At 43.1% G+C, this 144,179-nt stretch overlaps 1 protein-coding gene across 1 annotated transcript; it reads left to right on the forward strand.

Moving 5' to 3' along the window:
* Window positions 1–7,335: 7,335 nt before the first annotated feature.
* Window positions 7,336–80,845, forward strand: LOC147441444 (wings apart-like protein 2). The gene is made up of 13 exons (XM_086483087.1): window positions 7,336–8,343; window positions 39,493–39,592; window positions 39,739–40,096; window positions 40,343–40,455; window positions 41,930–42,055; window positions 42,928–43,021; window positions 43,129–43,170; window positions 78,215–78,522; window positions 78,591–78,829; window positions 79,014–79,176; window positions 79,284–79,384; window positions 79,714–79,795; window positions 80,241–80,845. Exons 1-13 carry the CDS (start codon window positions 7,439–7,441, stop codon window positions 80,316–80,318), a joined length of 2,709 nt encoding a protein of 902 aa, XP_086339213.1. The 5' UTR covers window positions 7,336–7,438; the 3' UTR covers window positions 80,319–80,845.
* The last annotated feature ends 63,334 nt before the right edge of the window (window positions 80,846–144,179 follow it).

The following is a 144,179-nucleotide window of genomic DNA, read 5'->3' on the forward strand; positions in this document are numbered from 1 at the left end:
TTTGACAATTTTGTGGGTTGTGATTAGGTTGTGCTGCAACGCCTCCCTACAGTCTTTGAGAAGACGCACGATTGTTTGAGTAATTGAAGCCATTCATCCTTGTGTTTGAACTCGAGAATGGCATGTCCATTTGGTGTGTGCTTGGTGTTGTACTTGTTGATGATACATTCTACCCCTCAACGAGACTCTTAAACTGGTCCATGTCGACTACGATGTAGGTTAATGCATTTGGAAAAGTCTTGTTTGCACTCTTCCCATGATTGGGGCAGCCCTCCAATGCGAACCTTGAGGGCATTCTCATTTGAACCTGATGTTCTTGCAGTTCTATCTTCACACAAGTTTCCACTTTGGCGAGTGCAATCGTGTGAGCTTGAGTGACCTTTGCTTCAACTTCCTTCACCCATGGAGTCAAATCATGCCTCGAGCGTGCTGAGGCGCGCTTTGAGGTCACGATTTTCTTCCATGATCATGTCGAGGGAGGCTTGCAGTTGTCCAATGCATTCTATCTTTGCTCGGGGCTGCTAGGACAACGGCAAAGCTAGCATGTGTACTCACGGGTATTTTGGGGTTGTTGGTCTTGCAGCCTTTGGTTGCCATCCTCTCGCTTCGTGCTGGAGGTGGATTTGGTGAGAATGTCCTCTAACCCAAACACTGTGAAAAGAACTGGCAAGTGTGGAGGTATGTGGTCACTCCACAGAGGACTGGCAAGGTTGTCGTTGTTGTTGAGAACTAGTGAGATCTCTCTTGCTCGTGGTTGCTGAGGGCCAATCGTCACTACGTAGAGGACATGCAAGGTAGTTGCTGAGCTTTTGTCAAAATTGTTGTTGGGCTTTCCAAGGTATCTGCATAGCTATTGCCTTGCTAGGGCAGGGGCAAGGGCTACAAGCTTAACACCCTCCCCCATGAGCAACCCCTCGCCCAGGAGGAGGACCTCGGCGGCTTAGAGAAAAGATGGACTAGGGCAGAGAGAGAGAGAGAGAGAGAGAGAGAGAGAGAGAGAGAGAGAGAGAGAGAGAGAGAGAGAGAGAGAGAGAGAGAGAGAGAGAGAGAGAGAGAGAGAAATATGCAATAAGGAAGAGAGAACCATACACACTGCTAAAACATGTGAGATAAACTACAAAATATCTCCATGTATTCTTCCTGGCCTTAAGCGCCTAGTGGTTTGTGCAACAGAAACTTTCTTTGGCATGACTAAATGTTAAATTTCTAGCATATACTATAGAAGGGGTTCCTTCCTTTCTGGCACTCAAAAACACAGTTCAACTTTTGTATGTATTGTGATGCGAAATTTGATGGTATAGTTATAAAAGACACTACTACAATGTCATCATCAAGATTGAATCTAGCAGTATTGAGTCCACTCCTCCAAGATTTTCCAATGTTTGAGTAGCAAAGAGAATTGCTTGTGCTATGGGATCCTCTTTTCCTGATCAAATGGTACATGATGAGATTGAGCGACTCTTGGTAGCAATGTGAGACTTCTTTGCCCGTAGTGATTTTGTAGGCAATTGGAATTTGAAAGGGACTTAGAGGCTCTTCTAGATGTGACTTAGCAAACCAATGGCATGCGAATTGCCAAACTTCGTAACGAGGTGTGCTCATGATGTATAGAGTGTTTCAACGGCGAAATGATTTGGATTGAGGAGGACCAATTTGATATTCTGCATTCCTGGAGCAACAACAATTTGAATCAATACAGAGCTCATATTTGACTAGTAGTAGGGAATACCAGATCCAAATGCACTTAAGGAGCAGGTTCTTTCTCTAGAAGGAGAGGTGATCCAACTCAAAGTCCACTTGAACCAAATGAATATGCTTACAACAAAGATGGCTTGAGCTTCTAACGTCCATGCCATATAAGTGTGTTCGATCTTAGCTACTCAAAATAATTGAAGCACATGCTTTTGTGTGTTTACTTTATTTAGGCATTTTGATGTACGAAAGCATACCTTGCTTTGAACCATATCGGTAGAATAACATGACGAGCATGTTCTTTTGTTTGGCTATATAGTTATTATGCTTTGGTGTGCATGACATGAACGTGTCCTTTTGTTTGGCTTTATAGTTATGCTGCTTTGGTGTGCATGGCATGAAGGTCTAGACTTTTCTTAGATTACGTTTTGAGGTCTTGGTTGAAATGATCTTTGTGTCAAAACAATATGAAGTGCTACCTTTGTGGCTTAAGAAATGTAAAGTAGCATGCTAATTTAAAAGAGGTTTCAAGTACTATAACTCTATTTGCAAGTTTAGGAAATTGCTATGTTTCAACTTTCAAGAGCTAGATAGATTCTAGGTTACTTTTCCACTGTTTAAACTTCTATGTGACAGTTGTCTTTAGGTTTACAGTAGAAACCGTTTTACTTCTTTAGATTTGGTTTGTTTTTCACAGTCCCAAATAGTTGGACAATGCCTTTTAAATCCCATAAGATTGTGATGATCGCTATAAACAACTTTAGACAAGGTTAGTGCACGTTAAATCACTTTGATTGAGTTTTTTTAGTGCATTGATGCATCTGCATGTGGTTGAAGTTTGTCTCATGTTTGTAAGCAGTAAAGTTCCTCCTATTGAACACTTTGCTTTGGAGATCATGGAGCAATCGACTGAACATTATGATATGCATCCATAAGGTGTGTATAATGTAGAACTTGTGGAAGATTGAAATGAATGGTGGACAATAGAGTTTGTGGGATTTCATTTGAAAGAAGGGTGCTCAATGTATGATAGGTATAAGCGACTTGGGTATTGCTATAGTTATTATGTTCGGCCAACTCAGACTCCACCAAGGCACCCTTTCTACGACAATGGTATGCCACTAATTGTTTCATTTGTTTTCTACTAGTTCTAACATTTTATGTGGACAAAGTAATGTCAATCATAAATAAAATATTTTGGTTTTTGCAGGTCCATTGGCATCACATTTGGGGTTATTTGTTTACAAAGAAGGCATTGAAAATGTCAATATTAGACATTGCCTTTCATTTTAAATTGTTGTACATTTGTAAAAATTGTGATCTCATAAATTGTAGCCATTGTTCATGCTTTTCTATACCCCATTATGTGAGATTGCTCAAACTTTTCCGTTTATGTATACATAATGAGTATTGAAAGGTAAGTTTTATGACAGATTTAAGAGCTTCAATGAAATTAATAGTACACTCTTCTGGTATGCACCAACGTGCCAATCACATATTATACTTTTTATGTTGATTCAATTCTTTATGCACTTTTCAGTGTCACAGAAAGCTGATGTTAGATTACAAATAATTGAATGATTTAAAGCAATACAACAAAGGATTACGAATGATTGAATATTTAAAGCAATACAACAAAGGATGAAGAATCATGTTACCACTTAAGGATAGTCATAATCTCAACATCATAAATTTTTGTACATTTGTGAAATTTGTGCTTTCATAAATTGTAGCCATTCCTCATGCTTTTTTATACCCCGTTATGTGAGACTGCTCAACCTTTTTGGTTTATGTATACACAATGAGTATTGAAAGGTAAGGTTTTGTTACAAATTAAGAGCTTCAATGGCATTATGAATAAACTAGATACCCAATGTGGGCTTACATGATGATACATGTTTTGGTGTCAAAGGGCGTTTAGAATGTTATGCATGGAATTGATGTATGTCCGCCTTCTATGGATACAAGCTCTATTGAGGATGTTGCAGGTTCTGGCAGTTTTGTTGCTGCTAGAGTTGTTTTGCCTACTACTGATACTCCTCTCTTTTGCTCAGCAAAATCAGCAAAACAGGCTTGGGATACTCTGGTTGATCTTTATGCAAGTCGCAATGAGGCTAAAACTGCATTGCTGCATAAAGAGCCGGGCTCAAAGATTATGCAAGCGGCAGATTACATGGATAATTTTCTTATTGGTATCAAGGATATTAATGAGCAACTCATTTTTGTAGGCGAAGTCATTTCTTGACAGTACACTTGTACAAATTGTTCTCGATGCATTGCCAAATTCTTACCAAACTTTTTGCTAGTACTTGGAGACTTATGACCCAAGGAACCCCTCAAGTTGTCAAGTTTGATGCATTATGTACATTGCTGTTGCAAGAGTCACTTTCAAGAAACAACATGGCTAAACAACGTGCAATTGAATAGGCTTTTGTTGCTGCTCACTAAAAAGGCGGTATTAGCACTGTAGCCACTTCTCATGGTTCTTATGTGAGTAGCAGATCACTTGTTTCTAATGCTTTTGCTGGCGGTACCTCGTCTAGGAATTTTGGTGAAAAGGGCAAGAAGAAAACGTGTTGCCATTATTGCAAGGCTAATGATTACTTGATAAAGCAATGTCCCAAGTTAAAGGCAAAAGAGGGCAAGAAAAAAGAGGTTGGATCCACTACAAGTGTAGCTATTGTAGAATCTTTTGAGAAAGGAGATTGTGATGTTGATGTAGATGCAGAAATGGCATCGAGTGCAAAGTGTACTTATGATCCTTTTATCCATGATGCATGTATGTTAATTGATGCAGATTCACATGTGTTGTACTTTGTTAGTGGTGCTACAAAGCACATTACTTTACATCGTGGCTTGTTTACCTCTCTCAAGTTTGTCCCTCATGAGAACACGGTCACTTGTGCCAACAATGCCTCTTATCTGATCAAGGGAGTTGGAAAGATTGTGCTAACTGCAAATGGAAGTTCTTTCACACTTTTTGATGCACTGTATGTACTAGGGATAAAAAAGAACCTTTTGTCTGTATTTCCACTTGCAAGACTTGGCCTTGTTGTCAAATTTATTAATGACAGATGTACAGTTTATGATCTCAGTTTTGGTGATAAAATAGTTGCATCTAGCATTTTGTGCCGTGGACTGTATAAGATCACTTTGTATGATAAGTGTACGCAAATTTTTGCAAATGCAATTGTGGATTAAAAGGTATTTCAAATATAGAACTTTGGCATACACGTCTTGGGCAATTGAATTCTGCCAGTTTGTTGCGTTTGTAGAAATTTGATATAGTTGCTTCTTTGCTGCACCTTCTAACCATGTTTGTGAAGACTGTATCATGGGTAAGATGCAATGTTCGAAGTTATTAAAGGATGGTTCAATAAGGGCTACATGCAAGTTGCAACTTGTGCATAGCGATGTTTGTGGGCCTATGAAAACGCCATCCTTGGGCAATACCTCTACTTCGTGGCTTTCATTGACGATTACTCCAAGCATGCATGTGCGTATCCGCTTAAACCTAAGTCCGAAGCGTTCATGTGCTTCAAGGAATTTTTGGCTGTGGCTAGAAATGTCTCTAAATGTATTGTGGACACCCTCCGTTCACATCCAGGGGGAGAGTATATGTATCATGAGTTTAATGCATTTCTAGCTAATCATGGGATTAAACACCAATGTACAATGTTGTATACACCTCAACAAAACGGTGTTGCTGAAAGAACAAATAGGTCACTTACGAAGATGGTACGATGTATGGTCAAGAGTTAACTTTGCCACATTTGTCTTGGCTTGAGGCTATCATGTGTGCTACTTATGTACTTAAGAGGTGTCCTACCAAAGCCCTGCAGTCTATGACTCCTTATGAAGCTTGGCATGATAAAAAGTCATCTATTGATCACATGCGCATTTTTGATTGTTTAGCTTATGCTTTGGCGTCACAAACACAACACAAAAAAATGGATGATAAGGATGTTAAATGCATTTTTGTTTGTTACAGTACTGAAAGCAAAGGTTATAAGTTATACCATCCGCAAATGAAAGGTAATTTGGTTGCAAGATATGTTGTGCTTGTGGAAGATACTGTTCAGCCTTTGTTATCATGTACCAAGGACATTAATGGGCTCACAAGACTTTTATGACACTTTGCTGCATCTTTTTAATGGTGAAAACTTGAATGTAAATTCCAATGAGGCACATGTACAACCTATGGGGGTTTTTTGAAAATGTTACGGACCAACCTATTACTGATGTAGATGTACATGATGTACTTGATGTGGAAAGGGATGAGAATGAGGTATGCCAAAATGGTTGGTGCTGCATACTTTGCATGATAGTAAATTGGATGCACCTATGTCTACTCGTACTTGTTCAGGTTATTGCCATGTATCTTATGCGTCAGATTGTTATGCTTTGGTTGTTTCTAGTTTACATGATGAAGAGAGATCTTTTTCTTTTGATGAAGCACACAATTCATAAAATTGGATGTCTGCGTTGCAATCAAAATATGATGCACTTATAGAAAATGACACACATACTTTATGTGATTTTCCTCCTGGCAAAAAGGCCATTGATACAAAGTGGGTTTACAAGTTGAAACATAAGCCGAATGGTGAGATTGATCACTACAAGGCTAGACTTGTTTTGAAAAAGGTTATGCACAACAAAAAAGCATTGATTATGAAGAGACTTTTGATCCCACTTGTCGTATGACTACTATTTTTTTTCTATGTGCATTGGTAGCTCATTTTGGATAAAATGTACATCAACCAGACATTGTTACTTCTTTTTTGAATGGTGATATATTTGACGAAGTTTATGTAATGCAGCCTCAAGGTTTTGTCAAGAAAGGACAAGAAAATAAAGTGTGCAAATGTAAGAAAGTTTTGTATGGGTTGAAGCAGTCTCCTCGTGCTTGGTATGAGAAAGCTGACACTCATTTGATTAAACAAAGCTTTCGTAACAATCCAATTGAGAGCACTTTGTATGTCGAGCGTGAGGGTGATGTATTTCTCATCGTCATTCTATATGTAGATGATTACTGGTCTGAATGAGACGCACATGCTGAATTCAAGGCTAATTTGAATGCTACTTTCAAGATGAAAGACTTGGGGCTTTTGCATCATTACTTGGGTATATAGTTTAAGTAGTGTGATGGAGGTATTGCCTTGTGTCAAACAAGCTTGGATTATGTGTCAAAACAGGACAACCTTTTTTGCAAAGCTTTGGGCTTGCTTCCCTTTGTGGATTGATCATGTCCTCAAGGCATGGCACGTCCCTATACACTTTGTGCCAGCTCTCGTTCACCGCATTACTCCAACGGGGGATTTGTTACCGTATATGTGGTAATAATGTGTATGACTCCTGGGGCATTTTTTCGTTACTAGAAGGTTTTTCCCTCGTGCATTGTATATACGCCCATCATTCTAGGGCTAACTTATCTTTCTAATGTGCACTAAGCAATACACTCTCTGTTGTGTGCCTTGAGCTGCTTCATCTCCTCTAAGCTGTGTGTGATCCTTGTAACCCTAATTCCAACAGATCACTACCTTGATCTCATGCATAGATAGAGATTACTTGCAGATGTCACATTAGGGGGGAGGGAGAGCACGCAATAACGCGGGTGAGATACTAGTTCTTGTTATTGTAGTTTAGTGCTAGGGACACGGGTCATAGCATTTGAATTCGAGCCTCTTCGGGTGTTCCTTTTTCACCAGGCATATTTTGGAGCCTCTTACCAGACACCGCCACAGCCATGATCGTGAGGACTTACAAGAGGAGGAGCCGGGCCGATTTGTTGGGTTCGCAAGGTAGCGCAGGCGAAGACGATGACGAATTGGGTTTGGTTGTCCCTCGAACTTTCTCATCAGCAGGCAGATTTTCTCAGGACGACAGCTTAGAAGAGCCCAATTCTCCTCTCTGGAACTCATTACAGCACGATCGCAATTGTTTCTCTCTTCCTTCCTCTCAGGGCTCCTCTGGCATCGACAATGATGACCTTCTTCAGTTTTCCTCCTTGCCCAGTCACAGACCCGAGCCCGTGCAGCAGGAGCTTGACAAGGGCCCAAGAACCCTACCTTCAAATTCAGCTGATTCTTTCAACGGAAAATTCAAAAGAAGCGTTTCAGCAGGTCAGAAGCTCATCAGAGCAGAAAGTTTGCTAAAAAAGGCCAAGACAAGTTCGAGCATCAATGTGAAGAGTAAAGAGTTGGGTTCCTCAAGGTCGGTTTGCCATGCGAAGTCTGCCTGTGGAGATGGTCAGATGCAGGCAACCGTGAAGGGATCTGTCACAGACAGTTGCGATGCCAGAATTGGGTCAACAAATTCTGTTCTTCATGGTCAAGTCCTGGACAAGAGCACTATGGACTCAAGAAATGGCCTTCTGCAGGTTAGAGCGGCAAGCTCTACTGAGGGACGTGCATTAAAAGACTTGGCAGTGTCTGCCCAGCTTTCAGGTGTGTTAGGGCCATGTGCTCCCCCTACTTCTAGCCTTTTGGAGGCACAGGAGTCCGGGGAGATGATGGAGCATGTAGATGAGGCAAACTTTGCCATGGATGGCCTTCGCCCTGGGCAACCTTTACGGGTCTGCCGAGCAAGTCTCATCTCTCTCTTGTCCATCTTTGGCACGAGGCAGCGTCGGCGTCTTCTACGGACTCATGGGTGTGCCATTGCTCTTCTTTTACTTCATGCTACTTGTTCTTGAATGCAAATTATTCTGTCGTATGCATTGTTGATAGTTGTTGCAATCAAATGAAAAATGTAACTTTCCTTTTTGCTGTTGAGAGGTATTGGTGAGTTGTTCACAGGGAGTTTTAGAACTTGTACGTGAATGCCTAGCTCTGCCTAAGACTGCAGGATGGTGTAAGTTGCGACCAATTGAAAGTCATTTTCTCAAGGCAGATAGCAATATACAACATGATTATTAAATGGAGTCATTTTTAAGGTTACTAGGTAGTTGCACATGTTGGTGGGTAGTGGCACACACACACATATTTCTGTTTCTTTGCCTGCGCTCCATTAGTTTCGTCTGAATCTTTGTCTTTGGTGGCCTTTTTTGACCCCTGTGACGCTTCAGGGGAGCCGTTTTATCAAAGGGCTTCTTCGCTAAATTTTTCCTCTGATGCCCTCCTTTTTCGTTGCTTGGAAACCCACTGTCCTCGCCTTTCAACAAGGCAAGACCAGTGTTAGCAACTTCCATGAGTTGGGTGAGGGTAGCTACTCTGTTCTTGGTACAGTAGTCCCGAAGCCCTTTAGGCAGCCCACAACAATACTTCTCTATCTGCTCTGTCGATGACACAAATCTGTAGGACGTTACTGAGAGTAATGCTTTGCTAAACCTCCGGTTGTACTCCTGTAGGCTCTTACAAGTAGGCGAAGTAAGCTGGTGCCAATCTGTCATGACGTCGGCTTCAAATTCATTTGATAGTCAAGCAGATGCAAACATTTGTTTGAAGTAGACCCAAGTGGCGGGTGCCTGTCCTTGTGTTAATAATGTCGTCCACCATGTAAGCGCATTGTCCTTCAAGAAAGTGGGAGCTTTCTTGACCTTAGAGGCCTCTGTAAAATTCCCTCCTATATAAGCTGTATCAAATTGCTGGAGGAAAGTGAGCCTTTGCTTTATCCTCGAAGCCACTGAAAGTGCTAAACTTTACAGCTGTACCACCTTCTTTGTAAGCTTTCGGCTTTTCCAGTGCCCCCAAATTGTCATAAGGAATAGTCTGCAACATTGGCACTGTAGTAGGCATCATCGGCACATCTTGGCCATTAACATTTTGCGTAAGAGGTGCCATATCTGGCTGCTGCCCAGAAAAACCAGCCATGCCAAAATGAGCTTGTGGCACCTCAAACTGGCCCTGGTTGCTTTGAAAACCTTGCTGCATACCAATGCTACCATACATGGGGTTTGGCATCATGCCTTGCATGCCCCCAAACACTGTTCCTGGCATCTACAACTGACTTCCAGGCGCATAACCAACCATACTCTGGAATACAGATCCACCCCCGAAATACCCCGGATGTACCGTGGGTGGTGGAAAAACTGGGTGCATTGCCTGGTATCCAATTCCCTGTCCATTCAAGACAGCATGGGGGCTTTGGAAGGTGGCGAGCATGCGGGCTCTGAAAGGTTGCGGGCTGAACTGGCATAGCCGGTGAAATAGGCGTCTTAACCACCTGTTCAAGGACGGGAGGAACCTGTTTTGGAGCCCCTGACTCCGCAACATGCGAGTGCTTCCTATCTTGCTAAGACGCATGAAGTACTTGGGCTTGAGCCTCAACAAGCTCTGTTCGCGGTGTAGGTTGCCTATTTTGCTGTGGCACTGGTGGCGCTTGCAAGAACTCCATAAACCTTGGGTTCTACACCAGTTACGAAAACATATTCACCGCGGCAACTAACTGAGTCCTTAACGCATCATCCTTAAGTTGTCCAGTCATAAAGCCCTGTATCAGAGGGACATTCGCTTTAACAAGAGGTACAGACGGGTATGGCCGTGAGCTCTCGCCAATCTCGAATACCATAGGAATTTTCCGTCTGTCTTCGAAGAGGAACCCTCTTCTTATAATGCCCTTCCCTTTGTCGGCCATAGTGTAATCCTGCGTTCCTGTACTCTGTGTCATTACCCAAAACAACCGAGGCTCACTTCTTGAGGAAAAAGTGATTGATGTCCCGGCAACGGAACCTTGAAACCGGCATGTGGGGCGGTAGGCTTTGGCTTTCACCCGAATTTTTTACTTTAGACACACACAGAGAGCACTTTTGAAAGGTAACCTACGACGGGAATTAACACTTAAGTGCACACACGGCTCAGAAGCTAGAATGCTCCGAGCAGATGCCGACAACCTGTAGGGCCCAAAATTGGCGCCCCTTTCGGTATTTCTTTATTCTTTAAGAGGGTAATTACAAAGAAAAGTCATGGGAATTCTTTGCCTGTATCCTGCTAGATACCACCTGCTTTGGCAAAATTTCGGCAGCATAATAGCCCAAAACTTACCCGAAACCAATTCCCCTGCTGGAACTCGCTTCCATTGACATAAACCCTCTGATTCTTGCCCGAAAACAGTAAATTCAGCATGCTGTATTTACTGGTTTTTGCCCTGTTTTCAGCTCTAAACAGTCCTTGAATTGCCCTCTAGCAGTGGGGTACTATTCCCAAGGATTTATGGCGTCCGTATGGCTGAAAAACAGTCAAAATACCGTTCATAACCAGCACTGAAATCGCACTTGTACGATGAGGTTATCACCCTCACCGGTGCCTGCTTTTGGAGCAGCAGTCAGCTACTCCTGTTCTTGCTCAGGGAGGCTCTTGCCTCAGCAAAAACGCATGTAACCACACAATTTTACACGAGTCAAATGAAGAGCCCTCTTGTGGGGCATCACATTACTGCACGTAGGGAAGAGAGAGCAGTGTGGGGTGTGCAGGACATGACTTCTTGCACCACATTGTACATGAGAGGGAAAGCTTGTAATCAATAGCTCTTAACCTGTGGTAGGCTGCAAATGAAGCTCCTTTCAGCTTAAAATTCAACGCCCATTTTTTTGCAAGAGGAAAGTGCACTAAATTGTGCCACCTGGCACGTTTACACAGTTTCCTGCTTCGGGCTTGCCGCTTAAAAATCTCCCGACTGGTTGCCCAATTGACTTTGCAGTAAAGTTCTAAAATGTTCCCCTTGTCATTCCGGAGGTAATGACGCGAATAGATTTTGTGACCCACCTTGGCTTTATGCCTTTATTTAACTTACTCCCTAGTATCCACCAACTTGCTAAGTGCGACGGGGGGACCTACATGATCTTGAACTGAGCCTAGACATCCTCTTACTGTACGAATTCCAGTGCCGACCAACTTCCCGTCTGCGGGTGAAATTACCGTTCACATTGCCCATACAATGTGCGATCATTTGCAACTTCAAAAAGAGGGTCTCAAAAATAAAACAAAAATCATTGGAAAAAAACCAACAACTAAGGTTAGCAGTTGCCACATCCTTGTGACAACGACCTTATGGAAGGAATCTAATCGTAATTTTTGGTGCACGGTTCAGGATGGAAAGTTAGTCGACTTTTCGAGCTCAACTGATGTCGAGATTGCTTTTTAAGTTTGAAATCTGTTTGAGAACTTGTTTGGTGATCCTGTTTGGAATTTGTTTGAAATGGATGGTATCTGTTTAGAACCTGTTTTGGTGCCGATTTGAAATGTTTGACTCTGGTTTTGATACTGGTTTCATTGATTGGTGATTTTACTCCCGGGTGGAGTAGTGAGAAATGCTGTCTTGGTATTGTTTGAACCTCGGAGCGACGCAGACGGGATGCTTGGGAGCGTTTTGTTGTATGCTTGAAAACCTCTGAACGATGTAGACGGGGATGTCTGGGGAGCGTTTGGTTGTATTCTAAAAAATAAAATAAAATATATATTGTTGTTACTCTCAACCCGGACCTGGATGGTTATGCGGGAAGAGTATTAAGAAGTCTAAGCAGTGGTTACTCTCAACACCTCAAAACGACGCAGGCTACGGTTTGGGAGGCGTTTGGTTGTAAAAGGCCTCTATATCTTCTAACCCGGACCTTTTTAGGTTATGCGGGAGGACTCCCATGTTCAGATCTCGTGACTGTCTTGTGGGCTGTTTCTCATATATATCCCACCACATGTGGCATCAGCTATCCAGGAGTCTGGTGAGTCTCTGATAAGAATACAATGTCCCTATCTTTGAAACTGTCCTTAAAGGCACCAACGTCCAACCTCATAGACCCGTTACAATTCCAAGTAGCCATCGTGAGTGTGATCCCATAGGTCTCACACCGTGTCACGTGCACATCTAACCCTTTATGCAGGTGGACAAGCTACTTCATGACTAGGGTTCAATTTAGCTTAGGAAGTGTTCTGGCACCTTTGTGAATCTGTTCGCAGACCGTGCATGTCCAGACACTTAGAGTAGTTGCATTTCCTCTGGTTGCACACAACATGATCAGCAGATTACCATCAGAACCCATCAGGAGCATTTTTACAATGCACATACCTATTTTCCCTATTTTAGCCATTTTTCACTTATTATTAATAACTGACGTTGTTGGGAAACTTTGTAGGGCAAATTGTCTAAGGAACTATATAAGAAAAGCTAGCACTAGCACCTTTTAGTAGAAGAGGCAGCAGGGACCCAGTGTCTGGCAGTGCATCTTCTCAGCATGAGCCCCGGTAGGAACTCCTAGCGTTTTTCAGCCATCAAGAACAGCCTAGCGTTTTCAGCATTTGCAGATCAGCCCCAGCGTTTTGCAACTTGCAGATCAGCTTGGCGTTAATAGATTCCCTAGCGTTTTTGCAGCAGACAACAATCATCCCAGTGTTTTTACAATTGCAGACTACCATCAGCGTTTTGCAGATTCCCGGCGACAGAACCTTCACTTACATCAGTGTTTTGCATTTTCAGCAGTAAGATTCTGTACCGCAGCCCCCAAACCTCGCAGATCTCACCTTCCCGCAGCAGTCCCTCGCCGCACGGTCAGATCAGCCAGCGTTTGTAGATTCAGCCCGCTATTCGCAGATTTCAACATCTACGTTTTCAGCGCATCGTCGTCGCGTCGTCATCGCCGTCGTCATCGCTGTCGTCTCCGCTGATTGTGCAATCAAAGTAGACCTCTCTCGCCATAGAGAGTGGGGTTCTTAGAGGAGGGTTTGACGACATTCTGGTGTCGTATTCTTCTCTCTCTATCTCTCAATCTCAGCACCTTCATTCATAGTGTTTACCACTATGTTTGTGATCATTTGCACTCTCTCACTAAAGGAATGGAAGGCTTTCCCTTCCGTAAGTAAAAGGAACCCTTTAGCACAGTTCAGAGCACTCATCTTGAGCAAAGTTCAACATTCACTTCCGTTGCACCTTACATTGGTATCATAGCTTTGGCAGTGTTTTGTATCACTCAAGGAAAGAACCACAAGAATTTTTTTTTGCTTGTGGCGGTCGCACGTAACCCAAGTCCACTTGGGCGTGTCGATTTCTAATCGTGTTTTTGAAGAGTGACGGGAAACCCAAGAAAGAAGGGCTTGTCCAGCCTCCCCTTGTCTCTCTTTTCACTCATTGAGAGCGGACCGTGCACTTAGCATCCTGCCAATCGACGTGAGGTGGGAAAAAGCAACCTTGGTGTGAGCGCAAGGCCGCCAAGGGGTACGCCCGCAGGGAAGAGTAGAGCTTGGGTAAGAGAAGATTCTTCTCTAACACAGATTCCAAGCTAAAGAAAGAACCTCAAGAACCTCAAGACCCCAAGTTCCTCGTGAACTTAAGAACCCAAGACTTCAGTGTATGGTCATCACCCGAAGCGGAAGGGATAGTTCACATGGAGGTGATGAGCATGGGAGTTGCGAAGAAGAATTTTCCCCACGAGGAGGTTTTTCCGACCCTCCCCTTCCCCATCTACGCCAAGGATTGCACCAAATCCTATGGAGGCTTTGGTCAAGACGATGATGGACATGATGATACGACAAGAAGCGCAACGCGTCACCTTGGAGCGTGAGCGCGAAGAAAGAAAGGTAGAATTTGATCGTGAACGCGAAGAAAGAACGGCAGTCTTAGAGAATGAGCGCGAGCAAGCGCGCTTGGCGGCCGAAGAAAGAAAGGGAGAATTGGATCGCGAGCACAACGCAAGAAAGGCACAATTGGATTGTGAGCCCAAAGAAAGAAAGGCCGAATTGGATCACGAGCGCGAAGAAAGACGGTTAGCCTCAGAGCGTGAGCGCGAGCAAGCGCGCTTGGCGGTCGAAGACAGAAGGGTAGCCTTGGAGCGTGAGCGTGAAGCGCAAAGAGACCAACGCATGCAAGAGTTGGTCCTACAGGTACTCACCTCCGAAACCCGAGCCGGTCAAAGATGTTGGTAGTTCATCAAGTAGCAGAGACTCGAACTCCAACAACCCCGTCACAGAGAAGATCATGTTCAGTAAGTATGACGGTAAGATGGATGCTAGTGTTATTCATTCTTGGTTGCATCAATTTAATGCTTATTTTGCGACAACTAAGAAGACAGGGAATAGCAAGGTTTTGACGACAGCCATGTACCTTGCCGGTGATTCCATTAATTGGTACCACGCATGGCAAGAGGCACAGTTGGCCGTGCACCTAAAGGCAGGGGACGAAGACGCGTCCCTTTCCTTCAATTGGGCCGACTTCCAAGACAAGCTCAAGGCGCGGTTTATGCCAGCACAATACCTAGAATGGTTGAAGGACGATTGGCGCAGTCTCAAGCAAAATGGTTTGCAAGTTATGTCTTTCTCTAATGGTGTTTTGCAGCTCGGCACCCAATTTTGCAAATTGGATGATGAGTGCAAAGAGGCTTTCATTTTTGGGTTGGACGACTATATTAGGTTTGATGTCGAAGTCCTCGATCCCGTAGATCTCAACAAGGCGATAGCGATTGCTCTCGCACAGGAGATGAAGCACAATAAGGGAAAGCCCAAGGAGAACAAGACTTCGCAAAGTAGCTCTTAGACTTTTCAGAACCCTCAGAACGGTAAGAATGGTAACTCTTCTAACCAATCTTCCTCTAGTCTCTTAGAAAAGAACTCTCCAAATGAACCTAAGGGTAAAGCAAACACAATTGCTAAACCTAAGCTCACTCCAGATGCAAAGGCAGAACAAGGAATTTTAGGAGGATACATCACGTCGGAAGAGCAAAGCATTTATTCTAAGGAAGGTCGATGTAATCATTGTCAGATAAAAAAGTCATGTCCTAAGCTTGACTCTAATGAATCTAAAGAACCCACAGAACCCACATCCTTTGTCAATGCAATAAATGAGAACACGAGTGTGACCCAAGTTTCTCATGATCCTCCCATTGATGAGTCTCTCATTAAGTGTTATGGTCATGTGAAGGGTCAGTGTTTTGTCATATTGTTTGATCCAGGCAGTACGCACGATGTGATAAGTGACTCTCTTGTCGAAAGAGCCTGCTTGGAGGTTAGCAAGACATCTCTTTTCGAGGTGTTAGGCTTCGCTCCCGGTATGGACTCTCTCATCTCGCAAGAGTGCCTTGATGTGTTCACTGTTCAACAAGCATCCTTTCGCAGAAAATTTGTAGTATCTCCTCTTTCAGGATGTGATATGCTTTTAGGCATTCGATGGTTTCGTGTGCATAACCCTCTCATTGATTGGGCAGCCAATACTTTCACTTTCAATGCCAAAAGAGACTCTCCCATTGTCATTCGTGGGGAGGAAGTTGTTCATTCTTCATCTCTCATTTCTAATGTGCACGCGAAGCTTGAAAAGAATCAGGAGAAGGAGACTCTCTCAGTCTTGTCTTCTCCAAAGCACGACACACATGATTTGCATGATACAGATGTGTTTATTCACAAGGATGATGATTTGCAGGATAAAGATGTGATTGTTCACAAGGATGATGGTTTAGTTGATGCTTTTTCTAGTGAAGCTAACCTCATTGCAGATTCTATCAATCACGAAGAACCGATCTTGGCTCTTGAGTCGAGGTCCCAAGAACCCCCACAAGAAGTATTATGTGTGCGCATGATTAGTCAGCATGCATTGTCCGAGTGTTTCGTTTGTGATGGTTTCCTGGATTTTAGTCTAGGCATGCCTTATTGTATGAAGAACACGATTGACTCATGAATGAGCACGGATGTATGCGAATTACTCATGAAAAGATGAAATGTTTGCATTCAAGGAATTTACATTCCATGTCTCTTCCTTGGCATGACACAATATCCGAAAGAGCACAAGAAGGATTGAGCATCAAGCATTGGCATTTCCATTGTGATTTGCCACAGTTGCTAGATTTAGATCAGAAAGTCAAGATTCGATCTCACGGTTTGCGTGTGTTTGATGAACGGTTTGGCACTCCGTCACTTTGTTCATCTGCATTGCATGCACAATTTTTTCGAAAGAATAGTCTTTTTCCAGTCACTTTACATGGAATGGGTATGTTCATGGTTTTGTGTTGGAAGTAATTTCAGGAATTTTCCTCCTGGGAGATTCTTGAAGAAGGTGGACCTACGTCCATAGACGCAGTTGGACCATTGAAGTAGAGCCTCAGATGACTTTGTGTTGCTTTCGGCGCGCCTCAAAGAAGCAAGCGTTGCAGATCTTTATGAAGTTCAAGTATCGCACGAACCACACATCAGAGTGGGCCGGTGAAGAGTCCTTCCTAGGATTCATCCAGACGCTGTTGGCAATCTCCCTCGACGCCATACAGTTCGGTGCGAGTACCTCACTTAAAAAGGAGGGGATGTCACGTGTACATCTAACCATATGTGCAGGTGGACAAGCTACTTCATGACTAGGGTTCAATTCACCTTTGTGAGTCTGTTCACAGACCGTGCATGTCCAGACACTTAGAGTAGTCGCATTTCCTCTGGTTGCACACAACATGATCATCAGATTACCATCAGAACCCATCAGGAGCATTTTTACAGTTCACAGACCTATTTTCCCTATTTTAGCTATTTTTCACTTATTATTAATAAGTGACTTTGTTGGGAAACTAGGTAGGGAAAATTGGCTAAGGAACTATATAAGAAAAGCTAGCGCTAGCACTTTCTGGCAGAAGAGGCAGCAGGGACCCAGTGTCTGGCAGTGCACCGTCTCAGCAAGACCCCCGGCAAGAACTCCTAGCGTTTTTCAGCCATCAAGAACAGCCTAGCATTTTCAGCATTTGCAGATCAGCCCTAGTGTTTTGCAACTTGCAGATTAGCCTGGCGTTAGCAGATTCACAGCAGATTCCCTAGTGTTTTTGCAGCAGACAATAATCAGCCCAGCGTTTTTGCAATTGCACACTACCATCAGCGTTTTGTAGATTCCCGGCGACAGAACCTTCACTTGCATCAGCGTTTTGCATTTTCAGCAGTTAGATTCCGTACCGCAGCCCCCAAACCTTGCAGATCTCACCTTCCCGCAGCAGATCCTCGCTGCATGGTCAGATCAGCCAACGTTTGTAGATTCAGCTAGCTATTTGCAGATTTCAACATCTGCAGTTTCAGCGCATCGTTGTCGCGTCGTCGTCATCGCCATCGTCGCCAACATAGAGTCAGAATTTAGCAGATACAAGATTTGCAGATTTCAGTCCCTAGCATTTGCAGTTTTTAGCCCACCATCATCGTCGTCGACATCGTCGGCAAGTCCATTGCATTTAAACCATTGTACGAGGATTGTTCAATCAAAAGTAGACCTCTCTCGCCATAGAGAGTGGGGTCCTTAGAGGAGGGTTTGACAACATTCTGGTATCGTATTCTTCTCTCTGTATCTCTCAGTCTCAACACCTTCATTCACAGTGTTAACCACTTTGTTTGTGATCATTTGCACTCTCTCACTAAAGGAACGGAAGGCTCTCCCTTCCGTAAGTAAAAGGAACCCTTGAGCACAGTTTGGAGCACTCATCTTGAGCAAAGTTCAACATTCACTTCCGCTGCACCTTACACACCGTCATGTAGAGCTCTGCTCTACAATCACCACCCGACCATCTTTGTAAAAGGCTATCTTCCCCTTTTCTCTTGCGGCCTTAATCTCTAGCATGACTTCCTTTCATGTGGGAAAGCTGTGAAAGGGTAAGGTTGTCGCCAAGAAAGACACCAGTCTTTTTGAGGGGAAGCGCCAAATGAGAGCCCACTCCTTCACTTCTTCGTCGACTTGATCCCGGTCTTTGAGGCCGGTGACTCTCACATGTAAAGCCCTTGTTCGTCTTCGTTGTTCCTCTTCAAGTGTCATGTTGATGATGGTGGGAGTGGGGGTTGATACCTCTTTTCCTTTTTACTTCTTGGCGACCGCTATCCACTTCTCCTCTCATCCACTTTCTTCTGGTTTTTGGTGATCACCTCTACTCACGAAGACGTTTTGCTTCCTGTTGCTTCTCCTCTTCCTTGATGGCTTGCATTTGTTCTTTGATTACCTTAAGTTCTTCCATCATTGAGGGCTGGATTTCTCCCTCTTCAAGTCCACCTCTAGTTCTTGCCTCGGCTACCTCTTGCTTAAGGGCTGAAATCTGCTTCTTGAGCTCTTCAATTTCAGTCCGAAGTTCCATTTTCCGAAGCTTGTCCTCGCTGATTTTCCATTGAAGGCAGATCGCCTTCTCTTTCTTCCACTCTTCCATCTCCGCCCTGTACTCCTTCATCTCCTCCATGATTGCCAATCGCTTGTTCGTGGCCATAAATGTGACTTTCTTCCCTGTTGGGGATGCCATGAGGGGGAAGAGGGTGAATTAGAGTGGTGGGCTGCCTCCACCTCCACCCTCTCCATTGGACTCTGTATGCCTTTGAGGGCACTGTCATGCAGCCTCTTTCCCGCAGCCACAACAAGCTGGACTACAATTTTCTGGCTGCACTTGAGGTCTTTTGGGGTATTTCTGTCGAGAGGAAAATCAGCCAGCGCTGTTATGCTAGGGTTTTCTCCCGTTGACGTCCCCTCCTTCAAGCTTGCACGCGTCGCGTTCTGCCTTTGCAAACCCTAACTGGCCGCCTACAACCATCTGCGCACGCACAAAGCTGCTGATCAGTAATGACCTGCAATTGTTTTGCGTTCCATAGCTCATTGCTGTCCTGCCCGTCTGTGTGCTGCTGCCCTGTCCGCTTGTGCCTAGCTGTCTTGATGCCTGTAGGTGAATTAGGGTTCGTGGCATTGTTTTGCAGGTGAATTAGGGTTCGTGACGCGAGAGAGAGAGAGAGAAAGAAAGAAAGAAAGAAAGATATATTAACGTCCTCTAGGAGGCTGAACTCGACCTATAGGACAAAACAGATACATCCATCTTCTATGGGGTCTAGTTCATCAGGTAAGGGAAAAAAAAAAACCAAAATTCACAGTAGCTCAGAGCTCCATGGTCATGAGCTTACTGTTATACAGTGCTTCCAGGCTTTTATGACTCATAAAAGCTTAGTTTTACATAAGGGGTGATAATCCATGAATTTACATCAAAATATATATATAAGGAGAGATAATCTCTACTTTGGGGGTGTGGGATTCTTGAATTCTCTAATGAGTGCTTTTCCAGCTCTATATACTGCCCATTTACCTTCTTTCCTTGCTTCACGTACTTTTGCTAATTCACTGGCTCAATCCTTAAGCTGCAAAGGGGTGAGTTCATCCGAAATCCACACCTTAGTGCCTTGTAGTGATTTTGTTTGCTTCATCACAGCTATCTTCTCCTCCATAGTATCATAATGTATTGCTGCTTGCTTCCCTTTGACCTCCACGTAGATTGGATCTCCAAGGTCCACAAAAGGCACTGCTTTTCCTAACTTGTGCTTCCATATGGTTGTTTCTGTCATGTATTCGTCCTCTTCTATGACAACTTGGGTCCAATCATCCGGCATACCACCAATCCTGATAACTTTTTTATTTGCCTGCACTTGGTCTCTTTCTTGCATTTCTGAGATAACTTTTGATACTAAAGTGTGGGTTACATGTGTAGGTGCTGAATTCATGTTTGCCTCATTGTTCTCTTCCTTGTGTGTATGTTCTTGCTGTTCTTTGAGTTGTAGCTGTGCTTCTAACCGCAAGATTTTCTCATCTTTCGTAGCTATGTCTGCTTTCATTAGGGTAAGCTCGGTTTGTACCTTTTTGAGTTCTTGAAGCAGGTAGGTTTCCCATTGCGATGGTTTTGATAGGGGTGGTGGGATTGGTGGTCCTCCCATCTTCACAGCAGCAGAGAAAGTCATCTTCTCCATATCTGTGGGTGGATGATTCTGTACTGTGGGTCTGAATTTTTTTGGGCCTTGGCCCCTTAGCCCCCACAGGGTGCCCACATACCCCAAGGGGGCTCAAAAAATAGAGGGCTGTTGTGTGTTTTTTGCTGGTGCGCAGAAGAGAGAGAGAGAGCTATTGGTGGGGCTGAGTGGCTGATGTGGGGGAGGTCGTGTATGACCCATGGGACCAAAAACACAACATTACAACAATGTTGTGAACTATTCTGAACTTATGAAGGTATATATTACAACAATCTCTTCTCAGTGCGGGCTGATACATATCAGTTAAGGACTGAGGGTCCATAAAGAGGGTAGAATAGAGAAAAAGAGAGAAACAAAACCTAAGAAGGGTTGGCTGAGGGGAGAACACTGGCGAGGTTGAAGAAGCTAACTCAAGGTAGGCTAGCCATGACGAGGACGAGCTCGGGAGTCCGTGACGAGGGGCTGCGTATGCAAGGAGAGAGAGCAGGAAACGCCAGGTAGCTAGTGACGAGGACGGCAAGGTATGCGAGGAGAGAGAGCAGGGGAAGCGGTACTGATGCAGAAAACGCCGGCTGGCTGGGACAGTGTTGTAGCTTGCTCGCTAAACCTGGACCCCCCTGCAGGGCAGCCCCGGCCCCCTCGGCCAGGGGGAGGTCGGATGAAGCAGGAGGAGGAGGCTGTTGCTGCTAGGGTTGAGAGAGAGAGAGAGAGAGAGAGAGAGAGAGAGAGAGAGAGAGAGAGAGAGAGAGAGAGAGAGAGAGGACTAACATCGGATGGGGTCCCAACCCCCCTTCCAAGGGCCCCCCCTCTCCTCTCTATTTCTAGATTGCACAAATGCTGATCGAATGGATCTAGATGGTGAGATTGTCATAGAAATAAATGCGAGCACTCCAAACACTTTCGAGACTATTCAGTTATACCGTTAACAAAATTCACACAAAATAAAACTAAAAGTGATTCAAGGGGACCCCAGAAGATGGGCTTGTCTCTTCCTTTTAGGAGATTTTTCTATTACTTGTCTAAGTGCGGCTATCCACAGAGGGACGCGCACAAGCATCTGGTGGTTGCCATCCACCTCCGAGTGCGCTCCGTAGCCTGATGGCGTTGCAATGTGCATGAGAGAGAAAGAGGGCTCGTAAAATCCCTAGGTAGGCTTATTTCCAAATCTCACGCTTCTGATGTTATAAAATGTGACCCCTTTCAAACTGGCCACTCATTTTTTAAAGGTTTTAAACCTCAGGCTTAAAAACGAGTGTTCAAGCATGTTTAGAACAGCAAAGTCAAGCATGTTTCAAACATGCTTGACTTTGCTGATTCCACGCCCCTCCAGACTCAGCATGCCTTATGTCACAAACTGCCGACATGACTCAGCATGCCTTATGTCACAAACTGCTGACATGTCAAGACACTGAAGAACAGAGCCAACCTTCAAATCACGGGCGAGGGGCCTAAACCCTAGGAAGAACAAGCAACAACAAAAGAAGAAGTCCTACCAACTTATGGGACCCCGTTCGATGGGGCCCAAGTGAGATAAAGGCATTAAAATGAAGGTGGACCCTCACACACTCACAAAAGACAGCGTATAAGTTGAGGACGTGGCAAAGTACGGATTTCCGAATTTTGCGCTGATTGCTGACGTGGTTGCCTAAACGGATTTCCCGATTTTACGTTGACCTGTTGATGTGGCAGCTTGTATGGATTTCTGTGATTTACGTTGGGCAGTTTTTAGCGCCAGCTTTTGGGACAAGTTGCTTTTGAGTTTGATTGCTTTTCATGTAACCGCTTTTCAAGGCCAAGGGCATTTAAAATTTTAAATAAGTGCAGAGGGCTCATTCTCTGGCAAGCTTCAGTGAGAAGGTGCAGAGCGAGAGTACCGACATTGTACCGAGTTCAAGTAATAAAAAGAAATACCGAAAGGGGTGTTTGGGGCCAATACTCTCTGGGGTGGAACTCCGCCACTCCGTGTGGCGTGTGCTCTCTCTCTCTTTCAATTCAGTTGTTATTGAAGTGCTAAAAGTCTGTTCAGTCTGTTCTTTTTCGTTGGCACGTGGTGCCCGTCTTGTGACAGTGGTACCAGAGCATTAGGCGTGTGCTTTTCTGAAAGCATACCGGTCCTACAAAATAGCAGACAGAGCAAACTAGAATTTTGTTTGAAGTATCTTCGGGTTCCGACCCCGGACTTATTAGCCACTCCCACCCTTACTTCATCGCGCATCGGGCGCGCTCCCGTCTTTACCGCTCATGTCTTACAGAGCATAAGCCATAAATATCACTTGCAAAAGAAGGATCCAAGATATGTTTCGACTCTTGAGTCACTGTTTTCCTCAAAAGCAGTGCCATGCAGATGTTGATGTTTATAGCTACCAAGGCGCACCCTCCAAGGACTCGGCAAGCTTTCAAGAAAATTTTTGCCCGAAGTAAGGTTTTTGAAACCTTCCTTCAGAGTGCAACTTTTGGCAAAGTGGGGTATCTTGAAATGCTTGCCACGGAAACCCTAGCAGATTATAACTTGACTTACTCCACATCTCTCAGTAGGTGTCTCCTTTCGAGCTGATAACCTTGGAGGTCCAGTGTGATTGTTATGTCTTGGGACTACCATCGCGGCCAGAGGAACAGTGTCTGTCCAAGAGCTAATGGACGATGTTGTGGCCGGCTACGACCTTATGAAAAGAACCTAACCATAATTTTTGGTGCAGGTTTCAGGATGGAAAGTCAGTCAACTTTTCGAGCTCGGCTGATGTCGAGATTGCTTTTTAAGCTTGAGTTCTGTTTGGAACTTGTTTGGTGATCGTGTTTGGAATTTGTTTGAAATGGATGGTATCTGTTTTAAACCTGTCTTGGTGCCGATTTGAATTGTTTGACTCTGGTTTTAATACTGGTTTCAATGATTGGTGATTTTACTCCCGGGTGTAGTAGTGAGAAACGCTGTTTTGGTATTGTTTGAAGCTTGGAACGACGCAGACGGGATGTCTGGGGAGCGTTTGGTTGTATGCTAGAAAACCTCCGAACGATGCAGACAGGATGTCTTGGGAGCGTTTGGTTGTATGCTTGAACCTCCAAGTGACGCAAGCTTCGGTCTAGGGAGCGTTTGGTTGTATAATCCTCCGAGCTCATGGCCCGAACCTTTTTAGATTATTTGTGGGGGGAGTGACGAGGTAGTCGTTAAGTAGCTTCATACCGTAGACCGTTTGTCTCGGGGGAGTGCTCAGCGGCGCTGTTCGTTGTGTCTTGTAACATGCATATGTCAGCATTTGTGTTGCATTGTGATGTGTCAACCACTGAATATTCCTAATTGGATGAGATTGCATGGGTATGTATTTTTAGTGTAGCAAGACACCTATGGAAGATCAATGTGGTGTGGGTGTGATGGCTAATTTTACCATGCCGGAATATCAAGAGTTTCGATATGGACGAAAGGTTCTAGAAGCCAACTCCTTGATCAAAAGAGCCGAAAGGAGAAGCCAACTCCTTAACAAAAAAAGAGCAAACTGATTGTCTATCGGAAACTTTTGAGCCAACTTGAGTTGTTTTGTTGATATGCTGTAATTGCGGACGGTTACTTTCTTTCAAGAAGGGGGGATGTCACAAACTGCTGACGCGTCAAGTCGTTGAAGAACAAAGTCAACCTTCAAATCACGGGCGAGGGGCCTAAACTCTAAGAAGAACAAGCAACAGCACAAGAAGTCCTACCAACTTATGGGACCCCGTCCGATGGGGCCCAACGGACATAAAGGCATTAAAATAAAGCTGGACCCTCACACACTCACAAAAGACAGTGTAGAAGCTGATGACATGGCAATAGTACGGATTTTCGGATTTTGCGTTGACTGCTAACGTGACAGCCTCTACGGATTTCCGGGTTTTACGTTGACTTGCTGACGTGGCAGCCTGTATGGATTTCCGTGATTTACGTTGGGCGCCAGCTTTTGTGTCACGTGCACATCTAACCCTATGTGCATGTGGACAAGCTACTTCATGACTAGGGTTTAGTTCAGCTTAGGAAGTGTTCTGGCACCTTTCTGAGTCTGTTTGCAGGCCGTGCATGTCTAGGCACTTAGAGTAGTTGCATTTTCTTTGGTTGCACACAACATGATTATCAGATTACAGTCAATACTCATCTTGAGCAAAGTTCAACATTCACTTCTGCTGCACCTTATATTGGTATGAGAGCTTTGGCAGTGTTCTGTATCACTCAAGGAAAGAACCACAAGATTTTTTTTTTGCTTGTTGCGGTCGTACGTAACCCAAGTCCACTTGGGCGTGTCGATTCGTAATCGTGTTTTTGAAGAGTAACAGGAAACCAAAGAAAGAAGGGCTTGTCCAGCCTCCCCTTGTTCCTCTTTTCACTTATTGAGAGCGGACTGTGCACTTAGCGGCCGGCCAATCGACGTAAGGTGGGAAAAAGTGTCACGTGACACATCCAACCCTATGTGTCCGTGGACAAGGTACAACATGACCAGGGTTCAGTTCAGTCAAGTCAAGAAGTGATCTGGCACTTTTGTGAGTCTGTTCGCAGACCGTCCATGTCTAGACGCTTAGATTAGATGCATATCCTCCGGTTGCACACAGCATGATCATCAGCAGTACCATCAGAATCCATTAGGATCATTTTACAGAGCAGAAAACCTATTTTCCCTGTTTTTGACATTTTTCACTTATTATTTTTAGGTGACTTTTGTTGGAAACTAGGTAGGGCAATTTTGCTAAGATAATATATAAGCAAACCAGAGCTAGCACTTTCTGGCAGAAGAGGCAGCATGAGCACTTGCTCAATAGGCAACTTCTCAACAAGACCAACCCTCGCAACAGACCTAGCGTTTTCAGCCCATCTGAGAAGCTACCGTTTTTGCAAGATAGATCAGCCCTGACGTTTTTGCACAGCAGATCAGCCCCGGCGACAACAGAAGACAGTAGATTCCCTAGCGTTAGCAGATTCCACAGCAGATAGCAGTTTTCAGCCCTAGCGTTTTTGCAGCAGCCTGAGACCATCAGTGTTTTTGCAGATTTCACGACAAGACCTCAGTTAGCATCAGCGTTTTCAGTTTTCAGCAGTCAATATCCGCAACAGAACCCCCGAACCTCGCAAATTTCACCTTCCCGCAACAGATCCTCGCCGCACGGTCACATTCATCAAGGTTTACAGTTTCAGCCCGGAAAACGCAGATTTCAGCATCAGCGTGTTGTCGTCGCATCGTCGTCATCGACATCGTCACCGACATAGAGTCAAAATTTAGCAGATAAAGATTTGCAGATTCAGCCCTTAGCATTCTCAGATTTCAGCCCGTCTCGTTGTCGTCCTCATCTCGTCGACATCCTCGGTAAGTCCAAAGCATTGTAAAGATTTGTGCAATCATAAGTAGACCGCTCTCGCCATAGAGAGTGGGGCCTTCGGTGGAGGGTCTGACAGCATTCTGGTGTTGTATTCTTCTCTCTCTATCTCTCAGTCTCAGCACCTTCATTCACAGTGTACATCCACTTTGTTTGTGTCCATTGCACTCTCTCACTAAGGAACGGAAGGCTCTCCCTTCCGTAAGTAAAAGGAACCTTGAGCACAGTTCGGAGCACTCATCTTGAGTAAAGTTCAACATTCACTTCCGCTGCACCCTACATTGGTATCAGAGCTTTGGCAGTGTTTTGTATCACTCAAGGAAAGAACCACAAGAACCACATATTTATTTTTGCTTGTTGAGGTCGCACGAACCCAAGTCATTTGGGCGTGTCGATTCCTAATCGTGTTTTTGAAGAGTGACAGGAATCTCAAGAAAGAAGGGCTTGTCCAGCCTCCCCTCGTGCCTCTTTTCACTCATAGAGAGCGGTCCGTGCACTTAGCGGCTGGCCAATCGACGTGAGGTAGGAAAAAGCAACCTTGGTGTGAGCGCAAGGCTGCCAAGGGGGTGCACCCACGGAAAAGAGCAGAACTCGGATGAAGAGAAGATCCTTCTCTAACATAGATTGCAAGCGAAAGAAGCACCTCAAGAACCCCAAGACCCTCAAGAATCTCAAGAACCTCAAGACTCCCAAGAACCCAAGTTCCTTGTGAACTTAAGAACCCAAGACCACAAGAACCCACAAGAACCCACGACTTCAATGGATGCTCATCACTCGAAGCGGAATGGATACTTCGCTTGGAGGTGATGAGCCCCCACTAGGAGGTTTTTCCGACCCTCCCCCTTCCCCATCTACGCGAAGGATTGCACTAACTCCTATGGAGGAGTTGAAGCAGTTGTTTATGGAAAGGAAGTTAGAACGCGAAGCAAGAAAAGCAGAAAGAATGGCAAGACTTTGAGCGTGAGCGCGAGCAAGCACGCTTGGAGGCCACAGAAAGAAAAGCAGAAATAGAGCGTGAACACGAAGAAAGAAAAGCAGAAACAGAGCGTGAACACGAAGAAAGACTGGCAGCCATAGAACTTGAGTACGAGCAAGCACGCTTGGATGCCAAAGCACGAGAAGCAAAGTTGGATCGCGAGAACAAAGAAAGAGAAACAAAATTTGATCGCGAGAACAAAGACAGACATGCAGCATTTGATCGCGAGAACAAAGCAAGACAAGCAATGAACGACCCACACATGCAAGAGTTTTTGCGACTCTTTTCTCATGTGCAGGCACAAATGCAAGAGGATCAGGAGAAGGAGACTCTTTCTGTTGTTTCTTCTTCAAAGCACGACACACATGATTTGCATGATGATTTGAATGATTATGACAAGCATGAAGAATTGCATGACAATGACAAGCAGGATGATTTGCATGATCAAGATGTGATTTCTCACGAGCATGATGATTTGTATGACCATGATGTGATTGTTCACAAGAATGATGTTGTTACTGTTTCTAGTGAAGCTAACTTCATTGCATATTCGATCAATCACGAAGAACCGATCTTGGCTCTTGAGTCAAGGTCCAAAGAACCCCCTCAGGAAGAACTGATCTTGGCTCTTGGGTTGAGGTCCAAAGAACCCCCTCAGGAAGAACTGATCTTGGCTCTCGAGCCTATGTCCAAAGAACCCCCTCAGGAAGAATTGATCTTGGCTGAGAGCCTAGGTCCAAAGAACCCTCACAGGAAGTATTATGTGTTCGAATGATTAGCCTTCAGCACGCATTGTTCAAGTGTTTCAGTCGCGATGCTTTCTTGTATTTTAGTCACCGTCTTTATGTGGTTCCTTTTCACAGGCATGACATATTGGACGATGAACACGATTCACTCATGAATGAGCATGGATGTATGTGGATTTCTCATGAAAAGATGAAATGTTTGCACCCAAGGAATTCACATTCCATGTCTCTCCCTTGGCATGACACAGTATCAGAAAGAGCACAAGAAAGATTGAGCATCAAGCATCGGCATTTCCATTGTGCTTTGACACAGTTGATTGATTTAGATTAGAAAGACAAGTTTCGATTCCATTGTTTGCATGTGTTTGATGAATGGTTTGGCACTCCGTCTATATGTTTATCTACATTGTGTGTAGAGTCTTTAAAGAAGACTAGAATTTTTCCAGTCACTTTACATGGAATGGGTATGTTCATGTTTTTGTGTTGGAAGTGGTTTCAGGAATTTTCAGGCTCGGAGATTCTTGAAGAAGGTAGACGCATGACTCTAGACGAAGTTGAAGCATTCAAGGAGCCACATAAGAGTTTGTGTCGCTTTCGGCGCAGCCCAAAGAAGCAAGCGTTGCAGACATTTATGAAGTTCAAGTATCGCATGACCCACGCATCAGAGTGGGCCGGCGAAGAGTCCTTTCCAGGATTCCGATAGTTGTTGGCGATCTCCCTCGACGCCATACAGTTCGGTACCAGTTCAGTCAAGTCAGTCTAGAATAGGAAGTGATCTGCTCTTTTGTGAGTCTGTTCGCAGACTGTGCATGTCCAGACACTTAGATTAGATGCATATCCTCCGGTTGCACACAGCATGATCATCAGCAGTACCATCACAATCCATCAGGATCATTTTACAGCGCAGAAAACCTATTTTTCCTATTTTTGACATTTTTCACTTATTATTTTTGAGTGACTTTTGTTGGAAACTAGGTAGGGCAATTTTGCTAAGATAATATATAAGCAAACCAGAGCTAACACTTTCTGGCAGAAGAGGCAGCAGGAGCACTTGCTCAACAGGCAACTTCTCAGCAAGACCAACCCCCGCAACATACCTAGCGTTTTTAGCCCATCTGAGAAGCTAGCGTTTTTGCAAGATAGATCAGCCCTGGCGTTTTTGCATAGCAGATCAGCCTCGGCGACAACAGAAGACAATAGATTCCCTAACGTTAGCCGATTCCACAGCAGATAGCAGTTTTCAGCCCTAGCGTTTTTGCATCAGCCTGAGACCATCAGCGTTCTTGCAGATCTTCGTGACAAGACCTCAGTTAGCATCAGCGTTTTGAGTTTTCAGCAGTCAATACCCATAGTAGAATCCCCGAACCTCGCAGATCTCACCTTCCCGCAGCAGATCCTCGCCGCACGGTCACATTCATCAAGGTCAGCTCTTCCTTCTGTAAGTAAAAGGAACCTTGAGCACAGTTTGGAGCACTCATCTTGAGCAAAGTTCAACATTCACTTCCCTTGCACCCTACAAAAAGCAACCTTGGTTTGAGCGCAAGGTCGCCAAGGGGTGCGCCCGCCGCAGGGAAGAGTAGAGCTCGTGTAAGAGAAGAGCCTTCTCTTACAGAGATTGCAAGCTAAAGAAGAACCTCAAGAACTTAAGAACTCAAGGACTCAAGAACCCCAAGAACCCAAGTTCCTCGTGAACTAGGAACCCAAGATCTCAGTGTATGGTCATCACGCGAAGCGGAATGGATACTTCGCATGGAGGTGATGAGCATGGAAGTGGCGAAGAATAATTTTCCCCACTAGAAGGTTTTTCCGATTCTCCCCCTTCCCCATCTACGCCAAGGATTGCACCAAATCCTATGGAGGCTTTTGTCAAGACGATGGTGGACATGATGTTACAACAAGAAGCACAATGCGCCACCTTGAAGCGCGAGCACGAAGAAACACAGGCAGAATTGGATCGCGAGCGCGAAGAAAGACGGTTAGCCTTAGAGCGCGAGCGCGAGCAAGCGTGCTTGGCGGCCAAAGACAAACGAGCGGCCTTGGAGTTAGAGCGTGAGGCGCAGAGAGACCAATGCGTGCAAGGGTTGGTCTTACAAGTACTCACCTTGAAGTCCGAACCGGTCAAAGAAGTTGGTAGTTCATCAAGTAGCACAAGCAGAGATTCGGACTCCAACAACCCCGTCACAGAGAAGCTGACGTTCAGTAAGTATGACAGTAAGATGGATGCTACTATTGTTCATTCTTGGTTGCATCAATTTAATGCTTACTTTGCGACAACTAAGAAGACATGAAATAGCAAGGTTTTGACGGCAGCTATGTACCTTGCCGGTGATGCCATTAATTGGTATCACGCCTGGCAAGAGGCACAGTTGACCGCGCACCTAGAGGAAGCCGATGAAGGCCCGCCCCTTTCTTTCAATTGGGCCGACTTCGAAGACAAGCTCAAGGCGCGAGCCACCTCAGTACCTAGCACGATTGAAGGACGATTGGCGCAGTCTCAAGCAAAATGGTTTGCCAGTTATGTTTTTCTCTGATCGTGTTTTGCAGCTCGGCACTCAATTACGCAAATCGGATGATGAGCGCAAGGAGGCTTTCATTTTTGGGTTGGACGACTATATCAGGTTTGATGTCAAAGTCCTCGACCCCGTAGATCTCAAAAAGGTGGTAGCGATTGCTCTCGCACAGGAGATGAAGCACAACAAGGGAAAACCTAAGGAGAACAAGTCTTCTCAAAGTACCTCTCAGACTCCTCAGAACCCGTAGAACGGTAAGAATGGTAACTCTTCTAACCAATCTTCCTCTAGTCTCTCGGAAAAGAACTCACACAATGAATCTAAGGGTAAAGCTAACACAATTGCTAAACCTAAGCTCACCCCAGATGAAAAAGCAGCACAAGGAATTTTAGGAGGATACATCACTTTAGAAGAGCAAGTCATTTATTCTAAGGAAGGTCGATGTTATCATTGTGACATCAAGGGTCATATAAAAAGAACATGTCCTAAGATTAAATCTAGGGAATCTAAAGAATGTACAAAACCCACATCCTTTGTTAATGCCATAAATGATGAATGAGAACACTAATGTGTCTCAAGTTTCTCATGATCCTCTCATTGATGAGTCTCTCATTGTGTTATGGTCATGTGAAGGGTCAATGTTTTGTCATATTGTTTGATCCAGGCAGTATGCAAGATGTGATTAGCGGCTCTCTTGTTGAAAGAGCTCGCTTGGAGGATAGCAATACATCTCCTTTCGAGGTGTCAGGATTCGCTCCCGTATGGACTCTCTCATTACACGAGAGTGCCTTGATGTGTTATTCACGGTTCAACAAGTTTCTCATGATCCTCCCATCGATGAGCCTCTCATAAGTGTTATGGTCATGTGAAGGGTCAGCGTTTTGTCATATTGTTTGATCCAGGCAGTATGCACGATGTGATAAGTGGCTCTCTTGTCGAAAGAGCCCGCTTGGAGGTTAGCAAGACATCTCCTTTCGAGGTGTCGGGCTTCGCTCCCGGTATGGACTCTCTCATCACGCAAGAGTGCCTTGATGTGTTGTTCACTGTCCAACAAGCGTCCTTCCGCAGATAATTTGTAGTATCTCCTCTTTCAGGACGTGATATGCTTAAGGCCCTTCGATGGTTTCATGAGCATAACCCTCTCATTGATTGGACAGCCAATACTTTCACTTTCAATGCCAAAAGAGACTCTCCCATTGTCATTCGTGGGGAGGAAGTTGTTCATTCTTCATCTCTCATTTCTAATGTGCAGGCGAAGCTTGAAAAGAATGAGGAGAAGGAGACTCTCTCAGTCTTGTCTTCTCCAAAGCACGACACACATGATTTGCATGATATCGATGTGATTGTTCACAAGCATGATGATTTGCAGGATAAAGATGTGATTGTTCACAAGGATAATTGTTTAGTTGATGCTTTTTCTAGTGAAGTTAACCTCATTGCACATACGATCAATCACGAAGAACCAATCTTGGCTCTCGAGTCGAGATCTAAGGAATCCACTCAGGACGTATTGTGTGTACGCATGATTAGTCAACACGCATTGTTCGAGTGTTTCATTCGTGACGAATGACAATGGGAGAGTCTCTTTTGGCATTGAAAGTGAAAGTATTGGCTGTCCAATCAATAAGAGGGTTATGCACACGAAACTATCGAATGCCTAAAAGCATATCACATCCTGAAAGAGGAGATACTACAAATTTTCTGCGAAAGGACGCTTGTTGAACAGTGAACAACACATCAAGGCACTATTGCGGGATGAGAGAGTCCATATCGGGAGCGAAGCCTGACACCTCGAAAAGAGATGTCTTGCTAACCTCCAAGCGGGCTCTTTCGACAAGAGAGTCACTTATCACATCGTGCATACTGCCTGGATCAAACAATATGACAAAACACTGACCCTTCACATGACCATAACACTTAATGAGAGACTCATCAGTGGGAGGATCATGAGAAACTTGGGTCACACTCGTGTTCTCATTTATTGCATTGACAGAGGATGTGGGTTCTGTGGGTTCTTTAGATTCATTAGAGTCAAGCTTAGGACATGACTTTTTTATGTGACCCTTGATTTGACAATGATAACATCGACCTTCCTTAGAATAAATGCTTTGCTCTTCCGACGTGATGTATCCTCCTAAAATTCCTTGTTATGCCTTTTCATCTGGAGTGAGCTTAGGTTTAGCAATTGTGTTTGCTTTACCTTTAGGTTCATTTGGAGAGTTCTTTTCTAAGAGACTAGAGGAAGATTGGTTAGAAGAGTTACCATTCTTACCATTCTTACTGTTCTGAGGGTTCTGAGAAGTTTGAGAGGTACTTTGGGAAGTCTTGTTCTCCTTAGGCTTTCCCTTATTGTTCTTCATCTCCTGTGCGAGAGCAACCCGAAAATGAAAGCCTCTTTACGCTCATCATCCGATTTGCTTAATTGGGTGCCGAGCTGTAAAACACGATTAGAGAAAGACATAACTTGCAAACCATTTTGCTTGAGACTGCGCCAATCGTTCTTCAACCGTGCTGGGTACTCTGGTGGCATAAACCGCGCCTTGAGCTTGTCTTGGGAAAGGGGCGCGTCTTCATCGGCTGCCTCTAGGTGCGCGGCCAAGTGTGCCTCTTGCCATGCGTGGTACCAATTAATGGCATCACTGGCAAGGTACATGGCTGCCATCAAAACCTTGCTATTCCCTGTCTTCTTAGTTGTCACAAAATAAGCATTAAATTGATGCAACCAAGAATGAATAACACTAGTATCCATCGTACTTACAGAACGCGATCTTCTCTGTGATGAGGTTGTTGGAGTTCGAGTCTCTGCTACTTGATGAAGTACCAACATCTTTGACCGGCTCGGGTTTCAAGGTGAGTACCTGTAGGACCAACTCTTGCATGCGTTGGTCTCTCTGCGCTTCACGCTCTAACTCCAGGGCCGCTTGTCTATCTTCGGCTGCCAAGTGCGCTTGCTCGCGCTCACGCTCCAAGGCTACCCTTCTGTCGTCGGCCGCCAAGCGCGCTTGCTTGCGCTCACGCTTCAAGGCTAATTGTCTTTCTTCGCGCTCGCGATCCAATTCGGCCTTTCTTTCTTTGCGCTCGCGATCCAATTCTGCCTTTCTTTCTTCGATCGCCAAGCGTGCTTGCTCGCGCTCATTCTCTAAGATTGCTGTTCTTTCTTCGCGTTCACGATCCAATTCTGCCTTTCTTTCTTCGCGCTCGCGCTCCAAGGTGGCGCGTTGCGCTTCTTGTCGTATCATCATGTCCATCATCGTCTTGACCAAAGCCTCCATAGGATTTGGTGCAATCCTTGGCGCAGATGGGGAAGGTGGAGGGTCGGAAAAACCTCCTGGTCCTTGTTCGCCACTCCCATGCTCATCACTTCCATGCGAAGTATCCATTTTGCTTCGGAGGATGACCATACATTGAAGTCTTGGGTTCATAAGTTCACGAGGAACTTGGGTTCTTGTGGTTATAGGGTTCTTGAGGGTCTTGAGGTTCTTGAGGTCCTTGAGTTCTTGCTTTAGCTTGCAATCTTGTTAGAGAAGGATCTTCTCTTACCCAAGCTCTTCTCTTTCCCGCGGGCGCACCCCTTGGTGGCCTTGCGCTCACACCAAGGTTGCTTTTTTCCACCTCACGTCGATTGGCCGGCTGCTAAGTGCACGGTCCGCTCTCAATGAGTGAAAAGAGAAACAAGGGGAGGCTGGATAAGCCCTTCTTTCTTGGGTTTCGTGTCACTCTTCAAAAACACGAGTAGAAATCGACACGCCCAAGACGACTTGGGTTACGTGCGACCGTAACAAGCAAAAAAAATTCCTTGTGGTTCTTTCCTCTAGTGATATAGAACACTGCCAAAGCTTTGATTCCAATGTAAGGTGCAGCGAAAGTGAATGCTTTTGCTCTTGCATCCTCTGCAAGGAAGCAACGCCCTGATGGAGACTTTGGTCTTCCTCCCTCACTGCAGCCAGGCGGGCCGTAGACTCCTGGAGAACTTTGCTCAAGATGAATGCTTCGAACTGTGCTCAAGGGTTCCTTTACTTACGAAAGGGAGAGCTTTCCGTTCCTTTAGTGAGAGAGTGCAAATGATCACAAACAAAGTGGATAAACACTGTGAATGAAGGTGCTGAGATTGAGAGATAGAGATAGAAGAATACGACACCAGAATGTTGTCAAACCCTCCTTCGAAGGCCCCACTCTCTATGGCGAGAGCGGTCTACTATTGATTGCACAAATCTCTACAATGCAATGGACTTGCCGACGATGTGGACGACAATGATGACGACGACAAGACGGGCTGAAATCTGAAAACGCTAAGGGCTGAAATCTGCAATTCTTGTATCTGTTGAATTCTGACTCCATGTCGATGACGACGGTGACGACAACGCGCTGAAAATGCAGATGTTGAAATCTGCGAATAGCGGGCTGAATCTGCAAATGCTGGCTGATCTGAACGTGCGGCGAGGATTTGCTGCGGGAAGGTGAGATCTGCGAGGTTTTGGGGCTGCGGTACGGGGGCTAATTGCTGAAAATGCAAAACGCTGGTGCAATGAGCCTGAATTGTCGCCGGAAACTGCAAACGCTAGGGTTGGTCTGCTGTTCCAAAATCGCTAGGGCTGAAAATGTATCTGCTGCATAAATGCTAGGCTGATCTGCAAGTTGCAAAACGCTGGGGCTAATCTGCATCTGAAGAAAAACGTTGGTCTTTGGTGGCTGAAAACGCTAGGTTGCCTGCCGGGGAGTCTTGCTGAGAAGGTGCACTGTTGGACACTTGGTCCCTGCTGCCTATTCTGCGAGAAAGTGCTAGCGCTAGCTTTTTATATATAGATCCTTAGCCAGATTGCCCTACCCAGTTTCCCAACAGTCACTTATTAATAATAAGTGAAAAATGGCTGAAATAGGGAAAATAGGTCTGTGCAGTGTAAAAATGCTCTTGATGGGTTCTAATGGTAATCTGATGATCATGTTGTGTGCAACCAGAGGATATGTATCTACTTGTGCCTGGACATGCACGGTCTGCGAACAGACTCACAAAAGTGCCATAACACTTACTAAGCTAGGCTAATTGAACCCTTGTCATAAACTAGCTTGTCCACGTACACATAGGGTTAGATGTGCACGTGACACCAAAGGTGGCATATACCATAATGAGACTATAAGGGGGGCAAACTACAATACCAAAGGTGACAAATACCATAAAGATGTTACAAAGAGGGCAAGCCGCAATACGAAAAGGTAAGGATAATGGAAGCCCTAATGTCTCAACTCTGGAGTCTCAAGACTCAAGACTCAAGAGCCACTAGCCTGAGAAGCCTCCCAATTCGTAGTAGCCGGCTATACGTCATGCACATTCTTCCATCCCTCATCATCGAGCTCTAGGCCCGGCTCGACTTCAGCCATGGATGAAGTACCTGGTGTCGGTGCCTCTGTATCTTCATCTGCATGAGGAGCCTCTTCCTTCATCTCCCACTATGTAAAAGGATTTGTCTGTTTACGTGCACTCTTGCAAAGCATTTTCAAATTTGCGCTGGCAAAGACAAGATCATTTGCCTTCTCCACTCCAAGTTGCTTCCTCTTCTTCGAAGCAATGTGGCTTAAGGTACTCCACAACTGCTAATTGCTCCAAGCATGAGGTACTAGCTGACTGGCTGAGAATATGGATCGCTAATCTCTGAAGCTGAGGGCCATGATCCATCATAGCCATAGTCCTCTCACCATAGCATTGAACCCATCTTCTTGCGATCAATCTGAGCATCTAGACTGCCAAAATGACCTTGCATCTCTTTGTACTGTCTCAATTGATCTCTGACAATGCGTCGCCCATCTCTGTCTTGAATCATCTTGTTTAAGATCTCTGTAAATTGGTTCATGACTTCTATATCTGTCTCTTGCCCTGCACCTTGGAACTCTGGATCCACCATGTACGTTGCCCCGTGTAAAGGAGAGGCATATGAATTCCACCTCGAGCTGCAAAGCGCATGGATCTCCTCGTATTGCTCTGCATCCGGTTTGAACTGTGCAAGCTGCTCGATCATGCAGTCCATTGCCTCATAAACGTTGCCAATGCAAGGGTCCATGCAATCTACAACTTGAAGCAAACGAACCACCGGTTTTACCTGTGCGTCTAGACTCTTGAACTCCTTCCAGAACCCAAGATCCTTTGCCTTCTCCTTGCACAAAATCCCTGCAAATTGTCTTTGCATAGGGGGAGGTGGTGAACTCATCACTGATGAAAACCTGTCGGACCGCATTTTGACATTTAGACAGCCCGCACACAAGAAGAAAGTTGAATGCGAAGTGGGTATCTGAATACTGTAGAAGCACTTTGCTGCCCGACCTCTTGAGGTACTCGCTCCGAACCAAGTTGTGATTGTTGTTGAAAGTAATAATCTTCACTGCATCAACAATGACTGGAGCGATCCATTCTAGCTTGCCGATGTCTTTTAGAAGATTGTTCAAGTAGTGTGCCTTGCAAAAGCACAGTGTCACATGCGGATAGTGACCCTCTACAATAGCTGTGCTGCCCTGTTTGATGCCTCCCCATGTGTGACAAAGGCTACCACGTGTTGCTCACCGATCGTTTCTATGGCCGCTGTCCACTCTGCAGAGAGGACACTGGCGGACTTGCCACTATTGGTGGCATCATGAGAGTGCACAAAGTACATCTCTTCACTCGAGTATGCAACGAGGCCATGGATAGATCTCTTTGTTGTATCGCTCCACCCGTTGGCAATGAGGGAAACGCCATGTTCTGCCCAAAGCCGTTGAATATTGAGTGTTGCTTGGCTCCACGATCGCCTTCTCTCGATCGAGTAAAATGGTTCAGAGAGTCTCTGAACATGGGGGCACGTAGCCGGCGCCGTACTCTCCTATCCGCTGCACCATAACTTTCCAAAACTCCGACCTATTTCGATCACACATAGAAGAGGTTAGTATGATAATTGATTATTCATAGTTTAAACTTTAGAGATCATAGTGGCGGAAACGACGATAACAGAAGAAATGAGAGAAGAGATCGATAAAGCATACCTCGCCCCGACAAATGGGATATGGTCGTGATAGAAGAATCGGGCCACGGTGGCATCCACCTCTTCCTTCTTCTTTGGGTCCCAAGAGGTGGCAAGGTTCCTTTGGCGACGAATTGGACCCGATGAAGATCCACCGCCACCGGCACCGGGTAGAGAAGAAGAAGAGAAAATGAGGGTCTTTAGGTTGATACCTTTGCGTGCGGGCTTGGCTTTATGGTTGAATTCCCATCCTTTTCCTCAAGCTCCTTCCTCTTCTTGATGGTTACGTTGGTGCAAAACCTCACCTCATGTCCCGACACTCGAAGAAAGTGTGCCCTCATTGTCATGCCCCCCTTTCCGCGTGTAAGAGCATAGCTTGCATGCTTATGCACGTGAACCTCCCACCGCCAACAAGGTGCCCTCCGAGGTCACTTCATCCCACCACGACCATTCCTTCGCCTTTTGAGTGTTGCCCGCATGAATGGAGGGGGTTGTACGAGAAGAAGAGGCCATGGATTATCCGAGAAAGAGAGAGCGTGATCCTTGAGGGTTTGAGAGAGAGAGAGCTCGAGAGAGGGCTTGGGAGAGAGTGGCTTGACTCGATGAGAGCTTGAGAGAGAGGCTTCACCTCTTGAGACCAAGGGAGAGAGAGCTTGAGGGCAAGCCCACGGGAGAGAGCTTGAGGCCCGAGCGGCGAGGGTAGAGCTTGAGAGAGAGAGAGAGAGAGAGAGAGAGAGAGAGAGAGAGAGAGAGAGAGAGAGAGAGAGAGAGAGCCTTGATTGAGGCTTGTTGCATTTGTGAAGGAATGGGGGGAAGAGGAAGCAATTTATAAGGCTGCCCATGCCAGAAAACAACCGTTGGGCCTTGGGTGCTACCCATTTATGACCGTTGGGACCTGGAGGCTGCTGTTTTTTTCTAGCCGTTGCTGCCGTTCTGGCCCGTTCTGGTTTTGTCCGGCTTGTCGGAATGCCCGTCCGTTCTGGGATGTTCCTCGCAATTGCAATCGGCCGGAACGCCGTTCCGGCGTTCTAGGCCCTGTCCGGTCCGTTTCTTGGTAACTATGGTTAGATGTGCATGTGATAGTGGATCTTTTATCTCTTATGCTCCCAAATACTTGTAAATCCATCTTTTTTGTCTTGCTACTGTTATCTTGCAAACAAATTACAAGAGTATCCGAAACACAAATTTGACTCATACTGAAATTTTCTGCGGAAACCATAATTTGCTGCTGAAAACCTTAATTTTTGAAATTGTCAGGATCAAAATCTGTTTGTGGCAATGCTTAGGGCTCGTTCAGAAAATCAACTTTGACTTCTGCTGCATATCCAAATTTTCATCCATTGAAGAGATTTTTAGAGGTCTCAGAAACACAGAAAGCATAGAACATAATGTTTTTTGGGCTCTTTTAGGGCGAAATGAACTCGTGTTTCTTCATGTCCTCTTTCTGTTGTCGCTTGTTCTTCTTCCAAGTCCATAGCTTCGAGTAGGTTGATGTAGGATCAATTCACTTGTCGGAGAAGCAAATGGCTGATGCTCTGATATCACTGTAACCGCTTTGGGCACCACATGCCAAATAATAGAACAACTGGAACAGACTTTAGCATCTAATCACACCGTGACGCCCCTTATTTCTTTTATATTGATATTCACAGAGAGTACAACTGCCGGGAGGAGCACTCTTAGATTTGCAAGTGTAAGTCTGAGAATAGCTTCCCCTGGGCATTCTTTGATAGGCTTTTGCTTTTCACCATTAAAAACCAACTGGCTTTTAATATTTTAAAAGCTCTTCAAAAAGTCAATTGTTAAAGATTGCTTGCACAAAGGCTTTGCAGTCTGGCGTCAGATTTGCCATGTCATCACCTGGAAGTCGTGCTGCATTTTACAGGCTCCACGCCAACAATGCCACGTCATCACTGGCAATCTTTTCTCCCTCCTCTTGTGCTCAGGCTTCCACGCCATGACGTTTGTGACATTTATTCATAGGTAACTTGAGACACATCCTTCAAATTACTGTAGTTAACAGTTATGATATCAGATATTATTTCATCTATTTGCAAGAATGGCCTACTTGTTCGTCACCTCTTGGACAACAGTAAATACGTGTTTGTTTCATTTATCTTACGAACATAACTAATATAGTTGACGTATTGATGTGATTAGTGTGAATCGTCAAGAAAATGGAATTAAAGTCACAATACGTCAAACCAGTAACCGATAAATTGATTCATATGCTTAGCTGACATGTTAATGAATTATGAGATTGGCCAGTGATGAACAGAGTTAAGTTTTTTGTTTTCTTATTGTGCCATATTATCATGCTTCAAATCAATGGTTATTAACAGCATTCTTTGCCGTCACAGGTAAGAGGTTATGTGATACCTACCTTATGTTGCGCAAGGCTTCGTTTTTATTGTTCAGTTTGGTTGTAACTATCAATGACTACACAAAGTGTGTCAAATTTGTTTTCATCACTTATCTTGTTGCACTTCCTTGCCTGCAATGACTCATTTTCATTGTTCAGTTTGGTTGCTTACTGTCAGTGATTACACAAAGTGTGTCAATATTGTCCTTATCAATTGATGCCTCGAACTTAGTTTCTAATTGTCTTATTTAAATTGTTAACAGGATGGTCAGACCTGTCCTTGATGCTGTATTAACTGTTCCCACGGATGATCCTGCAACAGCATTGGGTGCTGCCGCCTTGCTGTATGTTCTTGCATATGATGTACGTGAATGTCAATTAGTTTAAGAAGTCGTGAGTAAGTTTTAGTCTTTCCGTGTAATATTGTAGTTGTACCTGTCTTAGATTTGACTATGGAACCATTGGTACTGGATGAAGAAAGTGTTGCTTCATTCTGGTTATTGCCACAGGGTCAAGATGAAGAGTTCCTAGAGTCGCCAGCATGCATACACTTTCTCCTGAAGCTATTGTCTCCAGCCTGCAGTTTGCCTCCAGATAAAAAGCTATCTCTGCTTGGGAGTCGATTGCTAGCATTGGGGTCACATTGTAAACCAACTAAGGTGGAGGCTCACTCAACTATGCTCGATAAGGGGGGCCTTGTTCTCGTAAATAAAGTCAAGGATCTTTTATCTACAATGAGGGGACAGAATGATGGAATTTTTAAAGTTGATTGTCATGATGCTCCTTTTGCTGGAGGAGTGTCGAGCTCTGAATGGCTGGTCTTACTTACCCTGGAGAGGGCATGCCTGTCGACTTTAGTGCTTGAAGGTACTTTGAGAAGTATCACACACAAGACTGCAGCCAACATTTTCTCAGACATCAGAAACTTATGCTTGCCTGTTGTAGTACACCACACACCAAAAAGCGTGTTTTGCATTCTATAGGCTGAGTGCTGACTGTTTTTGCTGGATGGTTGACATGCAGTGCTATTAGTGTAGTGTCTTGGTTAACAAGACTGTTGAGATCATTTTTATGGCACAAATCGCAGACTCATGTCACCTTTATTGCTAGCAGATAGTGCAGGTTCTGTCCGCCGAGTTGGTGGCTATTTCAAGGAGAGATTGCGGGAACTTGGAGGTCTGAATGCAGTTTGTGAGCTTGCTGCCTGTTGCTTTACCATGCTCAAAGTAATCTCTTTTTGACCTGATACATTTTGCTATTGTTTCAAAATCCTCATTCTGGAAAATACAATCATGAGTATTTGATTGTGTGTGTGCGTGTGCATGCATGTTGCTTTGTATTCGTTAGTATTTTGTAATAGACCTCTCATGTGTGATGCACCTTTTGAAAAAGTGAGAAATGTCTGTAGGTATGGGTGGTGCTGGAACCCCCTCCCCCCCCCCCCCCCAAAACCCCAAACCAACCCACGCATCCTACCCCCCAGCACCCTGCTGCCTCTTTGTCTAAGAAAAATCTTACCATTAGCAAGATCACAAGAATCATTCAGTTTTAGGCCGTTTCAGAGTTTAAAAATCAAGGGAAAGAAACCAACAACTAAGGTTAGTGGTTGTCACCGCCTCGTGACACTTTCTATTTGAACGGCAATGCCCAGACTTGGTGGTTGACCCTACTGTTGCGAAAGGAAGCACCCACATCATGGATAAAGTTCAAACGAGCTTTCACCCTCACATGACTCACCGAAGAATATGAAGAGGATGTTAGCACAACATGGAATCTTCTTAGGATGACCAAAGAAGACACCCTGGACGATTATTGCCAGAGGTTTGGGGATACTTTTCTACCAGCTTCGCCACCTGAACCTGTACTCAGCTAGCCACCTGCTCATAGAGGGCTTATATACCCCAAATCATCTCTTTTGACACACCAAGAGTTTGAAGGTACAGGAAGATGTTGTTTCATGGAGCTGTGTTAAACGCTTTGCAGAAATCCACAAAGCATTAATGTAGTCTCCTTTTCATAGCCTTTGCTCGATATTCAAGTAGCATAAAGCGACAATAATAGAGAAGGCTTGACTGAAGCCGACATCTTCCGGTGTACAGAGGCCTTTGCTCTTCACATATTAGCTCAGCTCTGCCTCCACTCCATAAAGCTCGGCTAAAGTGTAGCCAATCATGATAGTCTTGTAGTTTCCTGGGTCGGATGTGTCCTTGGACTTGTGGATAAGTAAAATCGTATGCATAATCCACCCTGCCGGTAGGTGCTCTGCGAGTACTCGGTTAAAGAGCAATGCATTGGAAGGGGCTAAAGTACCGGTGGAATATATAAGATGCTCACTCTGTATATTTGTTTGATCTGTGGACCGTCCATGTTGTAAGGGGCTGATATCTCTCTCCACCATTGCTGTAGCAAAGAAGGTAGATGCAGCAGCGCGTGGCTCTGGGGTCTTTGGAATTAGGTGTGGTAAAGTATCCCTGCTGTTTACTCAGCCAATGGTAACTCGAAAGGATCTTTGGTAGCTCAGCATTATGCATGGTTCAGTTTTTGTTTGTTTGTTAGATTTTTTTCCATTGGTGTCTCCTAAGTGTGAGTGACGTCCCTAGGAAAGCTGACTGATCAGGTAACTTGCGCTTGTTATGAACTGTCATGGGCAATTAATGCTGCTATGACCTCCACCTAAGTTCAGTCTGTTGTGCTATGCAGAAAATTAAATCAAAGATGGATTATCAGCAGCAAAATGAACTTCTAAATGGATCAAGGGGAGCTGGGTTACTACTAAGGTGTCTCAGGGTTATGGAAAATGTTACCTTTCTCAGTGAAAATAATCAGGTAAGAAGTTTTCTGAGGCTTATGTTAAGGGATTTTATTATTGTTGCTTAGAAAGTCGAAGGAAAGGCACAGTCAAAAGTTTTCTGTTTGAAGACATTTCCAGCACAGTATGAATCCTATCTTATGGGGCTTCATATGGTCTTATAGTCGGTATTACAGTGCATGGTTGCTGCAAAATTCGGGCTTTATGGAAAGGCATCTGAACTTGTGGCCATTATTCTTCTGGCAGAATGAATGATGCAGAAAGATTTTGTACTCTGCTGAATCAATTAATGCACAGAGTATCACGCTGTAGAGTCTTGACAGGAGACTTATGGCCAAGAATAAAAGAAGCTAGCAAGAACGTTTAGGAAGCTGCCTTTTACTGTTTAGAAATCTATAAAGCGTGCATTTTTCCATGTTTTTGAGTACATCTACAAGAACGTGTACTGGTGGCAGTGGTGGGCTTTGAGCTATTAAAAATAGGTAATGAAGGAAAGGTTAATTTCAACAACATGAGCTGTTGCACCAAAAATGTACTCTCTTAGTGCTGAATGCATTGGACAATGACACTGGACAGTAACCATGCATGACCCTTTATAAATTTGGGCTCTCCAATAGCCATAATGGTAGAAGGGAAAAACTGTAGAGTGCACTAGGGCTTTTCATCAGGCTCTCATGTTAAGTGTAGAGATTTAGGCTGATATACCTCACCGAATTTTGTTGATTGATTCTAGGTTTTTTCAATTTATGGAAATTTTCTTGTTTAGATTTGACCATTCAACTGCAGTAAGTTTTGCAGGTTCATCAATTACCATTTGTTTGATGAACTGGCTGGATAGTTATGTAAGCTTGTACTGCTTTCTTCTCAATAAATGTCTGTTCATTTTCAGAAGTTCTTATTAGATATGATCCTTCCAAATAGTGGAGTGGAGTCCCCAAGAACTTTCCTTGAAATGGTGATCGAAACCATCAACATACTTTCTGGTAACTCATTCATGTGTTTGCCTACTAGTTTCAATGATACCTTGTGCGTGCTTAATTTAATCTGTATGCCCATGCTTTACTTGATGTGCTTAATTATTTATTACCAGGTTTTATTTCTTCAAACAGTTGCTGGAAATGCTCAACCCAAGGTATCTTTCTGTTAAGGTCCAGCTACATTTGCATCTTGTTTAATAGAAATTTTGATGCTCTAGATTGATATGTTTTGCAAAATAGACAAATCCGTGAATAATTGTCCGGCAGATTTGGTTTGTCTATGTCCAAGGAAATTGTGTTGTCTGTGTGTCCTGGTCCGTAACTGAATTTTATTTTTTGTACTCCTAACCTAGTGCTTACTTCTATCCAATTTGGCACGTTATGTGTGTTTAAGCAGTTTATGGCTGCCCTACGTGCAAGGATATGTTAGCCTAAATGGAATGGTCTACTCTAGATAAGGTAGCGCTAACTTCATTAGCTTATCCATATCTAGCTAGCTATCATCATAGGCTCTCTTTTGTATATATAGGCTCAGGTCTACTCCCACATGGTCCATTGTTCACACACACTATATGCTCAGAGTCTGAGCTAGCATACTTTGTATCACTTTCTATTTATGGTGATTCTTGTTTTGGTCTCTATGTCGACTCCCGTCCTCGGACCTAGTTGACTTGCATATATAGTTGACTCTTGAGTATTTAACTTCACATCAAGAATTCTTGTGTAATTTGTGATCTTGTATGGTGTTATTTGTGATCATTGGATGTATCATGTTTTTATCGATTTTGTAATTTTGATGAGATTGATTTATGTCTCGTGCCAAATGAGTACTTATCGTTGTTCATGGTTGATTCTAGGGTTCTCTATTTTCTGTACTTTCAAAATGATGGTATAGAGGCTCGTCTGAAATCCATTGCGTAATCTAATTTTTTTTTGTTGTATGTAATAGTTTAGGGTCAATTGAAGCTTTGTATTTGCTCAATTTTAATTGTTTAGTGTTGGATGTCTCAATTGGTCTATGGTATCGTATAATTATGGACTAATACTTATGAATCCATCACAAATCTCCTAGAGTATTTTAGATTGTAGACTTTGGAAAAAAACATACGAATTTTACGTACAAATCTCAAATTTTATAATCTATGGTAGTCTTAGTTTGGAGTTTTGACATTTGTAGACCGATACTTATGAATCTACCACAAATCTCCTAGAATATTCTAGATTGATCGGAGGCCAGTCCGTGTCATCACCCCCTTTTTCCGTTGCCTATTCTATTAGTTGGATCTCGCAGGCGACCACAAGCGCTGGAACATCACACCGCGAGGCTACATCAGAGACAGATTAGAAAGATCAGAGCGGTCCATCAGTAGCCCAGATAGGAGGGGTGATCGTGCATTCTCAGATCCTAGTGCTATCCTAAGTTCTATCGGCTAAATCATCCAGAATGGGTATTTCGGATGTGTTATAAGAGGTGATGACTAGAGTATCACAAAGGAAAGATTTGTAAATCTGATTAATATGAGTATACATGATGTGTCACAGGGTGGTTGACCAGAGCATCGAGGAGGGAATATCTGGAGGGGAGAACAGATTATTGGATTCATTAAAGATTGCATGCCAGACCTCTCATTGCTGTTTGTGTTTATACAATAGGCAAAAGTAGTCATCTAGATAACTCAAAAATTCCAGATTTTTTGTTTTTGGGCGATCTTGGCTTCCGTATAGCAAGGGGATTTTAAAGCAGTTACACAGAGGGCTTCAAGTGTTAGAACTTTAGGTTCACCTTCCAGATACTTTCACTCTTGCCAACGGTTTTTTCTCACGTGCACTCAAGCCTTTGGTTGTGGATTGGCAGCCCTTTCACCCTTCTGGTATCCCTACCTGCATATATAGGGTTTGCGCGAGATTTCATTATTTCTTCTTAGTTTTGTGGATTTCTGTGTTGGGTATTATTAGAGGTTTTGCTTGACCCAGAGTTGGCTCACTATATCAGTGCAGCATAGTCCACTCTCTAGTATCATTCTGCCTGTAGAGGCTATTGAGTTGCCGATTGTGAAGCTATGGTGGATACACACAAGAACCATTCATGGAGAAAAAATAACATAGTAGAGCTTGATTATTGAACTTGGAATGACTATAGAGGGGCCTCTTACATAGGCATATGCTAGAGCTTGTTGCTTACATCATAGATGAGGTGTGAGAAAGCTCAAGGATCAGCCCAAATGGGGAGAATCAAGTGGAGAACCCGTATGCACCCTCTAAGGGGCTGTTTTAACCTATCTCTTGGCTTCATATGCAAGTGGAACATGCGTAGAAACACCTATGGGTTATGTACCTATGTATGGGTATCATTTGGGATAGCTCGACATGCATAAATGGCTAGGGAAAGGCTCCATACGGATGTGCGAAAGCTTCGGGAAGGGTAAGAAATAGGCAAAGAAGTCTAAGTCTCGCCCAGTTGTTGACAATTCTACAGTGGACTCGTCTTCGGATAGTTCGGACTCTGACGACAGCAATTTTTATGCAAAGAAGAAGAATTTTTATAAAGCCAACCAATATGACTTTTTGGAAGATAAAAGCAAGAAAGTCCGTGAGTTCAAAGAAGGTGGACAGTCAATTAAATTTGACACATTTTCTGGATACCGAGATGCTTCGAAGGCTTTGGCCTTCATTCATCAGTTTGACATAGCTTTCTCTGGAGGGCATTACTCAAAGCACTCCAAGATCCAGAGGGCTACCTCTTACTTCAAGGGAAATGCTCGAACTTGGTGGTCCACGCTTCTATTGAACAAGACAGCGCCAGTTAAATGGCTGAAATTCAAAAGGCTTTTTATTTCTTCTCGGCTGACTCGAGAGTACAAACGCAACATACAAACTGCTTGGAACCATCTTCGGATGACCAAGAAGGATACATTGGACGCATATTGCGAGAGATTCTGGAGCTCTTTTCTACTAGCCTCTTCATTTAAGAAGATCTCGCTCAAAGAACATATTGAGCGGTTTACCTTGGGACTTCCTACAGAGATCCGAGATCACTGCTTAGAGCAAAAGTCAGATTCCATCCAGGAACTGATGAGTCATGCGAAACAGGGTTTTGCCATTCATTCAGGCAATTTGACCTACCCCACTGATGAAATCATGACGCAAAGGACTGAACAGACTTCGAACAATGAAAGTAGAAAGAGGAAGAGCAACCCAGAAAAGAAAGAAAAGGATGCACGACCCAAGCTCACTCTTCGGGAGAGAGCTCTCTACATCAAAGAGGGGAAGTGCTTTGGATGCGGGGAAATTCGGCATATCTCCGCGAAGTGCCCTAAAAAGACACCGAAATAACAGAACGACAAAGACGAAGAAAGTTGAATGATGAGAATAGGACAAATATGTCTGAACTTGATAAAGAACGCCAAGATTTTCTCCACACTCATTGTTAGGTGCAGCGGAATGATTGTTTGCGCTTTGCTCAAGATGAGTGCTTCGAACTGTGCTCAAGGTTCCTTTTAGTTCTTATGGAAGGGAGAGCCTTCCGTTCTTAATGGAAAGTGCTATGATCACAACAAAGTGAATGGACACTGTGCGTGCAAGTGTATGAGACTGAGAGATAGAGAGAGAAGAGAATATGACACCAGAGACGTTGTAAAACCCTCCTCCGAAGGCCCCACTCTCGTCGGCGAGAGTGGTCTTCTTATGATTGCACAATTCGGTACAAATGAATGCAAGTGACTGATGCAAGTCTAGGCTATGTCGACGATGACGACGAAGTCGACCTAAGGGCTGAAATCTGCAATCTTTCTACTGCTGTCCAAAAACGCTATGGGCTGAAATCTGCAAATCTTCTATCTGCTGAATTCTGACTCTATGTCGGTGACGATGTCGATGACGACGATGCGACGATGATGTGCTGAAAACGTAGATGCCAAAATCTGCGTTTTCCGGGCTGAAACTGTAAACCTTGCGAAAACTGACCGTGCGGCGAGGAACTGCTACGGGAAGGTGAGATCTGCGAGGTTCGGGACTTGATTTGCGGGTACTAACTGTTGAAAACTGAAAACGCTGTTGTTCCTTGACTTTCCGTCGTGATGAAGGTGCAAAACGCCGGGGCTGATTTGCAACCAAAAACACTAGGGCTAAATTTTTGGTCCTTCTGTCGCCGGGATTCTGCAAATGCAAAAACGCTAGGCTGATCTATTGTGTCTGGCTGTTGGCGGGTTGATCTGCAATGCAAAACGCTGGGGTTGATCTGCAATGGAGAAAACGCCAGGCTGTCCTTGGCTGAAAACGCTAAGTCTCTTGCCGGGGGGGGGGGAGGGTTCTGCTGAGAAGTTGCTTGTTGAGCGTGGAGCTCCTGCTGCCTCTTCTGCCATTTAGTGCTAACTTGGGTTTGCTTATATATTAACTTAGCAAAATTGCCCTATCTACTTTTGTTGGAAAGTCACTTAAATTAATAAGTGAAAAATACCAAAAATAGGGAAAATAGGCTAAACTCATTGGAAAATTCCCTTGATTGATTCTAATGGATTCTGATGGGGTTACTGATGATCATGCTGTGTGCAACCAGAGGATATGCATCTATGCTAAGTGACTGGGCATGCACGGTCTACGAATAGACTCACAAAAGTGCTAGATCACTACTATTCTAGATGATTGGACTGATTGAACCTTGATCATGCTGTAGCTTGTCCACGGACACATAGAGTTGGATGTGTCACATGACATCCCCTCCTTTTCAAAGTGAGGTACTGGTACCGAACTGTATGGCGTCGAGGGAGATCGCCAATAGCATCGAGGATCCTGGAAGGGACTCTTCGCCGGCCCACTCTGATGTGTGGGGTCGTGCGGTACTTGAACTTCATAAAGGTTTGCAACGCTTGCTTCTTTGGGCCGCGCCGAAAGTGACACAAAGTCTTCTGTGGCTCCTTCAATGCTTCAACTTCGTCTAGAGTCATGCTTCTTTCTTCTTCAAGAATCTCCATGGCTGAAAATTCCTGAAACCAGTTCCAACACAAAACCGTGATCATACCCATTCCATGGAAAGTGAGTGGAAAAAATCTTGGCCTCGCTAAAGACTGTGTATGCAATGTAGATGAACACAGAGACGGAGTGACAACCTGTTCATCAAACACATGCAAACAATGAGATCGAATCTTTCTCTTATGATCTAGAGCAATCAACTGTGGCAAAACACAATGGAAATGCCCATGCTTGGTGCTCATACTTCCATGTGCTCTGTCTACAACTGTGTCATGCCAAGGAAGAGACATGAAATGTGACTTCCTTACATACATACTTTTCAGCTTTTCATGAAAAATTTGCATACATTCGTGCTCATTCATGAGTGAAACATGCTCAACGTACAATATGTCATGCCTAGGAAAAGGGATCACATAAAGATGCTGACTAAAATACAGGAAACAATCAGGAATGAAACACTCGAACCATGCTAATCATGCGAACACATAATACTTCCTGTGAGGGTTCTTTGGACCTAGGCTTGAGAGCCAAGATCGGTTCTTCTTGAATGATCGAATTGTCTTGTGGGGGTTCTTTGGACCTCGACTCGAAAGCCAAGATCGGTTCTTTGTGATTGATCGAATCTACAACGAGGTTAGCTTTGCTAGGAAAAGCATCAACTAACTCATCATCCTTGTGAACAATCACGTCATCTTCATGCAAATCATCATGCTTGTGAGAAATCACATCTTGATCATGCAAATCATCATGCTCGTCATTGGCATCCAAATCATCATGCTTAGCAATATCATTCAAATCATCATGCTTATCTTTGTCAATCAAATCATCAGCATGCTTCACACAATCATGCAAATCCTGTGTATCATGCTTTGGAGAAGAAGAGACTGAGAGAGTCTCCTTTTCCTGAATCTCTTGCATCGGTGCCTGCACTCGAGAAAAAAGTCGCAAGAACTCTTTCATGTGTTGGTCGCTCTTTTCTTTGAGGGATTTGTTCTCGCGATCAAATTGTGCTTGTCTTGCTTTGTTCTCTCGATCAAATTTGGCTTCACTTTCTTTTTCTTCCAAGTCGTACTGACGCTCTATGGCTTCCATTCTTGCATCGAATTCACGATCTATGGCTGCCCTTCTTTCTTCGTAGTTGAACTTCCTGTCCATAAACAACTGCGACAACTCCTTCATAGGAGTTAGTGCAATCCTTGTCGTAGATGAGGAAGTGGGAGGGTCGGAAAAACCTCCTGGTGGGGAAAATTCTTCTTCGCCTCTCTCATGCTCATCACCTCCAAGCGGAGTATCCATTCCGCTTCGAGTGATGACCATCCACTGAAGTCGTGGGTTCTTGTGGTTCTCGGGGTCTTGGGTTCTTAAGTTCACGAGAAACTTGAGTTCTTGGGGGGTCTTGGTTCTTGGGGTTCTTGAGGTTTTCTTTCGCTTGCCAACCGTGTTTGAGAAGGATCTTCTCTTCACCCGAGTTCTACTCTTTTCCATGGGCGCACCCCTTGGCGGCCTTGTGCTCACACCAAGGTTGTTTTTTCCCACCTCACGTCGATTGGCCGGCCGCTAAGTGCACGGTCCGCTCTCAATGAGTGAAAAGAGACACAAGGGGAGGTTGGACAAGCCCTTCCTTCTTGGGATTCCTGTCACTCTTCAAAAACACGATTAGGAATCGACACGCCCAAGCGAACTTGGGTTCGTGCGACCGCAACAAGCAAAAAAAATTCTTGTGATTCTTATGGTTCTTTCCTTGAGTGATACAGAACACTGCCAAAGCTCTGATACCAATGTTAGGTGCAGCGGAATGATTGTTTGCGCTTTGCTCAAGATGAGTGCTCCGAACTGTGCTCAAGGTTCCTTTTAGTTCTTATGGAAGGGAGAGCCTTCCGTTCTTAATGGAAAGTGCTATGATCACAGCAAAGTGAATGGACATTGTGCGTGCAAGTGTATGAGACTGAGAGATAGAGAGAGAAGAGAATACGATACCAGAGACGTTGTAAAACCCTCCTACGAAGGCCCCACTCTTGTCGGCGAGAGTGGTCTATTTATGATTGCACAATCCGGTACAAATAAATGCAAGTGACTGATGCAAGTCTAGGCTATGTCGCCGATGACGACGGTGATGACGAAGTCGACCTAAGGGCTGAAATCTGCAATCTTTCTACTGTTGTCCAAAAACGCTATGGGCTGAAATCTGCAAATCTTCTATCTGCTGAATTCCGACTCTATGTCGGTGACGATGTCGATGATGACGATGCGACAACGACGCGCTGAAAACGTAGATGCCGAAATCTGCTTTTTCTGGACTGAAACTGTAAACCTTGCGGAAATTGAGCATGCGGCGAGGAACTGCTGCGGGAAGGTGAGATCTGCGAGGTTCGAGACTTGATCTGTGGGTACTAATTGCTGAAAACTGAAAATGCTGATGTTCCTTGACTTTCCGTCGCGATGAAGGTGCAAAACGCCGGGGCTGATCTGCAACCAAAACACTAGGGCTGAATTTTGATCCTTCTGTCGCCGGGATTCTGCAAATGCAAAAACGCTAGGCTGATCTGTTGTGTCTGGCTGTTGCCGGGTTGATTTGCAATGCAAAACGTTGGGGCTGATCTACAATGGAGAAAACGCCAGGCCGTCCTTGGCTGAAAACGCTAAGTCTCCTGCCGGGGGGGGAGGGTTCTGCTGAGAAGTTGCCTGTTGAGCGTGGAGCTCCTGCTGCCTCTTCTGCCATTTAGTGCTAACTTGGGTTTGCTTATATATTAACTTAGCAAAATTGCCCTACTACTTTTGTTTGAAAGTCATTTAAATTAATAAGTGAAAAATACCAAAAATAGGGAAAATAGGCTAAACTCATTGGAAAATTCCCTTGACTGATTCTAATGGATTCTGATGGGATTACTGATGATCATGCTGTATGCAACCAGAGGATATGCATCTATGCTAAGTGACTGGGTATGCACGGTCTACGAATAGACTCACAAAAGTGCTAGATCACTTCTAATCTAAACTGACTGGACTGACTGAACCCTGATCATGCTGTAGCTTGTCCACGGACACATAGGGTTGGATGTGTCACGTGACACTCATGTCGATTGCTTTTCAGAGGGCCTCCCAGGCGAGTTACGACCTGCTCGTCTTGAGGATCAAACCGTTGGTCTGATACCTGGAAGCACACCACCGAACCGGCCACCTTATCGTGTGAGCCGAGCTCAGAACGAGGAAATTATGAACCAAGTGAAAGACCCTTTGGAAAAGGTTCTTGTCCTGCCTAGTACTTCACCGTACTGCTCTCTAGTGTTGTTGGTTTTGAAGAAAGACGGATCTTAGAGAATGTGCATCGATTATAGAGCTCTCAACAAAATCACCATGAAGAACAGATTTCCGATTCCTAGGATCGATGATAGTCTTGACCGACTATAGGGATCCTCGTGCTTTAGCAAGATCGACTTGAAGAGTGGATATCATCATATCCGAATCGTGCTGGGAGATGTCTACAAGACAGCTTTTTGGACTACTTTTTTTGGTGATGCCTTTGGCCTAACCAATGCTCCTGCGACATTTAACCAGATGATGGACATGATTTTTCGAGAGTATAGACTATTTGTTGGCACTTTCTTTGACGACATCATTGTTTTCTCCAAGGATGAGGCAGAACATAGAGAACATCTACTCCATGTCTTTCAGGCATTACGAGATCACAAGTTGGTGATTAATGCAAAGACTTGAGATACACTTTTTGGGACACATTGTCTGAGCAGCAGGAGTGCAGATGGACCCGGCCAAGATAGAGACTATCCGTGATTGGCCCGATTTGAAGAATGTCCATGAAGTTAGAAGCTTCTTGGGCTTGTGTTCGTACTATAGGCGGTTCATTAGAAAGTTTGTAGGGTTGCTTCCCCTTTGCATATCTTGACACAGAAAGGAGTCCCTTTCTTGTGGGGACCCACAGAGGTGACTGCCTTTCAGACATTGAAAGAGAAATTGACTACAGGATCAATTTTGACTTTGCCGGACTTGCAGAAGTTATTTGAAGTATATTGTGATGCTTGTGGTCGTAGTCTGGGTGTGGTCTTAATGCAAGAAGGCCATGTCATTGCCTACGAGAGCTGATTGTTCTCAAGGCCGGAATTGACAGCACAGATTCATGAGAAAGAGCTTTTGACGGTTATCCATGCTCTTACTCAGTGGCGGCATTACCTACTCAGAGCGGATTTTACTGTCTTCACAGACCATCAGAGTTTACGCTACTTCTTGTCACAGAAGCAGCTGTCGGAAAGCAGATGCGGTGGGCGAACATCTTGTCACAGTTTCACTTCCAAATTGTCCATGTGCAGGGACAGAAGAATTTGTTGGAATCGTTGTGATCCATGCACCGCATCTCTAGATGCAGAGGGAGTCAGCTGATCCTTGCGTGAAGCCATAGGTGCTGCAAAAAAAAATAAAATGGGGATAGGATCTCCGGTAGAAGAGAAATCGGCCGTGCTCTGATACCACTGTAACAAACTTGGACACTCCAAGTCAAGAATCAATCGCGACAGCACCAAATAACCACTTCAAAACAATTCACAGATCACAATAGATTTGCACTGGCCCCCTACGGAGTTCCGTGCCTAGAGATATTGGCCCCAAAGACTGGCGCCCCTTTTGGTATTTCTTTATGTATCAAATCAATATCAAAGTACAAAGAGCGGTTAGGGTTTCACTCTCAAACTCTGCATCCAGATGCTCTGTAGAGTGAGCCCTAAACCGTTTACTTCAAGGTTACAAGGGATGCTCAAAAGCAGAGCCCCAAAAGCTTTCAGTTCAAAAGCAAAACTCTCTCTCTCTCAAGAGAGCCAAAAATAAAGCAAACCAGCTCTCTCTCTCTCTCTCTCTCTCTCTCTCTCCAATTCATCTTGCGTAGCGAAAAGCTTTAATATTGCGTCGCTAGCTGGCTGTTGCTTTTTTTCAATCCTGAAAAATCCGGAAGTGTCCGTACTGCTGCCATGTGGCAGTTGGCGCCTGTTTTAGGGTTTCCAGCCACTTTAGGGTTTCAGCCAGCAGTTAGGGTTAGGGTTTCCAGAAATTAGGGTTTTTGTAAATTAGGGTTTCTGGCAGAAATTAGGGTTTCTGCTGTCAGTAGCCACGTCATCACTTTGTGACATACCCCTTCTTGAAAGCATTGTAATTGACTGCGATTACGCCTGCAAAACCGACAGAAGCCATAAACCGTCTTAGCAGACACTGACTGTTAGTACCTACGTATTAGGAACACACATCTAGCACATGTACCATATCGACAGTCACATCACAGGACATCACTAGACATCACAGGACATCACATGACATTCAACATTCATTCGGATTATCGGCAATGCGCTAGCAATCACATCTAGGTCCATTCGGGACCTCATCGATGTCCGATTGACTAACCCCTATTGCAACCATGTCTATTCGAGATCAATGAGACCAAAATGCTGCAGTCATTTCGTCTATCAGTTCCTGCACTCAAAAGAAGTGAAGAACAAATCAGTATCATAATCAGGAATTCCATTTCATAAAGTCATCCAGCAGAATACTGTCAGCTCTCAGCTTCCCTGAAGCTCAAAGAGACATCAGTGACTTTAGTATCAAAATCGAGGCATCTGTTGACAAAGGAGCGAAGTGACTCCCTCTTGTGCATCCCACTGCACCATATCTCCGGCCAAGCTGAATTTTGGGTTCTGTTTGGAGTAGACTATGCTAAACCAAAAGCATCGAGGTAAAGTTTCACAATCCGAGGAGTATCTGCTAGGTCCTCCTCCTCCATCCACTTCGCATCAGATGCAGGATAGTTTTTGAAGTTAACCAAGAACCGCCTTCGGACCTTACCTTTATTCTTCGTATCCTTATGTGCCAAAATCTGTTCAGGAACAAGGATCTCCTCGTTTTCTTCCACTTCGGGTTGCTCATCAGGCTCCCCATCATCAGACACATCACCCTTAAAAGGTTTCAAGAGACTCACATGGAATGCATTGTGAATCCTCCAAGTATCATGCAGTTTCAATCGGAAGGAGACATCATTTATCTTTTCAGTGATCTGGAAAGGTCCGTAGTATCACATACTAAGCTTTGGAAAAAGCCTCTCCTTTCCTTTTTTCTTTCTTAGGCGTGCCTTCTCAAAACGTAAGAGCACACAATCATCCTCCTTCAATTTCAAGTCGCGAGGATGGCGATCCGCTGTCTTTTTCTGTCGCTCTTGAGACTTCTACAAAGTCTCGCGAACCTTGGCAAAAGCCGTATCCAAGGCTCGCGTATATTCATCCTCTTCCAAAAAAAAAATCTTATCTTTCGTGCTCAGGAAGGGTGGAACCTTCGCAGCACTTTCAACAATCTCAAATGGCGTCTTCCCGGTCAAAGAGTGTATTGTGTTATTGTAGGCAAATTCCACCAAAGGTAAGTACTTTTTCCATTGAGTCTTCTGATCCGAGATACAAGACTTCAATAAATCTAAAACCACTGAATTGGCAATCTCAAATTGCCCGTCAGTCTGCAAGTGGAACGACGACGAGAATTGCAACCGCGTGCCCATGTTCTCCCACATTGCCTTTCAAAACAAACTCGTAAATCTGGGGTCTCTGTCGGAGACAAACGTCTCAGGCATGCCATGTAATCGAAAAATCATCGTGATCATTCTGTGTACTCGGGAGATCAAAAAGGAGATCCATTGCAATACTTTCCCAGGGGCGGGTGGGTATGGGTAAAGGCTGCAACAATCCCTGTGCCTTATGCCTGTCAAACTTGACCTTCTCGCATACTAAGCAACTGCGCACAAACTCTTCCACATCCTTTTTGAGTCTCGGCCAAAAGAAGTATCTCTCTACCCCTTTCATGGTGGTAGCAATGCCGCGGTGACCCGTAAAAGGTGGACAGTGGCATTCAGTCATAACCTTTTCCCTCGACGGCTTTGTAACGCACAACATGTTTTTTCTCATCAAGTAGCCTTCCCGAATGGAGTATCCTGCTAGTGTCTCCCCATCCTGTATCCGTGTGAAAATATCTGCAAAATCTGTATCTGTGGCTTCTGATCGACCATATCCTCAAAGCTCCTATGATGTATCGCGGAAATAGCCACAACCAACGGCTTTCGAGACAAAGCATCTGCCACCACATTCTTCTGTCCCTGCACATGGACAATCTGGAAGTGAAACTGTGACAAGATGTTCGCCCACCGCATCTGCTTTTCCGAAAGCTGCTTCTGTGACAAGAAGTAGCGCAAACTCTGATGGTCTGTAAAGACAGTAAAATCCGCTCTGAGTAGGTAATGCCGCCACTGAGTAAGAGCATGGATAACCGCCGAAAGCTCTTTCTCATAAATCTGTGTTGTCATCTCCGGCCTAGAGAACAATCGGCTCTCGTAAGCAATGACATGGCCTTCTTGCATTAAGACCGCACCCAGACTACGACCACAAGCATCACAATATACTTGACGAATGACTTCTGCAAGTCCTTCAAAGTCAAAACTGGTCCCATAGTGAATTTCTCTTTCAATGTTTGAAAGGCAGTCACCTCTGTGGATCCCCACGGGAAAGGGACTCCTTTCTGTGTCAAGATATGCAAAGGGGAAGCGACATCTGCAAACTTTCGAATGAAACGCTTGTAGTACGAACACAATCCCAAGATGCTTCTAACTTCATGGACATTCTTCAAATCGGGCCAATCACGTAGTGTCTATCTTGGCCGGATCCATTTGCACTCCTGCTGCTAAGACAATGTGTCCCAAAAAGTGTATCTCTGAAGCAGATGATCTTTGTGTTCTGCCTCATTCTTGGAGAAAACAATGATATCATCAAAGAAAGTGACAACAAATAGCTTATACTCTCGAAAAATCTTGTCCATCATCTGGTTAAATGTCGCAGGAGCATTGGTTAAGCCAAAAGGCATCACCAAAAACTCAAATAACCCAAAAAGTAGTCTGAAAGGCTGTCTTGTAGACGTTTCCCGGCGCGATTCGGATATGATGATATCCACTATTTAGATCAATCCTGCTAAAGCACGAGGATCCCTGTAACCCGTCGAGTATATCATCGATCCTAGGAATCGGAAATCTGTTCTTGATGGTGATTTTGTTGAGAGCTCTATAATCGATGCACATTCTCCAAGATCCGTCTTTCTTCAAATCCAACAACAATGGAGAGCAATACGGTGAAGTACTAGGCTGGACAAGACCCTATTCCAAGAGGTCTTTCACTTGGTTCATAATCTTTTCATTCTGTACTCGGCTCACACGGTAAGGTGGCCGGTTCGGTGGCGTGCTTCCAGGTATCAGATCAATGGTCTGATCTTCAGGCCCTCTAAAAAGCAATCGGCATTAGTGTGGAGAAAAAAAATCTTGGCGTTCTTTTGTTCAAGTCGTTGAGTTCTCTCCCAAAAGAAAGAGTAAAGAAACTGAAGTTCATCAAGTACAATCTCTGAGCCCTTCATTTATCAAAGTCGCTTTCTTGGCCCGGTAGTCAACCACGGCGTAGTTCTTGTGGTACCAAGGGATTCCGAGTTGAACGTCACTTGCGTGCCCTGAACACCCCTGTCATTGCAAACGAAGTTTGCCAATGCTCGGTGTAATGGCAACATCCTGTCTGGGTGCCAGTCGAACTACCTCTGCTTGTGACGTCAGTCTGTCAGGCGTAATTCCAAATCGAGCCACCAATTCCAAGTGAAAAGAAGTTGGCCTTGGCTCCTTCAAACGAGTTTCCCGATCCTTCACTTTGCCCCAAAAGCGGCAAAGTTTGTACTTTCATTCATTTGATTCGGTGCAGGTCCCACGCCATGTGGTAGCAGTTCTGCTTTTCTATCTGCCTTTTCTGCCACGTTCCTTAGCTACTCTCGAACTCTCAGGCCTGTCGTTGTCTTTATCATTCTGTTCTTTCTGTGCCTTTTGAGGGCACTTCGTGGAGATATGTCCATGTTCCCCGCATCCAAAGCACTTCCCCTCTTTGATGAAGCGAGCTCTCTCCTGAGGAGTAAGCTTGGGTCGTGCATCGTTTTTCTTTGGGTTGCTCTTTTTCTTTCTACTTTCATTCCCAGAAGTCTGTTCGGCTGGTTGTGTCATGGTCTCATCTGTGGGGTAGGTCAGACTGCCAGAGTGAATGGCAAAGCCCCGCTTCGCATGACTCATCAACTCCTGAATAGAAGCTGACTTCTGTTCCAAGCAGTGATCTCGGATCTCTGTAGGTAGACCCAAGGTAAACCGCTCAATCTGTTCTCTGAACGAGATCTTCTTGAATGAAGAGGCGGGTAGAAAAGAGCTCCAGAATCTCTCACAGTAAGCATTGATTGTATCTTTCTTGGTCATCCGAAGATGGTTCCAAGCAGCTCGTATATCTCGTTCATACTCTTGCGTTAACCAAGAAGAAATAAAAAGCTTCTTAAATTTCAGCCATTTAACTAGCGCAGTCTTGTTTAAAAGAAGCGTGGACCACCAAGTGCGAGCATTCCCGTAAGAGGCAACTCTCCGAATCTTGGAGTGCTCTGAGTAGCGTCCTCCCGCGAAAACGATGTCAAACTGCTGTATAAAAGACAAAGCCTTCGAAGCATTTGAGTATCCTGAAAAAGTATCAAATTTGATCGAGTGTCCACCTTCCTTAAACTCTCGAACTTTCTTGCTTTTATCTTCCAGAAAGTCATACTGGTTGGCTTTATAAAAATTCTTCTTGTTCGCATAAAAGTTTCCGTCATCAGAATCTGAGCTGTTTGTAGACGAGTCCTTAGTAGAACTGTCACAAACGGGAGCGCATAACAATATAAAATACATTCGGATAAATAGGATTTATCACTTATTACTGAAGCCAGAGGATATAGAGAGAAATAAATAGAGAGAGAGATAGAGAGTGAGAAGATCGACACAGTACTGGGGACCAGAAGATGGGCTGGTCCCCCCCCGTAATAGTATCTTTATTACTGAGGAGAAGTCTATACAAGCACTTGAACCGAACGTATTACCACGTTCGTTCTAGAATAAGACTTGATGGTTTCCCGGAAGCCTCAGCTTCCGATTCCTAGGGCAAAACCCTATTCCAAGGAACTTCCGTTCCTTATTCCAATTCCTCGAGAATCAAGGTTCTCGCCTCTGGATCTCACCTTCCAGACTCAGGGCATGGCATCCCTGCAACTCTTTTCCAACTCTCTTTAGGACTTCCCGCAGAACAACTCTGCTTTCCCGGACACGAAGTCCTTACTTGGGAATCCCAACTTCCGGATCACAACTTGAGAGACTACCTCTCTCCGATCCGTGGATCTACTTCCCAAACTCGGGTACGAAACCCTTGGGCTGATCTGGCTCTAGTTCCTCAGAGCGCTTTTCTCCTGCAGAGGCTCATGCCTTCCTCTGCTCCTACTCCCTCACGAAGAGGAAGTACACCTGCAATCAAATACTCAAAGATGAGAACATGAAAATCGTTACCTTCAAAGTCTCGACGCTCGAAACGCAACTCGATTCTCGAAAAGCAATTCCTCGGAAGAGATCTCTCCATAGAAAATCCTCTCTTCCAATCCTACACACAAAAGAGGTGTGTTCTCGGGTTCCTTCTCGTAAATCAGCCCCATCTACGACGTTTATGGGCTGAAAACAGAGAAAAACAGCAACTTGTCGCGATGGAAACACGCTTCGTAGGCACTTCTTCGCGAGGGAACTCGCGCACTGGGTCTTGGCGACATCTGGTACACTTGGGGCAGCCATGGGCATCACCTGCAACGTCTTCTTTACGGCTGAAATCTGCAGCAGTATCTCCTCCTTGCAAAGATTGGTCCTCCTCTCTGAGTGAGGGCATGTGATGCTTTAATAGCTCCTAGCCATGGGCACGAATAGCTGCTCGTGAAGAGATCGCGGCCGTGTTTTTTTTTTTAAATATTTAAATTTTTTTTTTTCATTTTTTTTCCCCGTTCTGTCAGAAAAAGAGAGAGAGAAAACGCTGGCTGATCTGTTGCCTTATTTATCAGATGGCTGCCCACTTATTAAGTGGGCGGCCGGCGTATTTTAAAAATAGTATGAATCTGCCCAAAAACTCAATAAAACCTTATAAGTTAAAAACAATGCTTTCACAGCACTTCCCAGGCGTCCCTGGATGCAATCACATGCACAGTTGCAATGCAGACATAGACTTCCTCGCGGGAAAGCATCTGCTTTCCCGAAAAGCAATCCCGCTTTCTCAAAAAGCATCTGTTTTTCCTCAAAGTTTCCTCTGAACCCATCTTCATTCAAGTGCTTGCTTTTTCCTTGTGCACAATTCTAACACAGTTCGGAATTTCCTCCCGACTATGGATATTCCCTTTCCAATGCACCCGTCACCCACCTTGTGACGCATCAGGAATACCCATCACCTAGTCCTTTCCTACGGAACTTACGGTACAATCTCCTTACGATGCTCTATGTCACCCATCCTATGACACATCAGAGATGTCCGTTCCCGGATGGTCGGAGACTTCTTTTCGATGCTCCCTGTCACCCATCCGATGTGACGCATCAGAAGTACCCGTTCCTGGTGGCCTTACAGATATTCCCTTTCATAGTGCTCTCGTCATTACTCTGAATGACGCACTAGGAATATTCTGTACTCGGATGTCTCCAGTGAGAAAAACCCTCTCACTTAAAATTCCAATAATTCATTTAGAATTATTTTTCCTTGGTGCTCCAAGGGAGAAAACCCTCTCACTTATAAATCCAATAATTCATTTAGAATTAATTTTCTGTCAGATAAAGCCAATTTGGCAACAAGAACTATCAGTCTCTGGGCGAGATTTAGCCTTCTTTGCCTTTTTCTTGCCCTTTCCGAAGCGTTGTTTCTTGCTTCGCTTTTTACCTTTTTTGTCTTCTTCGCTCGAATCTGAAGAGCTAGAAGAACTGTCAGAAGAAGAAGAAGAAGAAGAACTGGGTACTCCTTCAAAGTGAACACGCTTCTTTTGTTTCTTTGCTTTGTCAAATGGCGACTGACGACCCAAATAACCGAGGAAGTCAGTGCCTTTCTTCTGCTTTTTGCCGTGCTTTTTGGCTTTCCTTTGCGCGTCAAAAAGCTCAGCAATCCGTGCATCAACCACCTCTTCTAATTCCTTCTTTGAATATTTCTTGTGAGCAGAAGGTTTCTTGAGATCGGGTTTTTGGGGTGGTGTAGTGGTTTTCTGCTACTGCTCGTGCACTTCCTGAAAAGAAGTCTCGCTCATATATTTTGCAAATTTTGGGTCCTTCGCAAAATTGAGCATTATCTTCGTTGCATCTCCGATCAACTGACGACGCTCCATCTCTCACCGCTCCGCCTGAGTAGGCCGAGGCGGGCCATACTCTCTGCTAGAATCTTCGTTGTGATCCCTGCCCGCATCTGCAGATGCAGAGGGAGTCGACTGATCCTTGCGTGAAGCCATTGGTGTTGCGGAAAAAAAAAATTGGGGATCGGATTTCCCGTAGAAGAGAAATCGGCCGTGCTCTGATACCACTGTAAGAAACTCGGACACTCCAAGTCAAGAATCAAACGCGACAGCACCAAATAACCACTTCAAAACAATTCACAGATCACAATAGATTTGCATGGCCCGGCGGAGTTCCGTGCCTAGAGATATTGGCCCCAAAGACTGGCGCCCCTTTTGGTATTTATTTATGTATTAAATCAATATCAAAGTACAAAGAGCGGTTAGGGTTTCACTCTCAGACTCTGTGTCTAGATGCTCTGCAAAGTGAGCCCTAAACCGTTTACTTAAAGGTTACAAGGGATGTCCAAAAGCAGAGCTCCAAAAGCTTTCAGTTCAAAAGCAAAACTTTCTCTCTCAAGAGAGCCAAAAATAAAGCAAATCAGCTCTCTCTCTCTCTCTCTCTCTCTCTTTCCAATTCATCTTGCGTGGCCAAAAGCTTTAATATTGCGTTGCTAGCTGGCTGTTGCTTTTTTTCAATCCCGAAAAATTTGGAAGTGTCCGTATTGCTGCCACGTGGCATTTGGCGCATGTTTTAGGGTTTCCAGCCACTTTAGGGTTTCAGCCAGCAGTTAGGGTTAGGGTTTCCAGAAATAAGGGTTTCTGGCAGAAATTAGGGTTTGCAGGAATTTTAGGGTTTCTGGCAGAAATTAGGGTTTCTGCTGTCTGTAGCCACGTCATCACTTTGTGACAGAGATCCTTGTTCCAGAACAGATATTGGCACATAAAGACAGAAAGATTAAGGGTAAAGTGATAATGCGGTTCTTGGTTAAATTCATGGACTATCCTGCATTGGATGCAAAGTGGATGAAGGAGGAGGACTTTACAGATACTCCTTAGATTGTGAATCTTTACCTTGAAGCTTTTGGTTTAGCATAGTCTATTCCAAATGGAACCCCGAACTCAGCGTGAGTGGAATCTGGTGTTCTTGAGTAGAGAGACTCAGGAGAGGCATGGCGCCTCTTTCATGAGCACTTCCCTCCCCCAATGATTACTTCCCCTGATGTGTGGGGTCCTTGGACAGACACCCCTTCCAGATTCTCTGGAACCATGCCCACCTACGAGTACCTTTTTACCGCAAAGATGGTAAAGACCGCCATTGACTGGATGAAGACGAGGAGGGCGTATGACCATAATGGTCTTAGTAGCAGAGCACTTTACACATGCTACATATATGTTGGCAAAGGTTCTTGCAGTTTTATTCACTCTTGTCATGTGTGAGGGTCTGCTTGAACTTGGAGACTATCTACTATTGTGCCTATCTTCAAGACAGGTTATCGTACGGAGCTTGGAAACTACGGTACTATTATGGTTGGACACACACTGGCACGGTTGTATGCATCTATCCTTGAGCAACAGTTGAGAAGATGGCCAGAGAGTGAGGGCATATGGGCAATGAGACAGGCCGGTTATAGGAGAGGCTTCTCCACCCTTGACCATATTTAGACACTGAGAGCCATCATTGAGGAGGGTAGGGCACATGGGAGACGGATATGGTGCCCAAAGCCAGATTGATGCGCAGACTGCAGGTAATGGGAGTGCCCAATGAGTTAATATGGGGGATCATGGCTCTATACAGATCAGTAATGGGACATGTGCGCACTCTAGAGGGGATATGTGATTTGGTTTACTCCACTATTGGGGTGAAACAAGGTTGTCCATTGTCTACTACCTTATTTGGTACATATATAGATGAGGCTTTTGACTACATTGACAGAGAAGGTGACAAAGATGCCCAATTAGCAGGGACATGGATTCCATTGTTGTTAAATGCTGATGATATTGTGTTGATATCTGATTCACGGGAGGGTATGCAACGATATTTGGATGCATTACATAGCTTTGCAGAGGATAGTGGATTGTTTGTAAACCTTGGTAAATGTCAGGTGCAACGGAAGTGTTTTAAGGGTTTAGCTTGGATCTAGTACTCCGCACAAACACAAGGGTTACTTTACTTCACTTGAAAGAGAAACTAAAACTGAATACAATGAATGAGAGAGACAGAAAGAGACGACATGGCATGTCGGGTCCCAACCACCCTCAAGGCCCAAGGGCCCCCTTGCTCTGTTGCTAGAGCAAGTACTTGCTGTTAGAGTGAGCAGCAGAAGGTGGGTTTTTTGGGGGGGGGAGAGAGAGAGAGAGAGAGAGAGAGAGAGAGAGAGAGAGAGAGAGAGAGAGTGGCGATGGACACACAAGAGACAGATGGAAAAGGCTGGCAAGCCCCAATAACTTTAAGATGGCATACACTGCTGTGTACAAGACAAGATGGCAAGATATGAATGGGAGAGTCCATCCCCCCCCCCCCCCCCCCCCCCCCCCCCCCCTCCTATATATAGGAGAATAGGGAGTAGGTAGGGCAGACCAGAAGCCCCAACGACCATGCACAAAAAAACCCATAAATGAGGAAAAAATGGAAAAGAACCAGAATAGGTCCGGTCGGGCAAAGTGCTGAGCAAAACCCTAAATGTGCCTGAAGATCCCTGTCCAGCAAGTGTACGGGTGGCCAACCCACAACCAAGGGCCAGTGCACGTGATGTGTGTGAAGCTTGTAGGCAAGGTGCGAAGCATCTGGAGATGAAGAATCTAACTAGTAACACCCCCCCTCAACGACAGATGCGGAGTCGCTAAGGAAGAAGATGCAACACGCGTGGCAAATTTGGAGTGCGAAAAGAAGAAGCGTCAGCCAAACAGAAAACGACGAACCGTCCAACACCAATGTGATGATGACCGAAGCTAGGTCAGGTCGATCAAGCTGCACAAGGAAGCTGATGGAGAGGCTAACAACAGAACAAGTCGCTCAAGAGGATATATAAGGGAAAGATGGAAGACGAGCATGGAGCTCATCGGTGGAGGTCAGCAGAAGAGAGACGGAAGAGAGAGACCTCCCCCCTGAAGCAAAGCACTCTGACACAAAAGGATAGAAGGCCAAGGCGGTAAACCGGCAAACTCCAAGCCAAAAGGTGATCTCGATCAATCATAAAAGGGAAGAAGGAGGTGGATGAAACTAGAGGGTGAAGCCATCGGCCTGTGAAGGGCTAGAGATGGCGGTGGCAGACGTCTGTCGAGAAGCCGTCCCACCCTCAAGATCTGAATCCTTCTTGCGGTCCCGCTGTCATTTATTTTGCTGCATAATGACCTTTCTTTCCACAATAGGTACAAGTAATGTCAGGGCGATGAGGTGTACAACCAGGTCAAGACTGTTCGGGAGCACTACCACCCCTACTGGATGTAGAAACCAATGCAGTAGAACCCGCAGAGGCGTCTGAGGTGGCTCTGTCCTGAATGCGCGAAGCTATCTGCTGCACAACGGGTAAGAGCTCCTCCCAAGTGATAGGAGTAGGGCGCGTGGAGGTAGTACGTGACTGGAACAAGGAATCATAAGTGTCGGGAAGCTTGAGCAGCAACCGAGTTGCTATACCCTTGGAAGAGATTTGGTATTCACAAGTTGCTAGCTCATCACGGAGCAGAAGCATGCGGGATATGAAGTCCTGGATAGTCGAAAATGACGAGACTTGTAAGTCCATCAAAGTCTTCTCCAGAGCGAGGATCCTTACGGGTGTCTTCGCCTCGTACATGTTGCAAAGGAAACCCCATAGCTCATGTGCAGTGGTGTGAGAGCGTAAAGACGTCAACACGCTATCCGCACAGTTGATGAGTAAGAAAGAGTAAACTCTGCGATGGTTTAGATTCCACTGATCCACCATAGCATGTGTAACCACAATACCTGATCCGCTAGAAGTAGTACCATGAGAAGAAGTAGATGAGGAGCCGGCACGTGTAACTACAGAAGTAGTGGTAGCTGATGATGTCGATGTAGGAGCACCAGATGCAGGAGCAAGGCTCGTACATGTTGCAAAGGAAACCCCATACCTCATGTGCAGTGGTGTGAGAGCGTAAAGACGTCAACACGCTATCCGCACAGTTGATGAGTAAGAAAGAGTAAACTCTGCGATGGTTTAGATTCCACTGATCCACCATAGCATGTGTAACCACAATACCTGATCCGCTAGAAGTAGTACCATGAGAAGAAGTAGATGAGGAGCCGGCACGTGTAACGACAGAAGTAGTGGTAGCTGATGATGTCGATGTAGGAGCACCAGATGCAGGAGCAAGGCCAGGACACACGGCATTGGCAGGATCGGTAAGCCAGTCCCAAAAGTCAAACTACATGAGCATCACCATGATCTTCATCTTCTAGACGACAAAGTTGGAGCCGTCAAGCTTTTCACTGGGAGGAAAGATGGGCATGGCTGGGAGTGTTGCCATAAATGCAGACAAAAAATTACCAGAGAAGTATCGTGTGTAAAATTAGAAGCAAAGGTGAGGATAGGATCGGAAAACCACGTCGGTTGGAACACCAAAAGACCGCGAAGTAGAGGGTACGTGAGGGGAGAGGCAAGGGAAACCCGAAGGGATGCCAATGAAGCAAAGTCGAGGAGCTGTCCAAACCTGAAATCGCAGCAAAAGGGAGCTCGGAACACCGCGAGAACGCAGGGGTTTGAGCAAAAATGCCAGGTGATGAACACCGGATGCCAGAAGGTAAGGTGAGGGCTGTAAATGCACCGAAACAGGCTGAAAATTAGCAAGTAAGTGATCGGGAAATCGCCGGCAATAGTCACAATTGTTCAGCTTCCAAGCGGGAAGACCAAGGGGCAAGGAGCGGGGCGCTAGCAAAGGGATGCAGAAGAAGATGGCTGTCCACAAAACGCTAGGGCTGAAGCAAAAAACGCTGGTCCCAAAAAAACCGCTAGTGGAGATGAAGCACTTCTTCGCGATGAAAATCTCCGTAGAGTCCGCCCAGGTGTAGGCGATGGCAGATCCAAGCCTAGAGCTTTGATACCATGTTAGAGTGAGCAAGGAGAGAGAGAGAGAGAGAGAGAGAGAGAGAGAGAGAGAGAGAGAGAGAGAGAGAGAGAGAGAGAGAGAGAGAGAGAGAAATGAAATGAAATGAAATGTTATATTAACGTCTTCAAAAGGCCAAAGTGACCTATGAGACCAGAAAGTTACAATGCGGTGTATCTGATACAAAGTCAGATTAACAAAATAAATTAAACTAGGATAACAAAATATAAATACTGCGGGATCCTAAACTAAGCAGTACAATGTGAAGACAATATGGGAGGGGAGTAGAGATCCATCTTCATCTGCACTCTGGACGACGAAAGAGTATGGCTTGAATCCTTTGCCGTAGCCTCCTTCGAAATTGTGTAGCTCCTCTCCTCCCTCGGGGTCGTCTAGATCTCCCTAGCTCCAATGCTCGGTCTATGAGAATGCCAGTAGTGCGGGTAGACCTCTCCACCGTCGCTGGTTGCTCCTCTGTCTGTTCTTCTGGGTGTACAGTATCTAGTGTAAAGAAATCTGTGATCTGTCTCTGGGGATGTCTCTCTTCACCTCTCCTCAGTAAGGTTCCTCTATGCTTGTGTAACTCAAGTAGATAAAGCCCAAGACATCTTTGATCCTCGTAACTCATGACCCTAGATAGAGGCCCAAAACCTTCTCTCGGTCTATGAGAATGCCAGTAGTGCGGGTAGACCTCTCCACCGTCTTTGGGGGATGTCTCTCGGTCTATGAGAATGCCAGTAGTGCGGGTAGACCTCTCCACCGTCGCTGGTTGCTCCTCTGTCTGTTCTTCTGGGTGTACAGTATCTAGTGTAAAGAAATCTGTGATCTGTCTCTCGGGATGTCTCTCTTCACCTCTCCTCAGTAAGGTTCCTCTATGCTTGTGTAACTCAAGTAGATAAAGTCCAAGACATCTTTGATCCTCGTAACTCATGACCCTAGATAGAGGCCCAAAACCTTCTCTGAATAGACAGTGAAAACGACCTCGTATCTCATAGTATACTGTGCAATGACATATGTAATGTACTTCTGTCTCTGGCTCTAGATGGCATAAGCGGCATATTCTGTTATCTGCCGGTGTCCCTCTGAATCTGCCAATCTCAATCTCGAGCTGGTGTGAGGACGTGCGTATTTGGCCAATGGCACAACGCAAACCATGCGAAAGATGCGTGTCCATATAGCTAGGTCGAATCACAAACCCATCCCCCGTGAGGTGGAGAAGATGCTCTCTATAGAAAGCCATCTTTGTGCCCAACTCTTGTAACGGCTCTATCCATGTCCTTCTTGTGTCTAGCTGGATCAAATCCTGACGGATGAGTCTATTAATCTCTATCCGTGTCAGAGACCTCAAGGGTGCCTGAAGAGAGTATTGAAAAGGAGGCAACCTATCCATGGTGAAACCATGTGTCTGAAACCATGATGTCATCTGAGCATACCAGCATGATGTGTCCCCATTAAAAGCTAATTGTCTGGAGGACTCTAGAGCCACCCTTGCATATCTGTCTCTGGTAGTATCCCATAGACTGTGTACAAAGGAGACTGATCTTGTGAGCGCCTCAATCTCCATAGGGGGGGCAGCTAATTCCGCTCGAATGATATCATGCGGTACAGAAACCTTGGCTCTAATCAGCCGAGAGATCATAGATACCAGGGGCTTCTCCATACGCCTCCACCCATCCTGGCCTATAGAAGGTCCCCAAACCTGCACCCCATATAACATAGTAGAGACTACCAAAGTATCAAAGAGCCATAACTTTGTCCTAGGTTCCTGGAACTGAACTTGTGAACACATCCTCTCCATTCCTCCCAGAGCCGCACCGGCTCTAGTTAGTCTAGTCTCTGTTGCTCTTCTCAAAGAAAATCTCGGCCACGTGAAGACTACCCCCAGGTAAGTGTATGCATCTGTATACTCCACAATCTCCTGACCATATTTGAAAGTAGGTACTGATCTCCTGACCCATTGCGGTGTGGTGTTAAACACCATAAACTTTGTTTTACCTAGGTTTACACCCAGGCCACTATCCTCTGCAAAACTGTGTAGTGCGTCCAGATGTCGTTGCATACCTTCTGGTGAGTCAAATATCAGTACAATATCATCAGCATAAAGCAACAATGGGATCCACGTCCCTGCCAGCTGGGCACCCCTGTCACCCTTTCTGTCAATGTAATCAGACACCTCATCCACATACATACCGAATAGAGTAGGAGACAATGGGCAACCTTGTTTCACTCCAATAGTAGAGTGAACTAAATCAGATACCCCTTCTGGAGTGCGTACATGTCCCACCACTGATTTGTACAAAGCCATTATCCCCCAAATTACCTCTATGGGCACCCCCATCTCTTGCAGTCTGCGCATCAATCGAGCCCTTGGTACCATGTCAAATGCTTTGCGAAAATCCACAAAGCTACAATAGATCCGTCTCCCATGTGCTCTGCCCTCCTCAATGATGGCCCTGAGTGTCAGAATATGATCAAGAGTGGAGAAACCCCTCCTGAAGCCGGCCTGACCCTTTGCTCGTACACCCTCGCCCTCTGCCCAGCTACTCAGGTGTTGCTCCAGAATAGATGCATACAGTCGTGCCAATGTGTGTCCAACCATAATAGTGTGGTAATTCCCAGGCTCTGTAGGGTCACCAGTGAAACCGGCCCGTGGTGGGGCGGTAGGCGTTGGCTTTCACCCGAAATTCTTTACTTTATACACACACACAGAGCACTTTGCAAAGGAGACCTGTAACGGGAGTTAACACTTAAACACACACACGGCTCGGAAGCTAGAATGCTCCGAGCAGACGCCGACAACCTGTAGGTCCCAAAATTGGCGCCCCTTTCGGTATTTCTTTATTCTTTAGGAGGGTAAATTACAAGGTAAGGTCCTGGGAATCCTTCACGTGTATCCACCTAGATACCATTTGATTTGGCCAAATTTCGGCAACATAACAGTCCCAAAACTTGCGCGAAACCAATTCCCCTGCTGGAACTCGCTTGCACTGTCGTATACCCTCTGATTCATGTCCAAAAACAGTAAATTCAGCACGCTGTATTTACTGGTTTTTGCCCTGTTTTCAGCCCCAAACAGTCCCCTAACTGTCCTTTGCCAGTGGGGCACGATTCCCAATGATCTTGGCGTCCGTATGGCTGAAAAACAGTAAAAATACAGCGCATACACAGCGCTGATTTTGCACCTGTATGGTGAGGTTATGACCCTCACCAGTGCCTGCTTTGGAGCAGCAGCTAGCTACCCCTGTTCCTGCTCAAGGAGGCTCTTGCCTCAGCACAAAAGCATGAACCCACACAACTGTACATCAGTCAAATGAGTAGCCCTCTTGTGGGGCATCACATAACTGCACGTAGGGGAGAGAGAGAGCAGTGTGTAGTGTGCAGGGCATCACTCCTAGCACCACACTGTACATGAGAGGGAAAGGAAGCACTCCATAGCTCTTAACCTGTGACAGGCTCTCAATGAAGCATCCCCCCAGCATAAATCGAACGCCCTCTCTTCTGCCCTTGACCTGTAATGCATCTGTGAACAAATAGATGCAAAAAGGAGAAGATTTCCATGGCTGCCAAAACCTGCGTATCGCTGAAAACGCAGCAAAACAGCCCTGTAAACACGCATCTGATGCCTTCCAATGCTGAAAATGAGCTCCTTGGACCTAGGCAAAGTCATGGGAAGCTCAAAAATGGAGAGAAATGGCTGAAAATCCAAGTTAACAGCCTCCAAAACTGCTCTCAAAAGTCAGTTACGAGTTCTCTTCTCCCAAACTTGGTAAATTGACCAAAAAGTGCCACTTGGCACTCATGCATGCAATTTCCGCGCATTGGGTTTCCTGCTTAAAAATCTCTCAACTTGTGTATCAATTGACTTTGCAGCAAAGTAATAAAATGTTCCCTTGGTCATACCGAAGGTAATGACACGAACACATTTCACGGCCCAGAATAGGAGTTCCCTAATTTTTAGGAGATGCTTCCGTCGGGCTCTCGCTGGTCTTCTGACCATCTATCCTCATTGGGACCGCATCCAAAAGTGCAATATGGCCCAACTGTCGGATACTTTCTGTTGGTGATCCCACCTTGACTTTACGCCTTTATTGAGTTCACTTTCTAGTATCCACCAACTTGCTAAGTGCGACGGGGGGGACCTGTATGATCTTGCTCTGAGCCTAGACATCCTCTTACTGTACGAATTCCAGTGCCGACCAACTTCCCGTCTACGGGTGAAACTACTGTTCACATTGGCCTTACAATGTCCGACCATTTGCAACTTCAAAAAGAGGGTCTCAAAAATAAAACAAAAATCATTGGAAAGAAACCAACAACTAAGGTTAGCAATTGCCACGTCCTCGTGACAACCAGCCTTGAAGATGGGCACAATATTAGACAACCTCCAAGTCTCAGGTAATCCCTCACACATGGCACGATTGAACAACACTGCGAGAACCTCCATCAGCATATCCTTGGCATGTATCAAGTGCTCCGCAACTAGACCGTCATGATCATATGCCTTCCCGGTCCTCATCCTGCCCTTCGTACCATCTCAGGCGTAAAGAAAGTGCTCGTAGTTGGGCAAGGCTTGGTAGGGTCTTGAAGGGGTTCCTGTCCCGGAACCGTATATAATGATGTCGCATATTGGCCCCACACATCAGGTGAAGTAATCACTGGGGGAGGAGAGTGCTCATGGAAGAGTCGCCATGCCTCTCCGGAGTCCCTACTCAAGAACATCTGATATAAGTCTCGCTCCATTTGAGCTAGGTAAGCTCGCTTCTTCCGTCGCACAAGGCGTCGGAAAGCAATCCGAGACTGTTTGTAAGTGATGACTCCTAACAGAAGATCCCTCTGAAGCTGTGCCCTCATCTCTCTGCATTCCTCATCATACCAACTATTCTGTGGCATGCTCCCAGCATGTCGTCTCTTACCCGACTGAGTGTGTGGATATGCCACTGATGCAGCCCCATGCAGTGTCTCAGTCAGTATATTGGTGCACTCCTCCACTGAGAGGCCTGTACCATTTCTGCCAGCTGTGCCTTCCAATAGACGGTCCCAGATCTCCTCTGTATAAACGAAATCAGTCTCTGGTGTAAATGTATAGCGGGTGTGTGGCCTGCCTCCTGGTGTCTGGGTTGTACTATACTGAAATTTAACGGACAATGTCAATAGAACATGATCTACTGCTATGCCCACTGGCCTGGCTCCCACTGTGAAATCCTGAATGCAGGGGATAAAGCTCGGTTGTGTCATAACATAATCTACTGTACTGGCCCCATGTCTATGTGGAAAGCATGTGAAACCGGCTGCTCCAGGAAATCGCTGTAAGCCATTAAGTATGGCTAATCCATGTGTGGTCGTCATTTCCATGAGGTATCTCCCATACTCCGTTTGCTCTCTATCATCTGAGCATCTGTCAAGCCCCAACTCACCCGCATCCAGCTCTCGAAGCACCTCATCTGAGGTGTCGTAGAAGACTGTCTGCGAGTTGCCAGTTCGAGCATTGAAGTCCCCTAGGAGAATGATATCACCATCCCTTGAAAACTCCCAAATGTCATCATCTAGGATAGAGAAAGGCGACTGCCCTCTGGATGCGGCATACATTGATGTACTGGGAGGAAAGTAACATATGGCAATATATAGGAATCGACCTGTGTCAGGTCTCAGTCTCACCCACATATATCTAGCATGATCATCTCTTCGTACAATATGCAGTAATGGTTGTAGTTCCTCTCTAAATAGCACTGCTACTACTCCTGAACCTCTACTCCCGTGCTCAGATCTCGCATTTGTCCTGTGAGCTGTTTCCCATTTGTATCCCACCACATGTTGCATTACCTGTCCAGGGGCCTGATGAGTCTCTGAGAAGAACACAATATCCTTGTCTTTGAAACTCTCCTCAAATGCACCCACGTCCAACCTCATAGACCCATTACAGTTCCAGGTAGCCATCTTCAATGTGGTGCCATAGGTCTCGCACCGTCATGCAGTACGCCGCTCTAAAATCACCACCCGTCCATCTCTGTAGAAGGCTATCTTTCCCTTCTCCCTTGCCGCTGTAATCTCTGGCATTACCTCTCTCATATGTGCGAGCTGTGAGAGGGTCAGGTCATCACCGAGGAAAATACCTGTCTTTTTGAGAGTAGGCCTCTTCCTCAAGAATTCCTTCTTCTCTTCCGACGAGGGGAAACGTAGTATGAGAGCTCTCCCCTTTGAAGACTCTCCCAGGCCATCACTTTTCTTACCTACCCTCCATGCCTTTGTGTGCAAAGGCTTTTCCATCCCCATCATGGATGTAAGGCTTGCGACCTGTTTCTCCACGTTGTTTATGTCCTTGAGACCGGTCACTCTCACATGCAGTGCTCGCATCCGCCTTCTTTGTTCCTCTTCGAGAGTCATGTTAATAAGCGTCGGTGTACAAGGAGTTTCTTGACCTTTCCCTTTCTTGGCGACCTCGATCCATTTTTCAGCCTCGTCCGCCTTTTTCTGTGTCCTTGTTATCATCTCCGCCCATGAAGATGTCTTTGCCACACTCAGCTTCTCTTCCTCTGTGATCAACCTTACCTGTTCCTTAATTTCCTTGATTTCATCAATTACCGAGGGTTGAAATTCGCCTTCCTCTAGTCCATTGCTTACTCTATCAGCAAGCTCCTATTTAAGGGCTGAGACTTCTTTTTTGAGTACCTGTATCTCGGCGTTTGGGTTCTCCTGTTTGAGGGCTGATACTTCTTCTTTGAGTGTCTGTATTTCTGCGTTAAGGATCTCTTTCTCCTTATTCCACTGTGCGCCTTCATTGAAGACCATCTGAAGGAGGTTGGCCTTCTCCTTCCACCATCCTTCCATCTCCGTTTTCCATTCCTTCATTTCCCTCTCCATCTGCGCCATCCGCTTATTCGTGAGCATGAAGGTTGCCTTTGCTCGCGGCTTGCAAACAGGTGAGACATTGGCGGCTTCTGTGTCCTGTGCAGGGTCTTCTTCAAGTGGATCCATTCCGGTGAGGCCCAAAGAATCAGAGAGAGAGAGAGAGAGAGAGAGAGAGAGAGAGAGAGAGAGAGAGAGAGAGAGAGAGAGAGAGAGAGAGAGAGAGAGAGAGAGATGGGCTGAGGAGAGGGGTGGGGGGGGGGGTGTTTTTTCCGCGAGAGAGAGAGAGAGAGAGAGAGAGAGAGAGAGAGAGAGAGAGAGAGAGAGAGAGAGAGAGAGAGAGAGAGAGAGAGAGAGAGAGAGAGAGAGTGAGTGGCAATTGACACACAAGAGACAGATGGAAAAGGCTGGCAAGCCCCAATAACTCCAGATGGCATAAACTGTTGTGTACAAGACAAGATGGCAAGATATGAATGGGAGAGTGCATTCCCCCCCTCCTATATATAGGAGAATAGGGAGTAGGTAGGGCAGACCAGAAGCCCCAATGACCATGCACAAAAAACCCATAAATGAGGAAAAAATGGAAAAGGACCAGAATAGGTCCGGCCCGGGAAAGTGCTAAGCAAAACCCTAAATGTGCCTGAAGATCCCTGTCCAGCAGGTGTACGGGTGGCCAACCCACAACCAAGGGCCAGTGCACGTGATGTGTGTGAAGCCTGTGGGCAGGGTGCGAAGCATGTGGAGATGAAGAACCTAACACTTGCTTCATTTCTTGCACAAAAATGCTGAGATGCTAATGGGTAGTTGATGCTATTGATACTGGGTACTGTTGAGAAGCTGAGGGGTATTGCGGTAGATGCTGAGGGGTACTGCGGTGGATGCTTGGTACTGCGGGTACTGAAGGTACTTGGGTGCTAAGAACATGGAGGTCCTGACGATCCCTACGTTGAGCTAGGCAGGAGCCAAACCAAGACACAACGGGTGCTAGATGTTGGGGTACTGCCTCGACGTTGACGATGACGATGATGAGGGGTACTTGTATTGCAGTGCTGCTGAGGTGCTAATGGGTACTACTGGAGATGCTTGGTACCACGACGACGACAACGGTGAGGCTGTGGGCTGATCTGCTATTGTCGGGGATTGCGATGGGCTGAAAACTGAAATCACTGAAGAGGCTATGGGCTGAATGCTGAAAGCATTGATGGCTCTGTGACGAGGACTGCAATCTCAACAAGGATCGGGCTGAATGCTGAAAAGGATGATGGTTGATGGGAAAAATACTTAGCGTCCTGCTGGTACTTCTGGAGAGGCTCTGTCACTGCTCATCTGTCTTCTACTGGTGCCCCAAGGGCTTCTTTTATAGGTCTTTTAGCCATTTTTCCAACCTAGTTTTAATAAATGTCATGTCAAAGTCATCTATTAAAAAATGACTTAAGTGACTATTCATATGCCTATATGCTTAAGTGGCTTAACTGTGCTAGTGAGGGTATGCAACTATGACCGGCCTGGACTTGCACCTCCTGCTGGAGGCTCACAAGGGTGCCATGCTAGGTCCTAAGCTAAGGCTGACGCTAGACTCAAGCAGAAGTGTCACAAATTGCTGACGTGTCAAGCCACTGAAGAACGGAGCTAACCTGCAAATCCCGGCCGAGAAGCCTAACCCTAAGTGAAGAAGCAGAAGCAATAGAAGAAGTTTACCGACTTACGAAGTCTTGCCGAGTGGCCTATATTTAAAGAAGAGTTCCTACCAACTTATGGGACCCTGTATGATGGGGCCCAAGTGACATAAAGGCATTAAAATAAAGCAAGGCCACTCACATACTCAATTCCTTGCAAAATTGTTGATGACGTGGCATGTGTACAGACGCACGCGTTTTACGTTGATGATGTGGCAGGTTGTACGGATTTTTGCAAAACGCGCTGGTAGTTTTTTGGGCTCACGCTTTTTGGGATTAGATGCTTTTGACTTTGGAAGCTTTTCATGTAACTGCTTTTCAAGACCATGGGCCTCTAAATATGTGCGGAGGGCCCAGTTTCTGGAACTCTTCCGGGTGAAGGTGCATAGTGCGAGTACCGGCATTGTACTGAGTTCAAGTAATATAAAGAAATACTGAAAGGGGCGCCAAGGTTTGGGGCCAATACTCTTTGGGGTGGAATTTTGCCACTCTGTGTCGCGTGCTCTCTCTCTCTCTCTCTCTCTCTCTCTCTCTTCAGTTGAGTTGTTGTCGAAGTGCTAAAAGTCTGTTCTGTCGTTTCTTTTCCGTTGGCAGGCGGTGCCCGTCTCGTGACAGTGGTATCAGAGCTTCAGGCGTGTGCTTTTCTGAAAGCATACCGGTCCCACCAAAGAGCAGACAGAGCAAACCGGTGCTTCCAAAGTTTTTTGGAATTTTATTTAAAGAATCTTCGTGCTCAGACCTCGGACTTATTAGATACTCCCACCCTTACTTTGTCGCGCATTGGATGCGCTCGCATCGTCATTGCTCTGTCTTACAAGGTATAAGCCATAAGGAACCCAAGACATGGCGTTCATGGATTCAACAGAATACTTGCAGTTTCTCCTCGTCAAGCTTTGCGATTTTCTTTCGCGGCATCCTCAGCAGAATCTTCCGATGTTGCAAAGTTTTCAACAGTTTTTGAATTAAATGTTACCCCCTCTGATGCCCCAGGTGGTACCTTCTCCTCCTGCACGAGAAAGTACGAGAGCTTTCAACTGGCAACCTGTTGAGTGGCCTATTCCGATTAGGCGAGTCTTTAGGAATATGGTGCAGCCATCTAACCCTGACCTTGTGCAACTGCCTATGCCACCACCGTTACCCCCACACCTCCCCCACCACCACCGCCACTAGGCTAGAATGGTTGGAGCCCATATGGATATCCTTATTATCCGTACCCGAGATACGCGCGTAACTAACCGAAAGATTTCAAGGATGGCAGCACGACAATCAAATTTTTCACTTCTTCCGAGGTGAAAGATCGAAAGAAAGCATTGTAGTTCCTACAACAATTGGACAACATCTATGCTTTGGGAAACTATACAGAAGAATCCAAGATTTCTTGAACAACAGGATTTCTTAAAGATAATGCAATGCAGTGGTGGAGTTCAATCGCGACACAACCACATGCTCCAAGGACCTTGCAAGCTTTCAAGACAGTCTTTGCACACAGTTATATGACTTCTCTCTTTGAAGTCCGGATTTTGGCAGAGTGGGGCAACTTGAAAATGCTTGCCACGGTTATCATGGAGGACTATAACCAAAGGTTTCTGTCCTTCTTTAGGTTCGTTCCCTTGGAGGCCCAATGCGAGCGATACACCATTGGACTACCATCACCATTGCAGGAATATTATCTCTCCAAGCAAGTCTCCACCATGCAAGATCTTATGGACCATGCCGCGGTTGGCTACAGACTGATGAAGGGAAAGCTAGAGTTTACCAGAACCTTCGGCCACTAACCACAACTCTCTGCAACAATGAACATATTATCGTGAGTCTCATAAAAGCCAACCGCAAAGCCCTCGTTTAACGCCTTAACAACAAGACACCTTACTACAAGAAGGCCGATGCTTTGGATGCTTTCAAACAAGACACAACTATTTTGGTTGCCCCCAACGCACTGACAAACCAGCAGAGCCGACTCCCGCGCCGACGGTCGACAGAACCCCAGAACCACCTCCAGCTAAAAGAGCTAGACCTGCCATTGGACTAGTAGTTGACATCTATGGCATACACCTTGAAAGTACAAATGAATTGTGTTAAGTATATGGCAACGTCAACGGCTTCAAAGCCCTAATTTTCTTTGACCCAGGAGCTATCGAAAACTTCATCCATCTTGAAGGTGATCCACAGGGTGGCGAAATCAAAGCTGAGTTAGCCACCGGTCAACTGAGAAGGTGGTACCCCTCATTGGTACTCTTCTAGTGACCATCCAAGGATATCACGGAAAAGCCGATTTTCACAATATGAAGTTGGGCAACTGTGACAATCTCTTGGGCATGCCTTGGCATGACAAGAATGACGTGACAATACAAATTCAGAACCGTACAATTACTGTGATACAGAATGACAAGCCAGTCATCCTCAAAGTTCGGTTGTTTGAACAAAAACCTGAATGAATTATCTAGTTGTTTTAATACTTTTGAAATCTATTTGAGGAAGTGCTATTTGAAATGTGTTTGAAATGGATGGTATTTGTTTTAAACCTGTATTGGTGCCGATTTGAATTGTTTGACTCTCGTTTTAATACTGGTTTCAATGATTGGTGATTTTACTCCCGGGTGGAGTAGTGAGACAAAATGTTTGAGAATACTCATGGCCCGGACCCTTGTGGTTATTTGCGGGGGGAGTATTGAAGGTTTGAAAAGTGTTGTTTTTACTCATGGCCTGGACCTGGATGGTTATTTACGGGGGGAGTATTAAGAAGTCTGAGCAGTGGATACTCTCAACAGCTCCAATCGATGCAGGCTGCGGTCTGGGGGCGTTTGGTTGTAAAAGGTCTCTATCTCATGGGCCATACCTTTTAGGTTATTTGTGGGAGAATTGATGAGAGAGTCGTTGAACAGCTCATGGCCCGGACCAAAATGGTTATTTACGAGGGAGTGTTCATCGGCAGCTTTATGTTTCTATGTCTTGTAACATGCATTTGTGTTGCATTGTGATGTGCCAACCACTGAATATTCTTTATTGGATGAGATACTTATGGGAAACCAATGACCCAGGATATCAAGAGCTCCCATCTCTAATGAGACTCGTTATTGGATGAGATACTTCTGGGGAATCAATGACCTAGGATATCAAGAGCTCCAATCTAGATTGAGAAAATTGATTGTCCTTGGGAATGTCCCTCAGAAATTTTTGAGCTAACTTGAGTTGTTTTGTAGATATATGGTAGTCGCGGACGATTACCTTCTTTCAAGAAGGGGGATGTCACAAATTGCTGACGTGTCCAAGCCACTGAAGAACGGAGCCAACCTGCAGATCCCGGCCGAGAAGCCTAAATCCTAAGTGAAGAAGCAGAAGTAGTAGAAGAAGTTTACCAACTTACAAAGTCTTGCCGAGTGGCCTATATTTAAAGAAGAGTTCCCACCAACTTATGGGACCCCGTCCGATGGGGCCCAAGTGACATAAAGGCATTAAAATAAAGCAAGACCACTCACACACTCAATTTCTTGCGAAATTGCCGATAATGTCGCAGTTGTATGGACGCTCGTGTTTTACGTTGATGACGTGGCAGGCTGTGCGGATTTCCGCAAAACGCGATGGCAACTTTTTGGGCTCACGCCTTTTTGGGATTAGATGCTTTTGAGTTTGGATGCTTTTCATGTAACTGCTTTTCAAGGCCTTGCAAGGTCCTTTAAATATATGTAGAGGGCTTAGTCTTTGGCACTCGTCCAGGTGAAGGTGCAAAGCGCGAGTACCGGCATTGTACTAAATTCAAGAGAGGATTCGAGCCATCCTAACTCGACACCCAGAGAACAGATGAGGATGGATTCATCACCCATTGTATCACCCTCTTGTACTGGGTAGCTATGGTATCAATGACATACCCCACACAGCTAGATAGTAGCACTTATTCTTAGTACCTCTTTTTTTGTACCCAGACATGATATCAGATTCACCAGTTTGTAACAGTTTAGTCTCATAGGTCATTTTGGCCTTTTGAAGACGTTAATATATCATTTCATTTTATTTCATTTCTCTCTCTATGGCTCGTTCTCATGTGTACTTGTGTGTGTTTCTCTTCCGCTGCACACTCTAACATCAACATCCCGTTCTCACAAGTAGCATTTTGAAAACCGACTTAATGAAAAGTTACCTTTCCTTCAACTTTGAATGTAGTTGATGGTTTTAGAAGACCATCAAACCCTAGTACTGGTGTCTGAAATATTGTGTGGAGACATGCACACACATACATTCTCACTTATGGATGGGTCATAATTATTTTCAAGCATTCTTAGTTCACTTCAGTTTTCTGCTTTCTGCTGCGAGTGAGTTTGTATTGCCATTGTTTATGGTTGTGCTACTTTTTTAGCTTGAAAAGGTGTGCTTTAAATGTGAAATTTCAACAGGTTGTAGCTGCTTCTGTATTAAATTGTCAGTCAGGTCAAAATGCCTTGTGATCTCTTGTTATCTGTTATGATTGTGAAAGCAGGGGAACAGGCTTACAAGTCAACAAAAATGCAGGCATTGAATCGGCTAGGCAAAGTGTCTTCTCAATTGGGAAATGATGAGAGCACATTGTCAAGGCAGAGTTTGGAAGGTTGCAAAGTGAAAGGGAGTTTTGAGTTTGATGAGGACCTAGACTATAGTAAAGACTCTGATCAAGGTCGGAAGAAACAAAGAAGCCAAGTGATCACTAAAAGGGAAAGTTTCAATGATACATCTGCTCCAAAGGTTGACATGCAGAAGTCGGAAGGCTGTGAAAATGTGGTGGAGGATTGCTTATTATCAGCTGTGAAAGTGAGTCACATAATTCGTTATTGATTTTAGACTTTTTGTCATGGCATCTAATTCTGATAAGTCTGTAGGTTCTTATGAATCTCACGAATGACAATGAGCTCGGATGTAGGCGAGTTGCTATTGTTGGAGGATTGGATGCCATGGCCTCGCTAATTGTGAGACTTTTCCCTTCTTTTCGTTCTTTTCCCTCTAATGTTCAAGGGGGAGGTGGAGAGACCCCACAGGAGCTAAAAGACCAAGATTTGGATCTTCTTGTGGTTGTGCTTGGTGTGCTGGTAAACCTTGTGGAGAAAGACACCAAAAACCGGTCAGTTAATTGATGCATTGGTTGTGCCTGATAGTACTGGTCTGAGAGAATGTGCATGCATGTGTGTTCTCGTATGCACATGAACTATGTAAGGGTGTGCAAAGGCATGCGTGGGTGAGCATGCATGTATGCTTCCTTGGTTAAGCAGTATCTTACACTGTTGGGATGTTCTAATTTTTGACAGAGGTCGACTTGTTTCTATGAACACTGAAGTGTTTTATAATGATTCTCATACAAGTGTGGCATGTAAGGAGTATGGTATTATCAAACTGTTGTGCTCTATTTTTCTTAGCAAAGAAGGTGCTGGGAGGGCTATTGAATCAAGCAAAGGCACCCCTGAATCTGAGGTACTAGGCATTTTTGTTTTCATGGCTATTTGCATTCTCACCAGACTAATTTTAGGATTCAATAGTCCCTATATTTGAATCATGAATAGTGCTTTTTTGTGAACTAGGTTGATGTTGAGAGTAGCCTCAAGCAAGGACAACAAGAAGCAGAAGATATGATTGTTGAAGCGTATTCAGCCTTGTTGCTTGCCTTTTTGTCAAAAGAAAGGTCGGTAATGTTTGAGATACACAGATAGTGATTTTCAACGGACTGTGTGAGGAGCTTTTGTGTACCCATCAGGGTTCTAGCTTCTTGTTTAAAGATTTATATCATCTGATTATCACTGAATGCAAAGTAGCAAAATTGGTTGCTTTGTTTGTGCTTTCAAAGAGCTAAGTTTTGAAAGTTGACATGAGGGAGCATGTTATGGTTGTGCTATCATTTTGGTAAAGAGCTGTTTGAAATCTCAAGGCAGTCACTCTGAGAGTTAAATTTTTATTTTCTTAAATGAAGCAGACATGTTCTCAATAGATGGATGTGGTGTGTGTTTGTTCCAGCTCCAATGTCCGCAGTACCATTGCCCAACATCTACCAGACAGGAACTTGAACGCACTCGTACCTGTGCTTGAGCGGTTCTTGGTAACTACCCTCTTTGAATAGTTTTCTGTTTACACCGTCTTGCCTTTGATAAATATGCGGTAATAGAGCATACCAAAGGCTACAGCATCCTTAAAAAAAGAGCAGAAGATGACTATGTAATTTTTGGCAGAGTGTTGTGCAATGTCAATGGCCGTGAAAACTCAGTAGTGAAGGCCTAGTCATATACATCTTCATCAATCTTAATCTTTTATCTGCATGCTTAACTGCAAGGGTTTCACAAACTGGTCCAGCCATCTAGACCCCAAAACCTTTAGGTGTTAGGGACCTCTGGTATAGCCCCGTAGTGGTATAGTGCAAGTGGGTACACAAACAAACAAGATTGAATCTGGAGGCTTGCATGTGTGTATTCCTATAGCAAATGCTTGCTTGCTTCGAGCTGGATGTGTGATTGCAAGTTGTGACATTACTTTCTTTGTTAATGCAGGAGTTCCATCTTTCTTTGAACATGTTGTCACCCGAGACTCATGATACTGTTAGGGAAGTGATTGAATCTTGTAAATAGGTACATTTTTTTGTTACTAACATAGGGATTGATAGCAAGTACAAATGTCCCCATCTCAACAAAACCGGGCCAATCATGGGCATGTGGAAGGTTCCACCAAACTGAAGAGCTGGTTTTGGCATGGAAGCTAGCAAAGAGGACAAAAATTGGGGAGTCAAGCACAAGGTCCTTTGTCAATCGCATTTCCTTCTTGTTTGGAAGTTTTTTGTCGTTGCAAGTTCCTGCTGACGCATGGCATCAAATCACTGGTTGGGCTTTCTAATGGGTGATTGGTGCGAATCAGCCGACTGCACCGTATTCTAGCCTGGTTTGTAAAGTAACAAACATACCGTACCACATTTTTTGATGTGGTCATAGGCTTTGTACACTGCCACTAACTGTAAAACATGACAAGCACCGCATTTTTTATGTGGTCATAGGCTTTGTATACTGCCTTTCTTATTCAAAATCATCTGTAACATCACCATGATCAACTTTCTTTGTCAAGGAGAGTAATAATAGTCTTCCCATTGAGGATTGGCTGGTTCTGTAGTTTCTAGCAAGGGTTGGGGGTGTTTTTTTTGTGATGTCAACATTATGCTTACATTGGCTTGCATGATGTGCTCAGAATTGTGTACAGATAAAATTTAGTTTTTATTGCTTGAAAACGCTTCTCAACATGAATTTTGTTGGAGAAGAGAGGGGATCGAGATTGAAGATGGAGATGGGGACGAAGAGACCACGACATGAACGCGCGCGCGCGCGAGAGAGAGAGAGAGAGAGAGAGAGAGAGAGAGAGAGAGAGAGAGAGAGAGAGAGAAATTAAAAACACTCTTATCAAAAAATTACGTCACACTTCGAAGCCTCTTGCAAAAACTAACCATGAGGTCCATTCAACCTACAACCACTCCAATTAGTGGTCCATGCTCTGCATGCTTAAGGGACCCAACCCATGGAGAGACTAATTGCTAACAAACTGTTAGTACAAACACAAACTGTGAAAGTTGGAATATGGCTCCATCTCTTATAATAATAATAATTACTCAAAAACCATTTTATGGGCCGCGAGTCATAAATACTGAGAAGAAAAATTACTTGGAATGATGATGTAAGGGCCATGAAAAAGGCAGTCTCAAGTCTATGCCTAGGGCTGCTGATATTATCTCATTCCGATTTGTGATTGAGGAGATTAAATTTGTCATTCCTACTGTAGTGGTGTTGTATGGGGACAACCTTCAGTTTTATGCATAGATCTTTGCATGACAGCCATTCAAAAGAGGATACATAGAACTCTCATTAGGAGCAATAAATGACTCGTGAGAACTCTCTCTCTCTCTCTCTCTCTCTCTCTTTCCTACAACGTTAAATCAATCTTCTTCTCTCTCTCTCTCTCTCTCTCTCTCTCTCTCTCTCTCTCTCATTGGGCAAAACTCCACATCAACAAGTCCTAAAGGTCTGTTATCTCCATCCAAATTTCCATGTCTATGCATTTGCTTGGACTACACAACTAGACTACGGGGTAGCATGGTTGTCGTCCATTGAAATTTTTAGGGAGACAGTGCCCACTTTCCACCGTACTTCTGTATGGCACTTTTGTATGATGTGTACTATATGATCTTTCATTTTGTCATTTACTCGTTGCATGATGAAAGGTTAACTCGTCATATGGTTTTCATGTAGCTTGACAAAACAACGTTCTCCGCTTACACACTCGCTCGAGATGTTCACTTGATAAAAGGATTGTAGTCCAATTAAATTTTTGCATTTCTCTACACTACAATCTATTATATGTAAACATATTGTCTCTAACTCACAACGACACATCAACTCTATACCCCATCAACAAATCTCTATCGCAAGGCCAACCAAACAAGACTAGTTATTTGTAAGGAAGAGATAGCACCCAAAGTCTAAGAGATGACATCATGCAATTTGAGTTATTTGAGCACTTTTTGTGCCTTAGCAAAAGCACAACAATTTTCAACCATGTCAAACACAACGTCACCAAGTATTTCATTCATGAAAAGACCTTGTTTAGTAATCTCATCACATAATTTTTGCGGGGTAGAATTTTCTCACATGTGGCCACACACCTTCACATAGAAGCAAAGAATACTGCACCTGGGAAGACACCCTCAAGTTTCATATGTTCAAAAGAGGTTCATGTGGCCACACTCCTTCACAATAGAATCAAAGACTAGTGCAGCTGGGAAGACACCCTCAAGTTTCATATGTTCAAAAGAGGTTCATGCTTGTGAACCTATACCATGTTGAGATATCTTGCAAGTAATGCTATCCAAGCAATTGTCTCTCTGAAGGGAAGCTTGTCAAGAGTTTTTCATGCTCCTGGAAAAACACCACACCGTCAACATACACAGGAGTGCAGTGCCCATAACAACAATAGAAAATCATATTTGAACTTCTCATGGTGTATTTTTTTCACATTCTTGGCTAAGGTCACTAGATCCAAAGACTTTCATGCTAAATCATTTTTTTCATGCTTCACATTGATCAAAATGAGACACAAATTTCTTAAATGCTTCATGATTATACCATGATAAGTACATTTTAGGAGACTACGTAAAGGACACAAAGCAATGCTCACATATCCCGGTTTGTAATGCAAATTTCTTGGTTGAAAATGAGAATTTCTAGTTGTAATTCCATTCGAACTTGATTTTCAAGGTAAAAAAATCAGGCATTTTAGTTAGAGAAACTGGACAATACCCTAGATTCTGGCATAAAACTCGGTTGTCCGACTAGTTTGTTGTTAAAAGAAATGGCCAAGAAAATGGTTTTTTTTAACACTAGCACAAAAGGCTAGGTCGCAATGTGTCCGAATCTTCCTCTCCACCCGGTAAATTTCACCGAAAGCGTGCAATCCAATCAAATTCAAGGCTGACAATACCATGAAAAGGTCATGGGCTAGAAAATTACATTTTCCCTAACCCGTGAAAACAAGGGCAAACTTGAAATTCTCCCGATTTTTAGGTCAAAATTTGAAGCTTTTGCCGATAATTACAACAAAACATGTGTAAAAATCCCGGCTTCTTAAAGGCAAGCTCAAAATCTAACCGAGATAACACCATTTCAGCTGGTTAAAATACATTGGACTGCGATTTTTTTCTAACATTAAAAAGGTGTGCTATTTCTTGTCGTCTAGTGATTTAAAAAGTAGCCGCTTGGCTCTTCACACTGCCTTCAAGGTGTCGCCTCTTTTTTTAGCATTTGGCCTACATCAAAATCCAATGCGACTGACTTGTTGGTAACCAACATCTATCGCTGGTATGCAGAAGGGTAGTGGGCAGGCAACCTAGCCCAAAGTGCATGAAGCAACTCTCAAGATTTTTCAAGAACTCCACACTTTGGCTTGATGATAACACCATGGGTCTTTTCTCCTTTGCTCAAACAGGGCCTCATTCTTTGAATGTGCAAGAAATTGTCATTCCCTCTAGATAGAACCCCCTTTGTTGTATGTGTGTATTTGAGAGAGAGAGAGAGAGAGGGAGAGACGTAAAAACAAAAGAAAACCACACTTTAAACTATGAAATTTTTTTAAGGTTATAAAAAAGCAGATAATGCATGGCTTAATAAAGTGTGAGTGCCATATAGAAGTATAGTGGAGGCATAGAGTATTTTTAAAATTCATAAGAAATAGAGGTTACGTGTTCCTATTGTACACATGGTATACAAAAACAAGGTAACAGAACTAGAATTCTTACTGGTAATTTGATGTTGGCATTGCATCTTAGTTACTTTTTTTTGCTAGTGCTCATTTCATTGAAATTCAATATTACAAAAGTCAAATGTGAAACTTTGCTAGCTCCAAGGCTCTCTTCTTCTTAAAATAATTTCTCAAGAATCACATGTTGTGATACACCAAGTGAAGCACATGTGAGGCGGTGTACCTCGTGCTAGTGTGCGTACGAGAAAGGGGAGAAAGTGGACATCACAAAGTGTGTGAAATTTAGAGTGAGGATAATATCCTCACACTCCTTATTCTTTTGTATATATAGAAAAAAAGTTAGTGATGGGTTAGTAAAAGGGGTGTCTGGCCGGTCAGCTGGCTTGAACCCCAACAATCCCGTACTTGAAGGCCAACGTGGCCCAAGTGGCCTATGTATGTATAGTCTGTACAATTTTGAAGTATTCCAATGGCTTCACCCAACACCCATCATCTCAATTCAATGTGAAACCGCTCTACGGTGAGGTCGGAGGCTCTTCGTGAGAGTATCTATAGGATTGTCATCCATATGAACCTTGACTATCTAGATGTGCTTGTTGTTGGGGTATAGGCGCATGTGCCTTGCCCGACCGCCCAGAGTCTGGGCGCCCACTGACTTGTATACCTTATACATAGCATAAGTGTATAGGGGGCTGCTCACTCTTTTGAGTCTCCCCACCCATATCTGTGTGTCGTGTGTCTCTTTCTCTCTCACTCTCTGTCTGTGGTGCTCCCCGATCCCCTTCAATTGGTATCAGAGCGTAGGTGCGGAGGGAGCGCGTGTGTGCACAGTCACGACGACAGCGGAGAGCCAGTTTCATTCCCGAAATCGCGTCCGCGCTCACACTTTCAAGAGTGCAAACAGGGTTTCGACTTCGGCATCGGCAAATTCAGCTTTTCGAGAGTGTTTCCGTCAGGTGTCCTGGCATTTTACCCCCCTTTCGAAGCCATTCGAGCCATCAAAAACTTCATTCGAGCTACGGTTGAGGAGCTACATTTTTCAGCCCTCTTTTGGCAGTTTATGCTGCGTTTTTGGGTCGAAACGGAGGTTTTTTGGCATAGCTTTCATACCCGGACTCGGATACATGTGATCCAGGAGTCTACCTTGGGGTTTTGGCACGCTCCGGACGTGCTCATCATATCAGAATTTTAAAATTCTGAACGCTGAATTTTCTGCAGCAGCAGCAGTTGTTTATTGTGTGTCGAGGATTCCACACATGGTTTGCTCTCAGATGTGAGAGTGATATTTGCTGCAAGTTTCCTCACAGGTGGGAGGATACAATGTATGCCTTATGTGGTTTGATGCTCAGGGAGACTAATGTGATTGCATTTTGAGCTCGGCAATGTATGCCTCGAGATGTTTTTTGGCAGTCACAGGTAGAGCAGATATTTGTGTACTAGATTTGCAGGTGTTTGCAATGATGTATGCAAAGTGTGGAGATTGGTGCATGCATTTGGAGTGCTTGTTCCTTGAGATATGACATGTGCATAAGTTTTTGATACATCCATTGATGTAGCTCCTTTAAGATACTGACTTTGTCTACACCACCTCCATGCCGAGTGTGGCCGAAAGATCTAGTATGAGCTTGTAGTGGGTTTTCTCCAAGCCCTGTATAGACCAAATACCCAAGCTACCATATTCCTTGCAAATCAAAGCATGTGATTACCGATAATAGACAACTTCTTTGGAACATCTTGGCCATTCTGATACCTCTTTTCATCTTGCTCTATCTTAACATGTCCACCGCGGCAAACCCATCTCTGAGAAGACTATCTCCAAAGCTGAGATTTCCCTTTGCTTTGTAGAGAGAGGTCAAGTAGTCCAAGCAAAACAGATGTAAAGAAACATTAGGTTTTCTATTATTCTACAAAGTGCATGCATTGTGCATATATGCACTCTGGAAAGTGGGATATCCAAAATGGGTCAAAATTCGGGGTCGCGAAGATGCCTATCCATCACTCTTCTCCAATATGGTTTTTCCAGGATGTGAACCCCTCCCACGCAATATAAGCAATGACATTTTCTTGTTGGTCCTTTGGAAACATTGTACATGCATTTCAAGGTCTTTAAGTTTCTCGCCATGTGCCACTCCACTGTGTAGGTGCCCATGCCCTCCACATCCAACTTCTTTTCATTTCTTTGTTCGCTTATAATTTTTGGGATGCTAGTTTGATGGAAAACCCAATTCAATATATCAAAGTTCTCAACTCACACCTAGAAAGATAATTTAAGCTTTTTGGAATACGCATCCTAAAGTATACAAGTAAAACATAATGTTAATTGAGCTTCAGAATAACGTTAGCTCATGTTGAAGGTTGAAAGAAGGAAAACGTTGTTCTCAAATTACACACTAAAGTTTTAGGGATCATCTGGTCCAATGCTTGCATCCAGAGATCTGTTCATGAGTGTGATTGTGACTCTCTCAATCTTCACCTCCTTTACAAGCTCGCACTCATCTAGCTTAATGACAAACTTTAGGAGACCATTGCACCCTTTGGGAGTAACATCGAACAACTGCACAATGTATGTTTGCAAAGCGATCAAATCATAAAAAATATTTCTATACTTGTCATATACCATTTTCTCCCTTTTCAACAATCTGTATGTCAAATCAATGTGAAAAAGACTACCAAGAGTTTGAAGCACCTCTTCGTTAACCTCCCGTCTTGTTTTTTGAATAGAGAAAGGGTGTAGAAGTAGGATGTGCTTGATATGAATATTTGTAACATGTGTTTGCACAGACCTGAGTATGAGGAGTTATGATACTAAACCCTTTCGTAATAAAATGAAAAGTGTAAATGACACCACATACTTGTAAATTGCAATGTATCCCTTATTGGATATTTCAATTTCATCCAAAATTGACTAAACATCTTGTGCATGGAGTTGGTTCTCCTTTAAAAGATTGTCAAGCTGCTTGGCAAGGAGCTTACCATAGAGCTTGTCATCTAAGAGCCCGGCGACATTTGCGATTTAGTATGAGGCCGTAAGGTGCCGAGGACATTGTTGTGTTGCACTCCACTTTCTTGTTGGGGTGAATCAAAGATCTGGGCATGCATATCAAACATAAGAGATATGTCTAAGAGTTTAAAAATATAAATCTAGCATGAATAGATGCATAGATACACTTACTTGATGGCTTTCATTCTTTTCTTGATTCCTCTTGAGTCAACCTTCAAGTCATTGATGTCCCATAGTCTTCTTTCTCTTTGGCAAAGAGCTAGAGCTATTTTTTTCTCTGAGTTGTTGAGGAAGCTTCTTCATGGTTTTCTTGATGCCTTCAACATGTTGAACACATTGCACGACTTTTTGGTGTATGTGTATATTTCCTTGCATGCATTGTCTCTCTCTTATTGCATAACATCATTTCTTGTGGCCAACTGCTTGGTGTAGTCATACAAGTCATTAGGTCCATCTCCGAGATAGTTCACCAAGGAAGTTATATCCTTGAAAGGTGGAATGGTTTTGTGACGGGATGCTTAGGATACATTCTATTGTCGAGCCAAAGGTCCACATTTTCCATGTCCTATGATCTAAAGTTCTCCTTCAAAGCTTCTGAAATGGTGTTTTGTTTTTTTTTCTTGCTAAGGGGCTCATATCTATGTGCACATGATATACATCTCTCCAATTCTTTGTAGAAGTTCTTCGTGGAGAAGCTATAAGAGTGGATTGAGACATGACTAATTGAAATTGTCTGCAAAAGGAGGTGAAGGAAATGGAGGGAAGTAATTTCAATATTTGGATGTGAGAGCATGCAGGGGAGAATGGGAGGGAGAATGAGATGAGAAAGCAGAGTTTAGTTTCCAAAAAGGCAAAAGATTGAGATATTCGGCATTGAATCCTTAGCGGTTGCAGACAGTTAAGAGTTATCATGACTAGTTTACTTATTGAGTTTTTTAATAAATGTACCTTGTAGTGAAAAAGATATTCCAGTTTTTGCTCATTGCAAAGAAGTCTAAGGACGAGATTTCCATATTGAAGAAATCACTTAGCACGTAGTTTGCTATGAAAGATTTGGGAGATGCAAGTCACTTTCTTGATATGCGTATCAAGAGGGATATGAAATGTGGAGTACTGGAGTTATCTCAGAAAACATATATCCATAAGTTCTTGCAACATTTTAATATGCAGGAGGGGAAGGCTACATTGAGTACCCCAATGCAAACATATGAAAAAATTAGCAAGAATAATGCTTCCAAGTTGAATGTTGAGAAATCAAAAATGGCCAAGGTGCCATATTCTTCAGCAGTATGCAGTCTTATGTAAACCATGGCAGCCACTAGACTAGACATTGCATTTGCCATGGGAGTGGCTAGCAGCTTTATGGAAAATCTTGGCAAGAAGTAATGAAGAAATTTTTGAGATACCTGAAGGGTACAATAAGCAGGTGCTTACGCTTTGGGAATAGTGTTGCATCCATAGTGGTTACATGGATGCCGACTATGCGGGTTGTGTGGATAGTCAAATATCCATGTCTAGCTATGTATTCCTATTTGCTGGAATAATCGTGTCATAGAAATCATGTCTTCAAGATTGCACTTCGTCTTCCGCCACAAAGGCAAAGTATGTTTCAGTTTTTGGTGCTATCAAGGAAGATGCATGGCTAGCTTGCATAGTGGGAGACCTTGACGTTTATTAACCTCCAGTACTGCATTGTGATAGTTATAGTGCTAATTAATTAGTAAAGAAATCCATGTTTCACTCCAAGTCAAAACACACAAAAGTTCATGTATCATATGATACGGGACATACTGGCTAACAAGTGAAGGGGATCGGGGAGCACCACAGACGGAGAGTGAGAGAGAGAGAAGGAGACACACACGATGTGGGTGGGGAGACTCCAATGAGTGAGCAACCCCCTATACACTTATGCTATGTATAAGGTATACAAGTCAGTGGGCGTCCAGACTCTGGGCGGTCGGGCAAGGCACATGCGCCTATACCCCAACAACCTCCCACTTAAAGGCGATTGTGCCTTTAAGCAAGAGAATCAGTCTAAAGACTACAAAAGGCGAGAGAAAACCGCTCTCAACCGATGCCCACTGGCTAGCTGTGATCGTGTGCATCCGGTTGTCCTACTCCCGTGTAAGTCCATACACCACCAGACGTACCGCACACGTACTGCAAGTATGTACGCAATACCTGCATATCTCCCTCGTGCACTATGCCATCATCAGTCAACAAACGACTAACAACCCCAACTACAAATGCTCCCACTGCAGCTGCGATATCCGGTCTCAAGATCAACATCTCATACATGAGACCACCGAATGCCGATGCAATGCTAGCGGGCCCTGCTAGCTCTACGGAGCATGCATCAACATATATATCCTTGGCAATAGGCATCTTTGACTGACAAGGCATGTCAGCCACATGCATCTCCTGACTGTCCACAAAAGACGCATCAACCTGTCGTGCAACCTCAGAGAAAACCAGCTGCTCTAGGTGTCTGCTGGAAGACATATCGTGCACAACTATATCCCCATGCTCACTGTCGAGCATAGAAAGGAATGACTGCATAATCGCTGACATCTCAGCCTCCTCTGCAATCATCCACTGCAAACATGACCACTCAATCTGCTGTGACTCACTAGAGCTCTCATGCTCTAACTCCGTATGCATAGACTCTTGCACAACGTCCTCCAATTGTGACTCACTAGAGCAAGACCGCTCTACCTGTCTATCCTGCATAGAAGTATCTCGCACAACTGACTCTCTGCTTTGCTCAGTCACTAGCAAAGCATGCATGTCTGACTCTGTCACCTCTCTATGTGACTGCTCAAGTCGTGCCCCAACTGTGTGCACAACGAGCTCACTACTCTGCACTCCATGCAAAGCACCTTGCAACCCATGAGCAAAAGAGACTCGCCTGCTCTCTCGCTCTCTACCTGGCTGCATGATCACAGAGACAGCACCATCTCTCGCGTGATCCACATGCAATGGGTAACCTGTACCACTCCTGACACCTCTCGCAATCACTAGCGAACCCAAATGCATCACAAAATCTCGCTCTCGTAGCGAAATCTGACATCCACAATCTCTAAGCTGACCAATCGAGATCAAATCCCGTCTCAGATCTGGCACATAACGCACATGACGCAGGGTAAATCTCATACCACTGGGCAAGGACAAACATAGGAGTGTATCCTAGTGTCAGATACAATTATTTCTCCTTGTGATTTGACCTAAGGTTACAGAAGCACATGTCCTATTTCTGGGATAAGCGTGATTCTTAATACGATAACCACTTTAAAGAAAATTAAAATCCTTGACCAAAGGTAAAGGTACAACGCCAAACAAATGGAATCTCTAAGATTCATGCTCGACACAAATCCATTGGTCCATAAAGGGATTGAAGTTGGTTTTAGAATATGAGCATATTTAAAAAATGAATTGTTAGTCAAGGATTGGATGTCTTGTATTAGTGTACTGGGTATGTAAAGGTGCTTGAAGTCTTGCATTTCATACTACCATAGGTTTTAATTGATGTATATTGCTTGTCACTACACAATATGAGAGCTACAATTCTTGTTTGGACTTGAGGATTGCAAGCCTATTGCCACTCCCATGGAAACAGGTTTGAAGTTGAGTCTACATGATGATGGTGTTCGTGCTGATGTCACTCTTTATCAAACTGTTGTTGGCTGTCTCATTTATGTATGCAACACGAGGCCAGATATTCAGTTTGCAATCTCACAGGTCAACAGATTTATGCATAGCCCAGGGTCTAAGTATTGGCAGGCTATCAAGAGGATTTTCCGCTACTTGAGTGGTACTTTATATCTTGGATTGTTTTATCCCAAGGGGGGATCATTGCCGCCAAACTTACAAGCTTTTTTGGACTCAATTTGGGTTGGTTGTTTTGACACGCGAGTGTCCACAAGTGGTTTTTGTTTCATGCTTGGTAGTTCATGTATATCATGGTTGAGCAAGAAGCAACCTACTGTGGCTACTTCTAATTGTGAGGCTAAGTACAGGGCAGTCTTCATAGCTACGATTGAGTGTGTATGGCTCAGACGCCTTATTGGCTGATTTGGGTGTTGGACAGGACACTGCCAACACTATCTACACTGACAATCAGAGTGCATTGGTAGTTGCACAAAACCTAGTTTTTTATGCTCGCACAAAGCACATTGAGGTGCATTACCACTATGTCAGGGAGAGGCTCTTAGCAAGAGAGATCAGCTTGGCTTATGTGCCAACACAGGACAACCTTGCAGATCTTTTCACAAGGGCATTGTCTCATGAGAAGTTCGAAGCTTTCCGCAAAGCTTTGGGCCTACTCCCATTTGTGGACTGATCATGTACTTAAGGCATGACACTTTCCTTTACTCATGTGCCAGCGCTCGTTCACCTCATCACTCGAGGGAAGATTTTTTACCATGTACATGTGGTAGTGATGTGTATGAACACATTTAGGACCGCCGGGGTATTTTTTCCCTCTTTAGGAGGTTTTTCCCCCATGCATTGTATATATGCCCATTCATTCTAGGGCTATCTATCTTTCCATTGAACACTAAGTAATACACTCTCCATTGTGTGCCTTGAGCTTCCTTCGTCTCCTCCAAGCTGTGTGTGTTTTCCTGCAACCCTAATTCCAACACCAATGTTTTTCAGTCGGCCAAACAATAAATTTTTAGCCCTCTTAAGAGCAGCCAAAGCAGAGCTGCTAGCCCAAAACAAGGTGGCGTTGAATATAAAGAACACAAGCGAGAGATAGACTTGTGAGGAATAAACGGATGAAGGAGAGTGTGTATACTTCACACACACACACACACACACACACACACACACACACACACACACACACACACACACACACACACACACACACACACACACACACACTACATGCACAAAAGAGAAGGGCAACAACAACCCTTCTTGGTTTGAGAGAGAGGGAAGCTCTTGGCTCGGACTCTCTAGGCATCGGACACACACACACACACACACACACACACACACACTCAGCCTTACTCGACATCAATTTTTGGCACACACACACACACACCTTTTTTGGCATCCAAATTTCTTGCCAATTTTTTTTCATCTTCTCGACATCGATGACTTTGGCATATCGTGTGTGTGTGTGCGTGTGTGTGTGTGTGTGTGTGTGTGTGTGTGAGAGAGAGAGAGAGAGAGAGAGAGAGAGAGAGAGAGAGAGAGAGAGAGAGAGAGAGAGAGAGAGAGAGAGAGAGAGAGAGAGAGAGAGAGAGAGAGAGAGAGAGAGCACATCGGCTTCGGATTCTACAAACACGCTCTTTGGAATCATAGAGAGCAAGACAAGGCAAGAAATCATCGGTAGTATGAGGCAAGTACATGTGGAGATATATTTCCATTAGCATCAGACTTTATGTATTTACAGGTGCTTTGAGATCTCCATGCGCTTCTGAGAGCATGTTTAGATTTCCATATGCATTTTTTGGCCATGATGTATGTTCTTTGTGTCATTGCATATGCATAGTCGCTAACAAATTCTTGAAGATAGCTCACATATACAACTTTACATGCACTAAGAAACCACATGTTCTTTTGACATAGTAGTTCTGTGAGCATCTTTGATAGTGATAGGTGTTTATAGGTATTTTAGTGATTTCAATTTTGGTGGGAGTTTGGATGCATATGCCTTTATGCATGACTAGCGCTAAAGCCTGCTTATGCTCTACTGAGAGTGTTTACTCCCCACAAGTAGAGCTGAGTTTTGCGATCTTTTCTTGCACACTTATTGGTGCATGTTTGAGCACATGCCTTGCACTTAGCAATGCTTGTTACAACTCAAGTACATTGTGTTGCAAATGCTACCATTGTACACCATTGTGGAGCCTACTTTGGCTTGATTTAGTAGTTCCAACCATTTTTGAGACTCAATTTTAAAAAGCCCTTTCTGAGACTATAGCTAGTCATCGTGTCTACATAGCTTTTTGATTGTGAGGGTCAAGTGTGAGGTTTTTTTGAAGCTGAAATGGGCGGATTACCCGGTGTAAGGTGGAATAGGCTGCTAGAGATACCTACTCATGGCCTTGTTATAGGATATGTATAGAAGGTTATAGGTGATTTTGATTCCAAGTTGCAATCTTTAGACCTCGTTTTTTGAGTTATATCTTCGAGCTGATGTCATGTCATAACATTTTTTAATCGTTTATGCTTTGAGCTTTTGTTGAGTTTTGGTTGAGATTTTGATTTCTATACAGAGAAGACTTTGTCAAAATTTCCACAAAAACTTCTCCATAAATTCTTAGCCTCACTCTCTTGTTTTTTGCTCTTGTTAGTCATGGCTAGATCTTGTGAGAACTTAGAAGAGTATAATATCAACAAGTTTGACGGCACAAACTTAATGATATGGAAGAAACTTATGGTTGATGTCTTGATCAATACGGTCTTGCAGTGCCACTGAAAGAGCGTAACAAGGGTGTTTACACTAATGATCAGTGGGAGGAGCTTGATGATTGTGCTATGGAAACCATTGGCCTACACCTTGGTGCGTCTATTTTCTTTGAAGTTATGGATAAGTCTACTTCAAAGGAGTATGGGAGTCATTATGCTCAGCTTGGGATGGCAAGAGTGCCTCAAATAAAGTTTTTCTTATGAAAAAGCTCATGCATTTGAATACAAAAGAGGGCAGCACTGTTGTGAGTTCACACTCAAATGAGTTCAATAGAATGTTAACACAGATTGCATATAAGAGACTCAATTTTGATGATGAAATGAAAGCTATTTTCTTGCATCTGGGACACGTTTAACATTTTCATTAGTTACTCCACCCCTAAGGATAAGCTTGTTTTTAGTGATGTTACTAGTGCTTTTCTCACGGAAGAAATTAGACATCAGTCTTTGGACACTAGTGAGCATGGTGCTACATATATAGCTAGTGATGGTTGTCCTAGGCAAAGAGGTCGCACTCCTAGTCAAGGTCGATCAAAAGATTGCAAGTTTTTGCTACATTTTAGAAATTCCTTACAATGGTAAGAGAACTAATCACGCAAAAAGCTGAAGACAACAGCTCACTATGTGTACATACCTGCTCAAGATGGCATTGTTGAGCATATGAATAAAACAATCCAAGAGAGATTCACAACCGTTGGTACAACCAAACTGTGTCGACTTATGGAAGTGCAATAAGTCGAGGCATGGTAGTTTGCAGGAAAATGGCAAGGACCTTGAGCAGATATTTGATGGAGCCAGGAGCCAGGTACACCGAGTTGGAGCACTCGCTAGTCAAAACTGCAAGTGTTTTTTTGCTATCACATGTGACAGGAGCAAATGTTTATATCACAAGGTTGGGAACAAGGCAAGGGGTACTGGATGCAGGTGCTATCAGGTTTATGCTATGGGATTTGGAGCGAGATGTCTGCAGGAGGCTCTACTTGCAAGGGTATGTATACTACAACATGTCCATTGAGGGCTATTGCAAGTGAGTGCAGCTCAAGTTTTGTGACGGTCGTAGTGCTCTCAACGGGGTTCTTTTACCCAAGGGCCATCGATATCCGGGATTCTTTTCATTGGATGACCAATGGCAATGGATCTTGCAGAGAAGCATACTTTAAAGTGCATGAAACAAAACGTGCAAAGCGCGTTACATAAACTTCCTCAAATATATCACCATTCAAGAAAGAAGTAACAATGTCTAACTGATGTACATCCCAACCAAAATGAGCTGCCAATGCACATAGAAAATGCACAGTTGTCATACGACAAGTTGGAGCAAAATTTTCCTCATAATATATGCCTTTTTGCTGCGCATAGCCTTTTGCAACAAGTCGAGCCTTATGGCAATCAACCTCACCATCCAGCTTGTGTTTCAGCTTGTAAACCCACTTTGTACCAATGGCCTTTTCTCTAGGAGGCAAATCACATAAAGTCCATGTGTCATTTTCTATAAGTGCATCATATTCTGATTGCATGGCAGCCATCCAATTTTTTGAATTTTGTGCTTCATCAAAAGACAAAGGTTCCTCAACATCATGTAAGATAGACACAGCCAAAGCATAACAATTTGATGCATAAGATACATGGCGAGAGACTGAACGAGTGCGACTAGACAAAGGTGCATCCAATTTACTCTCATGCAAAGTATTTACCAGCCATTTAGGCATACCTCTACCCTGCTCATTTTCATCCCTTTCCTCATCAAGTACATCATGTACGTCTGCATCAGTAAACAGGCTGATCTGTAAAATTTTTAGAAACCACCATAGGCTGTACATTTGCCTCATTGGAATTTACATTCGAACTTCCCCTGCTAAAAAGAGGCAACAAAGTGTCATCAATGTCCTGTGAGCTTACATTATTGTCTCTAGTACATGACAACAAGGGCTGAAAAGAATCTTCCACAACACAACATCTTGTGAGACCAAGATACACTTTGTTTGTGGATCGTACAACCTATAACCTTTGTTTTCAACACTATAACCAAAAAAGATACAGTTGATAGCCTTATCATCCAATATTCTGCGATGTGTTTGTGGCACCAAAGCATATGCCAAACAACCAAAAACACGCATGTGCTCAATAGAAGGATTTCTATCATGCCGTGCTTCATATGGAGTAACAGACTGCAAAGCTTTTGTAGGACATCTGTTTAGTACATAAGTGGCACACATGATGGCCTCAAGCCAAAGAGAATGCGGCAAAGCTTGACTTTTGACCATACATCATGCCATTCTGTTAGTGACCTGTTTTTCCTCTCAGCAAAACCATTTGTTGAGGCGTATAAGGCACTATACATTGGTGTTTTATCCTACGACTAGCCAGAAATGCATTAAATTCATGAGACATATATTCCCCCCCTTGATTGAAACGGAGGGTGCCCATAGTACATATCGAGACATCTTCAGCCATAGCCAGAAATTATTTGAAGCACATAAAAACTTTGGACTTTTCTTTAAGGAGAAATACCCATGCATGCCTCGCGTAATCATCAATGAAAGTCACGAAGTAAAGGTAATTTCCCAAGGACGGAGTTTGCATGGGCCCACAAACATCACTATGCACAAGCTGCAACTTGCATGTGGCCCTAATTGGACCATCCTTTGGAAACATAGAACGGTGCATCTTACCCAAAATACAACCTTCACAAACATGTTTGATAGGTGCTTCAAGAGGCGGCAAAGAAGCAACCATATCATATTTTTGCAAATGGAGCAAACTGGTAAAATTCAGATGCCCATAACTTGCATGCCAAAGTTTTGCATTTGAAATAGCCTTTGAATCCAAAACTGCATTTGCAAAATTTTGCCCACACTTGTCATACAAAGTGAGCTTATACAGCCCACGACATATTACGCTAGATGCAACAATTTCATCACCAAAACTGAGACCATGTACTGTACATCTGTCATCCACAAACTTGACTACAAGTCCAAGTCTAGCAAGTGCGGATACAATAAAAAGATTCTTCTTGATCCTAGGTACATAATGTAACATTTAATGGCCTAGTAACTTGCGTGTAGCGGAAAATAACATGAACATAGTGAGCATTTCATTAGAATAGGTTCCTAATGAGCATAACAAGAGTGCTTGGGTGGAGAGAGCAACAAAAAGCATAACACCTAGTTAGACATGAATGAACAATACTTCAAAAGAGAGAGAAATTAAGCTATTGACAACAGTTGAGGACTGGATTTACATGGAGCAGGTCCCCCCTCCAAAAGGCTTTGTATTATAGGTTTCCCCGAGCAAGAGAGACATTTTACAATACAATTCTTTGTGTTCCTTCTATAATTAGCTAGTGCAATGAAGATGGAAGCTTCAAGCACTAAGCAAAACACTTATAAAACACAACATCAATTTCCTCACAGTCTCAGACCCAAGACCTCACACACCTTCGAAGATGGTGAGAGCTGTATGAGAGTAGATTGAGAGGAAGGAGTAGTCCTACGAGAAAGTACATCTCCTCACATAATCACTCTTATCAGCATAGCATAGCTTAGTAATTAGCATGATAGAGGAGATGAGCATGCATTGAAGCTTGGCTCTTGGTTGGATTTGCATCACAAAGCCAAGAGTTGTTGGTGTAGGCCTCCCTTCTCAGAAGCTTGGAGTAGGTGATAATCTTTCCATTAAAGCTTAAGAAGGAGAGAGAGAGAGTATTCTTGCTTCACACATGAGCTAGTGTGAGTGTGTAATAGATAATGCCTTGAGAAATTCATCCCCCTCTCTCTCTTGGTCGACCCCTCATGAAAATTACTCATGCTAACACCCCATTGGACCTCTCTAAGCTTAGCCAATGAGAATTAAGTAGCATAAGTGATAGCCTTCTAACATGTGTACCCCTTTCCCCTTTTGTGAGAGCTTTAGGTAATTAATTAATGCAACTAAACTCTCATTGGACCCCTTTGTTGCCTTGCCAATAAGAATCAGGCAAGCCATTGGGCTGCTGAATGCTCATCGGACCCCTTGGGAGACTATCCAATAGTCTTCTAGAGAGCTTAATTCTTACTGATTCTTTTAGTAAGTGTTTTTAAATGGATTAAACTAGATTTACTCTAGCCTAATTCTCATTGGTCCACCTCCATGGCCATCCAATAGGATTTGAGTGCACCTTGTGGGCATCTGGGCTAGGGAGTTGACATGTGTCCCTCATTCCCTTTGTGTAAAGGAAGCTCGTGAGTGTGTGTGTGTGTGTTTCTCTCTCATCCCCTACTTGCAAGGCTTGCCCCCTCCTTTGTAGGAGTTTTGTAGACTTTTTGGTACACACACAAAGCATCCAATTTCCCTAGTGTTTGACCTTTGGACACAACCTTTGAATTTTGGAACCTTAGCATTTTGGAAGTCTTAATGGGCTGAACCTTTAAAGCTCATTGTTGCACATTGCTCTTTTGCAGATGGACACCTCTTTGGATCCCTATTTTCCCTCCTTTGGATCCCTACTATGGCCGGGTCTGCCAGCTTAACCAATATTCTAACTTTTTCTCCCATGGCACTTTCCCATATTAAATGATCAGTTTAACATGAGAAAATCATTTAGGAGAATTAGATATTAGTTATTATGACATTACCTCTCCCTTGAAATCATAGTTGTCCTCAACTATGGAGTAGAGAAGATAAAGCCTATTCATTAGTCCTTTTTTCTAGCGGGTAGAGGATCCCTATTGATGAAGCACGATCTGTGAAGGAGAAGCTGTGGGCAGGGAGAAAGAGCACACAGACACACGTATGGAAGGGGGTGAGCCAAAGATTAAGGCCCCCAATTATAATGTACACATATATTGAAGAGTGGCTCAAGTGTACTATACACTTGGGTTAGTAGCAGTTAGATGGGCGGCCGGACATGGCCAGCATAAACCCAACAATCTCCCACTTGATGCCCAATGTGAGAGGCCAAAAGAGAGAATGAATGAGTAAGTCTCTATCTAATGCCCATCAACTCACGACAATGTTGAAACTGATGGTTGGAGAGACTCTTGGTGAGTGCATCCGCTGTGTTTTCTGACGTAGGAATTTTCACTAAGTCAAGGCTTTTGTTTTCCAGGCATTCACGATTGAAGTGATAACGCACATCAATGTGTTTTGTTCTGGAATGAAACACTGGATTTTTAGCAAAGGCAATAGCACTTTGACTATCACAGTGAAGAACTGGTAAGCACTGCTTCAATCCAAGATCCCGCACTAGGCGAGCAAGACAAATAGCTTCTTTGCATGCTTCACTCAATGCAACATTCTCCGCCTCTGTAGTGGAAATGGATGTACAATCTTGAAGAACTGATCTCCAAGAAATGGCAGAACCAGCAAATGTGTAAATCCAACCTGTAGTTGATTTACGACTGTCAACACAGCCTGCATAATCACTGTCTACATATCCCTTAATGGATAACTCTCCATGAACATAACATAACTGTCTATCTGCAGTGCCACTCAAGTATTTGAGAATCGACTTGACAGCATCCCAATGCTTTTTACCAGGGTTAGACATAAATCTGCTGACAAATCCCACTGCATGTGTAATGTCAGGTCTTGTAGCCACCATGGTATACATAAGACTACCACAAGCTGAAGCATAAGGAACCTTAGCCATCGCAGCTTTTTCCTCAGCAAATTTGGGACAGTCTTTCTTGCTAAGTTTCAAGTATGCAGGCAATGGAGTACTCAAAGCCTTCCCCTTCTTCATGTTGAAACGATCAAGAACCTTGTGCACATACTCTTTTTGAGAAAGGTACAACAACCTCTTCTTACGATCACGAGTAATGCGCATATCCAAAATGTGATTGGCTTCACCCAAATCTTTCATGTCTAATTGACTTTTCAGCTTGGTTTTCAAGTCAGCAATGTCCTTCTTAGAATGACCAGCAATAAGCATGTCATCTACATAAAGGATAAGCATAATAAGCTGTCCATTTGGTTGTCTTTTCACGTAAAGACATGGATCCTCATTACTACGCTTATAGCCTAGGGAACGCATAAATGCATCAAAATTTTGATACTGATAGCCATTTTTCGGCTCTCCGTAATTGCCATAGTAAGCTACCTCACCCTACCAAATTCACCCAAATGCTATGGCTATCCCTACCATTCCACTGTACATAGGCGTGTGTGAGTTAGGGGGCTTTTCCCATATCTTCTTAAAAACCCTCAGCTAGCTAGTCACTGGGCTAGTTGAGCCAAAAAAATAAAAGTATATTATGGCCTCTTTGTGTGTAAATATTTCATTGTATATATGGCCTAAATATAGGGATTTTTTATAATTATTTTGGTATTTTATTTAAATATTTCTACTTAGGTGTGTGTTTTATTAAACCTATGTACACCTTCTTTCATCCTCTTATACCATAATGATATTTTTTGCCAATATGTACATACTCTAACCTCATATTTTTCCTTTATACAAATCACTCTCACATTTTCACCCTCACCCTCGTGAAAACAAAAAATTGATTTCTACTCATTGGTTACTTTTATTATATTATTTACTTGCATACCTTTTCCTCTTTCACCCAAAATAATTCAAGGAGGGACCATATCATATGATTCCAATATCTTCCCATATCCATAGCTCCTCCATATTTTTATTATTATTTTTACTCATTATTCTAACACCATGTGCTCATTGAGCTAAAGTCCATGAATAGTCCATACACTAGTCCCACCATGTATATATTTCTTTATTCACCAATAATCCTCCTCCATGCATGGGTCAAGGGCAACTTGGATGATTTGTATTATAATATGACAAAGGAGGGGCTCACTCTTGGATGCATTGTACAAATTCAACAAAGGAGGGGGCCACTAAAAGACTTTTGCAGGCATAAAAAACAGGCTTTTTGGTGAGAATTTTGGCACCTATCTCCACTCCGAATTTGGAGCGATGATCAAAAGAGAAAATGTAGCCCATGCTCTGAATAATCACCTCAAATTTTTTCATGTTTTTTGGAGCTACCAGCGATGAGCTATGATTTTTTGAGTGGACCCCAGTCTGCCCACTTTTCTCACAAGTAGCCCTTAGTCTTCTCTCACCCTTCCACACACCTCCTCACTCTTACACATCCCTCCCTCTCCTTCCCTCACTCAAACCTGCAATTTCCATGGCTTCTCCCACCCTCTTCACCATTACCCTTCTCTCTCATCCCTATAGTTCTTTTATGAACCTCTACATACATACACCCTCTCCATGTCTCTCTCTATTGCTTCTATGTTACAATTTCATTTACCTCTCCTAAAAATATCTAAAATTCAGCATCTTAACCATGATAACTTCTGCAAATTGAGGATTTTTCATCAACAAATCCTCTTTTCATCGTGGTGGTCAACCGTGGCGGCGGCGTAAAGACGCGAAGAAGAAGAAGAAGACCAGCGGTCATTTTTTCCACAATCTACACAAGGGTGAGTTCAAGCTTCTTCAAAGCTTCACCATCTCAATGATTCTCTTTTAATTCACCCCTCTTCCTTCATCAAATCAACTCATCCTACCCATTGTAAATGTATCACTAACAATTCTAGTGATTATTACCACTAACAACTAACTTCTCTTGTAAAAATGCACCCACACTATCAACATATGGAGTAGGCAACCGCACAAGTAAACCAAATTCACTCACTCCCATGGAAGTTTCTCTCCTTTCACCACATCAATAATTCTCTTACTTGAGCCCACATCCATGTGACTCAAGAGAAAAGAGAGACCCCATTCTCATTTGAAATTCATAAAAATTCATAATCCTTGAGCTTCCCTAATAAAATTGATTAGGCTTAATCCTAATCAAGGCTTCTAAAACCTATAAATAGAACCCATTCCTCCTTGTAAAAGACATGACTATACCATTGCACACTAGATTGAGCGTACCACACGCCAGTTCTATCTTGGTTGTAAAGAGAGAGTAAGCTTTCTATTCACCATCACCTTGGTGCATAGAAAAGCTTGAGCTAGTTTGAGTGAGTGCGAGTAGAAGATATTCTTCCTACCATTGTTGTATCTACTCCAACATCAATGAATTGGTAGTTTTGGGTGCAATTCATGTCCAAAGGCTCACGCTTCTCCTCCAATTTGGCTTGGCAAACTCATTCAGCTTCATAAGGTGACTTGTTTCATTGAAGGTTGTTGTTTTGTTGCTTGTGATTCATTGGCTATTGTTTGGCTACCATTGTAAGAGGGTGGATGGTGAGAGGGCTCCCATAACCCTAAGACAATGTGCTAGTGATGCTATGACCAAATCTTGTCACTTGATTCCGCAAGCTCTAAGTTCCTTTTTGTGCAAAATATAAAGTTGAAGCTAAGTTGTACACCATCTCTCTCTCTCTCTCTCTCTCTCTCTCTCTCTCTCGTGTTTTAGTGTGTGAGAGTGTTCCATTGGTGTTAGGGTTAGTGTAAATTCCTTGCTTGTTTGTGGGTTGCTCTAACGATTCTCCTCTTTTGCGTCCTAGTTCGCTCTTAAACTAGGTGGTGTCCCTTGTGTAGTTGGGATTTGGCTGTGGGTTTGTTGTTTTGGTTTGTGTTGTGTTGTGCCCCAGCCCCATTGAGCAGCACGGGAGCCTTGAAGGGTGTCTAGAGGTTGCTCTTCTTGTTGCCCGCCCCGGACCGCCTCAATTTTGGTACCCCCACTGAGGAGCGATTGTGTGCTTAGTGTTGTTGTATTGCATGAATGCTTGAATTTCAGCATAATCATGTAGATTTTATGAATCATGAAAACATGTATGAACGAGTTTAATTTCAAGGAAACAAAAATTGATCTAGAATATGGTTCGGATTATGCATAACATAAGAAAGGAAAAAAACATTTCACATAAAAGTCTAGAATTCATGTTGAAAGACCTTTCAAAACTCTGTGTAGTTAGTTGATGATTGTTTGGAACTAATCTTTGTGTGGTTCTAGCTTGAGAGACTATGACATGCTATACCTTTGATGATATCCCAATCTTCTTCGGAAATCCAGAAGAAGATGTTGATCATTTTCTTGCTGATTTTAGAATGGTTTGTCATATCCTTGGTAAAAGGGATGACATTGAAAAAGGGGATTTTCTATTGCTATGCCTTAGAGGCAACGCTGAGAAATGGTTTTGGAGTATGTCTTCTCAGATTGAAGATGGATATACCCAAATTTCCAAAGCTTTGAAGGCCAGATTCTCTAAAGTTCCAATAACGGAGAAAGCATGGGCTTCACTACGGAGACTTTAACAACATGGTGAAGACTACTATGCTTATGAGGATATTTTTTCTCGTCAATGGGAAGGATGTGGATTTAGTTCTACATTTCCAGATTATGTAAAAATGGATCAATTTATTTTGGGTTTGTCTCTTTTCCTAAAGACTAAGGTTACTTGTAGTGGACCCTCTACCTTTGAAGAAGCAGTCACTATTTCCCGAAGGAAGTTTCACAAGTACTTCTACATCAAAAATGGTTTCCATCATGCTTGAAGAACCGACCATCATGAAAGTGTTTCTATCAAGGAGTCATCTCCTTTGCCATACTTGTCTCCTTCTACTCCGACAAATGTTGAAGAAGTTACTTACATGCCAACTGATTATTCAAGTGCTAAAGTGTGTGGCCAAGATTCAAATGTGGAATCTCTTTCTTCTACCTTTATCACAAGCATGCAAAAATCGACACAAGATATCTCAAATGGCATTGATGTTTCAATAATGGATACATCCAACCTTTTGGGGGAGGATCAATTTTTAGTCCGAGCAGACGAAGCTTTTGTGAAACATGACTCGATGGAGAATGAAGACCTTGAAGGTAACCTTGATCTTATGGAATGTTCTGAGAGTGTATCTTGTCTAAAAGAAGAGAGTGAAGAAGAAGATGAAATCATAGGTGGAGAGATCATAGACCACATTGATCATAAAGAGATGATTGTGTACATGGAATGCCAACTCCAAAACAAAGTAGAAGAGTGTGAGTTGAATCCATGTGAGGATAATCTTGAAGAAGTGTTTGAGGATGTTGAAAAGAATTGGTATGACCCATGTATGTTAAGCATGGAGGAACCTATCATGCAAGAAGCCAAATGTTTCACAAAATCAAACAGTAATCCATCAACCTTTGAAATTGGCTTGTTAGCAAGCCCTTATAACTGCTGATTAATCCTGTAAGATTCAAATAAACCTAATTGGATTTCCTTTGCTCATTTTCTTGCATAGGAGTGGAGCAGCAGGACAGCGGATCCTTTAGATGCTACCAAGCTTTGCAATAAGTTAGAAATAAAGTGTACCTTAGCCTCTTGGAAAGGCTACCTTCGTAAATATTCTAGCATGAATATGAGTTTGAGGTTTCTTGATCTGAGTACCTTATTATGTCTTGACGGAAAGATTTCCTTGAAGAAGATGCAACATGGGAAGACGAAATAACTCTCCTTAAAGATCATCCGGACATACCTTTGAGATGAGGACATCTCAATTTTTCAAGTTGGGGAGAATGTAAGGTCTCTGCCACCCTTGGAAAGGGGATTCCCATGTAATGGAATACATATCAGGCCATTTTGGTCATAAGCAAAAAGTTACTATTTTTGGCAGTTTTTCCAGCTTTGATGAGCCAATGTTAAATATATTTTTATAAGATATAAATTTTTTACTTGTTTTTCATTTTCGTCCAAAAATAGAAAGTTTTGAGGTGCTTACACCCACCTAGACGCGACCGTTTCGTCTAACTCTATCCCGTCCTGAGTTTTCATAAAAATAGCTGTCTGTCTCAAAAATTACTAATTATAGTAGGTGTGTGCATCTGACACCTTAGTCTGTCATCCTCAAGCTCGTCTTTCAATAGCAAGTTTCAGAATTGAATTCTGACAAGCCAAGCTCACTTTAGACAATTAAATTTCATCCTAATGTTAATAAATTAAATCCTAAGCCTAAGGTATGCATATGTATGCATGTGCATGAGCATGTATGTGCATGTGTATGTATAGGTATGTGTATGTATGACCATAAATGATCCATGGCCATAACCCATGTCTTATGGTATGTTGACCCTAAGCATGGGTAAGTACATGAGGTGTATCACTCAATTGGGAAAAAGGGGACACCTCTAGTGGTAAGTGAGAGGCTTGTGACACCTCTAATCCTTCATTTGGCAAGAGGGGGCGAGCAAGGGAGGTATGGGCATGCCTTAGACCTCAAGCAACCTCCAAACCCCTATATAAAGGCCATTCACACTCAATTTTAGACACACTTAAACACACTTGGGAGAAGGGAGCTCTGCTGCTGTGGCCATTAACTTGGTGGCTTCTACATCAAAGCTTTGAGAGATCAATACCTCCAAAGCACATTGGGTAATGTAAATCTATTGTTTAATCAAGCTATTATCTTACTCTTCTCTCAATTGGAATCCTTTCCAATTGCTTCCATACATTATCATTCAATTGGAATCCTTTCCAATTTCCACTCTACTAGCAAATGCTATATTCTTATTTACCTATCCTCAACTGGAAATCAACAATCATTATATCTATTTTATGGTAATTTTTCTACATTACAAAGTAATGAAGGTCTCACCGCTCGATTACATAATTGATTGTGTTGATTGCATGCACAATTCTTCATCAATGTAACCTAAATATTTGCATGAATTAGCTAAGCATATTCAAGATTTGTCCAACTAAAATAATGGATTGTTCTTGTAAGTATATATGAGTGATTAATCATGAGATTAGTGCATAAATGGATGGTGTGAATGAGTATTGTCTATTAGACATTACATAAAATTTCTTGCCTATCATAAGCATAAATCATTGGAATAGAAGTGTAAGAATAGATGAAATTAACATTCCATCAACCTTATTATCAAATTGGTTTTTGCACAATTAGTTCTTACACATTTTCAAGCTAGTTAGAGACAAGATGGTCCCAAAAAGGACCAGTGTTAGCGAGACTCACAATGATGAGGCTAGCACTAGCCGAGAAGCTGATAAAGAAAAAAGAATTTCCTGAGAGGATGTGCCACCAAAATCGCCAGGCAATGGTCCTACATTAGACATGGTTGGAATTAATTTTGTTAAGTATTTGCATTCGTTGCATAGACGATGGAGTAGAATAAGGGAAAACAATCTCTATGGATCATAAAACCATCACAAACTAAGGCATATGTTTTATATAATTTTCTTTGAAGAGTGAAAGATTGTTTCGAAAGTAATCTGTTTGCTCGTAGGAAAGAAATGTTTGCCTAGTAGAAGAACTCTCAAACCTTCTTCATTAAAAATCCTATATTGATATAGTCAAAACTCCCTTTGATATCTAGGGAGGGGACCTGAGCGTAGTGAACGCTTAAGCGGTGCATATGGTTGCACACATCTTGCGGGTTGGTGCCCAGAATGCAAGATAGTACTTGTGGATTGTTGCCCAAATTGCAAGTTAGTCACTGCGGGTTGGTGCCCAGATTGCAGGACAATTTAATTGTATGGCCAGCTAAAGACACCGGGAGCAATAAACTCTCACCAAGAGGAGTGAACTCTTGGGGTTGGGATATTGTAATGAAGAAGGATCATATGTTGTTTTTCTTCTAGAAGGATTGTCTTGGTGCCAATTTGAAATTGGTTGAAGGGATAGTTTAATGAACTTGTGATGGAAACCCAAAAAAAGGAACTTTGTGTATGAACAATCATGTGCTAGTAATTAGAAAACAAGCAGAACAAAGTGTGAGTATGGGGGTGGAAAGTGGGGACTGGCTCAGGTTGCCAGTCAAGGATGGGTGGTCTCGATTAGTCGAGAAACTCTCCTCTCCCTCTTGTAAAAGAGCGAATTAGAGACTCATTGTGCCAAGAGTCAAGAATTCCAATTGTATGTGCCTTTGAAAGTATGGGGAAAAAGAAAATTGGGATTTCTCTCTCTCAGAAGGTGAGAATTAGGAACGTCATAGTATTGTAACAGTTCACGCTTTCCGTGTGAGACAGGGCTAGGAATTCTTTTTAATGGTTCAAACTCAAGTTACTCGGTGACGAGAGCCTGTCCATCAGAATCTAGTCTATATTGACTATGTTTCTTAATCGAATAGGGCCTAGCGACCTGTCAAGTGCCCTCCTATTTCCAAAAGGTTATGGTATCGGGGTGGGTGGGGACCTCACAAGTTCACCAAAGGTGCTTGGGGATACATGCATCCATCTGCTATTGGCCCTCACCGTGTGCAAAATCATGCAAACTTGGATCATCATCGGAAAGGAAAGCTTCTTGGCTTCAAGAATCGCAAAGATAAGGGAACTGTAGCCATTGTGAAACATGTTTTCTCAATGCCAAACATGCAATTGCAAAAACCAGCTCGATTCCCTTGTAAGTACATGTTTAGAGAATACAAAGCTAGGAGTGAAATTTGTGTTTGAATTGCTGGCAAATGATGTCTGTTTTGCTTCAAATCAATTTTGGAGCATGCATAGATGCCTAAAAACATGTGTAGATCAAAATCATTCACTCGAGGCAAAAATTGCAAGAAAAGCAAATAACCACGATTATTTACAGCAGGGGATTTTTCCCATATTTTTGCACTTTTGACTTCATTGGCTTGAAGAACATGTGATTTAGATACTCTGAGTGAAGTGTGAGCTCATTTGAGTGTACAGGGTGGAAATGGTGCCAGATTTAGCCTTCACACTGTGAAACTATAGATATGAAGGGATTTTGGGTTTTTGAGATCCAAATGTGATCAAACTTGATTGGTGGGCTTGTCACATCATCTACTTTGGTCCCATGAGGTAAAAAATGAGATTTGGGCTCATTTGGGCAAAAATGTAAATAATCGCGTGATTATTTACATTTTTATCAATTTGAACATTTTTTCTTGCAAGTTGATTCTAGACATGCTAATGACCCTCTGTGTGAGATATGGGAAGTTTTGGATCAAAAATATGACAAATAACTCAAAATTTGGACTGAAGAGCTTTTAGTGCATTTTTTGACAGAATCTGAGAATTACTGGACATTTTTGGCTCATATTTGACATGTGACATGAGATAGATGTGTACAAGTGATAGGTGAAGCATGATGATAAAATGGAATGTTTTTATGGATTCATAATTATTGGCCATGATTTTACAATCATATTTCCATCCACATTGGTGGAGGAGCAGCCACTTCATAGCCTCTCCGGTACATTCAATGCTATACATGTGGATATTCGAGCAACAATTTTCGCACACCTTGGCACAACCAAACTGGCTTAAAGAATAATTCTATTCTCACTCCTATAGTGTGCCTACTTCTACACAAGGGTATGGGAAGCTAAACCTATCAAAGTATCTTCCTTATTAAGTATGGAGTGGCCACAACCAGATTTGTGGTCGGTAGCATCTTTCAAGCAAAAGATGATAGTAGATGTCCAACACTCCTTGAAATATTCTAAAGCTTCTAGGTATGTGGGCTTGAATTGGTGTTTTCCTATTCACTATTTTGTACATATCTTCAAAGAGTTTGGATTTGTGGAGACTCCCACAATGCTTGTATGTAAAGATGTGCATTATCAAAATTTAGTGAGTCTTTTAGAAGAGGACTGGGGTTTTGTGGAGTGCATGCACAATGGGGATATGTATCGTTGTAAGATTGGAGCATCGGATATTGGGATGCGCTATTTAAAATCTACACCTCCTTGTACGTATGATTTCACTATGATCATTGGATGTGCAAGATTGGATTGTGGACTCCCTTGCAAAGTGTAGATGGCACTATTGCAAGCTTTGACATTGCAATGAGGATGCCCAACAATGCACTTGACACATGATACGTGTATGATGTCTTCTATGGCAAAATGAAGTGACTTTCATTTCAAAGAATCTTTATCACTCAAGCAATTGTCAACAACTTTTAGAATTCAAATCCAACACTTTTGTGCAAGTTATGGTCAATACAAGCATGAATCTTGCCCAATTTCTGTCTTTTGGCACTTTTTAGCTGAAATGTGCTCCAAATGAAATACAATTTTGGCTAGGGGCTTCTTTTATGCTCTAGGACACTAGGGTATACTCAGATGTCTGATTTGACCCAGATCTGGTCTCTAAGACATCTTACGTTGTCATGCTGCTCCGCTTCCAAGATAGGAAAAGTAACTACAAGATATAGATTAGGTTTATTTGAGGACTATATGTATTGAGTAGTGACCAGTTTCTAGTAATGAGCAAGTTCAATGATATTCATGACAAATATGGTCTATTTTAAAGGGCAATAAGTGTTTGAGGGGTTGTCCAAGTGAATAAGCATTGGAATCTCAGTCATGTGCAAACATTTGGCTATTATGGGGTTTAAGGACCTTCAACAAGCGCAATTTCTTCTACAAGGTCACAAGGTGAGAATCCTTCCACCAATTTTCACTCCATCAAAATTTGATGATCATTGCCTACTTATCGTTAAGAATGTCTATAGATTGGAAAGAGAATGGAAGACAAAATGAAGGTCCAAGAGGATTGGGGCATGGATGGAACTATGCTATTGTTGTTATAGCTTTGTAACTCTTGCATTTTTGGAAACAATCCTCTCTATAATCAATTTTCTTTTCTTCAGCAACTTTAAGACTTTGAATATAATTTTGCATTCTACAATAGCCTTCTTGTGTACAACTCTGTTACCCATCACGTTGAGACAAAAGTTCATTTTTGATTACAATGCCTTTTTTTATTTTTATTTTTTGGGAAAAAGTGCCTTCTTTAAAAAAGGCACCATTATAAAAGGTGGGCTGCATAACTCATTCTACCCTTTCAGTTTCACAACCCTTGAGCTCTTCCATGCTCTGTCTACACCCCGGACTAGATATGGATGCCTCTATAGCCTTTGCATCTGCACCTACATCCATCGGCCCTTTGTCATGCTTCACCCTCTTCCTCAAGGACACCAACTACAAGGGGAAGTTGGATCTCCACACCTTCTTCACTCATCTCCCCTACCTTGACGCCACAATTTCCCTCCACATGGATGCATTTGCCAAGATTTTAGCGTTCATGAAGGAGCATATCATAAAATATCTCGTGTCTATCCCCTCACATACAGGGATTTGGGTGCCTTGCAATCTCTTGTGCTACATACACAAAGGTGATCACCCATTCTCCAAGCGGCTGAGACGGTTCCAAGAAATTTTCCACCGATGCAAACCATTTCTTAGATGAGCAAGCCCTAGGGGTGCCAGCGCTCAAGAAGTGCAAATTGAGGATGGATTACCTTTCTCGACTGGCTACATTCATCTTATTTGTAAGCGAGGAACCTTATTTGGAGGAGCTCCGCCTTCCACACCTTCAAGTTGGGTCCATCATTAAGGATCCCAAGGAGCAAGAGGGTGTCCCCATGAGCCCTACAGCAGAAGACCAAGCACTTCGGCTTGAGTATCCTAGGGCTCGAGGAGGTGGTTGAAAAATCCATCATTATGGCTGGTACTAGTGACACTCTAGAGGATGCACCACTGACAAATGAGGCTATCCCAGAAGTAGAAATCAACCGCTTTTCCTCAGTGGTAGTGAATGGGGAGGAGTATGCCTTTTTGCATGACTTGGAGAAAGCATTTGGTTTGTGCATGGATGATTGCTTGAGCATGCTATGCACCAATGCCCAATTTCCCTTAGATAGTGCACCAGATGCCCTTGAAAGCAAGATCTTACCACTTGGTAACTCTGTTACTGACACTATTGCAGTTGTGTGTGTGGAGGTCCTGAAAGCAAAGCAGTTTCACATGGTCAAGGAAGACTTCCAGACCATGCAAGCCAAGGTTGTGGTGGCTAGGATACCTAATCCACTGCGGAACCCCCCCCTAATGAGCCAAAGCTTGTGGATGCAATGAAATCAAGCATCGACTTGGATGGCAAGGTCAATAGGGAGGAGGAGAAGAAGGAGCAGGAGGTAAAATCTACCCTACTTTCAAGGTTGTTTTTACTAACCTTGATTATCTTTTTTTTACCCTTGATTGGTTTATGATAGGACTTCATGGAGCTTGATGAGTTTGCAGCACGGAGGTGGACGGCCTTTGGACCCTAGTCTTCCCTTGCACACTACATAGGAAAATTCTCCCCTGGCTATGTTGCTATTGTACACAATGAGTTTACTCCCCGGGGCCATTTCATGACATGGTCGTTGAAAGATCTAATCAAGGTTTTGTGTTTATGCACCATTGCCCAAAATGCGCATCTTGTGTTCCTAGTGCATAGATCCCTTCTATGCGTAGCATTTGACATTGGCTTCCGTGGCAAAGTGCTTGCCTAGTTAGAGATACATGCTTCTATGGCAAAGTGCTTGTCTAGATAGGGATACATGCTTCTCTTGGATCAATTGACCCTCATGCAATAGCACACTCCCTCCTGGTCGGGGAGTTGCCTTACGTGAAAGAGAGGCGCTAGGAAATGGCAAAGAAAATTATGGGCTCCTCAGATGTATGATGTAAATTTCTATCTTTTCAAAAGTAATAAAATATATGGAATTGCCTCTCTATCTTGTACATTCTTTTCAATGTGATCTCTCTGTCTTGTAAATTACTAAACTTAGTGTTGTGATTTAATAAGTGGTGTCCTTTTTTATTTAAGCAACAACTCAGTGTAAGTGGGGCCATTGTCAAGGGGGGGAAGGGTTGTTGGGGTTGAAGTGATGTGTGGACACTTCAATTGAACTTGCACAAGTGCTTTTTTGGTGTCCAGAGCTGCAGACAAGGCCAGAAAGGGACAAAAGAGGGGTGTCCACAAGGGTGCACAGATGGGTCAGGTGCAGCTTCAATTCATATGTTCAAGCATTGACTAGGTCCCTTGTGCTAGAGCTTACATTGTGTTGTTGCATAGACCATTAGAGAATTTTGGAGGTCATTTGGATGTCCATTTCATATTGACGGTATTTACAGATCTTCATGGATCTCACTTTGTTTCAAACTAGAGTGGTTAAATTCTACAATGTAACATTTAAAGAGGAGAGAGAGAGAGAGAGAGAGAGAGAGAGAGAGAGTGTAAGGTTTCCAGTTTTCGAAACCTTAAAGATTGTACTTAGCTTGCAAAACTTAATAGAAAACACTATTGCAGGACTCCAAACACTATTAATTTTGGTATTTTTGGAATCATAAGCAGAGCTTTACTATGTTTAGAAATTTTCAGAATCTGATTCCGATAAAAACGGGAACAGTTACGGGTCCTGGAAAATTACAATAAGAAATTCAATTAATAACAAAAATTGGATGGTTCCATTATTAATCATTAGCAAAGACTTCTTTACACTAAGGTTCTAGAGTTAGATAGAAAATTCCAATTTTCATCATTAAAGATCTGCAAAAATCAACCAGGCAAATTCTGTAAGGTATGGGGTGAGTGTGGAAGCTGGGGAAACTTGCCAGGAACAGTGATGGCTGAAAAAGGCGCAAAATACAAGCTAGAGGGCTGCTTGGACTAGGGAAAACTTCCAAAATCTACCAGATGCCTAGAAAAAGCTATAAAAAGGACCTTTCTCTTCATTTTTTTCTTAAACTCGGAGCCTTGAGACTTTCTCTCTCATCTAGGGAGAACACTACGCAGAAATCATTAGAGTTTAATCTCTAATTGATTAACCCTAACGGTAATTAACCTAATCCTTCTTAATTAGCAAGGTTAGATTAAGATATTTGTTAATAAATCAAAGATTAGGCCTATGTATGCTCTTCAAACCTCTCTTAATTAATTAATCTCTGTTGATTACTATAATGAAGCTTAGTAATACCAAGCTAATTAATTATCCTATCATATTAGGGCTGAAATTAGTCAAATTAACCAAAAATTAATGGTAAATATATTAATTAAGATTATATTAAGTTGAAGTAATTATCAGAGATGCATTAGACAGTTATTAATATAAGAAAATTATCCTATAATTTTTTGAGAAGTTTTCCTAATTAATTAGGCATAATTACTCTGTTTTTTGAGAAATTTAAATAGGGGAAATTAGTAAATGGAATTCAAATGATCTGATATAATTATCAGTGGTTAATTAGGTGTTCAAGAACCCATGATAATTAGGAGAAACTTAGAAAATTAATATAGCTAATTACTTTAGCTAAAATACCCTATTTTTTGAGAAATATAAATAGGGGAAATTAGTAAATGGAATTCAAATGCTGTGATATAATTATCAGTGGTTAATTAGGTGTTCAAGAACTCGTAATAATTAGGAGAATCTCAGAAAATTAATTCAGCTAATTACTTTAGCTAAAATACCCTGTTTTTTGAGAAATTTAAATAGGAGAATTTAGTCAATGGAATTTAAATGTTGTGATATAATTATCAGTGGTTAATCAGGTATTCAAAAACTTGTGATAATTAGTAGAAGCTCAGAAAATTAATCTAGATAATTACTTTAGCTAAAATACCCTGTTTTCTGAGAAATTTAAATAGGGGAAATTAATAAATGGAATTCAAATGTTGTGATATAGTTATCAGTGGTTAACTAGGTGTTCAAGAACTCGTGATAATTAGGATAAGCTTAGAAAATTAATCTAACTAATTACTTTAGCTAAAATACCTTATTTTTTGAGAAATTTAAATAGGGGAAATTAGTAAATGGAATTCAAATAGTGTGATATAATTATCAGTAGTTAATTAAGTGTTCAAGAACCTGTGATAATTACGAGAAGCTCAGAAAAGTAATCTAGCTAATTACTTTAGCTAAAATACCCTATTTTTTGAGAAATTTAAATAGGGGAAATTAGTAAATGGTATTCAAATATTGTGATATAATTATCAGTGGTTAATTAGGTGTTCAAGAACTGGTGATAACTAGGAAAAGCTCAGAAAAGTAATCTAGCCAATTACTTTAGCTAAAATACCCTATTTTTTGAGAAATTTAAATAGGGGAAATTAGTAAATGGAATTCAAATGCTGTGATATAATTATCAGTGTTTAATTAGGTGTTCAACAACCTGTGATAATTAGGAGAATCTCAGAAAATTAATCTAGCTAATTACTTTAGCTAAAATACCTTATTTTTTTAGAAATTTAAATAGGGGAAATTAGTAAATGGAATTCAAATGCTGTGATATAATTATCAGTGGTTAATTATATGTTCAAGAACCCATGATAATTAGGAGAAGCTCAGAAAATTAATCTAGATAGTTACTTTAGCTAAAATACCCTGTTTTCTTTTAGAAATATAAATAGGGGAAATTAGTAAATGGAATTCAAATTCTGTGATATAATTATCAGTGGTTAATTAGGTATTAAGGAAACCCTGATAATTAGGGAAAGCTCATATAATTAATCTAGCTAATTATTTTAGTAGAAAAACACAGTTTTTTAGACAAAGTAAATAGGGGAAATTAACAAATAGATTTAAATTGAATTGATATATTTATCAGAGGTTTATTAGACCTCAGGGAACCCGGGTAATTAGGATACCATTAGAAATATAGTTTAACTATATATCCGAGTAAAATTACTTTAATTTTTGGGAAAAATAAAAAGGAAAATATAGTAAAGTAAATAGAAAATCGTTGATATCAATACCAAAGAAGGAATATACCTTGGGGAATCTTTGATAATTATCCTAACCTTAAATAAATAGTTTAGGTACGCACTTTGGTCAAAAGTAACCAATTTTTGCATTTAATGGACAAGAAAAATTAAGAAATGAAATTATCTAATTGCCAAAGAATTAACCGAGGTCCAAAATCCTTATTAAAGGATGGGAAAAAAGTACTTATAGCCTAATTAATTTATAGGATGAGTAACCTATCAAAACGACTATTAAAGATCCCTAATTATTCCAAAAATCCTTATTTTTGGGTAAACAAGGAAAATAAATGTTATTCAATTAATCCTCTAATGGATTAAGTCTTTTTATAAGGCTACTGAAATGGCTCCCAAGAGAACCAGGGGAAATCCTTTGACTGAAGAAGAAGATGTTAGTAACAAACACAACAAAGAAACTAATGACCATGAAGCAGGGCCTAGCCCTAGCCATAGGCCAACAGAGGAGAGTCTACAGGCACCTGCCCCACAGCAGATGGACGAGCAGTCCCAGGTGGTTTTCTATTATGCCATTAATAGCTTTTAGAGTTCATTTTAAGTTAAGCATTGCATACGTAAGGTTAGGAAGAAAAAAACTGGCTGTAAATGGAAGGTAGCTTCCACGAAACCCACGATCAATGATTGTAATTAGGAAAGGACTGATTGGGTTATGACTGGTTGAAATAGGAAAGAAATGTTTGACCATCCTTAAGACAGCTTGTCTCAAGACACCTCTGATTCCTTGGAAATATTTTACTCCAGGTAATGATTAATGATGGAGATACCATCATGGAGGAGTCAGTAACCTCGGCACGTGTGGAGTCTTTACCCTGTGCTTGTTTATGTTTATGGATAGTACTTTTAAGTTTATCCTAGAGGAACCACCCGGTTGTATGGGCAACTGGTTTTGGCGTATGGGCGCCCGGACTTTGGGTGAAGACTTTTTTTTTTCCACCCCGGTTATATAAATAAGGAATGGGTGCCGTTTTTCACCCCTGTATAGGTGGTCTTGAGACAAGTTAGTACTGGTTAGTGATACTTTAAAATGATAGTACCTTGTCTTAAGTTTAAAGATGTCTGTTTTCTGAAAGAATGTCTTCAATACTGTTTTCAAATGTTGTCTTAAGGAAATGCAGTTTGAAAAGTTAAAAAGGAATCATTATTTTAATTGTGGAAAGAATGTGATAGTAATTAAACAACAATAGAATCATGTGTGAGTGTGGGGTGGTAAGTGGGGATTGACTAAGGTTGTCAATCATGGACGGGTGGACCTGATTAGTCAGGTAACTATCCATTCCCGCGCACTAAAACGTTTAGAAACTTCTTCCACTTGGACGAGGAATCCACCAGCGGCTGTGCCCTCACATGTGCTAGAGGGAAAAAAGCGTTGGCTAAGGAAACCTTAATCTAAAAGATGAAGATTTAGGGCCGGAATTTTTTTTATAGGGTGTCGTTTCCACTGCGAGACAGGACTAGGTCTCTTCTAGGGCTATAAACCTAAACCATTGCCAATGGTAAGGGTGAATTCCCTAGAATTTGTTTTTGTTTAAAGACATTGACTTTAGTAGGCCTAGAGACCTGTCAATGGGACCATCCCGCTTTTGGTGTCGGCGGGTTGGAGACCTTACACACACACACACACACACACACACACACACACACACACACACACACACACACACACACACACACAGAGAGAGAGAGAGAGAGAGAGAGAGAGAGAGAGAGAGAGAGAGAGAGAGAGAGAGAGAGAGAGAGAGAGAGAGAGAGAGAGAGAGAGGGTGTCTCACAGACTACAAGTCCATCCCAAAGAAGCTCAAAATTGCATCCCACGAGATTAGACAATTCAAACGAAGATCTTACTATCCTTCACAGTAACTTAGATGCTACATAAACTTGCAGGTATGGGGGGGGGGGGGGGGGAGAGAGAGAGAGAGAGAGAGAGAGAGAGAGAGAGAGAGAGAGAGAGAGAAGTGTTTAATCTAGGGGAGGAGAAGTAGATTTAGGGTTTGGGGGGGGGGGGGGGGGGTGTGGAAAGATACAGAGGACTCAATATTCTATGAGGAAGTAGCACTACGACATGCAGGGAGAACTCTATTGATCACAAAATGCTGTCTGCATGTCGTAGTGCTACTTTCTTTTCAAAAAAGTATATGGGAGAGAGATAGAGAGTGGGGGATATATATAAATTATATATATATATATATATATATATATATATATATATATATATATATATATATATATATATATATATATAGATAGAGAGAGAGAGAGAGAGAGAGAGAGAGAAAGAGAGAGAGATGGATAGATAGATAGATAGTTCTATTATCGTCCTCAGAGGTCAAATATGACCTATGGGACCAAATGAACATGTCACGTGGTGTGAGTGGAGGTTATAAGTGACTCTCAATGCTAAAAAATGGCTGAAATGAGCGTCGCAATAGAGAGTCCACATCGTGGTTGGGAGAGGAAGGTATGTAGGGAGAGCTCATGGCTGAATATATGGGGAAAAGAGGACCTAATGTGGTCAAAAGTTGAGCACTCAAGTAGTGTGTGGTACTCACTCTCTCGCACTTGACGAGGGCATAAGGTGAAAATTCAATGAGACTCCTTGCCATTGCCCCAACATCCTGTCTCGCAGTGTAGAGAATGGGAGCTAAGATGAATGGAGGCAATGGTGTGGATTGCACTCAATGGGATGGGCTCAAGGATGTAGGGATGGGTTTGGTTGCCACGTTCAGAGAAGAAGAGAGATTTGTAGTTTGGGGCAATGTGTGTGGTGTAATGGCTGAAGCGAGAACCTCTGGATTTCTCCCGCCGTGATACATTGGCATTGTAAGAAGGCCTCATTAACTTGGGAGTCAATCGATGCATCCTTGACCAAGTGACATGCATCCCATCTTCCAAACCATTTCTTGATGTCAAGCATCTACCCCGAACTTAGTATTTTGCTCTTGCATGTCTTTTGGACCTTTTGACTTGCTTCACATGCGATTCTAGGAAGTCGATACAAAGGGCTACGTTGTGTCTTAAGCACAACTCCACAACCCTTTGCATGTCCAAGACCTCAATGGAAAGTGATCCGGACTCAAGAAGTAATAGCATGTAGGGTGTTTGTGTCTTGACTTGGAGAAGTTGGTGAGAAAACGTTTTTGGACATTCTTAAACTCTTTCCATGTAGACTTCCCAATGCTACCACCCCACACCTCCACTCCATAAAGAAGCACTGGTGTCACCAATGTGTCAAAGAGGTAATTTTTCAGAGCCCAACACTTGATCTATGCAGCATTGCACATATTTTCAAATGCAAAATAAGCCCTCTTTTCGGCTTCCAAGTGACACATTGTGCAATCCTTCCATTTATGATTGAATGGAACCTCAAGTCCAAGGTACTTGAAGCTATCTATCACTTCAAGCTTCTCATTGTTGTATACAATGCATGGATTTTCGTCACTGAGGGTCTTTACAAGCATAACCTTGGTTTTGGATCCATTCACAATCAACCCGCTATGTAGGCAAAACTGTTCCAAGACACACATAAGCTTTTGTGCATCTTCTAAGGTATGTGCCAAGAGCACTACATCATTGGCATAAAGCAAAAGCATGATCACTGCATTTCTGATCTTAACCTCTTTTATGCCTTCTTGTTGCATAAAATCAAGAACCATGCATTCCAATTCATCAATGACTATCCCAAAGAGGATTGGGGAAAGTGGGCATCCTTGCTTGACACCAGTAATGCTTGCAAATTTTTTTGAAATTCCATCTCCCATACGTAGTCGCCATATCACTTTTTGGTAGATGCGAAAGACTGCATGCATAAATTCTCTTGGCACTTGAAGGCTTTGCATACGTCTCCAAAGATTTCCTCGTGGTACCATGTCAAAAGATTTCTTGAAATCCACAAAGCAACAATACTACTTTTTTCCTTTCAATCGAGACGCTTCCATAAGAACTCGAAGAGTGATAAGGTGATCAATAGTTTTATGATGCTTTTGAAAACCTGCTTGGCCTAGCGCACGTCCGTCGTTCTTTTTAGACCATTCACTTATCTTCATCTCCATGATACATCGAAATAACTTTGCCATCAAAGAACCAGCCATTATAGTGCGATAGTTGTTCACATTGTTTACATCTCCTCCTTTGTGCAAAGGTTTGATACAATTTGCACTCCAATCATGAGGCATGCTATGATGAAGTGAAATGTTAAACATATCGTGTATCCAATATCGTGTTTTCTTGCTTGTCCATTTAATCATTTTAGCCTTGACACCTTGAAGGTCCCCTGCCTTGCGAGTGGCAAGTTTCTCAAGTGCCCAACATACATCTTCAATGGTAAAGAAGGGAGGCATAAGCGGAAGGGAGCTAAAACACTCCATCATATCAACATTGGGTTGTTCATAGAGGTTCTTGCAATGTGTATACATATCCTCAAGAGTCAAGTCACCAAAGCTCTCAACACGCTTGCCTTTTAGATTTTGCCAAACTTGCCACATGCATGTGCTTTCTCTTGCGCTAAAAGAAGTTTTTTGACTTCCCATCTTCTCCTCTTTTTTTGAACAAGTGCTTTGTATGTGTGTGACTTGCATCCTCCTCAAGTGACTTTTCTTCTTGAGATGACACCTTGACCTTATTGGTTCTTTCTTTGTATTCTTTGCGACGTACGTTTTGTTGCATAAGAGTGCAATCCTCATATACATTACAACCCATTCCTTTGAGGTAGATCCAACTATTGTCAAGGATGATCTTTCTCTTTACCTCATCAGACATGGTACATACAATGGGTCTTTCTCCCGAGCGAGGGACTCCTTGTTTTCGAACTCGATGTGCACCATAAGCCATGATTCCAGACATGCCAAAGTATGTAGCAAAAAACTCATCAATAGCAACCGCAAGAGATTGGGGTGTTTCCATGCTTTCCTCCTTGATTCCACGAATGATGATGTTCTTTGAGCGTTTTTTCCGTTCTTGCAATTCTTGAGTGTCCAAATTCTCTACATTATTTGCTTGGACAACGGCTTGCATGATAGGAGATGTAGAAACCACATTATCCTTACATATATCAGCCCATGATTTGGATGCATTTCTCATCTCACATACATCATGTCGTATTATATCTATCATTTTCTCTTTCAATACATGATCACTCTCAACTTTGCTCAAGCGCTCTTTCAATACATTCATGTCCACAAGAGAGCGCTTACATTCTTGAACTTCATTCTCAAGATGCATCAAGCTTGTTGTTTGCATTTCAAGAACCTTCTTGAGGTGCTCATTCTCCAAAACAAGAACTCTTAAAGTCCATTCTCCATTGCAAGTGCACGCAACTCTTCACCTTGCTTGTTAACAGTGTGAGCGGGATGGAAACACACAGAACGCCTCTATAACGACCCGACACACACTCTTGGAAAGATACACACACACACACACACACACACACACACACACACTAGGGGGAACCACTTGGCTTACACAACACACCTGGCCGAGACAGGACACACACCGATGGAGTGAGAAGAGAGAGACTATCCACTTGCCTACTCCACACAGAGACACACACACACACACACCCAAAAAAATCAGCTCAAAAGAGGATAATTTTTTATGTTTAGATACAATAGAGCTTGGGCCAACACCAATGGGGCAAATAGCTCACACAATATGGGTAAAATAAGCCAGATACAATCACAAACTAGAGCAGAAACTTCGCTCATAGGAGAAACTTACACAGAAAAACATCAGAAAAAGAGTGAGGAATTTTGCAAAATGGACAGCGCCATCGCGTCCGGAACGGCCCAAAACCCCAGTCTGCAATGTCAAAGTGCTCAAATCCGACCTCGGATGAGCAGTTTACGGCCAAAACAGGCTCCAAAAACCCCAAAAACACACCTTCGGCTGTTCCTCCTCTCTTCTCCACATTTTTTCAGGTCTTCTCTCAGTTTTTTCAGTTCCCACACTTAGATTTATTACTTGGGCACCCTTGGCCTTTTAGATGACCTCAAACGGACCCCGAACATGCCAAAAACTGACCTCGCAGTGCATAGTTGTCACCTTTTTGCATCATCCGCACACTTGGCACTCAGCTTTTTCCAATAATGAGTCTCACCACCACATGAAGTGGCCCCAAAACATGGTCCTCATGATGACCTTTCTGCATAATTATCACAAGAAAACATCCACGTCGTGTCTGTACTCATCCACGTGCAAGTATTGACCCCATTTGACGTCTTGACGCCACTAGATGCCATCTGACGCACCTGCTTACCTCATGTCATCGGCCCGCGGATAGCTTCCTCGAGAAGTTTTACACGCTACCAACTCCTCATTATTGTAGAAAAAACACACTGGTACTGATAACGATGAAAATCGATGCAATATGTACATGCTGTCCTACCTGTACACATGTGGGCCCCACGTAACCACCTGGCTCTGGAAAATGGGCAATACTTTATTCGATGCACCATGCATGGATATGTACATATGCCCAATTCTTTGCTCCAAAAAACTCCTTGCATAATTTGCCCACCCCCTAGCCTGCTAGAGCATTCATGCTCAGCAGCAGCAAAAAGAGATATTCATTCCACCTGGATCAAAAGGCCAAAGGCATATTGCCTGATTCACAAGAAGCATCATAACACCACACCTACATTTGTCAACAATCAACCAAAATGCACCATAGGCATATCCAACTAACACATCCGCCCTGTCTGGAGTTCCAAAAGCATAAATATTGCATGCCACATTCAACCCAACCGATAGAGACAACTCAAGTGACTCATCACCTGGCATCTTGGCTTCACCAGCCATAGCAACAACTTGCAAATCATGCACCAAAGTAGCTAAAAGCATTGTGTGAAGGTAAAGTTGTTGATATCCAAAGCACAAAAGTATCCCCGCAACACACATATCCCTAGCATAGGCATCCACATAGCTGAGATTGGACTCATATATGCCAAACCCCTTCTCATCATCATAAGCATACTCATCATCACACATAACTTCATCCACATCATAATCATGGCTATCACCACTATCCATAGCTTCTAGCATGGGTTCATCAGTCTCGAAGAATACAGATCCCTGCTCTAAACCACAATCATGCTCACAAATCGATTCAATCACTGCACATCTATCAACATATGGCTTCAAAACAGGCTCCACATCCAACAAATCCACAAAATGGCTCTCAACCTTGTCCTCTTCCCTAATTTCCAAGGAACTAGTATCCAAAGATATGTGCTCATCATCAATAACCTCGACCTCACACTCACACCCAGAATCACAAGGTACACAAGTAGCCAATGCATCCTCTTCAAGACTTTTCAATCCTGTATCCAAAGCATTACTCACCTCTTTAGGCTCTTCCATAAACCTGTCAACCTGCAAGACCTCTTTACGCTTCACAATAGACCTTGGGAAGAAACGAGAAACATCATAGGATAGGCTACTTTTCACCTGCTTAGGCTTAACTTCATCTTCCATGTTAAATCCATCTTGCACATGCATACCTGTAATGATACCATGTTCCTCAAGACGCTTAAACTTCCATTCCTTGTGCTTTGCAATGCATACCGCATCTTCAAAAGACTCGGGCCTCTTCAACTCAACCTCGAACCGCAACCAAGGTGACAAACCATCAACAAAAAAACTTTTCTTCAATGAATAAGGGGGGGGTCTCATCCTTAAGAGCAACACACCAACGAGTCCATAAATCTGTAAAACCTTGTACATAGGCATCAACACCTTGACAAGAACCTTGCTTAAGAGCATTGAGCTCATTCCATACTGCATTTTCATCTTCCACAACCTGGAAACGCTCTAAAAAAGCTTCTATAAACTTGTCAAGACTCAAACCATAAGAAGAAGCCACTGCTTCTTTACCTTCCAAATCCATAAACCAAACACGGGCCTTATCTTTCAAAAGCAATCCAAATAGCCTCAAAATCTTCTCCCCATTACACATATTTTTGCCTTTGCATGCCACCTCGACTTGCTCCAGAAATTCTTCCGCATCTTCACCACTTCTTCCATGAAATTCCGGATAAGAGAAAGCCATGGCTACCCAAGTTACGATGCTTTGAGAACCCCTTCGAACACACGTACAAGAACCCAAAACTTTTCACTACCCAATCCCCAGAAACTTCAATGGAGCTCAGCTTTAGATAAGGACAAACACATGCACATCAAATGAGTTTTCATAGTTGATCATCGGAATTACAGCAGGCAAAGGACATTCCAGTATCTCCCTTAATCTTCTTGGCCCGAACATAAAGACTATACGCTGCTGGAAAAAAATCTTCCTGGACACATGAACATTTATCTGGATTCTTTGAGTTAAATGAAAAGGAGTGAATTGAGGGCCATTTTGATCATCCGTTTAAGCCAACCATGAAGCTCCCAAGAAAGCACACCCGTCTTATCCTCTGATTTTGCAAAAATTTCAGCAGCATAACATCATAAATGTCTTAAAAGACCAAAAGACCAGCCATCATAACTAGGAAAAATTTTGACAGAGTTTCCCCATAAGTAGATTAGTGTGAACCCAAAATATAGACTGTATATGTATGCATAAACTGTCAACAATAGAATCCGAGCATCAAATAAGACTCACTAGTACATAACCTATGGCGAGGTCACAAAAAGGGTGCTCCAGCTACCTGTATCACCGAAAGGATCTCCACATTTGAGAATCCCCCAGCTCAATAAAAACCTCACGCTATCGACCTTCACACGAAGGCTAATGCAAATCGCGTATAGTCAAGTCTCAGAAATGACTATCTTCCAGACTAAGTCTCAGAAATGGCTGGGACTGCCAAATACAACCAAGTATGGCTCCACAAATGCATACAATGGCAGTTTACACAAGTAACGTACAATCCAGCAGACAATGCGCTCAAATAGGCGCCAAGTGATGCATACCCACAACAACTCCAAGTGACATCACTGCTAGTATATCCCTGTACTCCAGCTACCTATACCTATGTGAATCACCTGTACCTGTAACCTGTAACCTATAACCTGTAGTCTGCAACCTGCAACCCCGAATCTCGAAGCTTGAAGCTCGAAGCAGAAGGTACTCGAAGAAGATCCTCCGTGGGGGGCGCCAAAAGAATGTGAGCGGGATGAAAACACACAGAACGCCTCTATAACGACCCGACACACACTCTTGGGAAGATACACACACACACTAGGGGGCACCACTCGGCTTACACAACACACCTGGCCGAGACAGGACACACACCGATGGAGTGAGAAGAGAGAGACTATCCACTTGCCCACTCCACACAGAAACACACACACACACACCCCCAAAAAAATCAGCTCAAAAGAGGATAATTTTTTATGTTTAGATACAATAGAGCTTGGGCCAACGCCAATGGGGCAAATAGCTCACACAATATGGGTAAAATAGGCCAGATACAATCACAAACTAGAGCAGAAACTTCGCTCATAGGAGAAACTTACACCGAAAAATAGCAAAAAAAGAGTGAGGAATTTGGCAAAATGGACAGCACCATCGCGTCCGAAACGGCCCAAAACCCCAGTCTACAATGTCAAAGTGCTCAAATCCGACCTCGGATGAGCAGTTTACGGCCAAAACAGGCTCCAAAAACCCCAAAAAAACACCTGCGACTGTTCCTCCTCTCTTCTCCACGTTTTTTCTGGTCTTCTCTCAGGTTTTTCAGTTCCCACACTTAGCTTTATTACTTGGGCACCCTTGGCCTTTTAGATGACCTCAAACGGACCCCGAACATGCCAAAAACTGACCTCGCAGTGCATAGTTGTCACCTTTTTGCATCATCCGCACACCTGGCACTCAGCTTTTTCCAATAATGAGTCTCGCCACCACATGAAGTGGCCCCAAAACATGGTCCTCATGATGACCTTTCTGCATAATTATCACAAGAAAGCATCCACGTCGTGTCTGTACTCATCCACGTGCAAATATTGACCCCATTCGACGTCCTGACGCCACTAGATGCCATCTGACGCACCTGCTTACCTCATGTCATTGGCCCGCGGATAGCTTCCTCGAGAAGTTTTACACGCTACCAACTCCTCATTATTGTAGAAAAAACACACTGGTACTGATAACGATGAAAATCGATGCATTATGTACATGATGTCCTACCTGTACACATGTGGGCCCCACGTAACCACCTGGCTCTGGAAAATGGGCAATACTTTATTCGATGCACCATGCATGGATATGTACATATGCGCAATTCTTTGCTCCAAAAAACTCCTTACAGACGGTTTCTTGTAATGAGATCAAGTAAGCCATGATCATTGCTTCCGTTGATGTAGATGATGTGGTTGGATTAGGATCCAAATTCCTTGGAGGTTTTGAATTATTCTCCATGTGGGTGTGGATTTTGCACCCTTGCGAGTTTTGTCCGACATTGCCTTCAAGTCCGCAACAAAAATGCAAAGTTTTGACAGCTTTTTCAATTCTTAGATGCTGTTACAGCAAAGCCTTCCATTGCTCATAATTTTTTTTTCTTTACATCAATGTGTAGAGGGCTTCGTACTCTTTGATTGAGGCTACAGAACACCTAAATTGGAGTTCAAATGAAGAAGAGAGAGAGAGAGAGAGAGAGAGAGAGAGAGAGAGAGAGAGAGAGAGAGAGAGAGAGAGAGAGAGAGAGAGAGAGAGATGAAATGAAATGATATATTAATGTCCTCAAATGTCCTGACCTATGAGACAAAAGAGTTTACAAATGGTGAATCTGATACAATGTCTGTGTAAAAGACTGACAAAACAAAACAAACCTGACAAACTGAAAAAAAATTAAAACTGAAGCTGAATAGAGCTAAAGTGAAATGGAACAAAAAGGAATGGGATGAAATGAAATGAGATGAAAGGACGAGATGTTGGGATCAAGATCCTATCTTATGATATCCAACATCAGTCTTTGGCGGTGCTCATCAACATCCTCCTCAGTGAGTACTCTGGCTAGGTGTCTCCCATGTCTAGCTAGAATAATCCAAATCCTTTGATGCAGCTTCCACCAGTGTCTCGGTGACCCTCTCAATCGTGGCCATTTGGATCTCCTAAGTTCGGTGGCTCTGTGAGTCAGTGTACCTTTAGTACAGGTGGATTCTAAAGTCTACTGTGATGACTACTCATCTGAATGTTGTGCTTGTAGTTTAAAAAGATCAGTCATCTCCCTCTATGAGTGCCTCCTACTATTTGACCTCCTCAAGAGGCACCAATGGTCCAAAATTCTCTCTGAATAGGCAGTGGAAACAGCCTTGTATCTCATAATAGAATGGGCAGTGAAAGATGTGATGTAACTCTGTCTCTGGCTCTATATGGCATAACTGACAAATCTTGGCCTCTGCTGGTACTCCTCTAAATCTACTAGTCTCAATCTCTAACTGATGTGATGATATGCGCATCTATCCAATAGCACATCCTAATCCATGGGATAGATGAGTGTCCATGTAGGCAGGTATGATAAAAGAAACCATCCTTTGTAAGCTCAAGGAGATGCTCTCTGTAGAAATCCATCTTCGTGCCAAGCACACACATCAGTTGTATCCATATCCTCCTAGTGTCTAACTGAATCAAGTCCTGTCTCATGAGCTGAGTGATCTTAGTCCATGTGAAAGACAAGGAGAGTGCGTCCAATGAATACTAGAAGGGGTAGTCTTTCTATGTCAAAACCATGAAGCTTGAACCAAGCTATCACTTGTGCATATCAACAAGAGGTGTCTCCCTGTGAGGCAAGCTGTCAAGAAGACTCCAAATCTAGATAAGCATATCTATCTCTGGAAGATCCCAGATATTGTGCGTGAAAGAAATGGATCTGGTGAGTTCCTCAGTGACCAGTGATGGAGAAGCAAGCTTTGTATGGATAACCTCATGTGGTACCGAGGGCTGGCCCTAATCATCCGATAAATCATAGAGACTAGAGGCCTCTCCATGCACTTCCATCCATCAGTAATGCCAGTCCAACTATGGCAGTCCACTGATGGCCCCCAAATCCGCACCCCATAAAGCATAGCTGATGTGACCAAAGTGTCAAAAAGCCATAGTTTTTCTCGAGGTTCCTGAATTGAATCTGCCATGCCCATCTTTCCTAAAGCCGCATATGCTCTCATCAGCCTAGTCTCTGTTACTCTCCTCAAAGAAAACAATGGGCTGCTAACGACCACACCAAGGTAAGTGTATGCATCTGTATACTCCATTGTCTTTTAACCATATGCAAATGTAGGTGTAGATGACCCACTATGGTGTGGTGTTGAACACCAAAAACTTGGTCTTGTCAAGGTTCACTAATAAGCCGCTATCACTAGCAAATGTGTGCAATGTATCCAAATGTCATTGCATTCCCTCTGGTGAATCTTAGATCAACACAATATCATCTGCATATAGTAGCAATGAGGTCCAAGTCCCTGCTAGCTGTCCTCCTTTGCCGCCTCTCCTCTCAATGTATTCAGTAACCTCATCCACATAAATACCAAATAAAGTAGGGGAGAGTGGACAACCTTGTTTCACCCCAATAGTGGAGTGAAAACGTGCAGATATCCCCTTGGGAGTGTGGACTTGACCCACAATTGTCCTATACAAGGCCATGATCCTCCAAATCAGCTCTGTGGGTACACCCATTTCTTGTAACCTATTCATCAATTGATCTCTAGGGACGGTGTCAAATGCTTTGTGAAAGTCCACAACAGTATAGTAAATCCTCCTACCATATGATTTTCCTCCTCAATAATAGCTCTAAGTGTCAAAATGTGATCAAAAGTGGAAAAACCTCTCCTAAAACCTGCATGTCTTGATGCTCGTATGCCTTCTCTCTCTACCCATATACTCAAATGATGCTCAAGAATAGAAGCATATAACCTGGCCATAATGGTGCAATAGTTCCTAGGCATCATTGAATCTCTTGCCTTGAAAATAGGCACAACAATTGACATACTCCAAGTATCAAGAAAACCCTCACACATGGCTCGGTTGAGCATCAATGCAAGAAGGTCTGCAAGCATATCTTGGGCATGTATAAAGTGCTCCGCTACCAATCCATCATGATCATATGCTCTCCTAGTCCTCATTATGTCAACAACTTTCTTCACCATCTCAGTGGTAAAGAAAAAGCATGTCTCTGGACATGGCATCGAAAACTCCTGGCCAGGAGTTTTCCATATGAGAAGATTGTCTAAGAGTGGCATGTTCTGGCATTGAATTCCCCCAAAAGGATAACATCCCCATCTCTAGAGAAATATCATATATCCTCATCCAAAATCATATAAGGTGACTGCCCCTTGGGGGATGCATAGTGAGATGTACTTGGTGGAAAATAGCACATTGTAATGTATGTAGTCCCCATGTCTATAAAATATTCCTGGCCAGAGACATAATATTCCCCATGTCTCTAGACATGGCTCTCCTCATATGGAAAACTCCTAGCCAAACCCATATCTTGACATCCAATTCTCTCAACATCTCCTCTGAGGTATCATAGAAGACTATCTGAGAGTGGCATGTCCTGGCATTGAAGTCCCCAGAATGATAACATCCCCATCTCTAGAGAATTCCCATAGATCCTCATCCAAAATCATATAAGGTGGTTGCCCCTTGGGGCATGCATAGTGAGATGTGCTTGGTGGAAACTAGCATATTCCAATGTAAAGCGGCATCCCAGTCTTTTCTCTCACCTTGACCCACATATACCTCGCATGCTCATCTCTACAGACAATACAATGAGAGAATGCAACTCCTCCATGAATAAAACTACCACACCTCTTGACCCACATCCTCTATAATTTGATCTCACCTCTCATCTAAAAGTTAGTTTCCCATTGATACCCCAACACTCTAGGCAATGTGCCACCAGGAGTCTCGTGTGTCTTTGAGTAGAAAATAACATCTCTTCCTCTAAAGCTATCCTCAAAGGCACCCATTACAATTCCATGCTGCTAGTTTTTGGCTTGTCCCATAGGTCTTGCACTGTCATGTGGTGCTTTTTTCAAGAATCACTACTCTCCCTCCTTTGTAAAAAGAAATTTTTCATTTCTCTCTGGTTACCTTGATCTCCGGCATCTTCTCTTGCATGTGCGCTATCTCTGCTAGGGTGAGATCATCCCCTAAGAAAATCCCGGTCTTCGTGAGGGCAGGTCTTTTCTTCAAAAACTCCTTCCTAGCCTCCCAAGTAGGGAAGTGTATATTGAGTGCTCTTTCTTTGGAACTACCTGTCCCATCCTTCCCTTTCTTGCCCACTCTCCAAGACTTTGTGTGGGTAGGCTTGAGGATGTTCATTCATTTCAAAAGTTTCTTAACTTCTTCTTCCACATTGCTAGTGTCTTTGAGACCAGTGACACGTACATGCATATCTCTCGTCTTCCTCTTTTGCTCCTCCTCCAAGGTCAAGTTAATGATGATAGATGGGGGTGTTGTAGTAGATATTCCTCCTTTTCCTTTCTTTTCCATCTCAATCCACTTCTCCGCTTTGTCCGCCTTCTTCTGCATTTGGAAGAGCCTATTTGCTCACGAGGTAGCTTCTCATGTTTTTGTTGCTCCTCCTCCTTAAGAGTTTTTACCTGCTCTTTGATATTGTTCAACTCCTTGATCATTTTGGTCTAGTCATCTTTAGATTTTTATGTTTCACTTTTGCACTCTGTCAACTCTCTCTTAGTTATTCAATCAGGGCATCCTTTTCATTCATACATTTCTCCATCTCGGATTTCAAAACTGTAAAGGTAGTGGCTGTTGCATCTAGATCCTTTCTCCAGAGGACTTGTGCTACCTCTATTTTTGCACTCATCCTTTGTTTCATTTTTGCTGTCAATTTGTTGTACCACTAGACTTTGCACTCCTCCTTGGCTTTGACCGGTTCTTTTTCCATGTCTACCCTCATGAGTTGAGTTCAACCCGAATCATCATCTGAACCTTTTCATACATGGTTTCATCGTTGATCTTGTTGAATGTGCGTGCTCATGTAGAGCTTGGTGATAGCACACTATCCCGCATCTTCCATCAAAAAGTGGCTATCACCTTGGGTGGAGTCCGATAGTCTTTACTCTCTTCATTCTTAGTTGGGTCCATCTAAGCACCTTCTACTAGGTATAGAGAGTTTTGTCCCCACATTGCACGTCAAAAGGTTTACAAGCCTTTGATTGCTTTTCACACAGCACAGAGCATAGTTGGGGGGGGGGGGGGGGGGAGAGAGAGAGAGAGAGAGAGAGAGAGAGAGAGAGAGAGAGAGAGAGAGAGAGAGAGAGAGAGAGAGAGAGAGAGAGAGAGAGAGAAGGGGGTAAAAGGAAAGGGGAAAAGGAAAAAAGGCCTCCACTCTTTTGTTTCACGGTGCATGGGGATGCATTTGCCACGATTATACAATCGTGTGCACATCATAGATCAAACTAGAGATAAGGTACTTTATCACTCCTCTGTAATCTTCCTTTCGTCTTGCCTTGGTCCTCCACTTCCCTATTTGACCTCCCTCCATCCTTACTCACGCCCTTCGGCTTCCTTGTCTGTGATATATATTATATATATATATATATATATATATATATATATATATATATATAGTTAGATAGATAGATAGATAGAGAGAGAGAAAGAGATTTTATTATCGCCCTTGGAGGTCAAATATGACCTATGGGACCAAAGTTACATGTGATGTAGTATGGTTGATGAGTGACTCTTGATGCTCCAAAATTGTGGTGATGAGAGTTGCAATGGAGAGCCACATTGTGGCTGGGAGAGGAAAGTGTGTAGGTCTAAGTCGTGGTTGAAAATGTGAGAGAAGCAAGTTTGGATGTGACCAAAAGTTGAGCACTCTAGCAATATGTGGTACTCAGACCCTTAAACTTGCAATGACCATAATGTGCACAGTCTTCTTCTCTTCTTTTGAATCAATTCCTTGTATGTATGCAAATGACTTTGATAGTTTTCTTTGTCCATAGTTGCATCAAGCTTTATCAAACGACTTTCAAGCATCTTGATATTATTTATCAAACCACCTTTTGCATGATCTTTGTTGATACCATGGAGATGATTTATGGAAAAGCATTATTTGACATAGGAACAAATAACTTTCTTGAAAGCTTCCCATTGAGTTTCCAATGGTGCGTCATATTGAAACTTTGTCGTCCATAACCTTTTCTCAACCATTTCAATGCACATTGGTGCCTGTTTAAAATCCATACATTGTGATAATTTCTCTTCCCTTTGCCTGAGAGAGAGAGCTTGAGAGAGAGAGAGAGAGAGAGAGAGAGAGAGAGAGAGAGAGAGAGAGAGAGAGAGTTGGCCTGAAGATACTCTGAGGCTTGGATTAGAGGTTTGCTCAACTCTGCACATTGGCCTTTATACATGTGTGTTGCATCGAGAGAGAGAGAGAGAGAGAGAGAGAGAGAGAGAGAGAGAGAGAGAGAGAGAGAGAGAGAGAGAGAGAGAGAGAGAGAGAGAGAGAGAGAGAGCAGGATTGCACCTTTGGCAGGATAGCTCAGACAACAACATCAATCTCATCATTTAGAGAAAATTTATAGCAACTGCAATCACAACAAATGTTGCTTAGAGATCTGTTTCAAGGCATTTGCTCTATTATTTTCAAAGCCTGTTTAGAATGCAACATGTCGGCGGGTTAGGGTTTTGCCATGGAATGCTATCTTGCAACATGGTGTGTTGTCAGAGAGTTAGGGTTTTGCCATAGTGCTGTCTTGCGAGACGGCACGCTATTTTTGAGTTAGAATTTGAGAGAGAGAGAGAGAGAGAGAGAGAGAGAGAGAGAGAGAGAGAGAGAGAGAGAGAGAGAGAGAGAGAGAGAGAGAGAGAGAGAGAGAGAGAGAGAGAGACACACACACACACACAGATAGATAGATAGATAGTTCTATTATCATCCTGGGAGGTCAAATATGACCTATGAGACCAAATGAGCATGTCACGTGGTGTGAGTGGAGTTCATAAGTGACTCTCGATGCTCAAAAATGACTGAAATGAGCGTCATAATAGAGAGTCCACATCGTGGTTGGGAGAGGAAGGTATGTAGGGAGAGATCATGGCTGAATATATGGGGAAAAGAGGACCTAATGTGGTCAAAAGCTGAGCACTCAAGTAGTGTGTGGTACTCAGTCTCTCGCACTTGACGAGGGCATAAGGTGCAAAGTCGATGACACTCCTCGTCAGTGCCCCAACGTCCTGTCTCGCAGCGTAGAGAATGGGAGCTCAGACGAATAGAGGCAATGGTGCGGATCGCACTCAACGGGATGGGCTCAAGGATGTAGGAATGGGTTCGGTTACCTCGTTCCGAGAAGAAGAGAGATTTGTAGTTTGGGGCAACGTGTGTGGTGTAATGGCTGAAGCGAGAACCTACGGATTTCTCCCAAGCCGTGATACATTGGCGTTGTAAGAAGGCCTCATTAACTTGGGAGTCGATCGACGCATCCTTGACCAAGTAACATGCATCCCATCTTCCAAACCATTTCTCGATATCAAGCATCCACCCCGAACTTAGTATTTTGCTCTTGCATGTCTTTTGAACCATTTGACTTGCTTCAAATGCGATTCTAGGAAGTCGATGCAAAGGGCTATGTTGTGTCTTACGCATGTACTCCACAACCCTTTGCATGCCCAAGACCTCAATGGGAAGCAATCCGGACTCAAGAAGTAAGAGCATGTAGGGTGTTTGTGTCTTGACTTGGAGAAAGTTGGTGAGAAAACGCTTTTGGACATTCTCAAACTCTTTCCAAGTAGACTTCCCGATGCTTCCACCCCACACCTCCACTCCATAAAGAAGCACCGGTGTCACCAATGTGTCAAAGAGGTACTTTTTGAGAGCCCAACACTTGATCTCTCCTGCATTGCACATGTTCTCAAATGCATAATAGGCCCTCTTTCCGGCTTCCAAGCGACGCATTGCACAATCCTTCCATTTATGATTGGATGGAACCTCAAGGCAAGGGTACTTGAAGTGATCGACCACTTCAAGTTTCTCATTGTTATATACAATGCATGGATTTTCATCATTGAGGGTCTTTACAAGCATAACCTTGGTTTTGGATCCATTCACGATCAGCTTGCTATGTAGGCAAAAGTGTTCCAAGACACACATAAGCTTTTGTGCATCTTCTAAGGTATGTGCCAAGAGCACTACATCATCGGCATAAAGCAAAAGCATGATCACCGCATTTCCAATCTTAACCTCTTCTATGCCTTCTTGCTGCATAAAGTCAAGAACCATGCATTCCAATTCATCAATGAGTAGCCCAAAGAGGGTTGGGGAAAGTGGGCATCCTTGTTTGACACCAATAGTGCTTGCAAAAAATTCTGAAATTCCATCTCCCATACGTAATTGACATATCACTTTTTGGTAGATGCGAAAGACTGCATGCATAAATTCTCTCGGCACTTGAAGGCTTTGCATACGTCTCCAAAGATTTCCTCGCGCTACCATGTCAAAAGCTTTCTTGAAATCCACAAAGCAATAATACAACTTTTTTCCTTTCAATCGAGACGCTTCCATAAGAACTCGAAGAGTGACAAGGTGATCAATAGTGCTATGATGCTTTCGAAAACCTGCTTGGCCAAGTGCACGTTTGCCATTCTTTTCAGCCCATTCACTTATCTTCATCTCCATGATACATCCAAATAACTTTGCCATCAAAGAACCAGCCATTATAGTGCGATAGTTGTTCACATTGTTTACATCTCCTCCTTTGTGCAAAGGTTTGATACAATTTGCACTCCAATCATGAGGCATGCTATGATGAAGTGAAAGGTTAAACATATCGTGTATCCAATATCGTGTTTTCTTGCTTGTCCATTTAATCATTTTAGCCTTGACACCTTGAAGGTCACCTACCTTGCGAGTAGTAAGTTTCTCAAGCGCGCGGCATACATCTTCAATGGTAAAGAAAGGAGACATAAACGGAAGGGAGCTACAACACTCCATCTTATCAACATTGGGTTGCTCATAGAGATTCTTACAATGCATATACATATCCTCAAGAGTCAAGTCACCAAAGCTCTCAACGCGCTTGTTTTAGATTTTGCCAAAACTTGCCACATGCATGTGCTTTCTCTTGTGCTAAAAGAAGTTGTTTTTCGACTTCCCACCTTCTCCTCTTCTTTTGAACAAGTGCTTTGTATGTGTGTGAACATTCCAAGTAAACTTCCTTGTCTTTGATTGCATCCAATCTTAGCAAGTGTTTTCGGGCTTGACTACATTCCATGTCAAACCATTTCTTCTTGGTGCTACCCTTCTTAGACCTTTTGCAAGACATGTGTTTCACCGAAAAGCATTCCTATGCACAAGAGAAAATTACTTCTTTGAAAACTTTCCACTTGCATTCTAATGTTGGGCTCTCTTGATGCTCTATCATGCTTAACATTTGGTCCACCATATCAGCATATATAAGTGCTCGTTTGAAGTTTAGACGTAGGTACAAATGATTCACATCATGATTGGAGGCTACATGCTCGGGCCGTTTACCACACTTGAGGTCAATACATAACATCCTATGATCCGATTCCGGATTCCATTCACCAAGTGTAAAGCTTTGTATGCATTCTAGAGTGGCTTCCGAGAACAACATATAGTCAATCACGCTAGCACCGTTGTGCTTTCTACATGGAAAGTCATTGGTGCCTTGCCATAGAGATACACCATTTGCAATGAGCATTCCGGTACTATTGCACATATGTAGAAGTGACTTTCCATAGTGATCCACTTCTTTTGCATCATTAGAACTTCGATTATACATGTATGAGTCATCCATTCTTCTTGAGACATGCGGCATGTCTACTTGTTGTGTGTCGTGTTGTATCATATTTGTGCGAGCATTCATGTCTCCAAAAACAATGACTTTACCTTGATCCTTGTAATGAGCAATGTCTTCCTCTAGTTCAACAAAGGGTTGATCTCTATCCATATTCAAGCAAGCATAAAAGTTGGAGTCATAGTGAGGAATGTAGAAACCGGCCACAAACATGACTTGACCATTTGGTGGGCTGATTTTCAGCCATAAGTAGTGTTTATACTTATCTTCTTTGACAATGGAAACATCTTTCAAACCCTTTTTGGTCATACATGCTATGCCTCCTTGGCCTCTTCGTTGCTTTGTATTTTTGGCCCACATCAAAGAATGCACATCGTATTTGTCAAATCCAAGAATTCGTTGCGCATCATGCTCCCATGTTTCGACAAGAAGTATCACATCGGAGTCATTGGTAAGCTCATCAATGCCAATTCCCGCATTCCATGGATACCCGTTACAATTCCAAAAGCTTATTCGCAAGCGTGAGTTGGTCTCATAGATCATGTGTCCCTATTTGTTGGGTGGACTTGCATCCTCCTTAAGTGGCTTTTCTTCTTGAGGTGATACCTTAACCTTCTTGCTTCTTTCCTCATATGCTTTGCGAAGTACATTTTGTTGCATAATAGTGCGATCCTCATATACATTACAACCTCTTCCTTTGAGGTAGATCCAACCATTGTCAAGGATGATCTTTCTCTTTACCTCATCAGCCATGGTACATACAATAGGTCTTTCTCCCGAGCGAGGGACTCCTTGTTTTCCAACTCGATGTGCACCATAAGCCATGATTCCTGACATGCCAAAGTGTGTAGCAAAAAACTCTTCAATAGCAACTGCAAGAGATTGGGGTGTTTCCATGCTTTCCTCCTTGATTCCACGAATGACGATGTTCTTTGAGCGTTTTTGTCGTTCGTGCAATTCTTGAGTGTCCACATTCTCTACATTCTTTGCTTGGACAACGGCTTGCGTGATAGGAGATGTAGAAACCACATTATCCTTACATATATCAGCCCATGATTTGGATGCATTTCTCATCTCACATACATCATGTCGTATTGTATCTATTGTTTCCTCTTTCAATACATGATCACTCTCAACTTTGCTCAAGCGCTCTTTCAATACATTCATGTCAACAAGAGAGCGTTTACATTCTTGAACTTCATTCTCAAGATGCATCAAGCGTGTTGTTTGCATTTCAAGAACCTTCTTGAGGTGCTCATTCTCCACAACGAGAACTCTTAAAGTACCATTCTCCATTGCAAGTGCGCGCAACTCTTCACCTTGTTTGTTGACGGTTTCTTGTAACAAGATCAAGTAAGCCATGATCATTGCTTCTGTTGTTGTAGATGATGTGGTTGGATTAGCATCCAAATTCCTTGGAGATTTTGCATCATTCTCCATGGCGAGTGTGGCTTTTCCACCCTTGCGAGTTTTGTCTGACATTGCCTTCAAGTCGGCAACAAAAACGCAAAGTTTTGACAGTTTTTTCAGTTCTGAGATGCTGTTACAAAAAAGCCTTCCATTACACATAAAATTTTTGTCTTTACATCAATGCGTAGAGGGCTTTGTGCTCTTCGATTGAGGCTATAGATCACCTAAATCGGAGTTCGGATGAGCAAGTTATGGTCAAAAGAGTGAACTGCTGTCTACTAGGTCAAAAAACGGCCGAGAGAGAGAGATAGATAGATAGATATATAGTTCTATTATCGTCCTGGGAGGTCAAATATGACCTATGGGACCAAATGAACATGTCACGTGGTGTGAGTGGAGTTCATAAGTGACTCTCGATGCTCAAAAATGGCTGAAATGAGCGTCGCAATAGAGAGTCCACATCGTGGTTGGGAGAGGAAGGTATGTAGGGAGAGATCATGGCTGAATATATGGGGAAAAGAGGACCTAATGTGGTCAAAATCTGAGCACTCAAGTAGTGTGTGGTACTCACTCTCTCGCACTTGACGAGGGCATAAGCTGCAAAGTCGATGACACTCCTCGCCAGTGCCCCAACGTCCTGTCTCGCAGCGTAGAGAATGGGAGCTAAGACGAATGGAGGCAATGGTGCGGATCGCACTCAACGGGATGGGCTCAAGGATGTAGGAATGGGTTCGGCTGAGAGAGAGAGAGAGAGAGAGAGAGAGAGAGAGAGAGAGAGAGAGAGAGAGAGAGAGAGAGAGAGAGAGAAACCATTTTACTTAGTTCTTGCCATTTATCTGTAAGACTAGAGCAATTTCCTTAGTTCTTGCCATTTATCTGTAAGACTATAGCCTGTGTGTGTGTGTGTGTGTAGCTTCTAAGTCACTCTCTACCTCTTTCTCTCCCTCTACAATGCTCTAGAGTGCGTGCAAGTCAACCAAAGGTTTGTAAATGCATTGATGCGCACCATGGGAAGAAAAAATGGACTTCCTCTATCTCTCAATAATTTGTCCCACATTGCGCACAACAAAGTATAGCAGCACTTTGTGCATCCACTTGCACGTGGGACAAAATAGAAAGCTCATATACATATCTATCATGTAATCAATAATCCTCATGCAAAATTTTGCAACAGAAGCATAAATTTTTGTTACCTTTTCCTGGGATTGGCATGGCTATCTTGCAAAGATGAACAATGGTACATGGAGCACACTTCTAGCATGGTATTTAAATATCTTCCCTACAGGAAGTACCTCCAATCAATCATCTCTCTCTCTCTCTCTCTCTCTCTCTCTCTCTCTCTCTCTAAACAATCATGTAACCGTATATCGTCATGCATGATATTTTAATGAATACATTTCTCACACGTGTGAAAAGTCTAGTTATGTCTAGTGTGCATTTAATGTGTCGTACAATTTTAATAAAAAATTTGATCATTCACTTTATTGCATGTACTACATTCATGTATCGTGTTTAGAATAGCATAACAGATTGAAAACGAGAGAGGGAGACAAAGAGTATCCTTCATTGAGCGTACACGAGGAGAGAGAGAGAGAGAGAGAGAGAGAGAGAGAGAGAGAGAGAGAGAGAGAGAGAGAAGTAGGGTGGGTAAAACAAAAAGGTAGGTGTCACTTTGGCTAATGCTCAAAGCCCCCCCGCAATCGGCGTGCAAGTTCATGTCCTTTGGTTTTATTGTCACTCTCTTTGCATGTATAGTGTAGAGGTTGGTATCTTCCAACATGGAGATGATGTGGGCCTCTACAAATTCTTGAATAACCTCTAGCACCATGCTTGCATTCTGTATTGATTTCCGTAGCTTTGGAGCACCTCCTTCACATTGCGACCAAAGGGGGCTCATTGAATCAGCAGCTCGGTTGTCTTTTGGTAGTGCCAAATTTTTGCAAATGCCCTTTCTATTTTGCGACGCCACTGAGGTTGTCTAGGGGGCACTTGCACGTTTGCTGGTGCATGGTGTTTGGACTTCTTTAAAAAAAATGATTTGCACCTATTTACATGCTTTGGTGCTAGATCTGCTGCCTCTTCTTTCTCCTCATCGTCCTTCTCTCTCCTTTCCTCCTGATCTTGTGTTGTAGGTAGAGCTCCATGGCCATGGGATATTGTCTTCTCGGCCACTAGCACCCGATATGTGTGCGGTATCCCAACACGCTAACATGGTGGATCTGTCTCTAGACCCGATCTCTAGATGATCCTGCTTACAATTGGTGGTGTTGCATTTATTCCATGTCAGACTTTGATGATGTTGGGTCCTCTTCTTCTCCCGAGCGCTCACAGTGTGTTTCTTAACTCTACGTTGTGGGGATTTTTGTTGTGCATGCGATGAATCTTCTACCCATGATGACTCTTGGGTCAGACTACCATGCCCACTGCTTGAAGAGCACCTAGAACGGCCAGGTGTTTGCGGCCATTTCCTTGTCCCTTTAAGCTTGAAGAGTGTTTCTATTGGTAGGCGGATGCTCTTTGGCAATTTGTTTGGTGCACACCATCGGGTATGGTAAGAGCTCACCCGTGTGGAAGAAATAAGTGGTTTATGAGTGGATCTAATATTTATAAGGGCCCATTTTAAAAAGTCCCGTTAATACAATATTTTTTACAAAAAGCTATTATTTTTTAAAAGGGTGTCCCAATGTTTATTTAAAAATTTATAAAGAAGAGTTGGACCCTACGTTTACGTGTAGTGATTGGTGCAAAATCCACCTTTCCCTTGCCGCACTCTATGTTGGTGCCATGCAGCATGCTTGGTGGGGCCTTGCAACATTCACCACTTGTTGTTGTGCTCTTGATGACTCAATTTGTGCACTTCCCTTGCAATCTTGGATTGTCATGCATTCTCCATTGCGAGATTACGAGAAAATGTCATGCAAAAAAACTAGTTTAACATCTCTTCCGAATAACTAGATTACACCATACCACCATCATGTCGAGTATTCTTAAAGTACACCCCCCTTGCTCGATAATGGGACTTCTCCATGCCTTGAGTACTAAAAATCTCAAGCGGACCGTATTTCTGCATTAAATATGCAGCATGCACAAACAAGATATGTTGTTCACATGAGAAAATGATTCACATTATTGAATGAAAACAATCTCTTATAGTAATTTCACTATGTGACATGGCTTACCATGTAATGTGTGATCTTATTTTAACCCCAAGAAATGGTAAGGACCTTGGTAAAATCTGCTAAGACTTCTTGAAATAATTGGCGTTGTTCTTCTGTTGCGTTGGTAAGGCCCATAAGCTTGACCATTATCAAAAGTTTCCCAAACTTGCTTGCGCTTGTTTGCAAGCTTGCCATTCGAGTCATTGTCAGTAGTAGCTTTGCATAATTTCTTCCAGAGTTTCCAAAGGTTACTTGCCTTGTGGTTGGAGGTATTTTGAGCATCATATCGATTTGGGTTTCCTTGGGTTGCTTTCTTCAAAAAGTGTCTGTCTTTTTGTCACTCATTGACACTTGTTGGGCAATTTCATGGGCCTCCCTTGTGTTCTTTGCAGCAACAATTGGCACATTTCCATTGTGACAGCCAATGGAATTCATAATTGCCTCCACCCTTTTGATCGCTTCCTAGGACTTTTCCAATGGCTTCATTTTGAAAGCATAGTCAATGTGGAGCTTCAATAACCTATCAAAAATACGCATGAATCCATGAAATGTACTTTCAGTAGAGGAAAGGGAAAAATTGGATTCCAAGCCTTGTCCTTTTGTGCACGATCTCAGGCATTGAGCATGGGACATCTCAAAACAGATGCTTCCCATTCTCTGCCTTCATCTCCGACATCAAGATTGTCCAATACTTCGTCTCCATCCTCTTGCCATGGAAGCATTGAACCGCCCTTTGCAGAGTTCTTGTGTACTTTTTGTCTATTAGTAGGTTTGTATCCCCGAGTGAAAAATGGACAAGGAAAAAGAGAAGAAGCCCCCTTTTTTGCAGCCAAGCAAACACTTTATGGTCTTCAAGTCCCCGCCTATGTTCCACTCCACATCAAAGCTACCAAAACCCTCAACCTCCAACTTCTCACCTGCAAGTTGGGAGTGTATTACTTCTGTGATCCATGGAGCTCTGTCAAAAATCCATGAAAGTACTCCATTAGTCTCTTTGGGCACCTCAATAGCACCCAACCACCAAAAGTCTTTCTCTAATTGCACACTAAAATACGAGGTGGAAGATGGCTCAATTGAATCCCTTTGCTTGGTTTTCAATAGGGATTCATTCATTAAAGTGACACTTAACCTCTCTAACCTTTGACCTTTCACTATTTGACACTCATCGAGTTTCAGCACAAAAGCAACCTTTGTACCAAGCACTGCAAAATAAGTAGAGGCAAGACCTTAGATTTCAAAGTCTATGATAAGAAGAACACAACCAAAAGAAAGAAGTATGTTGTGTTACCTTCTTCACGTAACTCGTAGAACATAAGCATAGCTTGTTGAAGTATTCTAAGGCCCACAAAAATATTGTTCCACATTTTGTAAGGGAATCCCTTCTTCGAAGGTCTTATGGAGTTTTTCTTACCTTTTCCCTTGCCTTTGGTGTGCATGAAGCGTAAAGAAAAGTTGGCATTGTGTTCTCAATGTGTAGGTATGCCTCAATGCAAGAGAACACATCTTCGTTTGTGGCCTTCTTTGCAAGGTTGACCTTGTGCAAAATAGAAATAGATTCTCCACAATGCCACGCTCTTTAAAAGCATCCTTTAGGAGTTGGAAAATAGCCTTTTAGGCTTTGGTGTTGATCCCAACCTCATCACAAGCTTGTTTCACGTCATCTTCACTAACCACAGTTCTCAATTTGTACATAAGGTCCTTGGTGACTGCATCCCTAATGTCCTTCCCCCGGGTCATTGTAAGATAGAAATCACATATGGGTATTGAGACAACTAATGAGAAGGTTGACTCGACCATCTTGGCTTGTTTCACCACATGCCTCATGGATGAAGTTCTCAATTTGTACATAAGGTCCTAGGTGACTGCATCCCTAATGTCCTTCCCCCGGGTCATTGTAAGATAGAAATCACATATGGGTATTGAGACAACTAATGAGAAGGTTGACTCAATCATCTTGGCTTGTTTCACCACATGCCTCATGGATGAAGTTTCTAGCAACCAGTAAGATAAATTTTAGCAAATAGTGTGAAGTAAAAATGTATCTTGCAAGTGAAGAAAAAATCACCTTGTGGCTATCACTTTTTGTTTGCATGCTCCACCCGAATTTACAAAGATTTCAATGGATGAAAATGTACGCTTGTGATCCCTTGCACCAAGCAAGGTCCATGCAAAGTCCATATTTCTCCTAATGAACTCTAAAGTCATTTAACGCTTCTAAAATTGAAAATTACACATTCTTGGATCACAAAATTAGACAAAGATGTATCGTGTTAATATGAGAATATTACATTGCAACAAAAATTGTTTGCTTAATATGGATACATCTAGGGAAGGGGATTCTCTTACAAAGATAGACCCTCTCTTTTTCATACGGAAAGGGTTTCCACAGGTTACAAACAAGTAGTCTATCTGCCTCTTGATTGCTTGCTGTGTGAGATCTTCATATGCTACACTCTCTATGCAATACAGAGAATAAGTTTTTATTTCAATTATCTATGTGTGTACTTTACCTAAGGCTTGAAGCCTTATCTCTGATTGGAGAGGGAGGTCACCTGAGAAAGGAGGGCACTTCCATAGCCAAGCTTTGATACTAGTTGAAGGACCTTGCCAGTGTAGGTGGTGCATGCTATGGAGGAGACGAGAGAACAAAAATGGGTGGATCAGCGTCTTGATATTATAGTGAAAGAGATCCTTATTGATTTGTGTATATAAAGAATAAGGGTAAACAAAATGGGTGGCCGAAATGTTTGACCAAGGTAAGAGGCACACCATCTTTGCCCCAATAGATAGCTAATCTACCTCAGAGACATCAGTGTCCTCTTCAAGATCCTTGGGTCCTTGCCTTCTATCTCAAGGCCGGACTGCATGTGAGAATCATGTTTATATGGTAGAAAAATCTTTTACAGGGGGCAATGCACTTTGCATGCCCTCCATATAGCTATAAGAGAACATAGAGCATAAGCAATAGAGCACAAGCTGAAAATGCACAGTCATTAGCTAAAGGCTGAGAGAGAGAGAGAGAGAGAGAGAGAGAGAGAGAGAGAGAGAGAGAGAGAGAGAGAGAGAGAGAGAGAGAGAGAGAGAGAGACTCAACACACTCTTCTCCCACTTTTCTATCCTCTCTAAGCATGTGTGCTCTTATGTGTGCATTGTGAATTATGTGCGTATTTGGTATACTTTGTGTATAATGTGTGCATTTTGGGTGCATAATGTGTGTATTACAAATTTAAGTGAGTATATTGTGTGCATTAATTGTGGACATAAGCGTTATATGTGGATGTGATGTCTGTGCATAAAGACAATGCCTATTTAAATGTTGTTTTTCTAGGACTCTCATTCGTGTCATTAAACAAAAATGAAAAACCCCTAATACGTGTTGTGCATCATATATACTGAGAGAGTGAGTTAATTATATGTGTCTGTGTTTGCAATGTGTGAGTAAGGGTGTGAGACAGTGGGGCTTGTGTTTGGCTTAGGCAAGGTGGGTGAAAAGGTTTAGCTGTGCAAGCGGGGTGGTGATCATGCTTGAGCCCCTGCTTTCAACAATGCACTTTGGTCGCAGTTGCTAAGGTAGACATCTTCTCCATGTTTGGGCTCCTAGTGGTCATAGTAAGCGCGTTGAGGTCAATAATCACGATTATATCTTTTTGCCTATGTTCATGATAAGGGAGGGTCTCAGTCTCGGGGGGTTCACTATGTGTAAAACTACCATATCACGTGCGTTCAAGACATGTTTGTAAAACCCCTTATCTGTGAATTTTGTTAGGAATCTAATGTACCCTTTTCTTTTAAAATATGTAAGTTTTTTTCAAATTTGAAAAAATAATGCCCTTCTATATATATATTTCTATAAGTTTCAAGAACTTTAAATACCCTTCTGTTGAACTCACGTGATAGGTTACATTTTTATTAGGTGACCTCCCCGGGGTCTCAGTGAATATAGAAAGTGGTGGTGGCACTTGAAAGGAGGGGTCAAGTCCAAAAGATGGTCGTAAGCCCATAAACATAGACCGTGTGTTTGCAGTGGAAGGTAGTAAAATGGCAAGTGATTCCATGAATGACACCTTCGGGCTTGAGAAAGTTATGAAGCCCTCATTCTTGGAGTGCACACCTTGATGGTAGCGATCTTGCACGGAGTGAATTTATTTAGCCAAAACAAGGTTGTAGATGGCTTTGTGACACAGACTCTCTTTAATCATGAGCTTTTATTATAGGGTCGTGAGACCTATTGCTCCCACTCTTTGGTGTTATACTTTATGGGCCAATGGATGTCTGCCCAAGGATTGTGGGATTGGGTGGCAGTGTGGCGACGAACTGTAAAAGTGCCATCGGCCACATCACTGCAGTTAGCAAAGGCTTCTATGTGACTAAGTGTCATTCGGAGCATATAGTGCAGGACTTGATTATCTTAAGAGGTATCTGGGGTGCCTCATACTTTGCGTACGCAATGCCATGGACGCTTGAATTATGTCCAAATGAAGATTTTATGAACTTTTGCCCAATGTGGGTTACACGAAAGAACCTTCCTTTATGGCTAGGGGTCTAGGTGGATAATATTTCCAAGCTTATGGGCCGGGTGCTATTCGTGTCCAACCTACAATGTGTCAGATCGGGCTTGTATATGAAAGTTTGTATTCTTTGGGACATGAGCAAGCCAATACCCAAGTACTTGGATCTCAATATGGGAGACTTTGGGGCCTATCACCAAGAGATGGCCTTTGCCTCGTTTCCAAACGCCTACTACAAGTGTCAAAGAAGAGGACACTATGCTAGAAATTGCCCAAAGGCAGTAGGTGTCAGCAACCCGGTGATTAAAACAATGTGGAGATGGGTGTCCAAGGAGACAAGGCCTCTTGCAAGATTTCTGCCAACAACAAAGGAAGGGGATAGTGAGGTACACCATGATGAGGTAAGCAAAGATACAGAGCTACCTACCAAAGATGTTTAGGTTCAACAAGAGCCGTTAAACATAGAAACAACAGACAATGATGGGAGCTGCAAAGAGACAAAGTGCCCATCGATAGACATGCACCACAGGCCTAAGCTTCTCTCTAAGGAATTTGAATTGCATAACCCAAAATTGGACCTTATTGGCCATATTGTTAAAGTATCAAGTCCACCACTATTAGTTGGTTAAAAAGAATGGCAAGAAGAAAGTGATATTGGTAGCATTCAGCTTGGCGGTCAAGGGTTGAGCTACGGCAAGGTTCTCTCCTTGGTGGAAACCACAAGCCAAAATAAGTTATGTATGTTCTAAGGTCTAACAACTTCAGGGTGGTTCCCTTGGTCATCCAATCTAACAGAGTCTGTGTGAGTTTGGTCTTGATTGCTAGTTGAAGCCATGGCTCAGAAGGAGCATGGCGTACAATGTAACTCTTTTTTATTTCGCTATATTTAAAAACACTCTTTATTGTGAGTTTGGAAAAAAAAATTTGTGAGAAAGAGAGACAGTAAGTGAGTACATTGTGTGCATTAAGTGTAAACATAATCATTCTATGCGCATGTGATGTTTGTGCATAAAGACAATGCATATTTAAATGCTAATTTACTAGGACTCTCATTTAAACACAAATGAAAACCCCTAATACGTGTTGTGCATCATATATACTAAGCGAGAGAGAGAGAGAGAGAGAGAGAGAGAGAGAGAGAGAGAGAGAGAGAGAGAGAGAGAGAGAGCATTATATGTGAGTGTGTTTGTAATGTGTGAGTAAGAGTGTCACAAAGAGAGCATCTGTAATGGAAATGGCCTATTAACTTTGAAAGTAGCGGAATTAGGAAATTAGGTGAAGCACTTTTGAGAGATTACTTTGTGAGCATAGCCAATGAACTTAATTGATGGTAGCAACATAAACATGGCACTTAGCTAACTTGGCATGCACAATACTTTTTCAAGAGAGAGAGTTTAGAGAACATGACAATAGTTGAGGACCAGATTCATATGGAGCCGGTCCCCCCTCCAATAGGCATTTGTATTATAGTTTCTCCCATCAAGAGAGACTTGGTATGATACAATCTTTGTGTTCCTT

Source organism: Adiantum capillus-veneris, chromosome 15 (genome assembly GCF_014529385.1).
Source record: "Adiantum capillus-veneris isolate H3 chromosome 15, ASM1452938v2, whole genome shotgun sequence".
Lineage (NCBI taxonomy): Eukaryota > Viridiplantae > Streptophyta > Polypodiopsida > Polypodiales > Pteridaceae > Adiantum > Adiantum capillus-veneris.

Excerpts from the sequence above, each read along its gene's own strand:
- LOC147441444 (XM_086483087.1), top strand. The coding sequence starts at position 7,439 with ATGATCGTGAGGACTTACAAGAGGAGGAGCCGGGCCGATTTGTTGGGT. Across the intron at positions 42,056-42,927 it reads TTCTCAGTGAAAATAATCAG|AAGTTCTTATTAGATATGAT; the intron begins GTAAGAAGTTTT and ends GTTCATTTTCAG. Across the intron at positions 43,022-43,128 it reads AACCATCAACATACTTTCTG|GTTTTATTTCTTCAAACAGT; the intron begins GTAACTCATTCA and ends ATTTATTACCAG.